Genomic DNA, 144,179 nt, shown 5'->3' with positions numbered 1-144,179 from the left:
CTGAAAATCTTTCAATATCTATCCATATGTTTATTTATTATCAGTATTATTATTTTTTAAGTATTTTCAGTGTTACAATTTTGCAATATTCCCATTGCTCATTATCAAAAGAATTAATTCATTAATATCATGAATAACATTAAATAACAACAAGCATTAAATGTTTACACCATTTATTAATCTTTGTTAATGTTATGCCAATACTAGTTGTTAATGTTAATTCATTAACTAAGTGTATTAATGCTGGATTCAACTTTTGATTAAAAAAAATGTATTAATAAATACCAAAATAAACATTAATTCATAAGATTAATAAATGCCTCAGAAATATTTTACATTGTTATGCTAACTAATGTAGGTAACTAATGTTTACAACTGCCAACTTATTAACTTATTGCAAAGTTTTATCTGGATTGCCGTATAATTAAAATGCAAGTGCAATAAAGTATCTAATAATCAAGGAAAGGTCTGGTAATTAAACAATAAGTTGTAAGCACATGTCTAAACTTGCAGTTTTAAGCTTTGCACAGCACCTGCTAGCCCAATACCAAAATAATTTACACTGTTAATGTGTCTGAAAACGTGAGACATGAAAGGGAGGAAAATGTTATAGACTTTGTGACAAAGTCATTATGTAATGATTGATAGATTATAGCTCATGGTGATTTTAAAATGCTTAAAAAACAATGAATGATTAAAATATGACTCATAGTTTAATTAAATTGTATTAACCAATTTAAATATACATGTACAGCAGTATTTCTCAACCAGGGAGCCGGGGTCTAAAGGGAGGCCTCAACAGATTTCCAAGGGGGCCTTAAAGACCCCAAAAGATTAAATTCTGTTATAATTTTCTCACTCTCATGTTGTTTTAAAACTGTATCTGATGAAACCAAAATAAGATATTTTTATAAATAGTGGCAAGTACACAGCTGATGATAACCATTGACTTCCATAGTAGGAAAAACAAATATTATGGAATTCAATGGGAACTGTCAACTCTGTGCTTACCATCATTTATCAAAATATCTTCATCATTAATCACAAACTTCCATAATATTTGTGTTCCTACTATGGAAGTCAATAGTAACAGCAGCTGTGTGCTTACCATCATTTTTCAAAATATATTATTTTGTGTTCATTAAAATACAATAAAAACCCAGACAGGTATAGAACAACATGAGGATGCATAAATGATGAGAACATTTTGAATTTTTCTTTTTTTTAACTAAGGTGACTTAAAATTATTCAAATTAAGACAAAAAACCATTAAAATAAGACAAAAAAAATAAAATAAACCTTTTTATTATTTTTTTATTAACATACATCTGTCTACTCAAGCCAATTTCTAAAACATTATATTTGGTAGAAATAGAGTGGGTATTTTAGGGGCCTTGAAGCGAAAAAGGTTAAGAACCATTGCATGTACATGAATAGTCTTTGTTAATGTAGATATAACAGTGAAACTTGGAAAACAGTAATGTAGAAAGAGAAACAAAAGTGTAAGTGACCTCGTGAAGGTTATTCAGACCCACATCACACTACTGTCACCACAGTTAAAAGTGACTGTAATAGGACGCGAGATGTAATAACTCTGTACTGCCAATAGGCTGCAGTACATGTTGTAAACAGGGTCACCACTGATCTGTCTACTGTAATCTCCATTTTGAATGTTTTTATGGTTTCGGGTTTTATGGCACGCCTCTTTTCTCATGGCAGAAACGAGTAAATTGCCTGGATTATCCGTATGGTGTTATGAATTCGGACTAAAACGCTGAACGACATTTGATCTGCGATCTTTTGCACGATTTCTCCTGCATTTCTGAAGCGACCTCAGACTTCTAGCTGCGGTGAAGGTTTTCATGTTATTGCTAATTGCTAACAGACGAACATCAACAAAACAATGTCAGATGAATCAACAGATCGCAACAGCAAGGTAAATATCCAACGGTACGTATTTCCCCACGAATTTTAAGTTTTGGTAAAAAAAAATGAAGAGTCAGATAGCGTAATGCAACTACTTATGGATCAGTTGGTGTCGTATGTTTCTTCGCCCGCGGTTCATTTGTCCGCGCTGGAATTTAATCGTGCATGCTGTCAGCGCGATTTTATGAACTTTAAGACTGCTACTGAGAATGTTCCGTTGTTTAGCGTTTAGTTTGGAAGTATAAAGATTGTTTGCTCGTCGGTCTGCAGCGGATTAGCATTGGGAGTGAGTAGGCCTCTGTGCGTGTCACACTGATTCACGCGCAGCCTGCTGCTGCCGCGAGCGCGCAACTATGCGCGGGGCAAGGGCGCGAGTTTTCGCAGAGTTTTGACAGTTTTTTAGTTGTCAGTGCATATTAGTCGAGAGATTTATGCATTTACCTCGAAAATCTTTATTTTTTTTGCGATACAGTTTGTGTAATAAATAAAATTGTGTAAGTTTTGTGTTAAATATTAAAACTATAAGTTAAAGTAGGCTATGTGACGTGTATATATAACCATCTGTTTATTATCATTATAGATTTCTTTTTATACGTAAAATTAAACTTTATACAGCCTATCTTAGGTTCTTAAAGGTGTGTAACGTTACATTAGCAAACTACGTCATGTTTTCGTCAAAACTTCTGCCAGTATGCCGGGTCAAATATAGTTTTTATATATTTTTATTTTTTTAAGGGATATTTATATTTTTTTAATTAAGTTTTAAGTTACTTTTACCAAGGTACATTTTATACCAATATATCAATATATTAAATGGTTTCAGTGTATTTTTTGTGTTGTGTGCACAGTGATGCAAAATGGATCAAGGAGGACTAAAGAACGTCTCCAAGAGAGATGAGCGATTGAATACATTGGATTACAGTAACAAAAGATTACAAAGCCCCATGTCTGTCGCCCCCGCTTCTGTGGTTCCTCAAGCCAGTCCACTGATGCAGCCTGTTTCGGGGGACCTTCCTAATGGTGTGAGCAATTCGCCAACCCTGGAGGAGCACGCCATCTCCGCATCCTCCACTCTAGGACTGTTTTCAGATGATTCTGAACTAAAAATGCTTGAGAAGGACCAAAGGGTCCATCAGCCTTTGGCCTCATTTACTCTAGGCGACAGCTTCTCAGGTCTGGAGGCCAGCATTGCAGACCTGAATAGTGCCTCCCCTTCAATGGACTCCCTGATTGGTGGAGTGGATCCCAATCTGTTTCATTTGAAAACCGAGGAGGACTTTTCTCCCATGGATAAAGGCGATATGGACCTTGACCAAGATGCTTTTGGAAACATTGGGAAGGACGTTGATGTTGGTAATCATAAGCTCTTTAGTGACAACACTCTGGACCTTCTGCAGGACTTTGAGTTAGAAGGCTCGCCCTCTGACTTCTACGTGGGAGATGACGCTTTCCTCTCCAGCATAGGTGAGGATGCCCTGCTGGGAGACATGCCAGCAAGTTCAGAGAGAGAGTCGAAACCTGCGTCAGTAAGCACCACCGTCAACGGTGCAACCAGCACCAACACAGTTAACAGCACCAGCTCGCTCACTGTAAAGTTGGAAAAGGACAACATAATCCGTCTGTGTACCCCAGGGGTCATCAAACAGGAGCACGGTAGCGGGACTAACTACTGTCAGGCAAGTCTCCACACCACACCCATTTCCATTTGCGGTGTCACCACTTCGAGTGGACAGAGCTTCCTCTTTGGGACTGGTTCTTCTTCGACTGCTGCCAATCAGCAGAAAGACCAGAAGCCTATTTTCAATCTGTACACCCCTCAGACATCATCGGATAACGGTTGGAACAGGAGCCAGGGATATGGAAGCGGGATACAACAGAGGGCCAGCGAAAGCTTTTCCAAATCCTTCACAACCACCTATGCCAGGTAAGCCATGCCCAAGGCCACCAGGATGGTCAGTGGTTCAGTTGTGGACCATGTTAAGGTGTATTAAATATTTGATGAAAATGGACAGTTCCCACTGTCATGGAAAACTGGCAGCATACGAATATTACTAAAATGTGGATTTTTAAGTCTGAGATGAAATGCTGCACGATATTGGAGGGCAATTCGAAAACTTGCTCAATAATGTGACATGTGATACATTAAAGATTAATTTGTAAAAAGTTTTAGTAATATTAAAGTATATTTTAAAACTGAAAAATATATAACGACATAAATATTTCACATAGTTTTTAAGAAAAGAAAGCATCACTCTTTCGGTCTCTCCAGTCTCTTTTCAAAATCATACAATTTTATTGCAATGTGTGTATTGCAATATGCACATTTGTAATATGTGAACCAATTTTGTTGTTGTTGTGATTTTCTGTTTCTGCGCAAATATAAAGGACATTCTGTAAAAATATAATCTCAAGATGATGAGACTTTAGCCTGGGTTTCACAGACAGGGTAACATATTTTGATAATTTCAATAAATCTCGCTGACTTTGTATATATATAAAAATGTGGCAAGATATATTAATTATAATTATATAATATAATAAATAATAGATTATAAAATAGATATATTATATAATATTTAGGCTAAAAATAGCAGGTTGTCAGTGCAGCTGTAGCGGATAAATAGAAAAAGGTCAAATTTAAGCCATTTTAGATTTTAAAAACAAAGTAAACAACATTTCTACTTTAGTACATGTATATCCTGTCTGGCACTTATAGGCTGATGAAAACCGTGGAGTTTATTTCTTTACAATCTCTCTAAAAGAACAGCCAGGAAATTAATGTAAGACCAAACTGTCTAAATGACTGCAATTAGACATCATTGTATCACCTTTGAAACCACCCTGGTGGTGTTTAACTTACGTTAAACTAGTTTAAGATGCTGTTAGGTCAGTTAAAGAATACAATGTCATACCCAGAACATTCAAATAATTCCATGCATCATTTTCTTTTACACATTCATGTCCGATCATGCTTTTCTGATATCTCTCCGCGCCTATTCGCAATGACTGACATGTGTGAGCAGATATCGTAATCGTGAATTAAATGAAAGTGGAAAACTACTGCAGGAACATTTAGGTCAATAAAGGTGCATAATCCCCAGGCATTTAAAGTGCGTCCCGGCTTCTTTTGTTGATACACAATCCTTTAAGTGTTTACTGTATGTCTTACAACAGGGAAGTCTGAAGATGCCAGCACTTATGAGGGAGTTATATAACTGACACACTAACTAAGCTGTATGATCTCAACAGAGAAGCGCTCTGCAGTTTTAACTCAAAAACCTGCTCATCCAAACGTCTCGCGAGGACGACAGCCTGCAGCATTTCCACTGATTCTTAAAGACATGGCAGGCTTTCAGGAAGTGTCTGCTATTTTTTCTATTTGCGACACACCCACCGAGTCGAACTTTTGCTAGATGCTTAAAATAAACACAAAGAGTGTTTCCTCTAATGACAGAGGCAATGATTCAAATGCGTCCTCTGTGACCATTTTCATAATCAGTGAACTGATATAAGAAAACTGATAACGCACTGTAATCATATTTACTTTAACTTATTAAGTAACCATAAAATCAAAATTGACCTAGTTTACTTTTTCAGTGCACACACTTGGGCATGTTGATACGGCCGTGATTTATTTAATTGTGAATAAAAATGTTGCTCCACCTCTGAAACAAATTTCAGATGTTCCTTGGCTGTATTGGCTATTGGTCAATTTTAAGCAATAGCTAGGCCTAGATTGAATCTGAAACATCATGTTAGGGTTGCACAATATTGAAGATAAATGCAATAACTTGCTAAATGTATGTACATTTATGCATTTAGCAGATGCATTTATCCACTTACAGTGCATTAAAAGGTATACATTTTATCGGTATGCGTGTTCTCTGGAATCGAACCCACAACCTTTTGTGCTACTAATTCAATTCGATATCACTTTAAGTTTGTAAAATCAATTTAAATTATACAAATGTATTTAAAAGCTGTAAACTATATAAGCAATATACATGTTGTACATTCTTTCTGGGAAAAGAAAGCACTCTCTCTGCTATATCCATTGACTTAAAGGTGCCAAAGAATGCATTGAAATAATATGTAACATTTTTCTCTGATATCTAAATGGAAGGTTTGTGGCTTTATTGAGTGCAGAAATATCCAGAGACGGTTTTACATGACCACTTACAACCATAGGGTTTGCCTTTGGAATTAAATGGTCTATTATTACCTTATTTGAAAGGGTCATGAATAATAATGTTGAGCTCTGCTCTGATTGGCTGTTTCACAGAGCAGCTACTTTCACAGTAGCTCTCTGTGTGTGTAAACAGACCTTAGGTTTGAGCCTTTATCAGACGAAGATGCAGATTTTGAGGAATAATCAATTATTTGGAGACTGAAAATGGATATTTCTCAGTAGTAAGTTAGTGGGGTTTTTTTCAGTATGGACCTGCAAAACATAACTGTAACTTTCAATAGTAGAACTTAACTAAACGCTAGCATATAGCATAGACCATTTTCGTGTTTGCAAACAGAGATTTAGGGCCAGATTTACTAAGCGCTTGCGCCAGCGTAAACCATCATTTTGGCGGTAAATAGCGATGTCGGAATTTACTAAAGACGCGCAGTGGATCATTAGCGCTGAAAAGGTGTGGTCTAGTTCTTTTTGCGACTGACCTGATTGCATATGCATTTCTAGGAGTTTCCCTTTCAGACGCAAACATTTTGGGAGGAGACTATTTAAATGATTCACGCAACGCGATTTACTAATGTTTGCGCATGTGTTATGTATGGCATTTGCGCGACTATTTAACGCCGAAAAAAAGCATGTCTTAAATCATTTTGCGCTCGAAATGGCTGCAATTGTTGTTGCTAGGAGGAGACATCGCAGAAATCAGAGACTGCATGGTAGAAGGGAGAGGATTTCCAGGATCATTTTACCAGATAAGTTCACTCGTCTCTCTGCCTTTATTTATCGGCCTGTATATCACATGCACCTGCAGGAGCATCATCTCTGCTTATTTGCAACCATGCGCTAATTTGCGCTGCTCTTAGTAGATTGGTTGGTCATTATGGAAATCAGCTGTTGCGCCTGTGTTATTTAATTAGCGCTTTTTTAGTAAATAACCCGCAGATATCACCACTCCCATCAGCGCATTTTTGGAATTGCGCTCATGCGCTAATTTGCCCTGTTTAGTAAATCTGGCCCTAAGTTTTTTGTGGGCGGAGCCCAACTGGTGGCAGAAAGCATAGATATGTATATAAAGGCTAGATGGCTCAAGGCGGAGTCAGCTGTGTCGTCACTTGGCGGCCATCTTAGGTCAGTGCTGCCATAGTGCTGCTCCCTGCTGCTGTGGACGGAAGGTAAGTGACATACGCCAACTAAAATGCTCTTAACTTGCTGAATTCTTGACGGATTTACAAACGGTTTGGTTTTTTACAAACGTTATTAACGTGGCTATAATTCTGGATGCTTTAACATGTTTTATGAATTTTTTATTTATTTTTAGTATACGTATTCAGTGTCATAGGTACATCTTTGACGTTTATAACAAACCAATCCGTTTGAAAATCGGTAAAAAATTAAGCAAGTTATGGTCATTTAAAAGTACCTGCATCAATAAAACTCAATGCTACGAGTGAGCGAGCGCCCTGTCCTAAGATGGCCGCCAAGCTGCGGACGTTCCACTCAATTGGCCATCAGCGCGGACGAGCCATCTAGCCTTTATATACATATCTATGGCAGAAAGTGGCAGCTCTGCAGTAGCGGTGCGAAGTGTTTTAGCGTTAAACTCTGATTGTTATGGATCCAGTGTTTTGTCGAGGTATATATATATATATATATATATATATATATATATATAGCCTACATGTTTGTTCTAAACTAAAACTTTGTTATTATAACTATTATGTTAACATACAAATTAATATGCATAGGCCTGTTTATATATTAATAACACTGTACATCATGTGTGTGTTATATTTATATATTTATTAAGTATTTAAACATAATAATTTAAGAACAAACAGGAAGAAGACATAGGTTAAGATAGTGCTGGGCGATAATTCGATAACGATAATTTTACCGATATAAACTTTTCCGATAAAACGATAAGGACAGCTCGATAAGTGATCGATAATGTTTACGCACTGTGCGTAATGTTGCGCGAGCACTTCCGGATGCGGCACGCGCTCTTGGTTTATAATCGCAGTGTCAGTTAGACTTGAAGGAGTGGAAGATGAGGCAAGTTATTCATTTATTAGTAGAGACCTATGATTTTCGCGATGCGGATAACGCGGACGGAATCACGGAATCCAAATGCGCGGAAACATTTTCTTGTGTGTAATGTTGGACGCGCAAACAGGGTTCGTCAAACACAGCAGACACAATAGGTGCAGTATACTGTACTTTAATTCAGCGTCCACCATGCGCACGCACACGTCCGGACAGCTTTAAAAGTATATTTACAGGACATTCACAAAATCAGGAAACTGAGGAAAAGCAGCAGATCCACCACTGCAGTGAATATAGTGTTTGCGTATGTGCGCTCCCACAGCAACGTGACACTCTTGACATCCATTTATCAGCGTGTATAGCTCGTATATGTATAACACACGCGTGATCACTGAACTAAGTTTTCTTTCTTGTTTAAGTGAACATAAACAGCTGTTACTCAGTATATTGAAACTTAAAGCAGTCTGTCTTGGGTCTTAAAGTGACAGTCGTCTGCTGCTTTTGTGTCAGAAATGTGTTGATTTCATAACAAATAGATTTACATTTAATACAGATGCATTAAAACAAGATTATAGTATTTGTATTTGTCATGTTCTGAATAAAAAGTAGTTTAAAACCATTATTAACTGTCTGGTTTTTACAATTTTAATTCAGGAGCAAAAATCTGCCTTTAAATTTGACAGGAGTAAAGATTTGTTATTTATCATGATAATTATCGATATCGACTGATATGGAAAACATTTTCTCGATAATTTTTTGGGTCATATCGCCCAGCCCTAGGTTAAGATATAAGTTAAAAAGGAATAATAGAAAACTGAAAAATTATAAAATATTTACTAAATTGTGATATTATTGCTTTTTCAGTATAACCCATTCAAATCTTTAAACTTTCTAAATAAATTATAAACTTAACGTGATGAAAACGGTATAAGAAACACATCGAAGAAACAGACTTCGACAGAACACCGGACATCTTCTCTAATTATTTTCTATTGTGATTAGGCATGGGCCGATTACCGGTTTCAAGGTATACCGAGGTTTAAAACAGTCAAGGTTTCAAAACCACTAAAATGTTCTGTGATACCGTCTCCAAGGTATGAGCTGTGCTTATACAAAATTCATTAAATCATGAAGTCATGTGATTGATTTGATGTTTACATTTAATATACATTACGAAAATATTATATGTGTTGAAAGCATATTATAATTTAAAGGCTTTATTGTACCTGGCTTTTGAAAATAACACATTTTAGTGTTGCAATGGCAAAACCGCAACACCGTGAAACCGTGGTATTTTTGCTAAAGGTTATCATACCGCCAGAATCTTATACCGGCCCATGCCTAATTGTGATTATTAAAAGATTTTCAGATGATTTCATTAATCCAATCTGTTCGTTTAAGGGCTTATTCAACCATAAACACTTACAATTATCTTCAAATGGTGTCTTCGATAATGGTATTTTATAAAAATGAATTGGCATTCCTATTCTGACACTCAACAGCACAACAAGACATTTTCTAGTGAGTTATCTTCCTCGTTTCACTTGTGTGTAATTCATTTCCACAGTTTTTCTGCCACCACATTGCGCGTGCAGCCTGCAGTGACGTAACTGTGAAGTCGTCTACTTGCAAAAGGTCTATTGGAGGGTTCTCCAACCCTGCTCCTCGTGAGCTACCGTCCTGCAGATTTTAGCTACAACCCCAATCAAACACAGGTGAACCAACTAATCAAGGTTATAACAGACAGGTGTGTTGGAGCTGGGTTGGACCTGAAGTCTGCAGGATGGTACCTCACCAGGAGCAGGGTTGGAGACACCTGGTCTATTGACTTAGCCTGGTATAACCAGAATCTCGTACATTCATTTCATTTGTACAGAGAGTCTGGCCACGCTCCATAGCAAAGCGTTACTTCCGTTAAGGAGGGTCCATTGTTGAAGTTTAAAACTATTGGATCTGCCCAGAGTCACTCAGGATCTGCCAAAGCCAATCGCTAACATGTGGTCGTGACGTATATCATGCACCGAAACCGTCCGGAAACAAGAAGTCAGAATAATCAGACAAACAAAAGTTAGCAAACCTGGTTCTTGCTCCGGCTTTAACTTCTGTATATTCGGCAGTTTTGCAACAACGGACCGAATAGCTTTTCTCACGTCTTTCTCCGCTGCCATTACTGAACTACAACTCAAACTGACGCACGACCTCAACGTCATCGTTCTTAGCCACCCCCATCTGTTCGCTGATTGGTCCTGCAGATTTTTGCAGGAGAAAACGAAACTCTATAGAGAAATCCCAGACGTACTGCTGAAGCGAAATTAAAAATAAGCGGAAGCACGTAGGAGGGCGGAGCCAGGCTACTATTGACTAGCACAAAGCGCTAACTCAACAGTCACAACTTTGTTTTTAGCACTGTAACAGCAATGTACTTAATTTAATAAGGGCTGTGACGGTTGTCATAACCATCGCACCACCGCGGTGGAGAAGTGCGACCCGTGATGGCGAACTGGGCCCTGCAGTGGTGTGCACATCACAAACTGTGAAAAATATAAAGTACAAACTCGCCCAGTCAGATGTCACACACACATGCTATAACCACCGTGGTGAATTGGTGCTTTAACATCGCGGTGGTAAAAAACTGTCACAGCCCTAAAATTAATGTCAGGGGCGTACATCTCATATGCCACTGTTTTCCAGTGGTCATTAGAAGTATAGTGTACATTAGAAGGAGGGAACAATCGTGTTTGAGGCTCACGATATGTCATGACCATGTACAGACCTCTTATTATTCATCTATGTATAGGTAAAAACAGTTACGGCACCTTTAAAACTTTGAATATAATTTTGAAGTATTAAAATCATTCAGTTATTGCAAACTACTGCCATATGCATATTGCGATATGCACATTTAAAAAATATTACTTTTTTAAATGCACTTCAGTTTTGTAAAATTCATAAAAATTAACATAATGCTTTTAATTTGCTAAATATCTGAAGATTAAAAAAACGAGAGTACGGCACTGAAAATCGTAACAGCAACCTTAAGGTGCATCATATAAATGTCTAAATACTTAGTGGGTCTGGGTAGAAAAACAGATCAGCTAGTGGTTCAGTCACAGAAAGGAGGAACAGATGGTGAAACCAAAGAGGGGTTTCATCTTCAATTTACATGTGGGCTCAATTATCAGGCTTTTGTGGTCTGCAGGTTATGAGTGGGAGTTGAGTTTGTTTGTGATTTCATCTCGACCTGTGTGACATTTAGCGGCTTGCAACCAGCTTATACAGGAGCTGTCTCTTTCACTCTCTCTCTCTCTCTTTCTCTCTCTCTCTCTCTCTCTCTCTCTCTCTCTCTCTCTCTCTCTCTCTCTCTCTCTCTCGTGGGCAAGCTGTATAAGCACCACGGTTGGCATCAGGTCAGTGGCGCCACTTGTTTCTCACGCAAACATGGAATCAGTTCACGCCCATTTAATATTTTATTTTGTGTCTCATTTTCAACTTGGTCGTCTTTTCATCTTGAATGAAAGATTTTTAACTGAGCCAAACCCTCAGATTTACACGGACTCTGACTCACACATTCTTCCTGAAATCATTCTTGGCTTAATATGACTCAAGATGGATGCCTCTCTCAGGCAGCTGTGAATAAGTAGCTTGTTTTCTCTTTCTCCCCCTTGTCTCTCTCTCCTCCCTCCGGCACACACCCACTGAGTATTTTTAACTCTGCATAACCAGTCCCACAATGAGGACCTTTGGACCAGTCAAAATATAGGTTTTTGAAAGAGGAGCCTATCTTAGAAATATATGGATACTGCCACAGTGTTATTGAAACACTATACAAACTGTTTATAATTTTTTGGTTATTAAGAGTAATTATATTGAGAAAAACTAATATAAACTGCTCTGAACCTGATGGAAAGCAGCCCTATATTACTACAGTGCAAACATAAAGCTCATTTTAATTTCACTGGCCAGATGCTTGCAGTTAAAGGGTGATGGCATAAACCATATGATGCATTTACACAAACAGTAAAAGTCAGGGAATAGAAAGTGGAAATGGAATGGCATCTGGCTTATGCTTTTATTTTCTGTATTGCCACAGCTCAGTGGACAGAGCCAAATGGGGATGAAATTTATCAGCAAATATCAGCACAGACTTATTTATTTATTTAGTTATTTGCACTGGAGTAAATTAGGATTGCATAACTTGTTGTATTGGATATATCAAAGCCATGTTACAACGGCAGTTTATAAAGTCCCACTGTCGGGGAATCAGATTTTTGTTGTTTATATTAGAGATTGACCAATATGTTTTTTTAACAGATACTAAGAAATCTCAGGGTTTCCGGGGATTCTGTCTTAAATTCTGTAGTATGAAAATAAGGCCTTTAAGGAGCATTTCAACCGTAGAAACATGAATCTTTATTGAAAGTGTGTCATATTTGTAGTCGAAATGTAACATTCATTTAGAGTTTGGTGCCTATTTGACCGAGAAAGGGGGTGTTTGTAGTCTCACTCCCTCAACAAAGATATTGGACTTCCATCTTTCAATGATGCAAAATGATGATTTTACATCATTGAAAGAAGGAAGTGCAACACTGAAATCTGTATTTCTTCTGTCTGAGCGACAACTGAGAAAATTATGCATGACCATTCAAAAACATGACTGGGGTTCTAACTATACAAAGCTTAATGCAAATGGGTGAAGTGTCCCTTTAATTAGCCTTAAAATGTTAAATCCGCTGATCAAAGGTCTTAAAAATGTTGTCCAACCAACACTGCCAAGAAGATTGTAACTGTTTTACATGTTCGTCATGTGTCAGTCAAAACTTAATAGGTGGAATCAACTAAAGCACAAGTTTGCGAGGAGTTCGCTAAAGTGCGTGAACGAGTATCAGCAAATGGAGAAAAGTGTGAGTTTAAGCTATGGGGATGTGCAAATTTAATGAAAACTGGGTACTTAATGCTGATTTTGCGCTGTGGTTAAGATCAGTTAGTGGTAAAGACCAGTTAGTGTACGAGCTCCATTGTTTATTTTGCCGTAAAGTTTTAAAACTCGGAAAAATGGAGGCACACATTTAGTGTAACACAAAGTTGCTGCAGAAACCTGTCGAAAAAACACTCGGCATCTCTCAGTTCTGTTCTGTTGTTGTCCCTACATCAGTAGCCCTAAATTGCGCTACGACATGCAAAACATTATTGGCAATTGCAGCTTTAACACTGCAGCTTCTGCTCCATCAAACATCCGATCGACGTTTGGCTCCACTGTGCTAATGAAGCTTGTCTTCTTCTTATTGTTTAACAGCGGTTGGCATCCAGCTTATAGGTGCATAAGCGCCCCCTCTGCTCCGGAGTGTGGATCTGATGATAGGTCTACTACACTCTGTTTCCCTTAATCCTGGTTTCTTTCTCAATTACACAAATAAATAAATAAAAACCCATTTACCAAAATACACACAAAAAAATGTATTTGAATGAAAGGAAGCCTGTCCCGTTTGCTAGGGCTAGGTAAAAAATAGATTTTTCGATTAATTTTTTTTATGTAGTCGATTCAAACTCGATTCTCAAAGGCCACGAATCAAATGTTTTTTTTTCGCAAAAATTGAGCGTAAGATTAACGTTAATCTAATTACTAGTCTTCTCCACTAGATGTCTCCCTCTTTTTTGCCTTGCACGATGTTACCAAGGAGTGAGAGGCGCGCTTGTCATTCATTCATTCATTCAGTGCTTAAAATGGCGTTTTCAGGTGCTTCGTCGACATTGATGCCACCTTCATATAAAAAGTCAGAGGTATTTTCGCAAGCAAGACGACAATGATAGAGTCAAGAACAAAGCTATATGCGCGATTTGTAATGCAGAGGTGAACTGCTGTAATAATATTAAATTTATATTCATTGAGTTGATTCGAGAATCGAGTATAAAAACCAACCCTAAAATCGTAATCAAAATTGAATTAATTTGATAGCTTGTGAATCGAAATCGAATCGATCTGAAACATCTGAATCGATACCCAGCCCTACCGTTTGCCCAAAAGTAATAATTTGCTGATTAATTCTAACATTTCTAAATTAAAACAGAATTAAACAAACTTTTTACTCGGTCTGATATATAAGAATTTATTGGTGCTAGGGATTGGGCACGAGTACTCGAACATGGCATCGATGATCGATCACAAAAACGATGATCATGTGGGTTTGTTTATTAATTAATTAATGAATTTATTTATTTGTGGTTATGGCGGCATTTGGATGTCTGGTTAGCATTACAAGCGCCTGTGGTAGTAAAGACTAGGTGCGCGTGTTTGATGTTGTGTTGAGCTACGCAGACTGGCATATGACATCAGTAAAGTTAACATGCATGATTCAAAAACAAACAGATTAAGTCCGTGATCACTGCTCGCGTGGCATTAGATGCGCCAATGTCTCATAAATTTGATTATTTCTATTTTTGCCATAAAATATTTCACCATTGTTTTGTCTCAAGATGCACACCAGTAATGTATTTTGTAAGTAATGTTTTTTGAAAAAACTCCTTCCATGTCCTAATATAAATAAGACCTAGTCCTGGATTAATCTAAACCCTATCTGGGAAACCACCCCTATATTCTTTAACATTGATGTTAAATGAAACCATGTGTTTATTTTTGATACATTATTTGAACTAATTATTATTGTATCATCATTATTGTCATCATAAATGCTTTTGCCCACTTAGGTCTATTTTTATTACAAAAAAAATATCAGATTACTTGATCATCATCGTTAACCAAAATAACTGTAAGTGAAACCCCTAGATTGGTTGTGACTTGTGATTTCAGTTAAAAAGCAATTTTTTCATAATATATTTTATCATTGGGGATTTCTTAAAACTTCACATGACGTTTAAGGTGAAAAAATTTTGTAATATCAGCAAAGTGTAAAAATCTTGTCTGATCTTATTCTCGTAAACCCAATATCGTTTCATCTCGCGAGGCAAGTGTCTAGCCCTAGAAAATACAGCTTGTTTTTTGTCATAAAAGATTCTAAAAAACACATGGATGCATGCACACTGGACTATAAAATTGGACTTTATTGTCGTGATATGTCTTAAATTTCATTCATAATAGTCTTAAAAAAGTCTTAAAAAGTCTTAAATTAGACTTGGTGAAACCTGCAGAAACCCTGAATCTGTATGGCTGATATGAGGCCGATATAACACAAATGTTATTACAGTAAATAAGAGGCAAACAGAAGTTTGTTGAGACAAACACAGTCGAATCCATGGATCAGTAGTTTGAGTTATAGATATTATGTATGGATGCCTCATAGACCCGGGCGCTGAAATGATCACAGCACCTCTGCTTCAGCTTTGCTTCTATGCAGTTATGTGTCTGAAACTGATAAATGTAGCATCTGTTTACAGATATATCTATGGTCCGAGGTGGTGCGAAAGAGTGGAGGCGGGAACTAATTTGCATATTCATATATATGGTCAGAGCTGTGCGATTGAGTAGAGGTGGTGGCTAATTAGCATATTTATAAATCCATGTATACTTAATGAGGAAAGGGTGTAGAGTTACATTCAGGCCTCGACATTAACTTTTTTGCTCACCAGCCAAAGTGCCTAGTTGTTTCCAAAGTTACTAGCCACTCAGCATTTTTACTGGCCACAATTTTGTTTTTGGTAAAATACATTTTATAAGATTAAACGTGACTTTGGCATCCTAAAATGACTTTAATTTTAAAATGTAATTTTACTTGATTTATCTAGATTAGATGCAGATTTACTTTCAAATGCAGATTGACCACCCAAATTAAAACTATATTTATAAGCCGGTATATACCATGTATATCAGTAGCCTATATTTAGGTGCATGAAAAACAAGCTATTTAGGCATAAATAGATTAACTTCTAATGAATATATAAAAAGTAATGTAGGGGTGTAGAAGATTAACTGAAAAGATTAACACAAAAACCCTAGACAAACACTTGAAATATTTATTAACAACAGGAGTAAATAGTGTCAAGGCATGAACGTGAATTTTCCTGTCAACTTGTTCATGCAGATTGTTTTTTATAAGCTTGATCATTCATGGTTTCTATTAAAAGTGATTTAGGAATTTAAGGCGCTCTTTTACTACTCTTTTACTTTCCCAAAGTATAGCCTACATTAATATGATGTGCGAACCTCTCCGCTTGCGGGTTGACTTTGGACAAAACTGGTGACGTGGGCATGAGTCAGGTATGCGCTATAATTTTTCTCCGCTCTTTTCCAGAGAGTGTGCACACACTTTAAATCTCTTCAATCACTTTCATGCAATTGTTTTATCTTTCCTAAAGTGTGCGTGTATGCGCTCAGACTGCGTCCATTCACAAATCCATCAGGGCTCGAGGTCTCTATCGTAAATAAACCCTACTGTACGTTGCGCTGGGTGCAGTGAGTGCTCATGGGAGTTGTAGTTTCCCAGTGTCGCATTATGCATTGTTTATCATTTCGCATAACTTTTAAGAAAAAAAAAATGTATATTCAACCTGCCAAAGTGGCTAGTGGGGTTGGCTGTCTTACCCACCACAATGGAAATTTACCCGCATTTGGCGGGTGTTAATGTCAAGCCCTGGTTATATTCAAGCTGTTTAAAAGCATGAAGAAATTACTGTGACAGGTAAAACTTTTACATATTCTATTATGATGCTCAAAGATGAGTTTTAAGTGATACAATTCCTGTCAACGGGGAGACATTAAGTCTCTTAAAGGTTTAGAGACTATTTTCTTTAAAAAAATCCAGATAATTTACTCAGCACCATGTCATCCAAAATGTTGATGTCTTTCTTTGTTCAGTCGAGAAGAAATGATGTTTTTTTTTTTGAGGAAAACATTCCAGAATTTTTCTCATTTTTATGAGACTTTAATAGAGCCCAACACTTAACAGTTTTAATGCAGTTAAAAATGGCTGCTTCAAAGGACTCTAAACGATCCCAAACAAGGCATAAGGGTCTTATCTAGCGAAACGATTGTCATTTTTGTCAAGAAAAAAACATTCACTTTTAAACCACAACTTCTCGTCTATCTCCAGTTCTGTGACACGCCAGCGCGACCTCACGTAATTGCGTAATGCCATGGAAAGGTCCGTGTTACATATATGAAACGCACATTTGCAGACCATTTTAAACAATAAACTGACACAAAGACATTAATTAGTATCCTTCCACATACAACAACGTCGGAACGCTCCTCTTTCTCCACACTTGTAAACACTGGGGCGGAGTTTCGGGTTCGTCATCTGTGACCTCTTGACGTGATGACGTATTGCATGAGGTCGCGCTGGCGCATCAGGGGACCAGAGGAAGAAGAGAAGTTGTGGTTTAAAAGTGCATTTAGAGTCCTTTGAAACTGGTATTTTAAGCTACATTAAAACCTTTAAGTGTTGGGGTCCATTAAAGTCCATTCAAATGAGAAAAATCCTGGAATGTTTTCCTCAAAAAACATAATTTCTTCTCGACTGAACAAAGAAAGACATTAACATTTTAGATGACATGGTGGTGAGTAAATTACCTGGATTTTATTTAAGAAAATTGACTAATCATTTAATTAAATAACTTATAGGCACAATATATACGATTTTTGCATTAAAATATCATGCGAGACGAGGCAACGAAATGGCATCTGCAGTGGATCTGATAGGGTCCGATATAGAAAATGCAAATGCGATTATATACGAAATATGATTAGCCTACTGACATTAAAGACCCTCTCTAGGGAAGCCTGCAAGTTTAGCATAGCAACGCTGCTAATGCTGCCATACACAGGGAAGGAGACCAAAAGCCGTTTTTAATGAACAGATTAAAATGTAATCTTAAATTCTGGCAAGGAACTGTGAAATGTAAACTGTAACTGACTGTCGTAACACTCGCAACAGATGTCACTGATCATTATTGACTGGCTGAGGTGCTGCAAGCTAGCCAAGTTGACTGCTGTGGGTTTTTTTATTGGTCAAAGGTTGTCATCTCCAAAATATAAGCATCTTTGCTGAGTGCGCCGCAAGTCCAAACTGGAGGTGATGATGGGAAAAGTGCCCTTTTTGAAAACAATTACAACAACCAGTGTTGGAAAGCGAGGTGAACAACTAGAAAAATAACACTTGATGATAATGAAATCTTTTATTCGGACATATCATGGACGCATGGACTTACATGCGACTGTTACCAGATGTGAGGCGGAGTTATACACTGTGTCTGTAAGTAATTATAGTTTATTAAGAGATAAGTTAAAATAGATGATTTTATTAAAACACCAACTACATTGACTCATTTTACAATCCCACTAGCATGTTATTTAGATACAAAAAAATTATTTGCATGAGGAAGCTGGCGTTACTACGCACACTTTCATGTCATTGGCTATATGCCACTGCAGTAAAGGCCTATTGCACTATTACAGGTAATGATTATTCGATTGATTGATTGTTAATTTAAACCCTTCATCGAATATGCATTCAAATTTTTGGATGTTGACTGCTCAATACAGTCTGTTGTGTATTATGGCATGACTGGAACAGTTATGGTTAATATACTGCTTACAATTTATAGTGACAGCATTGTGTCTCTTTATGCCTATTCATACATATTGCATAACTAAAATGACCACATACTAAACTGAGAAGCTTAAAATGACTTTCAGTTACTTCTGCACTAAGTTTTCCATATCAGGAAGCTTTTTACAGCATCTCTGCATTAGGAATGTCAGGCTTGTTAGTCATCATCACAGATATTTGACACAGCAGCCAACCCAAGTTTAACTACAGCTATTAAAGAGGACGGCCTCCATCCGTTTCGTTTTTCTTTTCTCTCTCTACCTCTCTCTCTTTATCTTGATTACTCAATGTCTCACTGTCTCGGTTCGATTCCCGTAGAGCAGAAATCTTGACAGTCAGCAGAAGTGGATAAGGGATGTAAATCACGACTGTGCTTTAACACACAGGCCGCCGCCTGAAACACTCGGAGTGCCATTGGATTGACCTACTTTCCCTTCTGCACCGCAGCTGGGCTGAGCAGATCTATCATACGTTGTGTCTACACTGCAAACCAGCAGTGTGACGCGACAAAACTACAATGGCCCTTTAAGCGCAAACAGCGATTTTAACAATAGTTGGGGATATTATTATTATTACATGCAATATCCTATCTGGTACAGTCACTGCAGTCCATGACCTCTAGTGACTTGCTTAGGTCAAATTCCCACAACAGCAAAAAGATCAAATCTAATGTTTAATAAATAAATAGACACATAAACCAGAATAAACAAGTCTTCAGTCAAGTAATGCAAGTCATTACTATAGTTGTTGACTGTTAATGGTTGTCAACTACTGTAACAAGTTGCCCCATTGATAAAGAGAAAAAATCATGTGTGGTGACTGGTTTGCATATTAGAAAATAGCTTTGAGGTCAATTTGAACTGTTTGTTTCGTAAAGCCACGTATTGTGTTTATTTTTAATGTGTATTGCTTATCTTTGTTTTTTATTTCTCTTGGTGGCTGGTTTCCATTAAAAAAAGAATGCAGATAATGTAACGGTTTTTCAGGTTGGGCAAACCAATGTGGATAAACTGGTTGTAAAGTAAATGTGACCTACATTTCAGTCTTTGTACCATGAACCATGAGTCAACGAAAGAAAGAGGTCCTTGTGTTTCGATTATATATTCATGGATGAATTTATAGTGCATTTGAAGGCGCTTTATTTTAGGAAACTGTGTGTTTAAAATGCAGGACCTTTGTTTGGGCAGCCTGATGCCTTGTGAAGGCATGCATCTTATCTCAAACATATTCAAGGCTTTAAAAAGAATTTCAGATGCAGCAATGCCATTCTTAGCTTCCTCTTTCTGTTTCATGCATTTTTCTGCAGGGTGAGAGCCGTTTCCTTTTTATTGCTGTTTTTGCATTGGTCTTGGAAATCTTGTAAAATGCATGAAATGCATTAGTGCCATTTAACTTATTTAAACAACTTACAACATTTGGCAATGGCTCATACAACAAATAGATGAGTTTTCAAACTTCTGCTTTGTTTCTTTGGTCAGATAGCAGGGTAGTGCCTGTGGAGATCAATTCATCACTTCCAGGTTAGGTAATAATGCAGAAGTTGTGCATTCTGTGGTTGTCAATTGCAGTTTTTTAATAAGCTAATAGACATCTAAGAAAATGTGATTTTAGCAGAAAAAGTTTAGCTTTGAAAAAGTCTTCCCGTCATGGCATGAACAGGCTGTTGTTGTCTATCTAATAACATGTTTTTTCCTGTCTTATGTTGCTTCACTTCCAAAGTGCCGCAGTCACCACTCGCTTTAACAGCCTTTTCTAGTTTGTTTTCCCCATATGAATTTTAACCTTTAGCCAACTTCAAGATGAATACACAACATTGTAACTGTTTAGTAAGTAAAAGCGTCAGAAATAGCGTATTATTACAAAACTTTGTATGATTCTCCAGCACCATGCTCTGAAGGTTTTGGTGAAGTTTGGGTCCAGCAACCTCTAGTTGCTAAATGTAGCAAAGTTTGTTAAAATTGTTATAACCTTCAAAACAATTGCTGTTTTTATTCCTTTTGGATAAACCATGTACAATGATACATAAGTGGTATCTATATATTGTAAATCAACGCATTTCTTCAATATTAATTAAGAAAAATCACAGCTTTTTGGCTCAAACTCAATGTATTTCATTGACTCACTATGAGCTTCCAGGAACTAACCGAAGTCTCCATGAATCATGTGACGGCCGAGCTATTTGGAATTTCGTTGGGGAAACTCTTTCCATGGCTCTGGGAAGCATGCCGAATTTCATCAACTTCCACTGATAGGTGGCACTATGCCTACAGACATATATAAAAAACAATATATATACATATTTTTTTTAGTATAAAATACAACACGTATGGGCCATTTCAGGTGACGTCACACTCACCAGAACTGAATGGAGTTCCATAGCTGGTGAAATGTTTTTTTCATTCGCTTCATTTCTGTAATAAAAATGGTACGTTCCTGTGGTGTGATCAGCTGCAATAGTAAGTCTCTTTATTAGGACTGGGTTAAAAAAAATATTCTCTGAACAAAACAATATTGATTCTGGACATCCCTCAGTCTATTCTTTATGTGCGTGCTCTTCAGAAAGGGCTTGTGAGGAGTGCCCGATTGCCCGGGGCAAGCGAGAATGATGCTCAGGAGCTGACCAGGCTAGAGGTCAGGGCAGGCAGCAAACAAACACAGAAACAAAATCAAGGCACAGGTCAAGACATGTGAAAAGGGAAACAAGAAACAATGGCTACGTCTGAAATATCTAAAATGCTGCCTCCGGAGGCAGCATTCAGAGGCATGAAGGCTAGTGATGCGCAGGTTTTACATTGTCATGAAAGTTTTCCAAGTTAAAACCATACCATTTAAGCAAAGAAGCCACAAAACAGATCTTAAAGTGCTGCTCAACCGCTGTTTAAGAAATTTAAACATGCATCCGGCAATCTGCATCAAAATGTAAAAAAATGTGTCAGTCAATGTGCGTGATCTCCAGTGCTAGAGACACATTAAAACCTGATCACGGGGAGTGGCGCATCACACATAATATGTGTGTCATTTGAAGTATTTGCACACAGCTGTCACGATCCTGCTTTGCTGTGTAGTGTTATACAGGGGTGCACATAACTTTTTTTGGTCTGGATCTCAAAGGAGCATCTGGAGATGTTGCTTGGTTCTTACACTATTCGCATGTCTCTTTGGTTTAAGCGTGGTAGACGATGATGTACATAAAATAACATATCATAGACTAATCATGGCATTTTGAGGTAATGTTGTTATAAATGTCTGCTCAAATGCATGAAAACATGAACTGTTCGCCTTTTGCGCACTGTCTTTACCATTTGCTTATACTAGCAAGCTGTCTGAAGCCTTGATCAGGCTCGCGCTTTAGAGATGCATGCAAACAAAATTATGTTGCAGTAAATTATGTAACTATGTAACACATTCCAGCAACACTGGTGTGCAAAAGTGCATTTTGGCACAGTGTCTAGTGCACTTTTTTTTAACCATGCATGCGCACCAGTTATGTGCACCCCTGGCATTGTAATAATGGGATGACATGAGACTGAAATCTAAAAAAGGCAGAACATCATGTATTTTAGTTTTTTTCTTACGGTATGCCATTTTTGGTGGCCAAAATTTTGTAGCATGCCTAATAAATTATGTACACAGCCTTTGGTGAATTGTCTGTGTGCTTTAAAGGAACAGTATGTAAGAAATTTATATCAATTAATCATAAAATGGCCCTGATATGTCACTAGACATTAAGAAATCATTTTCATTTCAAATACTTATAACACTGACAACAGTGGTCTGGGCAGGATATTGTCATTTAAAAAGTGGAGTTGCAGCCCTCAACTGATGTTTATGTTGTCATGTTGTGTATTGGCCACCAGCTGTGTGATTGCAGTACCAGTTTTAGCCACAAGTTTTGTGATTGCAATACCAGTTTTGGCCACAATCCTACATACTGTTCCTTTAACTCTTTTCCCGCCATTGACAAGTTAACTCGTCAATTAAGAAAAAACACTTCCCTGCCAATGACGAGTTTTTCCAACAGTCCACATTTCCTCTATTATCAACTCTCTTTCTCAACTTATAAAACCCGGAAGTATTCTCTTAGAGCAAACAGTTTAAACTCTGTGTATGTTTTGAGGATCGCTCTGAATCTGATCTCTATCAAAAGTCCTTCACAAAAATGCAATTATCTGAGCTCTTTGCTTAAAATGTGGTATTTTTGAAGAAACCTACCCATATTTAAGAGGTGATAAAAAGAGAACAAATAAAGGTAGGATAAAACTTTTTTTATTTTTGAAAGCAGAGGGTTTTTCTTTCATTTGATTTATTGGAAGGCATTAAACTTTTGTAAAATTATAAAAACTTTTTTATAAAACGCTGGCGGGGAAAGAATTAAGAGATTTAAAATGTATGCAAATATTTTACAGTATATCATAAACAAGGTAGTTGACAATATCTGACATCCCATGCGGGGTCGGCACTCCAGCTAGTGCAGTCACCTCATGGATCAATGTTCTGAATAGATGACAATTTAATAAGAGTCCTTGGCATCTTTAAGTCTTTCACGGTGAGGCATTTTCTCTGTTTTCTTGTCAGTAATGATACCTTTAAAATAGCGCCTTGGTGACATCACACACAACAAACCCAAGTGTCTGTCAAAGGCACATATGTACGTTTTTTGAGTGTGTGGAGGCTGACTCGATGATGTCATTCACAATGGTTCATGGCAGTAAGCAGGCACTGCTGCTGAGCTACATGGTTCTGGTTTCCATGGTAACAAGGACTTTAATATTGACGAGTAGATTCACGGTCTCTTCAGGATTATTGGTAGTGTAGTTTTTTAATTAATAAATCGGCTGTTTAACAAAAAATGTTATCACACTTGTGCCTTTATGTACATTTTATCACTTAACTTAAAAACTTTGTTATTTTTAAAATCAATGTCTTGTTTGGGAAAACGAACAGTATGAAAGTAGAGTCTTTATGTTTTACTACTACTGAACAGACAATTATATATGAGTACAATACTATTGAAACATAATCATACAGGACAGATTAAAAGACATCATTTAATACAATTAAATTTAACTGCAGGCAGGTATGCACAGGTCATAGCTCTTTATGACTCCTGCTTATATGTTGATAAATGAATGATGTTCTTTTATAAAGCCAATAAAGTGCATTCCAGTGAGCAGTCAAAACAAGTGGATATGAAGTACACTACTACGCTTAAACCTGGATGAACTGTTAACATTGTTGAGAAGTGACGAGGACTGTGGGGATTAAGATACTGTATTATTTTTACTGTTATTACCATAGGCCATCAAGTTTATATAACACGTATCCAGTCAACATTGTTAACCTTTACAATTTGCAAATAATACTGTTAAAACAGTTTTTACAACTGGAATCGGAATGAATTGGGTAAGCATCAATAGTGTAAAACGTCAGTGCAAGATAGATAACACAAGATTGCATTGTTTACATTGTGTAAATGTAGAGTTTGCATGTTTTTTATAGTCTGAAACGCAACAGGCTATCAAATATAGTTGTTAAGGTTCATCGGGTTTGTGATGAAGTGCATAGTTTTCAGTAACCCGTGCTGGAATGGCATGCGGCAGGTGATGACGTCACTGAAGTCGTTGACATAAGCTGAACCGAGGCTCACTGTCATGCTGCGTCTTGCCTGTTGTTTACATTAAAATGATTGTATATCTTAATTAAATGTAGTTAGTAACTTTACATTATTTAGATAAAAATTTGGTTGCATACTTAATTAAGAATATTTAGAGTTGTTTGATTTACATCCAGCTTTGGTGTTACTTTAAAAAAATATATGTTTTATTGGTTTGTAGTTATTTCTTTGTAGAACAAAGTGAAATTAAAAACTCTAAAATTAAAACAATTATACAAAAACTTTTTCAAATGTCGGCCAAGTGCATCCAAGAATTTGCGGTTTCAGCCCAGAATTTTTATTTCGGTGCATTGCTAATACTTATTGTGTAACATTATGTGATAGTGTGTAATGTCAAAAGAAATATGTCTAAAAATATATTTGTTTACTTTCACTGGTTTCAGGTTTCACCTATTATTCAGTGGCGGCTTGTGACTGGTCATCCGAGGGGTGCAAATTCAAAATATGTGTTCGGAGTGCCATGTGTGTTGCTTGCGTTTTCAAAATATGTGTTTGTTGCGTCATGTGAACCATGTGCATCACATTTTTTGTCAAAAATAAGTGCCTTTTGCATAACCGTTTATGATTAAAGTTCAGCTCACGTTCACAAAATACACGCAAGACACTCCCTAAACAGTAAACTCTGATTATGCATGAGTTTATGCGAGTATCTGGCAAACACGAGCGTCTTTTTTATCATAAACCCTTTAGATGCGTCTGCAGCAGGCACTTCTTTTGACAAGACACGTGATGCACACATGATCTCTCGAGGCGCAGGACACATATGCATTTAACAAATGAAGGGAAAATAGTTTAATTATAAATATTGTATTATGTTATATATTGTTTAATAAAAACCCACATGCATGTATAGCATGACAAATAATTAACTACACTTTCATAGCTTTTGTAAAATGAACTAAAAGACGAACTGTATGTTGATGCGTTAAATTCTGGAGGGAACGTCAGACAGCGTGAAATGGGGACGTAATGACGTCTGCCAATAATCCATTTATGTTCTATAACATGTAAAACGTAAACTTGACAAAGATTTGTGGATGCTCTGACGATCGAATGCTTGGTCTTGTAGTTTTTATTTAAAGGGGCTGCAAGGCTTGTGCAGACTAAACCCAAGGATTGCATAAGTTAACCTCATGAAATATTTTAAATTTAATTGATGGAAAGTACTTAACAGTTATAGTTTAATTTTAGTAATCGTAATTCTTTCTACAAAATAAACCAATTGAAATCCATTTGCGTGGTGTGGATTTTGTTTTCGTAGTCAACATGCAGTTTATAGAAGAAGCAATTTTGCTTGGGAACTAATGTGTCAGAAGTTTACATGACTTTGGAATCATTCTCTGGAATCCTCTCAAGCGGAAGACATTCCGATATGCTGATCCGCGTCATAGCTCATTACCATAAAGTTGACCTGATTTCAATTCTACTCAACACAGTCCAAGATGCGGCATACGACTTCTGGTCACTTTGCTGTGAATGAGCAACTCTTGTAAACACCTGAATTTGAATATTGTTTGATTCAGAATAAGGTTACTGCTGTCCATATGAATGTAATCACTACAATATTCAGTAAATTCAGCATTTGGATGTTGTTTTAAAGTTTGCTGATGTAGACAGAAAAGCTGTCTGAAGTTAATTGACTTTGCTAAGTCCAATAAATAGTTCATGTTGCTGATTCACCTTACTTGCTATGTCCCCAATGCCTTCTTTGTTGTTCAGAACCTAAATGAAGATTTTTTGGGGGGGATTTCTGGTTACTGTGGGAGCGGATGGTGACCGAGGTTGTCATATCCACTCCCACAGTAACCAGAAAACCATTCAAGCTTCAAAAAAGTGTTAAATAAATAACTCAACTCGACTTGTGTCATATCTTTTAAGTGTACTGAAGACATACACTCCTCTACTTTTGGTTATCATTGTTTCAGTTGTTTCACATTATTTATGTCGTAAGTAAATGTCCTTAAACTACCTAAACAAGAGAATGTGCAGGCACAGGTCAATCATTTCATCTCTTATAATGGATTTCAGTTGGTTTTTTACCAAACATGCCCTCAGGACACTTAAAATATACGACACGAGTCGAGTTATTTGTTTAAAACTTTTGGGTGCTTTTGAGGCTTGAAGAGGTGTTCCCCATTCACTCCCATAGTAACCAGAAAACCCAAAACAACACTTTAACATCTCACTTTAAGTTTCCTTAAAGGGATAGTTCATCCAAAAATGACAATTCTGTCATTATTTCCTAACCTTCATTTTGTAAACCTGTACGAATTAATTTTCTCCGATGAACACAAAAGAAGATATTTTGATAAATTGTGGTAAGAACACAACTGATTGAAACCATTGACTTCCATAGTAGGAAAACAAATGTTATGGAAGTATTGTGATAAATGATGAAGGAGATATTTTGATAAATGACGGTAAGCACACAGTTGACATTAGCCATTGAATTCCATATTTGTCAATGATTACCATCAGCTGTGTGCTCATCATTTAAAATATCTTCTTTTGTGTTCATTAGAAAAAATAAATTCATCCAGGTTTACAACAACAAGAGGATGAGAAAATGATGACAGAATTTTCCTTTTTGGGTGAACTATCCCTTTAAGGTTAAAATTTGATGTTGTGTTTTACTGTGTATAGATTAATTTCGTTGTATACATTTTTGCACTGATTTTGGGGCAAAATTTTGCTTAAAACATATTTTAAACATGATTTAAAAGTGCATATGATGTGATAATTTTATTAGCTGCCACAAGATTAAAACAAACAAACACACAAGTTGCGACACGTATAGAAGTTTGTGAATAAACAGACATTGTAATTCACCAGTTTTTCGTGTGGGCCTGCTGTTAGGTCTGTGCACGTACCTGTATTATTTTTTAACGCACATTTCATTTATTACACTATGTAGTAACATCAACAGACAGCACCCCAAATCACATTTAACTTTAGTTGTTTGATGATGAAGTGTCCACTAAATGACTATCAGAGATCTAATCTGTTATTAGTGCGCAAGCGTCATGTTGTCTAAAGAGGATGTGCAACTCTCCGTTCCTCCTTTGTGCTCTCTGCACTCGATTCATTTGCATGCGAGCTATTGTTTATTTATTCCATTACACAGTATGGGGCCCACTTCTCTCCCTTTTCTCTCACGTTTAATGCATATGTAGGCGTTGCAATTGTGGCTTTTTGCAGCCAGTATGGAGGTGGAGCAGTGCTAAACTCTCAGGCTACATTCTGCAGTCGCCCCCCGGTGGCCAGTCTCTATCATCTGTCGTAATCATTGTATTGCCGTGGGAGCAGAATGAAACCACTTGTCATAAAGTTGCAATATTTAGTAAAAGTGATAAGACCACCCTCATATATTTGGTAGTTATTTCTTGACACTTCCGTTGAACTATATCATGCATGGAGACTTGTTTACATGTTTTCACATAACTCTCCTGTGTTTTTCAGGCCTGAAGATAGCACTGCCAGCACTTCAGCCGTGGGAAAGTCCGGCGCTGCCACACACAAGATCTGTTTGGTCTGTTCAGATGAAGCTTCAGGCTGCCATTATGGAGTCCTCACCTGTGGAAGCTGCAAGGTGTTTTTTAAGAGAGCAGTCGAAGGTGAGAAATACAGCTGTTTTTTTCCATGGGTGCTGAAATCCATAAAAGTACGACTTTAATCAGCTTTTGATCTCATTTTAATAGGACAACACAATTACCTGTGTGCCGGACGAAATGATTGCATCATTGACAAAATCCGCCGGAAGAACTGTCCTGCCTGCCGCTTCCGAAAATGTCTCATGGCAGGCATGAACCTGGAGGGTATGAGTTATTACATCATTTTGTCATGTCTATACGTTCTCACATATCAGTCGAAATACTAAACTGACTCTTAACTTTAGCCCGTAAGACCAAGAAGCGTCAGCCAGTAACCAGCGCCAGGTTAGTCCAGCAGCAGACGATTCCCGAGCAAAATCTTCCACCGCTCCCCGAGGCCCGGGCACTGGTGCCCAAACCCATGCCTCAACTGGTGCCCACCATGTTATCTCTACTGAAGGCCATCGAGCCTGACACCATCTATGCCGGATACGACAGCACCATACCTGACACTTCCACCCGTCTCATGACAACTCTGAACAGGCTGGGCGGCCGGCAGGTCATCTCAGCGGTTAAATGGGCAAAATCCCTGCCAGGTACGGCATCTTTTCCTAGATATTATTATTGCTGTGTGTGCTTTGAGATTGATGACTTTAAGTGATACAAGCTGTATCATTTCACGTTTTCTAAGTATCAGTTTGACCTCATTTGTGCAGAATAGCTGAGGAAGCATATGATTTGTCACATTAGATTAAATGGGCTATCATCACAGTAATCGTTTGTACACGCTGAACGAAACCTGTCTATCATTCCTTGCCTTCAGGCTTCCGAAACCTTCACCTGGATGATCAGATGACCCTCCTGCAATGTTCTTGGCTCTTCCTTATGTCTTTTGGGCTTGGCTGGAGGTCTTATCAGCAGTGTAATGGAAATGTGCTGTGCTTCGCACCAGATCTTGTGATTAATGAGTATGTCTCATCAGCTTCACTTTTGTCAGATTTACTGCCAATATAACCTCAAATAAAGTTTCTAAGAAACAACAAGTAAACTTTAAACGTTTCTGCAGAGAACGGATGAAGTTGCCGTACATGAGTGATCAGTGTGAACAGATGCTGAAGATTTCCAATGAGTTTGTGAGGCTGCAAGTGTCCAATGAGGAGTACCTGTGCATGAAAGTTCTTCTGCTGCTGAGCACAGGTGAGCTAACCATTGATGCCTATGGAGAAGTAATAGGAATAGTCATAAAGCAATATAATATATTTTAATATTATAATTTTTTGTGGTTTTACAGTGCCAAAGGATGGTTTGAAGAGCCAATCAGTATTCGATGAGCTACGAATGTCTTATATTAAAGAATTGGGCAAGGCCATTGTGAAGAGAGAGGAGAACTCCAGCCAGAACTGGCAGAGATTTTATCAGCTCACTAAGCTACTGGACTCCATGCACGACGTATGAATTTCATCACATACTGTTTAGCATATATGTTAATATTGTAATACAGTGTTTCCCATTCATCACTTAGACCAGGGTTTACCAAACTGGGGTTCGCGAAGAAATCGGATGGGGTTTAAGAGTTGATGAAAAAATTAGGGATGCACCGATATTAAATTTTTCCACCGATAGCCAACTATTCAGACTGATATCTGCCGATAGCAATAGTTTGGTGGCTATATTAACTAAATTCTGAAGATAAAATTTTCTGAATGTTATTCATTCATATAATGACCATTTATATTAAACAAAGAAAATTTGTGATGTTTCTTTACATTTTCTATACACAGAGCCTAAATTCATTTCATTTTCTTGTTTTCTTTTGATTGACAGATTTAATATTCTATATTTAAAATTATTTTAATATATTTAAGATTTTAAAATTAATTGAAATAAAAGCAAAAATATATATTTTATTTGTTTATTTTGCATGTCATGTGACTATTACACAGCACCACAATATTTCAGAAAACTCATGCAAAATGAACAGATACGTTTCATGCACCATAAAATATAAATTACCACGTGAAGGTCAAATAACAGGTAATAATAACAATAACTATGTAAAATACTACTCAAATAAACTAAATAAACAAATAGTAAAAAATACGTTTTTGACGTTAAACATGCAAATGTGCATAAAAGTATAAAATATTTACTTTAAATAAGTAATTAAGGTGAAGGGGGTTTAGCTAACAAAAAAATGTGAAAACCCCTGACTTATGCTACGTACACACCAAATGCGGGGCATCGCGTTACTCGCTCTAGATTACTCTGGATTACTTGGGCAAAGACGTGTTTAAGGCGAATATCGCGTGTTTTCGCGGCAAACGCGCCGCCCATATCGCGTCATTCGCATCGCCTAACGCAAGGACGCGTCTAACCAGGTCTTTGCATTGACTTTGTATGTAATCTACTCCCGCAATTGGTTGAACTCGCATTTGGTGTGAACCCACAGTTATGCTGCGTTCAGACCAGCCGTGGTAGAGGTGTCAAGTGCAAGTGATTTCAATGTTAAGTCAATGTAAAGACGCGTTGACGTGCGTTGGGCGTCAGGTAGAATCGGGTCTACCGCACCACGCTAAATGCCTCATTCACGCCGTGAGACCTCCAGACGCACGTCAAGCATCTAGTTTGCGCGAATGGTGCGAGTTGAGCGTTACCGCGGGAAACGCGAGAGTTGAAAAATTTGAACTTTGGCGGAAAAAAACGCGTCGTGTTAACCAATCAGGAGCTTGCTCTAGTAGTGACGTGATTACAGAAAGCGAGCAGAGTCGCAGAAGGCCATCCCATGACGCGAATTTGTGTGTGAATGTCTTGATGACTAGAATTGCATGCGCAAATCCGAGTAAACTCAAAATGTTTAAGCGGCAGCCTAGGTAGACGCAAATTTGATGCCTCAAACTCGAATGGTGCGGCCCGCCACAGTCTAATTTGTTCGACCATAGTCTCAAAACGAACCAAAATTAATTTTATACTTTTCACGACAACATAAAGATCTGTGACTTTGTGTTTTGCGCCATTGTTTCATGGTTGCGACATTGTTCACAGTCAATTGTCACCCTCGCTTCAGTTCACATGCAATGCGTGTATTAAACTGCTCAGAGAGTACATGCGAGGTGTATAAAGTGATGATGTCATTACTATGCTGATTAGGGTGTGTCGTCATCCAGCGCTTTACAAAATTCATGCGGGAAACCCTAATGTCCCAATTCTCACATTCCAGTCGATTTCTTGCTCGTTATCTGTTTCGCTTTCTTACAAAATCTGTTTCTTTTCAGATGGTCGGCGGACTCCTGAACTTCTGTTTTTACACTTTCGTGAACAAATCCCTAAGCGTGGAGTTTCCGGAAATGCTCGCAGAGATCATCAGCAACCAGTTACCAAAATTCAAAGCTGGGAGTGTCAAACCGCTGCTCTTTCACCAGAAGTAAAGCTCTTCCCATGCAGGATACCATGCCTTAAATGTCCACCCCTTTCCTCCAAGTCCCCCTCCGCCCGAAACAGCGCACAAAGGATGGCCCGTGCTTGGGGGACGGGCGGGGATAAGTGGCTGTATGCAAGCCAGCACAGAATTTTATTATTAATGAGAAATTAAATGGAGGCGGAGGAAGAGACGGGTAATTAGAAGTCCTATAAAGCTAAGAAATGGCTCAACTGTTGAAATGATATAATCGTAAATCTCATGGACAGTAACAAATTATCCCATATAAATATATATATATAAATATATATTATACACGTTTACATATTTTCTTTGGAACAGATGGAGCGCCACGCACTTACCAGATTCTAGAGTTCATACTCAACTTTACGCCAACCGGAATATCTTTTTAACATTAACTGATAATGGTTTGAAATAATTGTTTCAATAATATGTAGAGTACAGACAGCTTCAGCCTAGTTTGAAAACGAAAAGATTTTTTTATAGCAGCATTTCTTTACTGTTTTAAAAGTCGATAACTGCTAACATACAGTACATATATACACAGAGAAAGGGAAAATACGTGCCTTTTTTTAGCTTGTTTCAGTTTTATCCATGTTCTTTACCTGCACCAGACCTTCTTGCATCCGTTGTGTTGAGACTTCATAGTTGATTGTACTTTTATACCCACTTGCACTTGTAATTTTTTAAAAATGGCCGTGTTTATTTTTGGCAGCTGTAGTGTGAACTAAAGTGATCCTTATGGCATGGAGATGAGTGTGATGATCGGCATTGTTTTTATGTTGTTAGGACTTCAGTGGAGAAATGCAATTCGTGCACTTTCACCCCTTTGAAATGCTTTAAAGACTGGTGTAGGTCTGTTCTGCATCTAAAACAGCCATTTTTTATTCATTCGCACCTGTTTATATGTGTAGGAATTATGCAATGTGAATCATGAGTTTCAGATTTTCACCGTTGTTGTGTTTGTGTTGTATTTGTTCCTTTATTTTCGATCACATGCATAGTAATGCCACATTGTACAACCAAAACAGTGGATGCAGAAACAACCTCGCTCGCATACGAACGATTTGATTCTGTCTTTAAAGAAGGTCAGATAAGTAATAGCATACAATCACAGCTACACCAAACATCTTGTAAAATCACAACTCAGGCCCACTTCAAGTATGTAGTACCTCTCAAACTCTAGATTGTTCCTTGTATTGCAGTGTACACGATTTCCAGATTATTATTTTTAAACCAGGTTCAGACTAAACTGTCAAACTAACCTGTTGTTTTGCTCTAAGCACTTACAATATCTCTGTTTAATCAGTCAAACTGTGGTTCAGGAGCAGGGTTAACTCTCTGGGAATTTCTACTCACCTATATTGTATCTGTTTGTTTTTTCCTGTGCCAAACATATATTGATTTCAATTTGTACAATCTAAAACTGTGCTTGTCTTAACAGTTGTAAAATGTATATTATTCAAGAGGAGGATAAAGAAAAGATGAATATTTTAGTCAGATTTATTCTGTGAATCCTAATAAGTTTTGTTTAATACATGAATAAAAGACAGATGATATCTCCAGCTTCATTTTGCTTAGCATTGCATCTTGTGGTACAGATTTAGTCATCAGCCTTTATTTTCAAATTCACTATCTGAGCAGCACCTTTTACTCTTCGCTCTTCCGTTCGTACAGCTACAGGTATATAAATGATACAAATAAAAAGATGTATTTACATGAACTTTTGTAATGTGTCTAATAAAATGTTTCCTTTTAGACCCTAGTATCAACAGTGGCCCATTATGTGATACTTTGTAGAAATACATGAAAATTTGGGTGGGGCACCGTTAAAGGAATAGTCTACTCATTCCCTCTATCATCTTAGTGCGTGCACGTAAGCGCTGGGGCGCGCTGCGACACTTCGATAGCATTTAGCTTAGCCCCATTCATTCAATGGTACCAAACAGAGATAAAGTTAGAAGTGACCAAACACATCAACGTTTTTCCTATTTAAGACGAGTAGTTATACGAGCAAGTTTGGTGGCACAAAATAAAACGTAGCGCTTTTCTGAGCGGATTTAAAAGGGTAACTATATTGTATGGCGGAATAGCACTTTTGGGAGTACTTCGACTCGCCTGAAAAATCCGCTCCCCTTCTCCCTCTCATAATGGGAGAGGGAGAGTGTTACTGCGCCGAGTCGAAGTTTGGTACCATTGAATGAATGGGGCTAAGCTAAATGCTATTGAAGTGTCGCAGCGCGCCCCAGCGCTTAAGATGATAGAGGTATGTATCAACTCTTCTTAGTTAAGGTAATAACATAGTTTAATATTGAAAATGAGTAGACTATTCCTTTAACTGATGATAAAGAGGTTCAGGGGCATCATGCACCAATTTTTTTAAGGGGGCACAGAAATTTGTGCATACACAGACATCAAACGAAATATTATAGAGCTTTCAGTCTTTCCCATGGCACTATACAAAATAAACCTCCAAAATAAAAGTGTTGACTAATTCATATCAAATACTATTCAATCGGAATTACATATTGGCATAATATTTACATCTGAAACGGCATGTTTTGTTTATTTACGTTTTGTTTAATGACTTGTTAATTGTGTCATTACTGCATTTTGTACAACAACTGCATTATCCTATAAAATTAATGTAATTTTAAACCCATAAAGTATATGAACAACGAAAATTGCATAAGCTATAGCCACATGATTGAGTTTAATATTAAATAATGATGAAAAAATATGTTTAGATAAAATTATTAGAGGAACGCATTATTGCATCAAATTTTACCTCAAATGTGAGCATGTGTGATTCTGCGCCCCCGTGAACTCTGGTGAACTTTGGCGTTGTACCAAGATTAATCTAATATAACGTCGAGACATTTAACCACATTTTCTACACAGAGGAGGTTAACTGCACATTACTGTACTGGGGTTTGAAAATGTTGTGAGCGTTTCTGAATGTTTTAATTCCTCAGATAGCAAAATGCAGCAGCAAGCAATGACGTATGCGACTGCGCTGACTGCAGCGCCTGCCGCCAGAATAACGTAATGTAACACGATCAAAACACTATCAAAATGGCAAAAATCTCTGAAAAGTGACAGGGATGCAGCATAGAATTAATACTATTTTGCATATTAAACAGATTAAGAGACAAGTAACATATTAATGGACGCTTCTATGATTTTGCGGTTGCATGCAAAATCCATTCGGCTCAAAAAAAAAAAAAAACGAGGGAGCAAGTTGACGCCTCTGAAGAGGATTTTAATGCACTTATTCAGGCCTTGTGAACATCTGCTGTTTTGTCATAGTTAAATCTCAGTTGTTATGGGGTGGGGTACAGCTAAAAATTATCTCTCCCAACTATTTCACTTACTGCATCTCTTACCCACATTACTTGTAAATATAAAACATTATAATAGTTGGTCATATTTTGATTGTATAATAAAATTGTATTTTGAAACTTGGACATATTTAAAAAAAAAAAATATGGGGTGAAAATATGTATTTTCTAAAAGCGTACAAAATAAACTTTGCTCCCATAATCCAACGTTGTAATTTATCTCAGTTGTACAATCTGTGGCCCTGAGTAAAACGGCTCATAATCCGCCATTGCATAAGAGTTTAACAGCTGGCACAGGTTAAAATAGTTTATTTTTTTTATTTTCTAACACAAAAAGCCCTATCTATGTCTATCAGATATAATTATTATTTATAAATATATATATATATATATATATATATATATTTTTTTTTTTTTTTTTTGTACTTTTTTGGCATTTTACTTGATTATACAATATTAATATAAAATAATATCAATAAAATAAGCTATTCAATACAAATATATATTTTAACTGACGTTTTGTATATATAATTATTAAACACTATCATTTCGTAAATTAAAAAGTGAGTCTCGTGTGAATGAATATGCCGACCGCCGTCGTCATAAACCTACGCAGCACACTACCTAGACTGCTTCTCAGTGCGCGTTCCTGAGCCAGCCGTCCCCAAATACTGTCTAGGTAGGTAGCTCGATTTGTTTTGAGACATCGTCGTGCTTGTGTTTTCAGATAGAGCTGGAGCGTGAACCATCGTCGTTATTTGATATATATATAGCCTACATTGCGTCGCGTCGGTATGACAGAAACATTCAGCGTGCGCGATCACAGGCAGCTGACGCGTTTATACTGTATGAATGGAGGCTATCACCTTCAGATCCTCGAGGACATGACAGTGGCTGGCACACGAGAGGAAAATAACTATAGTGAGTTATACTGCTTCATCTATATGCAGTGCATCTTTCAAATAGCTTTATTATATGGTTGGAAGGTTTTGATGTGGTTTTATGGAGGTGGAAATGAAAAAGTGACGGTGGGAATGGGGGGGTGTATGTTATTGTCATCATGGAGTCAGCAGCACCTGTGATGTGCACACGTGCGCATATCTAAGTACACAGTATATTACACTAGACTAGAAGCAAAGGTTGGACACACTTGACTTGACTTGACTCAGTGTGCTATGATACTCATTATTTTTAAACATTTACGTATTTGCCCAAATACAGGCCTAACTGCACCAATGTATGATAGACAGACAGATAGATATTGTATTGTATTGTATTATAGATAAATAGATACATTATGTAGGATGATTTTATGTAGAAAACAGTAAATCACAAAAATTACTTTAGCTGGATTTTCACAGATTCGGCAACAATGTTTCCTGACTAAACTTCTAGACTAGATTTATAAAAATTCTTTGTATCTCTCACAGCAGTTGTCCTTTTATGTTTTGTTATGTTTCGCTATTATGAAAGACTGTTATCTGATATTGTAATGTATCATTTTCTGCTGTCTAAAAGGAAAAGTTTGCAACAATCTTTCTTTGTGTGGGTGTGATTTTAAAGGCGTACTGAGAATTAAAGCCACAAGTCCAGGAGTTGTGGTTATTGAAGGAACAGAAGCAGGCCTATACCTCTCCATGAATCAAGATGGCAAGCTGTTTGGATCAGTAAGTCTGAAAAAATTCCTGACACAAAGGGTGTAACACAAATGAATGGATTTTATTCATTTTAAAACTTTTACTTTTTGCAGACATCAGTAACAGACGAATGCTACTTTTTGGAAAGAATGGAGGAAAACCACTACAACACATATCAGTCCAACAAGCATGGTGAAAAATGGTATGTCGGAATTAAAAAGAATGGAAAAACGAAACTTGGCCCGAGGACACACATCGGACAAAAGGCTATTTTTTTCCTCCCTCGACAAGTTGACCAGCCACAGGAGTAAAACCCAAAACCTGCTAGTTACACAAATGTGAATATGCTTAGTTTAACCTATACCTCTCCATATCACGAAGAAAACCTGCAGGCAGCTTGAACTTAGACTAGGGCTGTTTACATTATAACTATAAAAAATATAGTTTTAAAAATCGTTTTATTTTCAAGAGAATATCTTAACAACCTTACCGTAAAGATACAAGGTACGATATTGTTAGGATCACTTGTTAAATGATTTCTTCCAAGTGATGTACGATAAACCACTGACAGCCATTCAAATTTACTTCTAATCTAAAGTGCACGCGCATTTGATATTAGTTAATGCCATTGAAGGTAAATGATTTGTGTAAGTGCTGCACCTCGCGAGCAAATTAGTATAAAGTTATCTTCCGGTGGTGTGGACGTTATCGTTATAATACCGTTATAATGTGAATGGCCCTTAACCCTACATCCCAATTTGCGTACTATCCATCCTAAATAGTATTTAAAATTAGAATTAGTAAGTCCCAAATTGTAGTATGTTGAAATAAGTAAGCTTATCTATAAAGAAGGTTCGAAGCGTTAAAGGAAAACATCACCGTTTTTCAATATGTTACTATGTTCTTACCCCAACTTGGATGAATTAATACATACTTATCTTTTTTCAATGCGTGCACTTCATCTTTGCACAGCACGTTGTGAACGTGTTAGCATTTAGCCTAGCCCCATTCATTCCTTAGGATCCAAACAGGGATGAATTTAAAAGCCACCAAACACTTCCATGTTTTTCCTTATTTAAAGACTGTTACATGAGTAGTTACACGAGTAAGTATGGTGGCACAAAATAAAATGAGAACTATATTGTATGGCGGAAGAGCACTTAGTTTGCAGCACTTCGACCTCCAGCACCGTAATATTTACGGAAGTTTGAGCAAGAGGGGGAGGAGTCAGGAGTGATGATGTTACTGCGCGCCGAGGTCGAAGTGCTGCCATCTGTCAAGTGCTCTTCCGCCATACAATAATTCTAATTTTGTATCCGCTTTAAAAAATCACGTTTTATTTTGTGCCACCATACTTCCTAGTGTAACTACTCATGTAACAGTCTTTAAATAGGGAAAGCATGGAAGTGTTTGGTCGCTTAGGGCGAATTGGGAGGCAGCTTAATTGTATTATTCTAAATATAATGCAGTATACTCACTGGGCACTGTATAAGGTACTGTATAGATTGCTAGCAATGTGATGGACACCCATTTACCTCCCCAAATGCCTTTATTCTTCATGAAATATTTCATAAAGTGCTGGCAGACCATGCAAAGTTTTTCCAATTTTACACGGTCCAATTTTGGTATTACTGCAGCCTTTTTATCAGCTTGAACAAGTTTAGCTATTCCTCAGTCTGACCTCTGTAATCATCAAGAGATTTTTCCCTGAGAACTGCAACTTTTTGGACCATTTTCTGTAAACCCTAGAGATAGTTATACATGGAAATCCCAGTAGATTTGCAGTTTGTGAAATACTTACACCAGCCCATCTGGCACCAAAATGCCATGCCATGTTCAGTCACTTAAATCACATTTCCTCCGTTCTTAAGCTTGGTTGAACTATTAACCACGATAGATCCTATTAACCACGTCTACATGCCGAATGCATCGAGTCGGTGCCACGTGATTGGCATGTACACTTTGCTAACAGACTTCTGGAAGGGCCCTGTATCGTTTGGAACGCCACTACAAATGGCATCCCCTTGGTGAAGGGTGCCATTCGGAAAATGCCTATTATGTTATACCAGTGATTTCTAACACCCTGTTCCTGGAGGCACGCCAACACAGGGTTCTGGCTAGATGGGATACAGCTACAGCCAACTCTTGGAAGAAGTAAGGTTCAAGGGTAGGATTAAGATAAAAACAAGTTTTGGCTAAATGGGGTACAGCTACAGCCTACATCCTGTGAAATCTTGAGGTTAGTGTTAGGATGAAAACAGTGCTCATTTGATGAGATTTAACAAGTTTTGGCCAAAGCTGTATGCCTTCTATCCACAACCCCAACGCAGTACAACACTTACTATTTAAACACACCTGAACCCATTCATCAGCTCTTAAGTAGAGACTCCAAGGTGGGAAATAATGGGGTCAAGTTTGGGAGACATCCAAAATGTGTAGTGCTGGTGTGTCTCCATGTTACAAAACGCTCTATTATAGCAGAAGTTTGATGACTCTTGAATGTTGCTAGATTAAAGCTTATTATATAATTATGCACTAACCAAACTTAAAATATGTAATGCACTACTATAAAAATAGTTTGTTTTGTAATTTATTCTTAAATTTAAGTTGATTAATTTTTTTAACTACATTTTTTGAAGATTGTTTATTCTTGTATATTATTTGTTATAGTTTAACCTGTTCTGTACCTTTTCACTAACAGTATATAGATAAATTATAGTTATTATATCTTGAATCATGTACAGTTTAGAGTTGATCATAGTCATTTATTCTATACTGACGCTTCAGTGCTGAGCTATGGATAAAGATTCTTTATGATATATATATATAAAAAATATTAAATCCATCTACAATGTACAAAAAAAAACATTTTCAAGAAGGATAATTAACACATTAAACCCTTAAAATCAAAAATAAATTGTTCTTGAGTGATTTTTTTTAAGCCCTCATTTTAATTTACTTTGGAAAAAGCTTCTGTTAAAGGTCCACTGTGTAGATGTTTAGGGGCATCTAGTGGTGAGATTGTGAATTGCAGCCAGTGACTCAGTCCACAGCTCACCCCCTTTTAAAATGCATAGAGAAGCTACGGTAGCCCCCACAGTTAAATCAATAAAGTTCATCGTGTAAGGTCTTTATACATCACTGATAATATGTATATTATATTGCATTTCTGTCCAGAGATCCTTTTAAAAGTTACACAAATAAATGCAAATTATTTTTCAGTCAATCTTAACTATTTAATTTAATGTGCAAATGATGATTTGTTCAAATGCTTTTTTTGTGCAATTCAAAACCAAAATAAAGCTTTAACAATAACTGTTGGTTTAACAAAAAGCAAAGTATTTAAACATGAGCGATTTTATTTACAAATGCACAAAGCAATGTGTGGTGATGTCATATAGGTTACATTTATTTATTAAGTGTAAAACAGATACAAATCACAAACACAACTAAGCACTAACTCTTTCTTACAAAATAAAATAATGGAGAATTCATCTACTGCTACATTTGGCATTATAAAATACTCTATTGTTCAAACCCGATCATTGATTGATTATTCGCATTATATGTTTACGTGTGCTAGAATGCGGAATCAATGTTTAAATTAACCGCTAATAATCTAGTCTTAACTTGTATATAATAACTCGTTTTGGTCCACTTCATGAAACAGTATTCCTGAACATAGTTAGCACTAATAATACACTCGTCTTTACGAGAACCCAGCAGTTGGTTCATGTGCATTTTGTTGTGTAAATCTTAATCATTTGTCTTTAATCTTTATGTTAATATCACTCTCTTGTTTACCTTATATACATACTCTTTTCTAAATCACAAAAGAAAGTTCAGTTACAAGATTTACTCACAAAGTAAAATTACAACTTTCCCACAAATCAAGAAACAAAGAACACAGAAATAAACTGTGTGTATGGGTGTGTGTCTGGGTATTTTACAAAACCAAATCGGCATCACTGCTTAGTGGAACTTAAAATGGCAAAGACGCAAATTTAAGTCCTAACAGTAAATGCATATGACTGCACTTTGTATGAAGCTTTAATCATTTGTTGAACTGACTGAATACTTTTTTTAGTAAAAATGCTAAATTAATTATATGCATTGTGTGAAAAACTGAGAGATGCAGAAGTGTTTAAAGCAGAGATTTTCTTTGCACTGCCATTTATGTCCAGAAGATTCAAAAAGCTTGGGTGGCTTGCTTTGATTTCACCACTTCATTTCACAATCACCCTGAAACCTATTAACAAACAAAACATGGTTTTAATATACACATTATACATTTTACTTATAGTTACAGTCTCAAAAAACGCTAAAATGATAAGCTAATAAGACTTAAAGCCGATTAATGTTATGAAGCTTGTGCTTTGACTGGACGCGTTTTAAAGCGCGCTGTTATGGTGCACATTACGTTACATAACGGGAGTTCCAGTACATAACTTAGTGCAAGTCTTGCATTTTGTGCAGATAGATGCACGTTGTATAATACATTTATGTTGTATCAAGGCTTAATATTATGTAGAGCGCATCAGTTTGTGTTTATTAACCCTTTAGTTTCCCTTTATCACGCAGCTATTCCTGTAAGAGGTTTCTGTTAAAAACATTTAATTCATTAATAATCTATCATAGTTTCTTCAAAATTAAGTTTGATTTTTATAAAAAATATTTTATTTTCACCATGAAAATGCCCCGCCCTCAGTTAATCGAGTACTCGTTTTTCAGACCTATGGATTAATTGAAATGAAAAAATCATATACATGCACATCCCTAGTTTATTTCTACATTTTAGGCATAAAAAAATTACAAATTAATAGCAGTGAATAGACACTGATGATTTACCTAATAGATAAAAAGGACTCTGGTTCGAGGAAGTGTACCCATGGATTGGTCTGCCATATTGCGAACTCTGGAGTAGTTGACAAATCCCCGGAAAAACAGCAGGAATCCTAAAGTATTGAGGAGGAATTCAAGTTTACTAATTACATTTTTAACAGATTTAAAAAATGCGAGAAACAAAAAATGAAATGGTTTATAGATACCAATGTAAATTATTTCAGCAAACAAACACTCACCGATAACCAGGAAAACCCACCAAAGCCAGTACTGCCCATCAAAATATCCAGGGAAGTATGTAGAAAACTGTTTAGCCAAAAAAAAAAAGAGTTAGAGTAGTAAATCTTCTAGGATAGTTCGTCTTGGACTAATTAATCACAAATATGTGACCCTGCTATTTTGTGATTTACACGTTTCCTAAATAAAATCATATTAGATAACATAAAAAACATCATGTCAATGATTAAATTAATGAGTGAAATGACAGATTTCCAACCACTTTAACTATTAATCCACATACTCGTTATCGCTCTGGCTATGTTGAAAATATTTTAGCGCTGTCAAATACAACATAAGCAGTCTGTCATACCCTGACAATCAGGACCCATTTAACCAGGGACAGTCCGAAACCAGATATAGCCCCGTATCGGCCAGCAGCAGAGGTCGTCAGACAGAACGACAGGAAGAAGCCAATCCAGTTAAACAGGAATGCCACTGATAATGTAAAAGAATACAGAAAATAGATTAAAATATTCGCTTCAGAGTTGTCGTCATGTAAACCCTCCCATCAATTATTCAGCCAATAATGAATGATACACAATCAAACTGCATCCTAATACACATCAAACAGTGCACAGCAGGACATATACATCACATAGAGCAGATCTATATAAATTGACCCTATTAAAATCTAAACTGAGGTTTTGTGGGTTTAAAAGTCCACTGTGTAGATTTTAGCGGCATCTACTGGTGTGATTGTGAATTGCAACCAACAGGTCAGTCCACAGCTCACCCTCCCTTTCAAAACGCAGAGAGGAGCTACAGTACCCGCCACAGGACAAACAAAAAATGTCATCATCTGAGACAACGTAGTCACATAACACACCCTGTACAAACGTTTGTCAGTTTAGGGCTACTATAGAAACATGATGGAGCGCAATGGCGACTTACACGTAAGGAGACCCACTGTTGACGCACATTTAAGTCGTTTTGCACGCGTGATTGCGACGTAATGTTTCTTCTTGGCTTAAAATAATTAATAAACTTTCAAAAGTCCAAAAAATAAAGTCGGATATGCCAATCCATTTATTAACATAAAGAAAAATAAATCATCTCTTAAAATAAACTTAAATCTCAACATAAAGTCTCCAAGAAGTGCTTAAAGCACGCCGTGTCTCACGGTCAAAAACCATGCACCTCGCTGTGCGCCACACCTGCAATAATTAGTCCTCGTCTTATGAAGGCTAGTGGCAGATCACAGCGCCAACCCACGCCAATATGCAGAATGGCTCCAACACAACCGGCCCCTAATTGTTCATGGCATTTCAAGACATAACAATTATAAATATATTCATGTATGGAGACATTAATACAACAAAAACATCATACAATAAAAATAATAAACAAACAAATAAACCCCTACTTGGTTTGTTTTTTTTACTTTTACATTGAATTTTCTACCAATAAACCTAATTTTGTCACTGGTCTTTCAATAACGTTGGCTTTGGTTTTGATTTGTACAGATCTGACTATGCCTGATTTGTCTGGAAAGGATTTAATAATCCTACCAATCATCCAAGAGTTTCGTGGTGCTGTATTATCTGCAATTAAAACGATATCTCCTTCCATGAGATTACGTTTTGATTTGTTCCACTTTTGTCTTTCCTGTAGAGTAACAAGAAACTCTTTTGTCCACCTTTTCCAGAATAAATCTGAAAGATATTGAGCCTGTTTCCATCTTCGTCTTACGTACTGGTCCCTCTGATCAAACAGACCTGGAGGCAAAACTGGTTTCCTTTTCAATGTAAGAAGGTGGTTAGGCGTCAATGGCTCTAGATCATTAGGATCCTCAGAAACTCTCGTAATTGGTCGGTCATTCAGGATTTTGTTTTGTGTGAACATACCGCCACTGTGATGTGTCTGAAGCTTCCCTAATGACAGTTATTCTGTTGGCAACAAAGGTTCGAAATCTTTTGTTTTCATTGTTGATGTACTTCAAGACTGTACTACTGTCAGTCCAGAAACAGGATCTTGGCAAAGAAAACTGTAACTCTGATTTCACCATCTTGTCCACCCGAACAGCCAAAACAGCAGCAGTGAGTTCCAAACGAGGAATGGTTACGGGTTTAAGAGGTGCTACTCTGGCCTTTCCAAGAAGAAAAGAGACATGTACATCACCTTCTTTGTTCTGTAACCTGAGGTATGTGACCGTGCCATATCCCCTTTCGCTGGCATCTGCAAAGTGGTGCAACTGGGCATGGACTGGTGTTCCAAAGTCATATGGTTTCAAGCACCTACTCACTCTGAACTCTGAGATCTCTTTCAGGTCAGTCAACCAATTAACCCATTGTTGCTTTAAGGCTTGTGGAATTTCTTCATCCCAGCTATAGTTCATTCTGCACAACTCTTGTAAAATGTGCTTGGCTGGAAGAAGGACTGGTGCAAGATACCCTAAGGGATCGTACACTGAACTAATAACTGATAGAATCCCTCGTCTTGTTTGCATTCGTTCTTTGCAGTTCATATGAAAGTCAAATTTGTCATTTTCCATACACCAATGTAGCCCCAGTGCCCTTTCTACCGGGAGTTGGTCTATGTCCAAATTGAGTTCACTCACACTTTTAGAGTGTTCTTTTTCAGGAATTGTTTGAAGGACTTTGCGACTATTACTGACCCACTGTGTAAGATGAAAACCTCCCTTTTTGCAAAGGTCAGCCAGGTCATGGGCAATTTGTACTGCTTTCTGCACAGATGGTGAGCTCTTCAGACAGTCGTCCACATAAAAATTTCTATGTACAGTGTCAATCACTTCGTCCAAATAACTACTCTGATTATCGTCTGCAGTCTTCCTTAAAGCATAACATGCACAACTAGGTGACGACACTGCTCCAAAGAGATGTACAGTCATTCTGTACTCTTGAACTTGCAGGCTCAGATCTCCATTAGGCCACCACAGGAACCTTAGAAAGTCTTTGTCTTCCTCAGCCACTTTGACTTGATAAAACATAGACTTCACATCAGACATAAAAGCAACTGGTTCTTGTCTGAATCGTAAAAACACTCCTATTAAGGAACTTGTGAGGTTTGGACCCTGCAGAAGTTGATCGTTCAAAGAAGTTCCTTTAAACTTAGCTCCACAGTCGAAGACAACTCGCAACTTGCCTTTGCGTGGGTGATATACTCCATGATGAGGAATATAGAACAGGTTATCTTCTCCACAACGCAACTCATCCTGCGGTACTATTTCTGCATAGCCACTGCTAATGACATTCTCCAGAAAGCTGGTGTATTCTTGGTGAAACTTCTCATTTCTTTCCATTTTCCTTCTTAGTCCAATGAGGCGCTGTTGAGCAATACAACGATTGTTTGGCAGAATTACCTCCTGGGCTTTGAATGGCAGCTTTAAACTGTAATGTCCGTTTTTCAATTTTACAGATTGATCCATTATTTCAATAAATCTTGCCTCCTGCCTTGACATTTCTTCTTTGTCGTCAGCAATCTTTTCGTTGAAGTCACTTTGGTACTGCTTCTCCAATAGCAGCTGAAGTGATTCCACAGATAATCTGTTTACAGCAGCAGTATTACAGCCATCGCCATTCATGCTGTCTTTGCAATCCTTTCCTAAGCCATTGACCACCCACCCTAATAAGGTTTTAATAGCATAAGGACCCTCACCTTGGCTATTCACAATTTCCCATGGTTCCAGCAATTTTGAAGCATTAGTGCCTATTAATAACTCCACGTTAGCATCAATTTCAGGGATTTCAATGTGCTCAAGGTAAGGCCACTGTGTAAGATCTTCTGGCTTTATGATATTTGCTGTATTTACTGGCATTGTTTTCTGTGTGTAAACATTTGGAAGACTGTAGTACCTTGTTCCATTTAGGCTAGCTATTTCAAGTCCATTCAAAATGTATGTTGACACTGATGTCTTTGGACTCATCGTTAACAAACATATTTTTGATTTTGTTCCAGTGAGATTAAGCCTACGCATAAGAGCTTCAGAACAGAATGTGGATGTTGAACCATTGTCCAGAAATGCATAGGTCTGAATCACCTTATTGCCTTTTTGTGCTTTGACCTGAACTGGCAGGATGGAGAGCATACCATTGCTACCGGCCCCGGTCTGGCTCCCAAATGTCTGGGCTGACACAAGCTTCTGGTTTACAGCTGGTTTGAATTCATTGGGGTAGATACTGCTGATGTTCATTGATTTGTCCACTTGTTTAATGTGAATGTGTAAAGCTGTTGGATGGCTCTGTTTGCATTTTTCACAGATTTTACGCTTATCGCAATTTTTGCTCAAATGCCCAGTGTTGAGACACCCAAAGCATACTCCTTTTTCCTTTAAGAAGTTGATCTTTTCACGATGTTTGTTTTTGGCAAATCGTTGACATTCATTCAGACTGTGATCTTGTAAACAGAATAAACAATTGATGTTGATGTCCTTCTGTTTACCTTCTTGTGTGTCTTTGTCTTGTACTTTGTTAACAGCATAGACGTTTGTAGCAAAGTTGTCTCACTTCTTAGACTTTGGTGTATACACATCCCTTTTAACCTGTCTTTCTCTTTCAGTAGTTTGAATATCACCAAAAATAGGATCAGACAAGATTTTGACCTGATATTCCACAAAATGTACAACATCATTAAAGTTAGGTCTGCGTTTGTGTCTCTCTCGAATATCACATGCACAACCTCTAAATTTTTCCCTCAATTTAAAAGGGAGTTTCGAAACAATGATTTTGAGATTGGCAGACATGTCCAGCTCTTTCATGTCCTCTAAATCTGACATTGCATTACTGCATCCGCGTAAAAATAATGCATAGTCCTGTAATAATGAAACACTTTCAGCCTTTACCACAGGCCAGTTGAGAACCTTTTCCATATATGCTGCCGTGATCTTTGTTTCATTACCGAAGTGTTCCTGTAGGAGGTCTTTAGCGGTTTCAAAGCCTCTCTCCGCACTCATATGTAAACAACTTTGTACAAGGTCGTGTGGGCGCCCTCTGGTGTATCTTTCCAGAAAATACATGCAATCACCTTTAGATGCAGCTTTCTCCTCCACACAGTGCTTAAAAGCTTGCATGAACATTTTGAACTTCAGTGGATCACCTTCAAAAACAGGCACTTGTCTTGGTGGCAGTTGGCTAGCTTTGTGTTGTTGAATGAGCAGTTCAGATATTTCATTTTGCCTTTGCAGAATCCGTTGTGTAGAATTGTCATCCAGTGCATGTGCAACATTTTCAATGGATCTTGCAACAGGTAAGCCTTTGCTTCTCATCAATCTGGTAGACTTTTCAAACTTTACATCAGGAATGTCTGGTCTTTCTTGAGATTTTTGCTCTTCAAAGTAAGATCCCATTCTATCCTGATCTGAAAATGCTTGCAGTATTGCCAACTCTGCCTCTGAGGCTTCAATCTCTGCATCCATTTCGACCTGTTCCAGTCTTTTGCGTATGGATTCCGCCTCCCTTTCCAACTCATGCTTCTTCTTTAGCGCTGATGCTCGTGTCAAAAGTGCAGCTTTTTTGGCTTCTGCTTGTGCAACTACAAATGCAGCTTTGCTTGATCTACTTGATCTTGCACTGGTGCGGCTTTTAGTGCATGATGATCTTGTTCCAACATTTGATACACTGTCCGTTGGTTTTATATCATCCTCAAGGTTAACATCTTCAGTAGTACCATTATTTGCACTCTTAAAATGCTTTTCCACACATTGGCAAAACTCGTTCACACTTAAAAGCTTTGCTTTGAACCAGATTTCATGCTTTTCCTTTTCATCCACAGGTAGCAACTCAAGCAGATGCTTATGTGCAACTTTAGCATCGTTAATCAAGGCTTGATATTTGCTGAAGCTACCTTTAATTTCAGTTTCATATCCAGACTCACGCATTAAACCTTGGACAGTTTCTTTGATATTAGCAGCTTTATTTAATTTTGATTTTCTCAGTGTTTCTAAGTCACTTATTTTAGAAAGCAGTGCTTTTGGTGTAAGTTTTATAGACCTTTTTTTCACAGAGGTTTCTTCCTCATTAACATTTTTTAAGTCAGCTGACACCTCATGAGTGACCTCACTACCTTGTTGATTTTCATCCATTTTAACTCGTTTTTAAATCAACTACTCAGAATACAACATCATTTTAAAACATCATGAACCCAGAAATGTTATTTCAAAACATCATGAACCCAGAAATGTTATTTCAAAACATCATGAACCCAGAAATGTTATTTCAAAACATCATGAACCCAGAAATGTTATTTCAAAACATCATGAACCCAGAAATGTTATTTCAAAACATCATGAAAAGAAGCATCAGATTCACAAATAAAGCATAAACACATTAATTGTCGTTTGTAAACTCTTTGACCCAAATGTCTTTTATTTCGGTCCTTATTTACTTTAAACCAAATGTCAATGTGTTGTGTTCTCTTGTCACACTTGCAGTTTACACTTTAATATCGGCTTTTACCTCGAGTTAGTCGTTCCAGGTCCAACAGAACTTTCCTTCATTTGGTGACGTAGTGTATGCATTGAAGTGTCTGATCCTCACTGTCCAATGTGAGATCGATCACTAACCTCGGTCTTTACCGCGTCCGTCCGAGCCGAATCGCCACACTATTCAGGCAAAGCGTTTAACGCCGACCTCCGTTACCGTCACCGATCACCGCCCGTCCTCACTGATCATCGCCCCTCTGGCTGCTTCCCGGATGCCTCGCTGTCCAATGCGCCGGCGCTTCCATTCAGCTGATCACCACGGAGAACAGGTGCGCAAACAGCACAAAGACTGTGTCGTTTAAAGCAAGAACAGTCTTTTCCTCATACAGAGGAGGTTTTTGACTAATTGTTGACGCACATTTAAGTCGTTTTGCACGCGTGATTGCGACGTAATGTTTCTTCTTGGCTTAAAATAATTAATAAACTTTCAAAAGTCCAAAAAATAAAGTCGGATATGCCAATCCATTTATTAACATAAAGAAAAATAAATCATCTCTTAAAATAAACTTAAATCTCAACATAAAGTCTCCAAGAAGTGCTTAAAGCACGCCGTGTCTCACGGTCAAAAACCATGCACCTCGCTGTGCGCCACACCTGCAATAATTAGTCCTCGTCTTATGAAGGCTAGTGGCAGATCACAGCGCCAACCCACGCCAATATGCAGAATGGCTCCAACACCCACAGTGTATGTAAATAAAAACGGCTCATTCTGAGGTAATAAAAACAATACAGTTCATAATGTAAGGTCTTTATACACCACTGATTATATAGTTATGCATATTATATGGCATTTCTGTCAAGAGATCTGCCTAAAAATTACACAATGCACCTTTAAGTCCACGTCTGTTAGCTTTGAGATAATCTTGTTTACTTCTAAATATTTAAACTGTCCAGTTTACAGACACTACACTTCATATTGTTTCTACTTTGGAAAAAAACTGATAACTTGTCTTGCATTCAAGGGGCAGAACAATTTAGGTCCATTAAAAAGGCCCAATGCCACAGCAGGCAGGCGACAAACCAGGCTGGCTTCACCAGATGATGATGAAAATTTGAAGACATTGCTATATAATATAAATATGTTATGCACTGCGTCCTGCTTAAATAGCAACTACGTCCAGACAAGAAAACTGCATTTGTCAACTTGTTATATAAGCTCTTTAAAAGGATAGATGTCAGTGTGAGTTCTGTGCATACTTACTGAAGAACGTCAGCATAAATATCCCATCATTTCCCACTCTCAGTTGGTCTGTATCATCAAAGCCATCTCTGGCAATAAAGTCCTCATCCTAAAATCAAAGTACATGGTGTCAAATAAGTATTACATTAACCATATTACCCCCCCCCCCCAAAAAATATATATAACCCAAACGTACCCTGTCAGTGACCAAGGGAACGGTGGACTCGGCTTTGTTCCTCTCAGCCTCGTCGTATGATGGTAATGATGTTGCGACATTGTACGAGGGGGGTTTGGGAAAGACTTCATCCTCTTTGTATTCAAAGAAAGCTACAGCAAAGACATAAACCGAGTAATAAGTAACTGAGGTTCATTCATTTTTTTCAATTGTAGGAATATGATCTCTTGCTGTTGTTCACTTAGGGTCATTGTCTGCTCACACCTATAGCTCTTTATTATCCCGTCGTATCCCATAAAAATAAAAACATCATCTCATGATGGACTACATTTGTATTTGTCTACAGTTTTGGCAGAAATTTTCAAAATCAACTTCATAAAAATAAATATATTTGCATACATATTTGTATAGTAGAGGTTATGAGTCATGTCAGTACTGTCTGGCCTAGATACTAGGGTTATTAGTGTGAATGCACACAAACAGATGGGAGTTACCTGCATTACTTGCTGCAATACTGCTGTAGGGCGGAGGTGCATCTGTGGATTGTTGAAGCCCCTCCCCTACCTCCTCCTCATTAGTCAACTACACAAAAACAACAACAACAACAAAATCACTCCCAATACAATGTTACTCGATATAACACAGAATAACTAAACATTTAGAGTATTTAGAAAAGCTTAGTAATAATAATAATGTGAACCTAAATCACCTAGTAAGTAAACTACTCTTTACGTAAAGTTTGAATTTAGTAGTATACTCCACCATTTACTAAATTAAACTACATTAAATTCACAATTAAACGAAAGTAGCGATTGTTATATTTTCCCCATTAGTGGCTTCGGAATTGAGGAAAAAAGTAGGGCGGGACATAAATTTGTCTATTGAGAACTGATTGGATCTTTCGAAGTTAGGTCATGTTGCTATTTGCTGATCGCTGCGATCTTTTCCCGGGCCACGCCCTCTTGCCATTCCTCGTGACCGGAAGTAAAGCGAGATCGTTTCGATAAGTGACATTAGCCTTTTTGATTAAAGATTTTGAGGGCACATTAATTTATAATAATAATAATGCTCACAAATAAGTAATTTGTTAAAAAACAACAATATTACAAAAACATTCATTAATTTTTAAATTCAATTAATTTTTTTAGTTTAATTTCATTGTGACTTTAAAAATACTATATCTAGATACTGCTTTTTACTAGTAAATATAAAATTAAACCATATTAAATAGTAACTTTATTTTTCTATAGGTAATACTAAAAAATAGTATTGTTACCATAACATAGGCTACTACAAGTAAGTTAAATACTACCGTATTTTCTAATGTGGGATATACATAAGTTACAGCTGATCCCTACAGTACACTTTAAAGATCCAAAGACAGTCACAAATATAATTAATAATTAAATATATCGGTTTTATTGTATTTTTACATTAATAGTGTAGAAAGATTTGTTTTTCCGGTTTGCTTTAAATAGCGCTCGTGGCGGAAGGCCGCTGCTGATTCTGAAGTTAAGCAGCTAACCAGCTAATTAAACTGACTTTGACAGTCTCCCTCTTAACGTGTTAATCCAGACCCAGAGAGTTATTTATATTGGCAAATCGAGTCGAAACATGTTATTTATCTTTAAATAAACACACCCTGATGTAAAAATGAAACAAACAAGCGTCCATACTGTAATGATCGCTTTAACGTTACCTGCTGATATCCGCTCCTTTGCTCTGTCATTCTCAGCTCTGCGTCGACCACTTCACTTATTCGGTCATACAGCACTAATACACACTACTTTACCTTTAACGTTAGTCAAAATAACAAATAAACGCCTCTATTCGGGAGATTAAATGAAATTTTACGTATGAAGACAGACTGGTAGTACTGGGCTAATCTAAACCACAAACAATGGCGACTGCTCATGCTCAGTCGGGTTCTGCAACCTACGGCTGCGTGCCAAACTCTAGTCAGCTGCCTACCTAGACAACAAAGTTCGGGCGTTTCTAGTCTGCTACGATGAATGATATTTACAGACAACAGACATAATCCCTAACTGTGGCTTTCCATAACAGCTCGTTGGCTTGTGACAGTTTAAAGTTTGTGATATGTAAGCAATTCAAAAAGGTTAACCATTGATGGCAGACTTTACAACTAAAATGGTGGTTGAAATACTTTTAAAGGTGAACCTTTATAAGTGGTTATATAATAATACTTTCTAAATTACGACTAGTACCAATTTTAATTCAGATTTAGGCCTATATTTGTTGCCCCTGTATATCAGCAGTATATTGTACTATTTATAAGTAAACCATGCCAACAGAAATAATGCAATCTTTGCATGACCCTGGACCACAAACAGTCATAAGGTGCTTTTTTAATTAGATTTATACATAATATAAAAGTTTAAGTTAGCTTTCATTGTTAGGGTAGGACAATATTTGGCTGAGATACAATTATTTGAAAATCTGGAATCTGTGTGTGCCAAAAAATCGAAATATTGAGAAAATCAGCTTTAATGTTGTCTAAATGGTGTTCTCAGCAACTACATCCACTCACAAAAATAGAGTTTTGGTTTATGTACGGTAAAAATTTTACAAAATATCTTTAGGATATTATTTGATTATGTTCCATTATGATTTGGCATAAAAGGAAAATCAATCATTTTGATGTATTGTTGGTTATTGTTACAAATAAACCTGTGCGACTTAAGACTGGCTTTGTGGTCCAGGGTCATATATTTTCCCTTCAGAGTCGACCTTGTGAATCACTTGTAAGTTATATAATGTGAACTTTACATTGAACTCTTCACATCTTACACTACACACAAATGCTGGGTTATTTTTAATCCAGTGTTGGGTCAAAAAGGGACAAACACAGTCACTGAATTAAGTTTACCCAGACAATGTTTATATTCGACCCATCATAGGTTAAAACAACCCAGCATAGGTTAAATTACAACCTTAAAAAGTTGGGTTTGTCCATTTTGACCCAACACTGGGTTAAAAATTAACCCATTATTTTCAGAGCTTACTGTTTTTAGGTGAGGTACTACATTTTTTTGTATTTTTAACCACATAATAGATAAACCTTAATTTCCCAGTTATACAGTAGTACCATAATGCAATGGTTCTCAAACGTTTTCGGCATGGGGCCCCCTTGTGTACGGTGCATCCCTTTGTGCCCCCCCTCAAAAAAAAACTTGTATTACATAAAACTTTCCAAAACTTTCAAATTTGATTAAACAAAACATAAAATTATGCGTGTTGCTGTTGGTAGCTAGTCTCATTTTTCTGAGGTTTAATAACACAGAATTTATGATACATTTATGTATTTTATAAAATGTCATTAAACTGGGTTTACCAGTTTGAGAACCACTGCTATAATGTAATACTGTTGTGCAGAAATGATCATCAGTCGACTTAATAAACACTGTCCACAGCTTTAACATTTTATTTATTGAAAGTCTGTCATGAACATTAACACATTTAAGGGACTGGGATTACCATGGACTATATTATAATCTAATTGTATAATATTATAAAATCAGTAATTCAATATATCAAATATTTCAAAATTTTGTTTCATATAAAATGCAACTTAAAGGTGCAGTGTGTAAATTTTAGCAGCATCTAGTGGTGAGGTTGCGAAATGCAACCAACTAGTCCACTGCTCACCCTTTGCTTTTGAAACACATAGAGAAGCTACTGTAGGTGCCACCGGACAAACATGTCATTGTCGGAGACAACTTAGTAAAAAAATTGTCCGTTAAGGGCTTCTGTGGAAAAATGGTAGCACAAAATGGCGACTTCCATGTAAGGGGACCCTCTTTGTATGTAGATAAAAAGGTCTCATTCTACGGTAAAAAACACATAACGGTTCATTATGAAAGGTCTTTGTACACCCCTGATAATATAGTTTTGTATATTATTTTTCATTTCTGTCAAAGAGATCCTTCAAAAAATTACACACTGCACCTTTAAAAAAATTATCAAAACTGGTAAAAAATAAACAAAATTGATGAAATGCACAACCACATATCTAATTCAACTTCACTAAAAGACCCATGTTGATTCTTCAGTGTCAATCTATTGCTCCTCCACCATCTTATTGTGCACATGCATCATTCCTGAAAAAAAAAAACAGTCACAAATGGATGATTGAATTGTCATCTATAAAATGTTGATGCATGTAGTCCTACATTCTCTCAGGAGATTTAGAAGAAACAGAAAGAGATCACTAAGCATGTAAACCAATAACGTGCCTATGTTACCTTTGAAATACTTGACTGTTTTAACCTTCAGCTCATGTGTGGCATCTTCATCACACACAAATACAGTCTGAGGATGCTGCTGGAAGGCTGACACAGTCCACATGTGATTTACTCCCTCTTCTATAGCTTTATAGAGGGCAAATGCTTTATGAACACCTGTGATTAGTATCATGACCTAAAATGTAATACAAAAATGTTATTTTACATAAATAGCATCTGTATATCTATCTGATATAAACATCTTTTTTGCTTTTTAACAAAGTGAACAATTGTGTGTGCTTCTCAAAACAAAATTTACTCTGTTATTTATTAAACGACATCATAGGGTTGACACGTAAGATTTGTATACATACAGTATTTGTTGGTAAACTAAATTTGGTGAATATTGTGGATGTTAAGTATTTACATAAATAAAAGTGATTAGAGAAAAGTGAAATAAAAAACAATGATGGTGGGCAGGGATGAGTGCATTTGTGTACCTCTCGAGCATCCATTACTGTGCCAACACCAACCGTGAGTGCCATGGTGGGGACTTTCAAAAGATCTCCATCAAAGAAACGTGCATTAGCCAGGATTGTGTCCATAGCCAATGTCTTAACACGTGTTCGGGACACAAGACTAGAACCGGGCTCATTGAAAGCAATGTGACCATCTGGTCCAATACCTTCAACATGAATAGACAAAGAAAGATCTCACATGATTTATGGTCAAATCTATCCACTGTGTCACATTCATCTGCCTGTGTGTTTTATCAAATGACCACGAGTCAAAGTTCAATCTACCGCCTCACCGCCCATAAAAAGTTCAATTCCTCCAGCAGCTTTGATTTTGGCTTCAAAGTCCTGACATTCTTGCTCTAGACTGGATGCATTGCCGTCCAAGATATGAGCGTTCTCTGCTCGGATGTCAATATGTTTGAAGAAGTTGTTCCACATGAATGAATGATAACTTTCAGGATGATTTCTAGGAAGACCTGTAAAAACATCCATTCAGTTACAACCAAATACGACAGCTGCTTCAACCCTTGATCTCCAAACCTGTCACATACCTACATACTCATCCATATTAAACGTTTTCACATACTGGAAGGATACTTCCCCTTTTTTGTGATATTCGATCAGCTTCTTGTAGCATCCAAGCGGAGTGCTTCCTGTAGAAAACATAAAGCATATGGATCATAGACCAACATTTACACAAAATGTTTGTTCAGTGCACACAAATGTAAAGTAATCGTACCTGTGGGAAGACCTAAAGTGAAGAATCTGTCAGGTCCTGGATTAAATGTCCTAATTCTGTTTCTTATGTATTTGGCAGCCCATTCGCTGACCTGGTCATAGTCGTTGAGTATAATCAGTTTCATGGCTTTATCGGTGTCTGAATGCAGCGATAAGATGAAACGATCTGGAAACTCATAATGCACAACATGTTGGTATAGTTTATATCATACAGTCCTGCCTTATTTAGACTTTAGCCCCTATAATCGGTACAGCTGTTAAAATGGGACGGAAGTGCAGTATATACGAAACTATAAACGCATACAAACCATAAAACAATTTTGTCAGCGACGCGACAAACTTCAAAGTTCCTAATAAACAGCGCGCACATTCATTGACAACATACGCGTGGCTTGCCTAAACTATGAAGTATTGCATTTAGATAAAATCATTTAGTCATTGCCCTTAATAAGTTACCAAATATGAATTAAAAGAGCTATGCAGAATTGAAACAAGATGTTGTGACGGGAATAGAAGTGTCTTTTAATGCAGTAAAATGTAGTCTTAACGATGGCAAGACAGAGAGTATCTTATGTTTTTTAAACACTCACCTGATGATTTGTTGGTTGATGTGACAGTTCACGAGGCAGGACAGAGGAACACGATCATGTGATTCAGAGGAAATATTTGCGGAGCTTGCAATCTCGCTCAAAACAAGGGAGCGCGATATTTCGATGATATGAATGAAGTTCTGAATATTAAATTGACATATAAACATGTTGTATAAGTTCGTTAAACATGATCGTTTTCAAATTTAATACTAAAACGCTTATTTAGGTAAATCCGACGACATCAGTTATCCAAAGAAATGTACAAGTTTTGCAGCCGTTCCAGTACGCGTTTATAACTTTTATCTGCACCATTGGTATGATCGAGAGAAGTCGGAATTTGTATTTTCCCACCTCCAAGTTTTTCGAATATTCGGATATTCCCCACCTCAAACCCGGAAGTAAACGCTGAAACGTCACTCGAAGTCGGATATTTGACGTCTGAACTCGGGGCAGATCGATCTACCCCGACCTCGGGGAGACACGTGATTTGTCCTCACACCCAAGATGCTTCCAGTGACTCAGTGAAATACATGTGAAAATTTAAAAACAAACTTTAAAATTTTGTTTTTATAGCACGAAATGGCATGAAGAAAGTTTGTAATAATTTAGTCAAATAATCTATTTAAATCTTAATGTGCTGTTATTTTAAATGTCAACATTGGCTTTTTGAAGTGGTGGGCTGAAGGTATGTAACCCATGCTGTTAAAGGAATAGTTCACCCAAAAATAAAAATTCTGTCATCTTTTACCCACTTTCATACTGATTTAAACCTGTATAATTTTTCGGTTGAACACAAATTAAAATATTTTGAATTTTTTTGTTACCAAGCAGATCTGGGGCACTATTGACTTCCATAGTAGGAAAAAATGCATTTGTTTAAAAACAAATTTTAAAGTTTTATTTTTACAGCACAAAACAACATGAAGAAAGTTTGTAATAATATAGTCAAATAATCTATTTAAATCTTAATGTGCTGTGATGCGTGACTGATTTGAACGCATTGAGGTCGAAGGTAGGACATATGCCAAATCCGAGTTGTCTGGAACAAAGTATTAAAGGCAGGGTCCATGATCTCTGAAAGCCATGGTTGTCATTTGAAATCCCCTAAAAAACACCACTCTACCCCAATAGAATCTGGACTTACCTTTGATAAACCCGTCCCACACATATGCAACCCAGGCAACAATGTTGTTTAGTAGACACACACCTTTAGATACATTCACATTATAGGCGACTTTGTTGCTGCGCTTTTAAAAGATGCGTTTCTATATCTGGTTGTCATAAATAAATGAGTAACGTCCACTCCAGTAGCTAACGAGAGAAGGATGACATTAACTCCACTGCTTCTTTCTCATTGGTTGTCGCTCCCGAAAGTCGGTCATAATTTGCATAAAGTTAAACATTTCTCAACTTTGTCGTGCAACTGGACACACCCCATCCAGTCGCCAACGGTCACTGTCGCCCGTATCGCCGCAGGAAGTCACCAAGCTTCCATTGAAATCAATGAGATTGCTCCCGCTCTGCTCCTGCTAGTCTGAAATCAGCTTTACTGCTGACTAGCTACAAGTGTGTTTTTGGTAGCCCAACTCTCTTTCCCAAAGCGTTTTTCAGAATACGTGCACGCCGCCTTTAATGTGGTGTGATGTGCGATTATACTGGAACCACTGAGGTTGAAGTAATAATTTTCAACTTAACATCCCTGTTATGTGTGTAATATACATCACTCCCCTATCCATTTTCTCCCGCAAGAACTAAATTCGTTTCAAAAGTGATAATAAAATACTTCGCATCACTACTTTGTGGCCATTTATATGACCAATTTAACTCTGTAATAACAGGGTAATGTACATCCAGACGATTGCTATCGCAAAATAAACCTTGACAGGGGGATCAATACTCCAACATGAAGCAGATATGTAGCCTACATTATCTATGAGTCGATGTGAAGCACATTTTTAAAGTGGTGGGCTGAAGGTAGGCAACCTATGCTGTTAAAGAGATAGTTCACCCAAAAATACAAATTCTGTCATCATTTAACCACCTTCACATTGCATCACCTTTTTTGGGGAATATTATGACGTAGTGAGATTCAGTTTCTAAAATGTCACACGGCCACAGGTGGACCCCCCATAGGAATGCATATTTATTATTATACATTCATAACACTATATCCTAGTATAAATCTTCAAAAATGTTGACAAACTATATGTTGGAAAGCTCTAAGAATGTAGTTTTCATATTTCAAAACTTTTTTGCAGTAATAATAATGCAGTGACAGTAATTTATTAATGTGTGACAAGAGTATGCAGGAAATCGTTGACACCTAGTGGCCGTTTGGTAAAACCACTAAAAGTGTGTCACAAACCTTATTTTTTTGGTGATTTAAACATTAAATTTGGATCAGAACTACTTGAGACTTATGGCTTCATGGTTGCATTATAACTTTTGTAAAATATTTTCATTTTATAGTTTTATTATTTAAAATTATTATTATTATTATTATTATTTTAAAATAAATAATGTTATTTTTATTATTAAAATAAATGTAAACTGATATGACAATTAATTTATTTAATATTTTCACCTGCTGTATTTTCAACCACATATCTGTGAAAACCCCCAAAGTGTCTTCTTTAAAACAAGACCAATATTAGGCTTCTAGACCAAAAAATGCCAGAGTTATATTCATTTGAAGGTGTATATCACATTTTCACCACCCACACTCAAAGGGTATTTGCGCCACTTAAGGAGTTAAAATATTCTGAAAAATGTTTGTAACCAATCAGACCTGGGGCACCATTGACTTCCATAGTAGGAAAAAAGAATACTATGGTAGTCAAAGGTGCCCCAGATCTGCTTGGTAAGGGTTAGGGCTTGGAGTACCACATTAAAAACACTTGGATGGGTAGGCCTACCACCTGAGTACTTAGAAGATGAATTTGTAAAAATACATTCTATACACAACATAAACGCACATGCTCCAGTCCATATTTATTGAAACAACCAAACGGCATATTACTAGAACAGAACTGTTCTCAGAGGGCTTACAGCATTATGAGTTTTGATTTTCGTAATATAAAAAACATGCAAATGTAACCACTGATTCTCTCGCCGATCTCACCAGTTGCCCTGCTGTTAGGACGGTGATTATGGGTTTAGCAGCCACTGGAAACATAACAGTTAACATTAACATAACGTGTAATGTTAACATAACATTACACAGCGCATTTAATCAAGGTCCATCTCAGGCTTGGCTTCTGTAGTTTCTGCACTGTCTGTTGCAGCTTGTTCTGTACCACTGGGCTGAGCCTCAGCGTTTGCCTCGCCATCAACTGGACCGTTTGGCTCTGCTGGGTTCTCATCTTTTGGCAGGTCCACTTTGGGCTTGGGTTTGGTCACAATAGGATTGCAGGAAGAGAACAGCTCCTGTGAAAAACATATTAATGGTTTCGGGTTAAGGGATGTTCAACATTATTTCAAGTAGCACAGATCTATAGAATACACGATATATGTACTTACCCGCGTTTTAGCCTGTATCTCTGACACCTTCACCACAGGATCTACTGCGAGACTCTGTTTGCTCTGCTGGTTCATTTGACTGTTCATCCAGATCATGACATCATTCACCATCTTGTCCACCTTCTGAATTTCAGCCTCATCCAAATGGTCATACTGCTCCTCCTGTATATTACCATTCAAAATGTGTGAACCCGATGATTGTGCAAGAATTGTTAATGCGTAACTACAGCGATAGTCTCACCTTGGTTTTGTAGGCCTCTACAATCTTCATGTAATGCTGCAACTGTCTGCCCAGATCTTCAAAAGCTTTGGGTCTCTCTTCATATTCTCTGTATCGGTCTTGAATGGGTTGACCGAGTTTCTGTAAGAATGTTCTTATTATTTTGATAAGTCTAAAGAGTATTTTATGTGTCATTATATGCATTTCTTTCCATTTTCTTTCAAACTGTACAAATTGGCATTTTCAATTCCGCAAAAACTTTCATATATCGCAAAAACAGTTTTTATGATCGGGTAAGGTGGTTTTTCAGACAATCGAAAAATGAACATATCGCAAAACTGCAATGTAAACATATTTTTTTGCATTTACAGTAACATGACGTGCATGAATATTCTTTAAAGGGGTAGTTTGGCCAAAAACGATATTAAACCCATAATTTACTCACCCCCAAGCTCACCCCTGAGTTGCATATGTCCATCGTTTTTTAGACAAACACATTTTCGGATATTTTAGAAAATGTTTTAGAACTTTCAGTTGATTAAATGTAATGTTACGGGGTCCACGACCTTCAAGTCCAAAAAAGTGCATCCTCCTTTAATTAAATTAAATCCAAACGGCTCCAGGATGATAAACAAAGGTCTGTTGTTGTAGAAATATCCATATTTAAACTTTATTAATGAAAATAAATACCTTCCGGTAGCGCCGCCATCTTAGACTCCTCTGTATTCAGGAGAGAGTATTAGCGTAGTGTACCCACTTTTCTTAGTGACGTATGACAAATTCGGAGGGCGGGGGCACAGAGCAGCAGCAGAGTAGCCTCCGTAGGCTGCATAAGCTCTCATCCTGAATGCGGACGTGACTAAGATGATGGCGCTACCGGAAGGTAGTTATTTTCGTTAATAAAGTTTTAAATATGGATATTTCTACAACAACACTGCGCGGATTACCCTCAGAAGACCTTTGTTTATCATAATGGAGCCGTTTGGATTTATTTTGTGAAGGATGGATGCACTTTTTTGGACTTGAAGGTCGTGGACCCCATAACATTACATTTAATCAACTGAAAGATCTAAAACATTTTCTAAAATATTCGAAAATGTGTTTGTCTGAAAAACGATGGACATATGCAACTTGGACAGCTTGGGGGTGAGTAAATCATGGGTTTAATATCATTATTGGCCGAACTATCGCTTTAAATATTGCATAGTGACCTACAAGCACAAGACAACAAAACACAATGCACCTTTAATGGAAATGGGGCCATTTTGGAAGTTTTTTTACATTTAAAAAAAATAACGCTCAAGTTTTGCAAAAAAAATTATGTAAAACCAGGCTACACGTCTATTTAAATCAATCTACATCATAAATCGGGCTTAAGATTTGTTACCTTTAGTTCAGTAAGTTTGTCGATGTACACTTGTTTAGTTTGATCCTCACCCTCTTCATACAGCCAGACCTCAGTGTCCTCTAGTTTCAATGAAAGAGCATCTCTATCCTGCAAGAGCGGATGTAGAAGAAAACAGATGTACTGCGATGTAAACTTAAGTCAATACTTTCTTGGGCTGTAAATCACATTTTTAAAATAGCATGCATTTAAATTCCACGTTATGGTTTGTTTCTTACACTCTCACTGACAAACTTTTCGAATATCCCATGTAGTTTGTCTCTCATCTCATAAACGTACTCCTCCACGTAGTTCTTGGAATCATTACGTTCCTTCTCAAGCTTGTCCTGCATGATCATTTTACCCTGAAAAAAATTTTTTTTTACAGCAGCTTTAAGCACAACGTTGAAACCGCTTTGGCCTTAATCCAGATGTTAGCTGGACATAAACCCTACCTCACTCTCCACAAACAGATTCAGCATGTCAATGGCTAACTGCCACTGTGGATTGTTTTCAATGGGTAGATCCAAGACCTTTGTTTTCACTTTGGGTTTCTTGGCCTGTGGAGGCTGATCCGATTTCTTTTCCTGTTTGCCTTCCTCAGTAGACGTCTACAAATGAAACGCAGAGAGGTTACATGTATGACTGCCTACTTTAGGAGTATAAATAAGTGTCTGCTGCTATAGAAAGATCTTATTTACCTCCATTTCCTCTGCTCCAGCTTTTTTCTCTCCAGCTTCCTGTTCATCACTTGGTGACTTCTGTTCCTCTTGATCAACCTGCATTTTACTCTGACAATGAATCAAAATTTGCTAAACATGAAAATATAATATTGCTGAGACACGACGGCATTGCATGTATCTGAATGAGACACAACCGTACCTCGTTTTCTTTTTCTGAGGTCTGCTCAGTGTCCATGGTCTCCTCTTCCTCTTCAGACTTCTGGACCTCAACTAGTGAGGCACTCGACACGCTGAAGATCCCATGGATATTTACTCGCACCTTCACTTTTACCTTTGAACTCTCACCTGTGGCCTGTGGCACCACCTTCTGGATAACAAACTGGCCTGACAAATGCATATAATATTTACATTTACAGGTTATGCAAATATTAGCAGCCACAAAAACTGTTTTTGGAGTGTTTGTGTACCTATTGTGGGATCTGGATAAGGGAGATCTTTAGGACTATTGTAGTAAGCATCCAAGGAGAAAGGCTCTCTCCGGTAAAAAGTTAACACTTTGGAGAAAGGTGCTGCATGGTTTTTTGGGAATACCTCACAGTCACTAAAATAAACAATAAAAAAATTTGAAAAACATTTGAGTGTTGAGACTGCCGAAATCTAAACCCTTTACATAGTAAAGCTCTTTGTACCTGACTCCATCTTCAGCTGCAGAATTCCATTTCACAGAGACTGGAAAAGGAACCACATCTGTTATGGAAAACTCTCTGACTTTAAAAGACGGGGAGAGAATAGCGCACTGTGGAAGTAAAAACAGAGCTAATCAATACAAAAAAAAAATACATATAAGTCCCGTATGAGTCTTTTTAAACAATTACATTTATCCAAAGTGATCTACAGTGCATTACATTTTTTATTTGTATGTATTCCATGGGGTTCGAACCCACGACCTGAGCTACAGGAACACATAAACTGTTAACATTAACTCATGGGGCACAGGAAGTGTAAGCAGAATATGGGTTGACCTGAAGGGCACATCCTCTGGCCACGGCCTCATCTGCATTCAGCGTTGTGCTTGTTTCCTTTCCAAAGAATTTGCTGATTCTCTCTTTGACTGCTGGCATTCTTGAGGCTCCTCCCACTATTTCTACGGCATGAATATCATCTTTCTTCAGATCTGGGAAAGAAAGAGAGAGATGGTGAATAAGCGATTCGTATTAAAACTAGCAGTAGGTCAAAAGCAAAAAAAGACAGATATAATAAACCGACAGTTTATTAATTGTTTGAGGAACAAAGTTTATAATTGCTGTTGCATAATCCAACTTTCCTTTTAATAATTAAAGGGATAGTTTACTTATAAATGAAAATCATTTACTCACCCTGATGTTGTTCCAAGACCTGTATACATTGCTTTGTTCTGCTGAACACAAACTTTAATTTTTGGAACATTTTTGTAGCAGATCCGGGACACCATTGAGTTCAATAAAATGACACTCTGGAAGTCAATGGTGCCCCAGACGCGTTTGGTTACTACAAAAATTTTTTTTTTTAAATCTTCATGTTCAGCAGAACACAGAAATTTATATAGGCTTGGAACAACTTGAGAGTAGTAAAATTAATACAAAATTATATTTTTGGGTGAACTATCACTTTAAATACTTGCTAAAATAAATAAATAAAAACTGTACAAGATATAGTTGTATGTCATTTAGGTTGGCCTATTAAATGTTAAATGGATCCAATCCATATTTAGTGAAAATGCTATGATGATGCAACAATAAGCTGGTTTACATAACACACACTGTTTCTGCTTATCTGATGTTAATCTTGAGTACCTATAGAGTAGTATTACATACATTATATATCCAAAGAGTCTTTAGTTTTATAAAAGACAGATCAGATGTGCAAATTATTTCCGAATAAACCCAACCCCCACGAGAGGTACCGCAGACGGAGTGATTCACAAGCAGGCAACGCACACAAAACATTATCCCACTATGTAAGGAATAATTGACGACGGGCCATTGAATTATAAGAAAATAATGCACACCCAAGGTGCAATGTGGCACGACACGGAGTGCCATTACACCGCGGGTGTGCATTATTTTCTTATAATTCAAAGGACCGGAATCAATTATTCCTCTTATACCACGGTTACCACAAACATTGCTCTGGTGCCTATTTTTAAGACATTTGACAAGTTAGGTGTGCGGTTATCAGTAATGAATGCATACCCACGGAACATTTCTCAGCCAATCAGAATACAGCATTCAACAGACCCATGGTATAACTCTGGATAACTTATGAATTACTACATGTTCGTGTCATTTGCATTACATGCACTAATGTGCCGATTGGCAACAAAACGCAGACATTTGATGCAGTTTTACTTACAGTCTGTGACTCATGACCTGGTTGGAACCACCGCATTTCAACAAAATTCAGTGTTAAACAAACACATACGCACAACTCTGCTGCTACCCAGATAAACAAACTATATCCATTGTTTTCATAACACTGGGTTCTTTGGGAAGCTGAACAAGCTTAAATTTCCCTCACAACAACAACACACTTCTTTGGTGACACCGATTTCATGTCAGCTCTTGGTTGGTGTGTGCGTGCACTATTCTGATTATATTGCCCATATAAGGACTTCCACTGTACTTCCTGCACTGAAATTGCCCATAAAAGAAATAAAGCAAGATTGTTGCATATGAATCTTTCATGAAACTTAACACTATGAACCCTGGTGAAGTCCATTCAGAATGCATGAAATAGCTTTAACCACTCACCCTTGCATGTGTTTTTGAACTTTGCGCATAAAAAAAGAAGGATAAAAATAGTGATCTTTTTTAATATCAACACTTCAAAACAATTGAGAAATATCGCCACTGGCCAATAGTTGTTTGTTAAGACAAATTCCTATCAGTGCATCCCTAATAAATATGGAAAAAGGGGAATAAATTTAGGTTCTTCTGATTATACTTTTGATTGATGAAGCATGAAAAAATGATTTCGATTTTAACACAACGACAGCTCGCACGGCTATTTTCATGGCAAATTTAAAACGCAATAAAACCATAGTGATTTAAGACTTATAAAAGGTTTTAAAAATCAATTTGACAAAAATCCTCAAATTAAATCAGGTCTGGCTTTGTTAAAAATGTTTTTAAAACAGTCGGCAGCATATTGTGAACTTTAGTCAGATGTTGTATTTTAACTCTTTCCCGCCATTAGGAGAAACACTTCCCTGCCAATGACAAATATTTCCGACAATCCGCAATTATCCACCAGGTGGCGCTCTTCCGCAACTAATACAACCCGGAAGCAACGCCTTACGTGAAAGAGTAAGAACTCCATGTAAGGTTTGAGAATCGCCCCTGAATCTGATCTCTAACAAAAGTCATTCACAAAAAATGCAATTATCTTTGGTGTTTTTGAAGAAACCTTCCCATATTTGAGAGGTGATGAAGAACTAATGAAGGTAGGATGACATTTTTTTTGTTTGAAAGCAGATGTCTGTTCTTTCATTTGATATATTGTATGTTTATATATTTTAAAAAAGAACATTTTCTGGAAGGCATTAAACTTTTGTGAAAAAGCGCTGGCTGGCAACTTAAAAAAAAAAAACGCTTGCAGGAAAAGAGTTAAAAGTAGCCGTTTTTCAATATCCGGCCTGGTTCTCAATTCCAATTCCAAGTTTTTACTTACGAGCTTGTTCCATTAGACTGCGCAGTGGTAGTTCAACCCTTGCCAAAATATCAGCGCACATGTCTTCAAACTGAGCCCTGTCACAAAATAAAACAATGTTTAAGATTCATTGTGTTTATCCAGAATTTCTGTGCAGTTATAACACATATCAAGCTATTAAAGCGTAACTAAACCCCTGGTCAGAGCCTGACTCCGCCCACTGGCAATATTTGAAAAATGCAAGAAAAGTGGGAAGATCCCAACGGAGATAGAGGGGACGAACTAAGTGTGTGGTGAGATCGTAACAAGGGCGTGGTGAGCTTAAACCTGCTTACGTCACGAGTCATTTTTTGGACCCAACACCCAATAGGAAAATTCAACTGCAGTAGCCACCGTTCAACCTGAAGAGGGCAGCACTCAGACGTTTTTACACCATATATTGCAGTATTGAAACACTTTATATCCAAATGGCAAAAAAGTTACTAAAATCAATGAACAGCACTAATAAAGCATCATTCTTACAGATCATTAACTAAAAAAAGTTGGTTTAGGGTTTAGTTACTCTTTAAGAAGTGATTGTACCGCTTCAGCCTTACCTGCTGTATTTACTTGACACATCAATGTCATTCATGAAACACTCGATGTTAAGGGGCAGATCGGAGGAGTTTGCGCTCATCAGTTTCTTAAGCTTTTCGCACTCCTGGTACAGTCGGACCAAAGCTCTGGGCTTGGACTTGACATCAAGCTTGTACTTCACTGCAAACTCATCACAAAAATGCTGCACCAATCTCTCATCGAAGTCTTTGCCTCCGATCTCAGGGTCGAAGGCTTTGGCGAGCATCTGAATGTACAAAGTGATTTTTCTAAATATGTGACCCTGTCTAAAGTCTCATAATCTAATGATGAGATTTGCATCGTCAAAGTTTTATTTTATTGATAGTACCTTCAGTTTGCCTTTATTAAATGCACAGACCGAGACCTGGTAGCTTGAATGGCCAAGGTCCACAAACACCACATTCCTTGGCTTTTCCTCAGGGGCTGGAAGATCCTGCTTGTAAATCCCATATGCAAGTGCCACTGTGTGGAAAAATATTACTTAAAAACAGAATGTTTAGGAAGAGATACGGGTTGTATTTTACTAGTCTAGACAACTGACCCGCTGTAGTTTCATTCATAAGTCTCAGGCAGTTGAGTCCTGCAATCTGAGCTGCATCAATGACGGATCTTCTCTCCGCATCAGTGAAAAAGCACGGCACCTATAAGATTGGGTTTTTGATTATAGTTACCAACATCTGGATATTCCTGCTGAAAGTAAACTTGTAGTTTATGTACTAGTGTCTTGTTTTATCTAGCACATGCAACTTCATCCAGATTCCCAAAAGATATTTGTCATCACAAGCAGCTTATTAACTCACAGAGATCACACAATCAGCAACAGGTTTCTTCAGGGCATTCTCTGCGGTCTCCTTCAGTTTGGTGAGGAGCATCGCTGTGACCTGCTCGATGCTGAACACCTTCTCCTCCTCCATGTACATCACCTACAACAGAGATCACAGGACACACCGCTACAAGACAAGCTCGCTCAGAAATCACTGCTTGCCCAATCAAAGTTGGTTCTACTGCCAAAACAAGACCTTTGAACAATGCTGGCACAGTCTGATCAGACATCTTGCAACATGTTGCATCTGCACAATTAAATCTCACATTCGCTGGCATCAAAAAGTTGATAACATCTCACTTTCAGCTTTTTACCTTAATGCCTGTTGTTCCTGTAGGCATCTGTGCCAGGTCATAAACAAGCTTGGACTTCACGTTTTGGATAAATGGATCCGAAAAGGCCCGACCATGGAAACGTTTGAATCCATGGACAGTGTTTTTGCAGTTAGTGACCATCTGTGTTTAAAAATAACAGTGTCATGTGTGATTACAAATATAAGAGACTATAATCTAGGGTTGTCACAATTAATCGCATACAAAATAAATGCTTGCTTTACACACATACATGCATGTATTTAAGAAACATTTACATATTCTTACTTTTTTTAATGTATGAGTGTATTGATATATACCTAATAATTACACACAATACACACATTATAATATATTATGCAAACACACATTTTTATTATGTATGTGATTCATCTTGAGATATCAAAATTATATTTTCACTGAATGTTCTTTACATGATGTAGGATGATTTTAGGTAGAAAACAATAAATCACAAATAAATGACTTGAATTTTTACAAACTGGGTCACATAATACAATATGAATGCAAAAAGCTTTTAAGGGTACATGTTAAAAAAAGACACATACCTGACTTTTAGCCGCAGCACCAATAGATCGATTTCGTGGTCCAAAAGAAACACATGCTCTAAAAATATAAATTATATGTACATGATTAGATCTTAAATGTCTAGACATGATCAAACTGAAATGGTAAAGCCAAAATAATAAAGAAGTGATAATTGATGATTTTAGTCTTGATGTCTCTGACAAAAAATGTACCATGGTATTTAAAGCTTTTAATTAGATGTTGCAATGAAAAATATTACGTACCAGGCATGGCCGTAGCCATAAAGAGTTAATTGCTATCCAATGGGGAAAAAGTCCACTAAAATAAACTTAAAGTACACTTAGTAAATGTACTATTTTGTGCACTAATTTTGTGGTTAATACACTAACAATTTGTCTTTAGTACTTAAGATAAAGTTCTAAGGGATAGTTTTCTGGAAAGGGTATAGAATAATCCGGGACTAGGCTTTAGTTATTTTAGGACATTTAAGTAGTTTTTTTCAAACAAGCCTTACAAAAAAACATTACGGGGTGCATCTTAAGACAAAACAATGGCACTGCTATATGTTAAGATTTTTCATTACAAGGAGGCAGCTCAAAGATGCATTTTAGTCTGGGAAACCACCTCTCTTTCCAGGAAACCACCTCTAAGTATACTCTATTTAAGTATTACCGCTATTGTATAATTTTGTAGGTGCATTGAAGTACTACAAAAAAAAAAACTTTTAATTAGTATTTTGTATTTGTACTAACATATCTTAACTCTTTCACCGCCATTGACGAGATATCTCGTCAATTAAGAGAAAACGCTTCCCCACCAATGACGAGATTTTCCGTCTTTCCGCAATACCGCTATTATCCACCAGGTGGTGCCCTTCCGCAACTTTTTAAACCCGGAAGTATTGCCCTATGGCAAGTGGCTGCATGTCCGTGTCTGTTTTAAAGATCGCTCTGAATGGGATCTCTATGAAAAGTCCGTCACAAAAATTTAATTATCTCTGCTTTTTGCTCAAAATGTGGTGTTTTTGCAGAAACCTACCCATATTCAAAAGCTGATTACCAAAGAACCACTGAAGGTAGGATGAAACGTTTATTTTTGTTTGAAAGCCGAGGGTCTGTTCTTTCATTTGGTATATTGTATGTTTATATATTTAAAGAAGAACATTTTCTGGAAGGCATTAAACTTTGGTGAAAATCATGAAAAACGTTGGCGGGCAACTTTTTTTTAAAAACGCTGGCGGTGAAAGAGTTAAAATACATCAGTGCCCTTTGTTTGCCTTAAAATGCACAACAGTGATGTTTTTATAAGGCATGTTAGTTATATTTCCTAATTAAACTAAGGCCTAGTCCTGGTTTTAGCTAATTCCGGTCCAGGAAACCACCCATTAATGTTTTGGGGGATGGGCATTGTTATATTATCCCCCTATTTATTAGATCAATTTTTTAGCATTATATGAATAATTTCTTAAATACCCAATCATAATGATTATTGCGTGTGTTTTACAGAAAGTGGTGCTACGGCAGCAATAACCTGTTCATGCTGAATTATGTGCCATTTGATTACTGTTTAGATGCTGGGCACGCCGTGTTGCCAGATAGTTGTCAAAAAAAGTTCAAACCATGTCTTTCAGAAATAATTCGCTTATAAACAGTAACCAGCACATTCTCGCTTTATGAATTTCCAAAGTGTCACACTAATTGCTAAAACATTAAAAACTAGGTCTAAAGAGGATTTTTCACAATGGGATCTGGCAACACTGCACCCGCGGCCGTCTCCGTCATTTTATGTACTGTGCAGTGACAAATGACAGGTAAAGGTTATTTTTGTTTAAATTAAATGTTAAATATTTTTTGTTTGCTATTGACTGCTGTCTGAGGGATTTATTTTTAAAGATCGCTCTGAATGGGATCTCTATGAAAAGTCCGTCACAAAAATTTAATTATCTCTGCTTTTTGCTCAAAATGTGGTGTTTTTGCAGAAACCTACCCATATTCAAAAGCTGATTACCAAAGAACCACTGAAGGTAGGATGAAACGTTTATTTTTGTTTGAAAGCCGAGGGTCTGTTCTTTCATTTGGTATATTGTATGTTTATATATTTAAAGAAGAACATTTTCTGGAAGGCATTAAACTTTGGTGAAAATCATGAAAAACGTTGGCGGGCAACTTTTTTTTAAAAACGCTGGCGGTGAAAGAGTTAAAATACATCAGTGCCCTTTGTTTGCCTTAAAATGCACAACAGTGATGTTTTTATAAGGCATGTTAGTTATATTTCCTAATTAAACTAAGGCCTAGTCCTGGTTTTAGCTAATTCCGGTCCAGGAAACCACCCATTAATGTTTTGGGGGATGGGCATTGTTATATTATCCCCCTATTTATTAGATCAATTTTTTAGCATTATATGAATAATTTCTTAAATACCCAATCATAATGATTATTGCGTGTGTTTTACAGAAAGTGGTGCTACGGCAGCAATAACCTGTTCATGCTGAATTATGTGCCATTTGATTACTGTTTAGATGCTGGGCACGCCGTGTTGCCAGATAGTTGTCAAAAAAAGTTCAAACCATGTCTTTCAGAAATAATTCGCTTATAAACAGTAACCAGCACATTCTCGCTTTATGAATTTCCAAAGTGTCACACTAATTGCTAAAACATTAAAAACTAGGTCTAAAGAGGATTTTTCACAATGGGATCTGGCAACACTGCACCCGCGGCCGTCTCCGTCATTTTATGTACTGTGCAGTGACAAATGACAGGTAAAGGTTATTTTTGTTTAAATTAAATGTTAAATATTTTTTGTTTGCTATTGACTGCTGTATGAGAGATTTATTTTTTCTTTCAAGGTTTAAATAGTAGCCCAATGTTATATTTTGAATACTTTCGTTATAAGGATTTAACTAATCAAGAGCAAAATTACAAAAAATTATAAATGTATAAATGTTACATGATAGAAATTATGTATTTCATTAGGGTTAATCAAATTTTTGTTCCTGATATCAACCCTTCTGCTGGGGTCAGAATAAATCAAAATTTTGGGATCAAACCCAATCTTACTTAAACGATTTGAACAATACAAAGTGTCAATTTGATACAGACATTCAATACAAATTGAGAATCAATTTTTTTTTGTTTTTTAAACAACCCATTTTGAAATCTAATCTCGTGTAAACCCAAATGGATTACATTTAAGCAACTAGCCCTAGAGGATTAATATGTAAAGAGCGTGGATTGTCTCTTTTTTCCTCTACCACAGTGGTTATTTTTAAAGCAGGAGTTTCTGCAAAAAGAAAGATGTTTATGGTCTAGGTAGGACGGAGGCGATCAACGAAGGTTTGTCCGGACGCGAGCGTGACGGACTACGTCATCATGCGCACACACGCGCGTCTCCGTTCACCTATCAAACCATCCTCAAGCATGGGAACATACAAATGATTTCTCTTCCAAATGATTACTTTACCACACTGGCAGGGCAGCAATAATTTGCGTCATTTACAGGCCATTCACCAATTGAGGAAAGAAAAGTGGCGAAATGTCTAGGCACGTGTCGACACCTACCGTGCGTTAACAATTATTTTTTTCTTTTAAATGATCATATTAATTGGTCATAAATTCTTACCTTCAGTTAACAGTTAACCGGTTAATATGAACATCCCTATTATATACTGTGAAGTAACGTGCCGAGGAAATACCATGATAAGTTACATGAATAATAATTGTTCATTCAGTACCACTCCAAGCAACCATCTGATAGCACTACTGTACCATAAAACCGCTACAGTACTTTATTCTGAAAATACAGTAGATTTATTCTGAAAATATAATTTGCTGTATCCCTAGACAACAGCTCAAATTGTGCGTAAAAAGCGGTCTATGCAGGCTGCTAGATTTGGTGATACCGTCGGTCTGTCACAAAGAGACCCAGCTAACTAATATAAGTTACACCCAGACAATAACGGTGTGACATCTCCCGTGTGTTTCTGTTGAATAAATGCATTGTATTGTAACGTAATGTAATGATAGACTTACGGTGTGCATCGATCGCTGTATTCATTCGCAACAGTCTCGATTCCACCAGCTCGAGCTACTGCTACATAGCAATTCAGAAAACCCAGATCAAAACCCACCACAGACATCTTTCAAATTTATGAGATCTATCAAAAATAGCAATGCCGAAGTCAAATATGGACTAAATGTGCAATCAGTAGAACGTAGAGAGTAAATAAGATCAGGTTAATTCATTATTTTACTGTAAATTCACAGAGGAATGAAGCTGTGGGTGATAAATGCCGGTGTCATGAGACGGGCAAACATCTTCCGGTTCAAGCGAGAGCTAAAAAGTAACTTAAAGGTCTTTTGTGAATCTTTTTTTTTAGTAAGGACTTGAAATTATTTTATAAATATTTTATTTATTATTAATTAGTTTTAGTGTTGTTTGTCAGATTTTAATGCCCATATGTAAACAATTCGTTATTCATTTACATCTTTTTTACTATTTTTGTTTGTTTTGTTATTTATCCTCAAGAGGTTATCAATCAATTTTATTTCATATATGCTCATTAATAATCGTAATAACGTGTGCAAGAGACACAAAAATCAGTTAAATGGAAATGAAATTGAAGAGTTTGGTTCCAAAACCTCATGTCTATTATTATATAAACCAGATAACATGTTTATTATTATTATGATATGTTTTTATTGTGCTACTTAGCTGTATTTGTATTAACTGAAATGCAAAAAATTAGATTTTTGAAAAATAAAAAGGGCGTTATCTGGTTATATTACTTTTAATTGTGATTATTCATTATATAACGACTTCAATCATTAGTGCATCGGTACTGGTTTATAACAAAGACATCTCATATAAAGCAAACGTTTTAAAGTTGGAAAATCGATCCCTGCCTTTTTCGAGAGGCTTTTATTTTGAAAGCCATAGAACGTGACAGGGCAGTGAACCGGATGTTATATTCCTACACGCGCAGCAGCTGTCTAAAAATGAAGTCTCCGTGCTGTCATCTTATTAGTAATATATCAATAAGAGTCAAGTTATTCAGGTACATTCTTAATGGCAGACATGTGAGTCCCTCAGTGCATGTTAAGTGTTTGTATAATCGTCCGGTTTCGCGATGTTTTTGCACGGATCACACACAAAGATCTAAATTGTATTATATCACAACACCCATCTTCTACGTCAATGCATCTCCTCACATTGGCCATGTGTATTCAGCAGTGACCGCTGACTGTCTACACAGATACAAACTCTTACAGGGATATGAGTCCAGATTTGCCACAGGTAAGTGTCCTGTATCTGTATGCATGCATGCCAACTATGATCACTAGTTTACAATGATGGTGTTTGCTTATGCTTTGCAGGTACAGATGAACATGGACTTAAAATCCAACAGGCTGCTGGACTTTCTGGTAAAGATCCTCTGAGCTTCTGCACCGAGGTGTCTGATAGGTTTAAAAATGTTTTCCGAAGATCTGCCATTTTATACACCGACTACATTCGGACAACGGAAGAAAGACATCGGCAGGCCGTTGAACACTTCTGGACGGTTCTTCATAGCAAAGGGTTCATCTACAAAGGAACATATGAAGGGTGGTATTCTACTCCAGATGAAAGCTTTCTTACACCAACTCAAGTCACTGACAGCACAGACTCGATGGGAAGAGAAATCAAAATATCCATAGAGAGCGGCCACAAGGTATCATACATTATAGCCTTTATCGATTGTTTCCAGTATGGCCTCTGTATCGACCAATATATAGCGAGGGTGGCTGATATACACTACACGAAACAACGAAAAATTATGGTGGTTTTCTGGACAGGGTTTAGATTAACCCAGGACTAAGCCCAAGTGGCAAATGGGACATTAAACAAAATAACATTACTGGTGTGATCTTGAGACAAAACAAAGGCACTGATATTTTAAGACCTGTCTGTTTTATTTATAGTTAAGCCGGCCCAACCACCAAAGATGTAGTCTTTATCTTCATATGTTTTTTTTTTTTTGGCAGGTGGAGTGGATGAAAGAGGAGAACTACATGTTCCGCCTATCAAAATTCCGCAGCGAATTGCTTAATTGGCTCCGGCTGAACCCGAATGTCATCCATCCTGTGAAGTTTCAACACTTGGTTCTTCAATGGCTTGAGGACGATCTTCCCGACCTGTCAGTATCTCGTCAGAAAAGCCGCCTTCGGTGGGGTATCTCGGTCCCTGGAGATCCAGAGCAAATCATCTACGTGTGGTTGGATGCGCTGGTGAACTACTTAACAGTTGTCGGTTATCCACAGAATCACGTAGAGTGGTGGACAGCTGCCCATCACGTTGTTGGGAAAGACATTCTTAAATTTCATGCCATATATTGGCCAGCATTTCTCTTAGCTGCTGGGTTACCCCTGCCTCAGAAGATATACGTGCACTCTCACTGGACGGTAGAAGGGAAAAAAATGTCCAAGAGTCTCGGAAACGTGGTCGATCCATCGGAAGCCATGGAGAAGTTTACAGTGGATGGGCTGCGTTACTTCCTTCTAAGGCAAGGGGTTCCTGATTCGGACTGTGACTATTATGATGACAAAGTCGTTAAGATGTGCAACAGTGAACTAGCGGATGCCCTCGGTGGGCTTTTGAACCGGTGCACTGCTCTCTCACTTAACCCAAAACAGGTGTATGCGGAGTTCTGCAACACTTGCTTCCCAAAGGAATCGCTTGAGGGAGGAAAAGCAGTTTTGGAGGACTACAGAATGGTAGAGTCAGTATCTGCTCTTCCTGTCTTAGTAGAGCAACACTTTGAAAATCTACAGGCGTATAAAGCCCTGGAGGCGATTACTGCATGTGTGCGTCAAACCAATGGGTTTATCCAAAGACATGCTCCATGGAAACTTGACCGGAATGATTGTAAAGACAAGCAATGGCTCAACACCATTCTTCATGTATCATTAGAGTGCCTCAGGATATACGGCATACTACTGCAACCTGTGGTGCCTGGACTTGCAGACAAAATGTTATCAAGGTTGGGAATCAAGCCAGAGGAGAGGAATTGGGATTCTCTTAACTTCCTAGTGAAATATAAAGGTGAAGACTGTCCTTTCGAAAGACGAGCGTTGGGTCCTGATAGAGGAATACTGTTTAGTCGGCTCGAGAGGAGCAAAGTGATTCCCAGGATCGGAACACGACAGAAGTCAAAACCTCACTGAACACCTTAAATAGATTTAAGGTGTTATAAATTTGGTTTATAGAGAACTAAGCAAACATGATACCGATATTTTTTTTTTGGTTTGTGCAAGCATGTAAAATGTAAGACAAGGCATAAAAACTGACATGATTTTTTTTAATGAGAAATACACGAAACTGAAAAATTGTACAAATTGAAATAAAATAAAAAGTTGCAATATTCTTATAATTTCCTGTACTTCTTTTTACATAAACTCTTTCCATTGTTCACTTCCATCAGCGACCATCCATGGATTTCAGAAATATGCATCTGAAAAACAATCATTGACTCCGCCCAATGTGCTTCCTCGCTCCCAAAAGGTCCATATAGCATCTATTACAGCTGAGACCCATCTAATCATCTTTGCATCCACACACGCTTAGTAATATGAGTTGGTGTTCTGTCCAGGTTGTGTGTCTGGAGGAGAAAAATATACAAATATTATTCATTAATCGCCATCACATTCCCTTAACAAATAGCTCCGTAAATAGTAGCGTACTGTGACTGCAAATCATGAAGTACATACTTGAGAGCTGCTGCTGGAGCTGTCTGACCAGTGCCGCTGTCTGCTGCTGTTGCTGTGTTTGCTGCATGCCTGGCCGTGGGAACTAAGATTAAACCACAACATTTGTCATGAAACAATACAACTATTTAATAATACAGCTGACAGCCATGAGATGATGTGTACAGCAGTAAAGTTTACAGGATTAAAGGCACAATATGGCATGGGATCAATAAAGTGTCCATCATCCTAACATTTTAGAGAGATGCAACGATTGCAATTTTCTTGACCAATTGCGATTTCCTACTTTTGTCTAGGTGTGACCTGCCGATACAGATTTGTGCCAATTCAGATTTTCTTTCTAAGAACAATAATTGACTAGCCTAGGTTTCCCCATGCTGCCTTGCGTGCAAATTTATTCACACTGCAAGTCTAGCATGGAAGCTATGGACCAACTTTTCCCTGAAATAGGGAACCAATCACAGAATGGGGAGGAGGCAGCAAGACAATGACGACGTCTATGCGACACACCGAAGCGTTTTTGTTTATCCAACACAGCAGACGCAAAGTTACTTTTCAATGCAGCCTTAGATAGTGTTTTAACTAGTTTTGAACGCAAGTTTGGTGTTAAACATTTTCATATCCAAGAAGGATGTTTGAATAGGGCAAGACATGATAGCCACGGAGTTTTATAGGACCAACCTGCTAGGCATCGTCGTCGACAAAGTAAAATTAACTTATAAATGGTAAGTGGTATTTATAAATATCATATTATAATTATGCCTGTACTGTGGTTGTCACAGTGCCACTAAATTTTGTTGCTTTTAGTAAGGGATAATCCACGGCTAGCCGTGCATTAAAGGGTTTTAATGCAGGACGTAGAGGCGAAGAACCACCCGACGCGTAGCGGAAGGCCTCTGCGAATAAAAAAAAGCATTCCGAGAAATCTGCTCCCAAAGTGCACCTGCGACACCCTGGCCGAGTCCGCGCAACGTTTTAAACCTCACATATCAGTCTTTATACAACATAAATACGTTATACAACGTGCATCTATTTGCACAACATGCAATAGGACAACTCGGATTGAATAGCGCGAGCTTAGTCAGATAGTGTCTTCTTCAAAATGTAAAATATACGTTAGCAGCCAATGTTAGTCGTTAATGATTTGGGACAAATATGATGTAATATAATGTGAAACTATGTGAGTGTCGCGACAGGGATTTGAGCAACTTCCTGAGTCGTAGCTCGGTGCCGCGGACAGGCGCCACCTGTGGCCGCCGGTGTGCGTATACTCGTAGAAAACAATGTGTTTGATTTCTTTAGAACGGCGCGGTGCTGTGCGTCCAGTGTGCGACCCCCTTAAGTTATGTACTGGACAGAAATGCATAAAATTGGCCACTTCCGGTCTCTGGTCGGTCGATCGTTGCATCTCTAGAAAAAAGACGTATGTGCTAACAGTTTTGGGGTCCTACCATGGGCTGCTGTGGGGGCAGAGCCTGCATGCCCAGGGCTTGAGAGGGTGGCTGGGCAGTTTGCACCTGCTGCTGTTGAACCTGCTGCTGCTGTTGTTGTTGTTGTTGTTGTTGTTGTTGTTGAAGCTGCTGTTGAACCTGTTGCTGTTGAAGCTGCTGCTGCGGCACCTGCTGCTGTTGTACCTGCTGCTGCTGCTGCTGTTGCTGAACTTGTTGCTGAATCTGCTGCTGATGTTGAACCTGCTGCTGCTGTTGAAAAGCAAAAGAAGTTAATATTTAGAGCATAATATTTAGCAGTCACAAACAAGGTAAAACATTAGCATCATCGTTGGTGTGTACATACTCTAAGAACCGAATGTTGTCTGATCAACTGCTGTTGCTGCTGGACCTGTTGTTGTGTTTGCTGCTGCTCCATCATCTGATTGGGTCTCATGTTTGAGTGCATGCCCTGCGCTCCCATGTGACCTTGCCCTAAGCTTTGCATCATCGGTGCCTGTTGCATTGACTGATGGGAAAACCTAAGACAGGTGGGTAAAATCCAAATGTTAGACACACAACCCGACTTTATCTGTAAACTATAAAGTTGTGTGCGACTCACCTCTGTGTGTTTTGCATCTGGTGCGAGAACTGCGCAGGAGCCTGTTGATGGATGTAGCCGCTAGGTCTCTGCTGGATCTGCCTAAGAGGATCCACCATCCCTGTGTTTGTACCAGGATGAGCTCCCTGGAAGCCCTGGTTATTGTACGGGGTAGGAACTATTCCAGCAGTTTGCGAGGGGTGTGGCTGCATTACCATGTGTGGGCCGCACGATGTGTAGCTCTGGGTAATGTTCTAGAGGAAGATGGTCACCATGAGTCAACTATTTTATCTCTTTTATCCAAATGCAGCTCTTGGTAATGCACCGATACTTGCCTGTGCCGGCGGCATTGATCCGTACTGTTGATTAGGTGCCACCTGTCTCATCTGTTGTCCGAGTAATTGATTTTGATTCTGAAAATATCAGACCAACATGAATGCCTAACCCTCGTGATGTAAACATGAACATCACCCAAAACTATAACAGTATGGGCATATTGAGCAGAGACAGGATACTGTTATTTTAAAACTTATCTCCACCCCCAAAATAATAAAAAAAAACATATGTGTGGTTTTGGTCTGGGGTCTTGATCAGTAAAACCCAACTTACCAGTCTGACCGCTATTTGGTGACGCAGAGGCATGGGTTGGGGTTTATATTGTGTGACCTGGTACGGCTTTTCCATACCCATCATATTGCCCATTGGACCCGGCATATTAGTCATCATAGTGTAGGAACGTGCAGGAATTTTGCCCATTTGACTCATGGGACCTCTGGGACGGACCGGGGGATCCAAACCAGGACCTCCTTAGGGAAAATAAAACAAGAGTATAAAAATACTTTACATTCATCTCATGATGCTGAAATTATAAAAAAACAAAAACAAATCTGGGATATGTGCTTACCTGGTGGTAAAGGCTGGTTCTGTGGGTATATGGCCATTTGAGACGGATAACCCAGCCTGAATGGCATCTGTTGGCCCATGTTCATAAAATCATTACCCATGCCTGACGGGTTGTACATTACTCCAGGGTTATGAGGCTTGTAGTCCTAAACAAGGAAATGGAATTGTAAATCAATAGACACATTTAGCAACAAACTACTTCAATACAACCAAAACAAGCTGGTTTGTATGCAAATCATGCAGATCTCCACCGTACCTCTTGCTTATTAGATGATGCTGGTTTCTTTTTCTTTTTCTTCTTACTGGGATCCGGTGCAACGCTGGACACGCTCTTTTCTGGCTTCCCTGCATCCACCTTCTTGTCCGGCTCAGGTGCCACGGGTGTGGGAGGCTCCTCCTCTTCTGGGGGCAGGGGGAGGGGCTCCAAATAGTAACTCCGTGGTTTGGGTTTGAGGTGGGTGTGGTAAAGGAGGAGCCGCTGCTGCTCCTCAAACTTCATGACCTTGCGATCGACCCGTACGGTTCCGAACCAACCCCAGGAGAGCGGAGCCGAGTGCTTTAGCCCCTCGAAAACGTCCCATGGAGAAATCTTCTGCTTGGTTGATACCTGAAGACCCTATGTTGCATAGGAATAGGAATAGGAAGTTGATCAGAAACCGAGCAGCACTATTTGGCGAAAAACGATAACGTAAGGTGCTTTACTTACCTCCTTTTCAAATCCGGCAATTTTGTTGCCCTTGGTGTCAATGAGCGAGCCCTGGGGCTCACAGGTGATGACATCACGCGTCTGCTTGGGTAGAGGTAGCAACTGGCGCACTTTCTCTAAACTCTCTGACTGGCGATCGCCAAGTTCTTTCTGCGGGGCAGAATAGATATCGATTAATTCATATAAACCGTCACCAATTTGTATTTTGTTAAAAGTGTTGCAGTCTCACCCTAAGCTTTTTGACCAGGTTCATGTAAGCCCTCTTATTTTCCTCCATGCTGCCCTGAGAGATGCTGGACATGTCAGCAGCCAGAGTGCCATTGATAAGCACGCTCAACATGTCTAAAACCGTAGTGAAGAGCTCACTAATAGTGAAAAAAGAGAGGTGTTACAAAGACAAAGAGATGGATGGTTTAATTTCAAGATCATTGAGGGCCGATCTTACTTGTTAGACTGCATGTCCACTGTGCCACTGCTGATGATGTCCAGCAGAAGCACCGCCCACTCCGTCGTCTGCTGCGTGCTACGCTGCACGGTATCGAACATCCCACCCACCTAGACCATGCGACAGGAAGTACAAAAAGCATCAGCGGTTTATCCTCAAGCCCAAAACACAAGGAAATGAGATTGATAACAAGGCTAATTATCTTTAACTCTCCAAACAAGTGCAAGGACAAAAGCTGCCCACCAGATTGAGTCGCAGCTTCAAGGCCTCGTGCATCATCTGCTTGGCCTTGCAGTCGTCCTGATACTGATCCTCACGCCAGTTAGTCACAATCTGACAGAAAAATACATCATATCAGAGATACAGAGCTGACTGGTAAGACACTTGTGGGTCATCCTAAACCATGGGTAAACGTAATCCTGTCGTATCTTATTTGATGTTTCACACTACGTTTTTTTTAAGGGCTGATGTCAGTACAGATACGGAAAAAGCAAGCAGCCCAATTCACATCATTTGCATCGCTCGGCACAAATTCATATCTATTCGTGTCTTTGCAAAGACTTTGTATGTAATCTACTCTCGCAAATACTTACATTTACTTCTGGGCAAATGCGGGGCACGGCACTCTAGATTACTTGCAAATGCAAATTTTTCATTGAGTTTAATATTTTTAAATCGCGTGAAGACGCTTTTGAGGCGAATAGTGGGTGTTTTCGCGGCAACTGCGCCACCCAATTCACGTCATTCGCATTACCCGGTGCAAATTCGTGTCTATTCATGTCTTTGCATTGATAATCTACTCGCGCAAATACTTGAATTCACTTCTGGTGTGTACACAGCATAAGACTTCACTGCACAACGGAGTTTTTTTGTGTGTGACACAACGTAACTCACGCTAAAAACTTCATAATGATTGGCCATTTGCAATCTGTCAGACGTTGGTTTTACATCTGAATGTCTTTGTATTAGAAAAACTAATAATTTAAGGAACAGAAAGAATGATCACCCAATGATTATTATAATTATTATAAAAATCCAAACATCTGCCGATATATCAGCCACTGTAATATATGGGACTATTACTAGTTCTAAGTTTAACTAATTTTAGGTAAAACAAAAAAATAGACAGTTACATCAAACCAAGGAGTATTGTCGCAGTTATGCATCTTAAATTCCAGTCTCTGTTTAATGGTCTGCCTAGTGGCTAAACCGAGCTCTGGAACAAATAACTTGTTTACAAACAGTAAAAGGGTCTTTAGCAGGAATGGGCAACTTCGGTCCTGGAGGGCCGGTGTCATGCAGAGTTTAGCTCAAACTTGCCTCAGCACACCTGCTTAAAAGTTTCTAGTATGCCTAGTAAGACCTTAATTGGCTGCTTCAGGTGTGTTTGGTTAGAGCTAAACTCTGCAGGACACCGGCCCTCCAGGACCGAAGTTGCCCATCCCTGCTCTATAGCATAAGCTGCACAGTTTCACATTGTATTGTAATACATTTTAGGGTAAATCACAAGGGTCTTTTTAAACCCTGAGTTAAGTGTAGTGGTGTGTATGTGTGGGATGACCTTGATGAATGAAGTACCTGCTGTACTTGACTATAAAGGGATGTAAGGAGACCTTCTCTCTGCTCATCCTGTCCTTTGAGACACGTCAACACCAGAGACAGAAAAGGCTGCTGGCTCAAGAGGGACATACTAAAGAGATACAAAAAATGATTTATTATATTTATAATGAATCAGATATTTCATCAACTCCCTTTTCTAACTCTGCTTATTGCAATGGATTCTGAGATTGCTTTATGCAAAAATGACAGGGCAATGTTGCTGTATATTTCAGTAATGTTACAAATCAGAATGTTTCCAGCAACACTTATGTTGCCCATTTTATTTGCATATCACTAAAATGTCATGTACAGCTTCCAAAATTAGTAGCTATTAAATGTTTTTATACCACGGGTCTGTTGAATGCTGTATTCTGATTGGCTGAGAAATGTTCCATGGGAATGCATTAATTTCTGATAACCGCACACTTAACTTGTCAAATGTCTTAAAAATAGGCACCAGAGCAATGTTTGTGGTAACCGTGGTATAAGAGGAATAATTGACTCCGGTCCTTTGAATTTTTTGAAAATAATGCACACCCGTGGTGTAACGGCACGACGCATTGCACCTTGGGTATGCTTTATTTTCTTATAATTCAATGGCCCGTCGTCAATTATTCCTTACGCATATTACAGACAATGATACCAGTAAAATACTGTAGCTTTTTGAAATAAGTCAACAGTTCAATACCTTTTCTGTTTCTGCCGATCTCTTTCTTTGCGGGAGGATGGGCCGAGATGTTGACCTTTCTCCAACTCTTCACCTGCAGCCTTCAGCACATGACCCTGTACTGAGGTGGGCAGTTTAGCGATCAGAGGGGCAACTAACCAGACACCTGAACGCTCCGAGGAACTGGAGAAAAAATACAAAATAAATAGTTATGGAGTATGGGTACTCGTCTCCAATACATGCAGCTATTTTAGCTATTTTAACATGTAAACAAAGCATTATATTATACAATAAAATAAAGGGTTGTGCTCAGACTTGTGCAGTGAAAAGTTATCGTGAATCTTGATCAATAGAAAAAAACGACAATGTGGCTATGTTAGTTTTGATTGATCAATTGATCAACCCTTGGGGTCACCCACCTGAGCACAGGTTTGAGTTTATTGGTACTGTTGCTATTGGAGACCGAGCTTCCCGAAACCGCAGAGCCGTTCCAGGTGGGGTTACTAGAGTTCATCTCAGCAGACTTTTGGAAAACTTCAATGGTGGCCTTAGCGATGTTCTCCAGTAGAGAATACAGTTCCTATCCAAAATAAGTTCGGAAAGTATAAACCTCAAGATATACAGGACAAAAACTTACATCAGCCTCCACTTCAGCATCAGTAACTTACATTAGTTGTGCTTTGCTTGATCATGAGTTGAAGCTCAAGAGAGGACTGTCTCATGGTCCACTGGTCCATGTTCTGTAAGCAGAAGAACAGACGGCACATGGAAGGAATGCTTTTAATCACAGGCTTTAGCTGGATATTAATTGTTTTGGAGTCTGTGTCTTCACGGTCTATTAAAATGAAAACCTATCTGCAACAATGAGCTGCCGGGAGCCCTACACAAATCATTAATGGCTTAAAGGCTTAAGGGTGTGAAATGAATAATTAAGGCTGGAGAAATGAATGTCATTTCTCTTTCTGCTGCTATACGGTGGCCATAATAAAGCTGCCTGCCATCTGACACAAAAACTACTTGATTTTTCTAAATGTATGTAGGTCTGCTCCGTTCTGTAATGTCCCTATTATGCCCATTTTACAAGATGTAACATAAGTCTCATGTGTGTCTAAAATGTGTCTGAAGTTTTAGCTTAAAGTATCCCACAGATATCTTTTAAAGCTAGTCAAAAATGCCCCTATTCGGGTGGCAGCAAAATGCGCTGTTTTCGTGCCTGTACCTTTAAATGCAAATGAGCCACAGCTCAACCAACAGCAGGTGCTGATTCCTGTGAATGCAGTCTGAGACAACAGTATCTCACTATTGATATATGGTGGACAGTGTATACAACTTGCTGAGGAAACTATGGTAATGCAGGACTGCCAGTCAGTGGCAGTGGGCGGGGCTTTATCAGTGTGAAGTCACATTAAAAAAAGAAATCAAAAAGTAATGTCTAATGAGACTGCTTTGTTTTAATGTGGATTAAAAAAAGGTGCAGGTGGATTTGATCATTGTAGGGTTGTTGTGTTCACATACTGCCCCATACATTTAAGTCCAAACACGTCGCAAAAGTAAATTTTGCATAATAGGTGCCCTTACAAGTCATATTGCGGTATTGCCATTTGTGCTATTGCTCTTATTGCAATATACATTGAGAACCTAGTTGGTAGGTAGCAAAAGTAATCCAAAGTACCGATGAAAATTGCTAAAGCTTGAATCAAACGAGCCAGTAACTACTAAAGAGAGAAGCTGAATGCATGGGAAAGCAGATGTTGAGATTGTGACCTGCAGGATGCGTTTGATGCGCTGTCTCTGAGGATTTTCGCCCTCATCGCTGTCCAGCTGTCTGTGGGGATAACAGATGAGCTGCAGTAGCCGCTGAGCCTGGATGTTGACCAGCACTGGATCCTGTAGTGCACTGCTGTCCTCTGACAGCGACTTCAGACACCGCTCACCAACCCACTCCTGATGCACACACACGGTAATAGAAAGTTATATGAAAGCCATTTGAAAACCCAGAAGATGCAATGTTTTCTGTCCTAATCGAGTGTGAGGATGCTGGATTCAAGCAACGACAAATGTGTCCTTCCACATTTAATGTAAAAATATTAAATGTTGTCACACCCGAAATTAAGCTTGATTGACAAATATGACTTTGCTGATTGTGAAGCTTGTTTCCACTGTATGCATTTGATAAAACATTGTGTCACTCAGACCTTGGTTGGGAAACTTTAAAGAAGATAAACTGGAAACATCAAAATCTAAAATTATGCATTTCCACACCATTTTGGAGGCCACTTCCTTATGCATTTATGTTACCAAGGAATGTTTCTTGGCCAAAAGATTTATTTTAAGTCGAATGCCAGTTAGGATTTCGGAAACGGATTACTGTGAGGAAAAGGAGTGTAATGTTTGAATAATTTACCTGCTGACAGATGCTCTTTAGCACATACTTGGCATAAACAACTAGACTGGCTGTTTCAATAGAGACGTTACGGCCTCCAGATTTTTTGGAGCCCATGTCATCCTCTCCGATGTCGTCCAAACCAGCTGGGTGGGAAAAGCCTGAACCCTTCAGCTCAGCATCTCCTGAAAAATTTGGCAAAAAATATGTCAATAGTGATGTCAATCTTAGCGGTGTCCCATTTCATTGGCTTTTTATTTACGGCTTATTTCAAAATAAAAAAAACTATATTAGTAACTTTTAAAAGTACACTTCTAGATGTGAATACCACAATTTAGGGTTTTATGTAGCCATAAGTGAAAATCTAATTGAGTAGATATTTTTGATTTTATCCAATTAGTCGATTATTTGAAAAATTAATCATCCGATTAATCGTTCATGAAAATAATTATATGGTTAATAGACTATGAAAACAACCGTCCGATTAATCGCTCTCGGAAACAACCGTCCGATTAATCGCTCTCGGAAACAACCGTCCGATTAATCGCTCTCGGAAACAACCGTCCGATTAATCGCTCTCGGAAACAACCGTCCGATTAATCGCTCTCGGAAACAACCGTCCGATTAATCGCTCTCGGAAACAATTGTCCGGTTAATCGCTCTCGGAAACAACCGTCCGGTTAATCGCTCTCGGAAACAACCGTCCGATTAATCGCTCTCGGAAACAACCGTCCGATTAATCGCTCTCGGAAACAACCGTCCGATGAATCGATCCCGGAAACAATTTTTCAAGTTTTAAAAAATCTATTTAATTACCATTTAAATTGATTTTACAAATTTTAAACATACATATCACATATCATTGATCAGATTTTAAGCAGATATTAAGCAAGTTGCATATCATGTAGCCCTAATTTACACCAATTTCCTCCAGTAGAAAACACCAGTGCTTGGAAGACAGTTGAAGTCTTGTTAGTTAAAACTTTATTTATGTTAAGATAAACTCATTGTCCTGTTTGATTCTGCCCAACTAAACTAACATATTAATCCTTACCCAGCATGAAAACAGCTTTCAAAACCGCAAAAACGGCTCCCACCACTATGCTGTTCTGAGAGGCAGCCAGCAGGTGGCGATCACAAGATGACCTGATCCCAACTGTGGATTTGTCTGTGGAGAGATATGCCAGTATCAGCATTGGACATTTACAAGAGGGGCCTTTAAAGCCTCAAACAGTGTCTTATAGTTGAATGACCACAATAATAATGGATACATGTAGGGGTGGGCGATATGACCAAAATCTTCTATCACGATAGGATTAATTTTATATCATGATAACGATATGTATCACGGTAGAGTTTTTTATGTTTTAATAAGGTTTAAATCTTTAATACCATAGAAATGTTCATAATTCTCACAAAAAACATATACAAGCATAGAAAGAAGATAAAAACAAACAAAACTCAAGCTCTCTGAAGATACACAGTCAATAAGAATGATAATAAATAATTATGCATGTATGTATAGGCCTATATATATTTTTATTTAAGGTAGAAAAGTGATTTAATCAGGAGCGAGAGATTTTTTTCTCAATGCTGTTTGATTAACACGAGTGACAGACAGGAGCAAAATTAGGTAACTTCCCCTTTAAGACCAAAGTCCGGATCCAATACACTGTTACACATGCGCTTTCTCTTTTAGCCGTTTACTTTCTCTTAAGACCTTACTGGTCGTGTTTATGATGATGCTTGCAAAGACGGGAATTTTGACGCATATGTGTATTTAAGGCCAATAAAGCGGGAAAAATGCTCACGAGCTTAATAAGCAGAGGTCGCGCGACTTGCGCGCTCCTCACAGACAGAAAGAGCAGCGGTTGCGCGACTTGTCCGCTCCTGACACACAGAAAGAACGCACGCATACAGATCTGTTGTCTGTGTTTCAATGGCTTAAAATAACTTGTTTTAAAACTGCAGTGCTTAAATACGTGTACAAACGTTACGTTTTCGCGACCACACGCACAGGGGCGTGACGTGGGCACGTAACCTCAATAGAAACGATAGTCCAAAATCTCTACTGGTTGACAAATTTCTACCGGTTAATTTTGTCTACCGGTTTATCGCCCACCCCTAGATACATGGTAGGATTAGTTTAGAGGTATACATTACCAGATTTGGTGCCATCCTGAGGGCAGGGGTTACGCTGTGGCGTTCTGAACAGATGAAGCAGAATCCTACAGGTCAATCTGGCTCCAGGTTCAGAATCCTGCTCGCTACAGGCTGCACACACACATACAAACAAACATGTCACAAACCAGACATATCCAGTCTCTTATTCCATAAAAGGCACTAGCATGAGAACATGACCCCATCATGTTTGGCTCACAGCTGTGTGAACACAGTATAAACAGTATGGGGTGATCAGAGAACCGCAGACTACCACAGACTGACAAACAGATAAACCACCTGTGACTCAAAGGAGAAGATATTTAAAGGACTCAGAAAATAGATTTAAAGAGACATTTCACCTAAATATAAAAATTCTGTAATTTATTACTCATCCTCATGTAATTCCAATACTGAATGACACACAACAAAAATACTTTATGGTATTTTGCTAAATGCCTTAAGGGATCATTTTCACAGGGAGGTTTGAAGCTTTCCAATGGAAAATTCACATTTACTCCAAGTGTTTTGAAGCCAAATCATAGGTAAGCTTATAAGGGAAAGAAATAAGGAAAATTATTAACTGTTTTCTGGAAATCTCTTGAATGTCATTTTAAACATATTATAGCTTTAAAATGTCACTGAATTCAATTGTAGCACAATTGGTAGAGCATTGTGTTAGCAGGGCAAGGTCATAGGTTTAATCCTGGGAACATAACAAGGGAGGATTCTTAGAAATTTTGAAGATTAATCCAATTTTTATAAGGAGATTTCCTGATAATTTACTAACCCCCCATGTCATCCAAGATGTTTAGGTCTTTCTTTCTTTAGTCGAAAATAATGTTTTTTGAGGAAAACATTACAGGATTTTTCCATTAAGGACTTCAATTGAACCCAACAGTTTGTAGGTCCAAATTGCAGTTTCAGTGCAGCTTCAAGGGGCTCCAATTGATCCCAAAAGAGGGATTATGGTCTTATCTAGCGAAACGATCACCATTCCCCCCCAAAATATTTCTTGTCTTGCAATAACACTAGGATGCGCGTCCGCAACCTTAAACATTACGGTCATGCATGATGTATACGAAATGCACACGTAGGGCCCATTTTAAATAAATTGACACAAAGACATTAATTAGTATCATTCCACAAACAACAACGTCAGAACCATAGATATGTATAAAGGCTAGATGTCTCGCCCGTGCTGCTGGCCAATAGAGTGGAACGTCCGGATTTGTTGGCCTTCTCACCACAGGCAGCTCGCTCACTTGTAGCATTGAGTTTTAATGGTGCAGGTACTTTTAAATGACTAACTTGCTTAATTTTCGACCGATTTTCAAACGGTTTGGTTTGTTATAAACATCAAAGATGACACTGCATACTTATACAAAAAAAATATTTCATGAAACATGTTAAAATAACGTTTATAAGATTTTTTGAAAATTGGTAGAAAATTGAGAAAGTTATGGTCATTTAAAAGTAAAAGTAAAGAGTGAGCAAACTGCCTGTGGTAAGATGGCCGCCAGGTGATGATGTTAGAGACTCCGCCGTAACACATCTAGCCTTTATACATATCTATGGTCAGAACGATCCTCCTTTTCGACACATAAACACTGGAGCGGTAGTTTCGCATACGTCATACGTGACCTTTCAACGTGATTACGTAACGGCTAATGCAAGACGAGAACTTTTTTTTTGCGAAAACGACAATTGTTTTGTTAGATAATGCCTCGGTTTGGATCATTAAGAGCCCTTTGAAGCTGCAATGAACTGAAATTTAAACCGTTGATTTCAAAGGAGGTCCACTACATGGAGAAAAATCTTGGAATGTTTGCTTTAAAAAAACAATTTATTTTCGTCTGAAGAGTAAATGATCAGAAAATGTTCTTATGAAAGTGTGCTAATCCTTTAGGCGTTTGTTTTTTTCCAAAATTAAATGAAATGTGGCCCATTCACCAACCACTCATAAAATGGCAGATTAATGCTAAAGCATGCATTCGGATTTACAGAGTAGTCATGCCATGATGATCTCTCTCTCTCTCTCTCTGAATAGCTCCTTGTGCAGTGATTTAAAGAGAGGCAAAGATTGAGAGACTGTGTGTGTGTGTGTGTTAAATCAGCTCTCTGGCTTCAGTGTCCTACCACACACACACCTGTGATGCTAAAGATAGAGCTGCCCGGTGTGAAATGTGAAGACACATCAAATGAGCAGGCAGCTAATATAGATTCTCTCTGAACTCTCCGAACTTTATTAAGCAACCGTGAACAAACTAAATAACCGTTTCCAAGCGAAACACTGAGGCAGCCAATGACTGGGCGTCATTATGACAGATGGGTGTGGAATGCTGGGACATGAGAACATGAGAGCCGTACCTGCATTTAGGAGGGAGGGGATGGCCACGCACCGCACCAGATCCTCTAGTAGCAAACACTGCCGAGCTATCAGGATGGCGACGAACGTCGCCAGGGAGTCGTGAAAGGACAGGTCACTCACCTGCCAAAAAAAACACAAACCAAGTATGTCTAATTCCGTCAGCCTAGACGGCACAAATAATGATGCAACGGGTGGCAAAAGTCTTGAGTAAAGGAGAAAGATCAAGTTAATTTGTAAGCATTCAGAGCAGATTCAACAGATCGTAGACACAGTGTTTGTTGTCAGTCGGTAAATAAAGTGAGCACGGTGAGCGTGGACTTACGTCAACATTGCAGAGAAGATCGTTGAAACCACAGTTGCCGTTGTTTGAAGAGCAGCAGAGAGCTTTGAGAACGCCCAGCCACTCGGCACTGAGAGATCTACAGTACGCTGTCAGCTCCGCACAAAGGATACCGATATCATTCACTCTGAAACAAAGCATGCAGCCTTTATTAAAGATAGCCATGATGCTGTGCAGTTCTTCTGCCCTTTACATACTAATAAAAATAATAATAATATGTGTTATACATAAAGAAAAATTATAAAATAAATGGCCTCTAATGGCTTACAACTTTACTTAAATATCAAAGCCAGACGGACCTCTCTGGATCGCGGTGGTCCACGCAGACATCCATGAGCACGTTACACACAAAGCTGTATCGGTTTGCCGGGCTATCATTGAGGATCTTTCCCACCATGGAGTGGTTGAGATTGTGGGCGGTGGGGTTAGCAATAGCATCGATCATGAACATCTGATCCCACAGCATATTTGAGTCCGACGGGTCGATGTTCCAGTAGATGGAGTTCTTCACCTTTGAGCAGAACTCGCTGTGGAAAAACAGTTATTTAAATAAAAGCATTAAATGAACTACAAGCACACGGACAAAACAAATGGGCTCAGTGTCTTTACCTGAAAATCTCTCCAAACTTGCTTTTCAAATGACTGCAGGAGGTGTAAAGGTCGTACAGATAGGCCAGGATACAACGTTCAGCTGAAGAACAGTCTGCAGGGTTCACGCCAGACTTGACCACGATCCGCAGACTGGCAGACATAAAATAGCATGTTCATATATCACATACCTGTCCAAACTTATTCAAATATACATCGCAGCAATATATGCCCAAACCGTCCAGTATCAAGTGGTACATTAGATTAAAATGTCGTACCCGTCGAACACTTGTGCGGTCTGATCAGGGTTGAGGATGAGGCAGGAGTGATATCTCCGTAGGACGGCCACGATACACAGACAGAGTCCTGTAGTGTAACTGCCCGCCAGGTTAGAGGATTTCAACAGGAGTTCAGCTTCCACCAGACTCAATTCATTTAGCAGCTATACATAAACACAAACTGTGATCAAACATCATCGTACAAACAGACAGAGAGATAGCTCTGTGTGATATTGAAGAAAAATGCTATATGCGATAGCATACTAAATATTAAATAATATGATATTCGATGCAATATTATGGTGGGTAAAATTCATTTAAATTTATACATCTTAATTAAATATTTGCATAGTTCATAAGCATCACAAAAAAGCCATGTTTTACTGTTGCATAAAACAAATCAGCCATTTTAACAATGTAAACAAACAAAGAAAAATAAATATCATTGCTATCATGCACAGTTGCACAAGCACACATATCCCAACTAACATCCTAAGACATGAACGGGTATTGTTAAAAATTTTAGGACAACTTTTATAAAAGGTTTTGATCCACTTTAAATATTGACGGGTGTATATTATTCACATCGACCTAAAAATTAACTTTTTGAAGTATTAAAGGTAAATTGTTTAATTTTAAACAATTTACCCAAGCGAGAGATAATAATTCAAGATACCTGTATGGCAAAGTCAATTAGGCCACTTATATTGAGAGAGTACTCCATGAGGTCAAAGATAAACTGGATATGTTGGACCAGTGGGAGGTGATAGGACATCCCTAAGGCAAAGCTGGTGATCTGTTCCAGAACATTCCTGGACACCTGTAAAAAACAAACATGCACAGATATAGAGGTCTTCTCGAGTCCAAAGAAATGTACCTGACCCGAAATGACCCGAATTACTTTTTACCCAAACCTGACATGCATAAATCTTTGGTTTTTTTTTTTAAAGGGGACATATCATGAAAATCTGACTTTTTCCATGTTTAAGTGCTATAATTAGGTCCCCAGTGCTTCTGTCAACCTAGAAAATGTGAAAAAGATCAACCCAGTAACTTAGTTTTGGTAAACCATTCTCTGCAAGCATGTGAAAAAATAGCTCATTGAAATTTGGCTCCCCTTGTGATGTCAGAAGGGGATAGTACCGCCCCTTAATCTGCACTATCCAACCACGGCACTGCCATTTAGTGCAGAGCTCATTTGCATTTTAAAGGACACACCCAAAAATGGCACATTTTTGCTCACACCTATAAAGTGGCAATTTTAACATGTTATAGTAAATTATCTATATGATATTATGAGCTAGAACTTCACATAGGTACTCTGGAGACAACAAAGATTTATTTTAAATCTTAAAAAAGTCTGGTGAAACGTCCCCTTTAGGGCTGCAGCTATCGATTCTTTTTGTAATCGGTTAATCACTGAATCGATCGATTAATCGGAATAAATTTTTGTGTGTGTTTTTAAACAACCAAAACAAATAATGCATAACAAAAATCACAACATCACGTCCCGCTATATACAGTGAATGCATGCAGCTGAAATTATTGTTGCGTAGCTACATAAAAGTTTAAGCATATGTGATGCATTGCGCGATCGGTCTGACTCGTGTGAGAGAGGTTCTTTTTTAAGCTATACTCTCTTGCAATTGAACGTGAATACGTTTACTACTTAAAAACATCAAAGCTAAACATCATATCTAGTCAAACCGCATAACGACATCGCTACAAATACAGTATGTGATTAAAATCAGTGAAAGCTACGTTACCTTGTTTCAGAGACGCTTGGTGAAACAGCAGTGGATGTTTTCGATTCAGATGCTGAATGTAATGTAATGATAAGAATGTAATGATCCCAAACTTTAGACATTCTCTCTCTCTGCCGTTTATGGACATATTAACTCTCCGCCATCGCGCCAACTAAATTCAAAATGTATCACGTGCTATGATGTGCTTCCTGAACATTGAACAACGGACCGTGTGAATCAGATCTCGGTGTAGTGCGCGTCATAGGAATTTAACGAGGCTTCGAGGCAGAATTTTTGCCTCGAGGAATTTTTTGAATCGAGTTAATCGAGTAACTCGATGAATCGTTTCAGCGCTAGTCCCCTTTAAAGGAAGACCTGAACCTAGACAAACCTGAAAACAATCAGACCCAAGTCTGACCCGACCCAGTGGCAAATTTTTTAACCCGACCGGACGCGAATGTAAACGGCACCTGGCGCCCCACACGCACTAGTTAGACAGAAAGAAACACTGATGGCCACGCAAGCAATATGGCCCGCTGCTTTATTATCTTACGATGACATCAAGGTAACTGCTACAGTGTGCATTCAAAACTGATTGACATGTCTGGCTCAATGAAAATTAACCTAGCCACATGATGTCCCAAGTGGTCTTGGCAAACAGAGGAGGGGTGAAAAAGGACTCAGAGACGAGATGGTTCAGGTCTTCTCAGTTTTGTTCGGCAAAAACACATTTCCGCTAACATTATACCTGACTTTAAGACACAAACCCGCACGGGTCGGACCATGGGTTTTTAGATCGAAGTGGACTCCTGAAGACATCTACACAGATACTGTGAATTACTCAATAACCAGCCAACCAGTAAAGATCCCTATTATTTTTAATTCCCCATTTCTGTAGCAAAAAACATTGAACGGGGAAGAAATGGACTTTGTGGAAAATACAGATGTTGCACATGTAAGGCACATCAATGCCAATACACTTCTCCAAGGTCACAATGCCGACAGTTAACCAAACAGCAGTTGATGGATATGAGCGGCACTGACCTGAGAGGTGACCTGGTGTTGATCAAAGTGTGAGAGATGCTGGAATTTAGAGAAAATGTCTTCGGCGGTGGGAAAAGCTTCTGGTTTACTCCTCTTCCTCTTCTGGCCTTCCTCACCTCCTGGGGGAAAGGGAAAGCAATCAATTTGAGAAAAATCAATAAATACAAAGCACACAGGAAAGTTAACAGGATTTCAGCAGGATGAAATGTCATTATTCCTATCCGAGTACAGTAAGTGCAGCCATCAGTCAGCCTGTCAAACGGCTTTTAAAATGAAAACCGCCTAGACAAGCGACTTATTCACAGGAAGGGCGACAGGTCAGCATTCCATGCTGTGCCCGAAATAATAATAACCGCTTAATGTCAAGACCAAGCCGGCCTTCAGTCTAGTGCAAGTGAAATAATAGGATGTTCAATTACACCTCCATTAAAAGGTAGAAGCAAACACGGTGCTTCCTTTTCTGAACGGGGTCAGCAGCTATGGTGGAATATAATAAGTCCATGAAAGCTATTAGCATCGAAATGAGACTTCGCCCATGAATATTCAATGAAGGCAACATGTGTTCATCGCTCGGAAAGGTCATTTACTGTGAATGAAGAGAGGAACTAAAAGAAAGAAGGAGAGCGGTAATGATGAATAATCTTTGGGGAGATACAGACAACCAAATGTCACGCCAATAGAGCTAAAAGCTGAAGTAAAATTGCACAAACGTTACTAATGTCACATTCAGCACAGCATGATTCATGCTACACACCACAGCAATGAATGTGAAAGCAAAGAGCCATTATCTTATTTACACAGCCATCTTACAAAATGAGTCATATAGTCAGTCAACAGTCTGTTTAGTGACTAAATAAAGCTATGAAAGAGCCGTGTGTTTCGGGTGAGGGTCAGGTTCTCATCTCTGCACCTGTCTCTGCTGTACTCTTGCGGTTGAGAACTTTCAGGATGTCTTTGGTGATCTTCTTGATGGTGTGTCGTGCCTCATCTCGCTGTTTGCCGACCCCATAAAGAACCACCAGACGCTGGTTACACTCATGGCTTGCGCTCTCCTCCTAAACAAGACAAAATTGACAAATTTTAGGTCTCACAAAAATTAACCAAGTGTAAAATAGCTGTATAGTCCGTATGGGCTTTTGCAGCTTTTTTTATGATTTTGAGCAAAATTTTCATCTCACCTGTGGAATGGGGAAGTGGGTGGCGTACTGTATGTGGCGGGGCTGCTCGTAAACCAGGGGGAAGGCCGGGTCCATGCCCTTATCCTTGGCAGTGTTTTTGTTCTCCTGCTCTGTGGCAGATTTCTCCGGGGAGGGGCTTCCCTTCGACTCACAGTGCATTGGAGGTGAGAACATCTGCTAAAGGATAAAGTTGTAATTTTAATAACCATTCAATAACATAAAAATGAAGCCTAGCAGTGTTCAGAAAATGACTGTCTCCTACCTCATCAAAGTTAGCACTGGAGTTATGATCGATCTCCATTGACTCAGACAGACCAGTATCCTAAAAAAACCAAGCAACATTGACGTAAGAACACATTTAACCAATATGAATCCAATACGTCACAACAGAATTATCTTCATGCCTCCATTTTAACGCTGCTTCCCGCATCCTGTTCTTTGCGCTCCGATTCGTCAGACGGCTCTTCGCTGGGGGACCGTGGCCGGGGCAGATGAGAGTCGGAGGCTAGGTCGCCACGGGAGATGAGCGTGCACATGTAGATGTTGTGGGAGAAGACATCGTGACGGATGAGCTCGCAGAAGAGAAGCACGAGATTGGAGAATTCCACCCTCTCGCTTTCATTTCCAGGCTCAGCTTTACAAACACACGGACAGACGGCAGTTAGCTCAAACGTTTGAATCTATAATCCATCCTTAAAAAGCAGCTGGCAAATAAGTGGTTGTGGAAATGTAAACACTTACAGGTGATGCTATATTAACTTACTGAGCACAGGGGCCTGTGTGTCGAGAAACTGCAACAGGACGTCCTGAAAGACAGGCAATGTGGCGGCAGAGAGAGACCCTGAGGATACAGAGCCCTTCTCATCCACAACCTCTGACTCTCCACATCTCTATAAACAACACACACATAGAGAGCAACTTTAGATAAACAGCAGACATATGTGACCCAAACTTGACTTGAGGAACTGGAGTAAGATTAGGGGTGTCACGATTCTCCAAATCCTCGATTCGATTACATTTTCGATTTTAAGGTCACTATTCAATGCGATTCTTACATATTTTTTTTGAAAGCACAAGAAAATGCTATGCCACTTTTAGCGTGCTGTTTTTTGTTTCTCATGTAAAGAGCAGCTCGCGTGGTGTCTCCTGCATCTGCCATGCTATCTTTTAACTGTAGCTAGCTAAGTTAGCGGGGGTTGACTCGCAGCACTCAACACATGTTTTTTTTCCCACTTGGCAAGCCGACCGGACATGACATGGGGGAGTGGCAGCATCGACGATTACATTTTTTAATTCGAACTTCAAGGTTGTGTCGAAAAATCAAAATCGTGACACCCTTTAAGGGAAAGTTCGGCCAAAAATGATATTAAACCCATGATTTACTCACCCCAAAGCCTGCATATGTCCATCATTTTTTAGACCATGACATTTTCAGTTATTTTAGAAAATGTTTTAGTTCTTTCAGTTAATCAAATGTGAAGTTATGGGGTCCACGACAAAATTTGCATTCATCCTTCACAAAATAAATCCAAACGGCTCCACGATGATAAACAAAACCCTTCTGAGGGAATCCGCGCAGTTTCGTAGTAGAAATATCCATATTTAAAACTTTATAAACGAAAATAACTCGCATCCGGTAATGCCGCCATTCAAGATCATAGCTTAACGCAGCGTACGGAGGTTTCTCTGCTGCTGCTCTGTGCCCCCGCCCTCCGAATTTGTCATACGTCACTAAGAAAAGTGCGTACATTACGCTAATACTCTCTCCTGAATACAGAGGAGTCTAAGATGGCGGCGCTACCGAAAGGTAGTTATTTTCGTTAATAAAGTTTTAAATATGGATATTTCTACAACAGCACCGCGCGGATTACCCTCAGAAGACCTTTGTTTATCATCCTGGAGCCGTTTGGATTTATTTTGTGAAGGATGGATGCACATTTTTTGGACTTGAAGGTCGTGGACCCCGTAACATTACATTTAATCAACTGAAAGATCAAAAACATTTTCTAAAATATCCGAAAATGTGTTTGTCTGAAAAACGATGGACATATGCATCTCAGACAGCTTGGGGGTGAGTAAATCATGGGTTTAATATCATTTTTGGCCAACTATCCCTTTAAGTAAGATGAAGTCAAAAATTGAAAACAATTTGAAATCAATGATCAATGATCATTAGATTATGATACTTAATCCTGGATTACACCAACAAGGTCACGTTTTAAAAGGAAAATGTCTTGTTGGAAATTATTAGGCTATTTCTTCTATCAATATGTCATTGTTAAGAATAAAGTTTGTCCCACCTCTGCCTCGATCTCAGTTTGTCTCTTCTCCAAGAGTTTGGCCACCACCATGGCTCGATGTGGTCCTGACCTTTTACAAGAAACAGCCCACTCACACAGCAGGGTGACCACTGCATCATCATCTGGACTCATCTACAAACACACACACACACATACAAACACACACACACACACACACACACACACACACATACAAACACACACACACACACACACACACACACACACACACACAGTATTATTAATTTGCTATACGCTTTTTAAAAGTGTCTATTGTGCAAGAGTTATATAAATATGTGACTTCAAAAGGTAACAGATTACAGTACAATTAATTTAATGTTAGAGTTTTGAAAAATTAATTTCCATCAACTGCCTAGTCATCTGATAGTACCAAAAAACAATAATATTAATTACAATAAATGATTTTATTTAAAGGGGACATATCATGAAAATCTGACTTTTCCATGTTTTAAGTGCTATAATTGGGTCCCCAGTGCTTTTATCAACCTAGAAAACGTGAACCCAGTAACTTAGTTTTGGTAAACCATTCTCTGCAAGCATGTGAAAAATAGGTAATTAAAATTTTGCACCCCTTGTGATGTCAGAAGCGTATAGTACCGCCCCTTAATCTGCACTATCCAAGCGATTTAACACAGTGTGCGCAAGCCCTGCATTTAAACAGTTGCGTCTGATTCAAAAGTGAAAGTAAAATGCGCACGTCTGCATGCGCATTTATAAGCCCCTCCCACACGGTGATACCGGTATCACCGGGTTTGTCACATGCTGATTAACCGGTGGGAAAATTCTGTCACCGCAGCAACCCAAGCGCACTGCGACAAAATGCAATGAATTCACAATAAAATTAGTCTACTATAGCATATCAAAAAGACAATGCATAATATATATACATATATATATATATATATATATATATATATATATATATATATACTCATACATAATAATCATTACGTCCGCAAAGGAACGGGATGAAGCCGAAGTTTATTTACCCAGTCCTTATACAATTCTAGCTCTTACCTTAACACAATGATATTTACAAATTCATTTCAATACAGTTAATTTTATACCAACCAATAATTAATTGCCAACACCCAATAATCTTTACCATATAAACACCCTCTCATTTCACCATCACCTTTATACATCCCTAAATTGAAAACTTTTTAAACTGTTTATTATTTGCACAATATCTTAACATCTGTTTTGATGACGAAATTTGTCATGCGCACTGTACGCAGACCCTCCTGTATGCGTGAATACAGAACAATACTCTTAGCTTAACTCACTTTGGATAAGTGTCTACCAAATTCATACATGCTTAAAATGTTCCTACTTTTTCAACTCATTTAGATTAGCCACTACTTCCATAACCTATTACTTAAAAAGAATAAAACATAGTGGTCTACCTCATGTCCATCCTTGCTTTGTCCAGAGCCAAAGATCCTGTTATACAGAGAGTCCAGAGAATTGCTGAAGTCTGACTTCTCAAAGCTATGGTTATCCAAAACCTCCAACGTATGCAGAACCCGACTGATGGTAAAACCTATTGCGTACACAGATATCACGTCAAGACTATACAGTCCTTTACATGCTATACAAGTATTATATTCCTGTTAAAAATAACCAATCTTGAAGACCTCAAGCACATAAGGTTTACTCACCAGCTGTTGTTTCCTGACACTTATCAAATGACCAGCGAAACTCCACAGCCTGGCCTCGCTCTTTAATCTGCTCTTCGATCTCTCTCACTTTAGCTCGAACCTGTGAGAAATCGCATTACTTTAAACCAGTTTATCATCAAACAGGCTAGTTGTCAAATCAAGAGACTATCAGCTATACCTGCTGGTTGAACGTGCTGTTGCCCCCAGGCATAGGTAGGTTGGAAGGGGCGATGGGCAGAAGATCTAAAGGGGAGCCGGTCTTAATTCGGCTATCTGTCAGAGAGTAATGCCAAACCAGAGCGCTCGGGCAACACAACACAATACTCTGCAGAGAGACAAAGTCAACATCAGACAAAAAAAAATAAGTCACAAATTATCTATAACAGTGGTTCTCAAACTGGGGGCCCTGAGATGGTGCTAGGGGGCACTACAAATGTAATATATTTTGTTTAATTCAATTTTTTTTTTTTTTTTTTTAAATATTCTTTGGGGGTCGATGAAAAGATGTAACATAAGTTTGAGAACCACTGATCTATAACATATTCCCATATCACAACACCTGCAGCATGCAGCTTAGTCCAAACACCACTGGTCTGTGCTGAGGGCAGATGTAGAAATCTGTGAAGGGCGTCTGAGGCTGGTTGCCCCCTGCAGGCTGGGAGGTCGGAGTGGGCGGCAGTGCATTCCCTTGCTGTGCTGAAATACCATGGGCTGGGTGCCCGCCTGGACCTGGTCCGAGACTGCCATCACTCAGCAGCAAATTGAGCCGGCGTGTGCAGAAATAAGCCAGCCGCCTGGATAAATAGGCTGACTGCACAAACTCCCCCGAGTACTGAATGACAAAATGACAAGAATAGGAAAAAATAATGAGATTTCATTTAGAAAACTAAATTGTCAGGAACTTTAATTCTGTTATAAATTGGCCAAGACTGAATGTTCGCATTTTTTATTCATTTTAGGTGGAATACTTGATCATGTCTGCGAAATGCAGGTTATTATCTTTACATTATGCAGGATGATTTTATGTACAAAGCAGCAAATTACAAAAAATATGTTTTCAAAGAACGGGTCCCATATATTGAAAATGCATTTAAACATGACAAGATTCTCACTGCTGTCTGACTTGCATATTCTAAATGCATTAACTCTTTCCCCGCCAGCGTTTAAAAAAATAGTTGCCCGCCAACACCAGCATTTGTTTGATTTTCCTAAAAGTTTAATGTCTTTCAGAAAATTTTCTTATTTAAATGTATAAACATACAATATATCAAATGAAAGAACAGACCTTCCGCCTTAAAATTTTTGTAAAAGACTTCTGTTAGAGATCATATTCAGAATGTTGATCAAAACATACAGAGTTTTTACTCTTTTTGAATCAGTGGATGCTTCCGTGTTTTATTAGTTGGATAAGAATGCCACCTATTGGATAATAGCGGAAATATGAATTGCCATAAAAACTCGTCATGGAAGCGTTTTCTCTTAATTGAGTTGTCAATGGCGGGGAAAGTTAAGAGCTATCCTTTATGAATGACAGGCATACGTCTCCAATTCTGCATATCTCTCCAAAGTTTTCCATGCAGGGTCAGGGTGCTGGATTTAGGAAGTCATGACTTGACAGCTCTACTGGGGTCTTAGACATCATCAGAGAGTCATGCTACATTCACTGACCTGTAACAGGAGCGGCAGAAGCAATCGGAGAAGTTCATCCTCTCCAGGTCTTATTTTCTCAAAGCACTCCAGTACCCAGGTGAGAAACTCGTGCCTGTCTAACATCCCATCCTGTACACATGCAAAAAGCAGAGTTAATAATCAAATCCATTGCAATCCAATGGGCAAAAAACACCTAATTTTTTACTGAAGTGAACAGTATGTCCTTTTACATACAACCTGACAGAACTGTTCAAAATTACGCTCATTTTGACACAACTGGCTGTGAATTTGAGCACCTACATAAGGATTCAAATCTGACAACACATCGCACACATTTTAATAAAACTGGCACAATGTACCTGGAACATAAACATGGCGAGTTTCTCATTGTACTCCCACTGTTTCATGGCAGTCTCCACCTCAGCAGGAGGCGCAGGCAGAGGAGATCCACAGCCCTGATTGGGAGGCTGTCTGTAAAACTCCGCCACCTTCTGCAGCTGCTCCCAAAGGTATTTGGTAATGATCTGAGTCCATTCTGTAAAACAGATAAAACCAGTAAAGCATTTCGTCACAAAACCCCTCCACACAGCACCAGAGTATATTTTATCGTCATCCAGAGATTGAATGAAAATAGACAAAAGCATTGCTGTGAGACAGATTTATATGCAGTGTGATGGTACTGACCTATGCAGGGGTCAATGACGTGCCTTTTCTTCACCTTGGTTTCAGTTATGGCAGCGTGATATGCACAGGTCATTTTAATCATCCAAGCAGAACGCATCACCGGCACGGAGTACTTTGCAAGGTAGCCAAACACTTCCTCTTTTTTGCTGAAGATGGGAACCTAGTGCATGCACACAACATCAATCAGACCAAAGCAAAACCAATGCTATTACTCGTGCTTAGACTGTGAAATCGAGAACCTGACAAACTTTGCATGAGGGCACTTTGTTCGCACATCTTACCCCCCCCTTTGCTTCTGGGGGCGGGGTTTAAATTGAATATGTAAATAGCCGCTGCTCGAGTGAATCCTCCAACAACACATTACATTGATGGAACATTCAATGCAGCTAATCAATGGCGATTAAAGAACTGAAGGGAGTCGCACATAGGGGTTGTGTCCAAAATAGCACCCTTAAATAGTGCATCTATTTTTAGTGGTGTCTGACATCATACTGGACATTATTGAGTGAACTCATTGAACCCAATGGCCCTCATTTATCAAAAGTGCGTACACCAAATTTCCAGCGCACACCTGGCGTACACCCAAAACCACGGTGACTTTGAGATTTATCAATATGGACGTTGGCGTACGGCACGCTCAAATCCTACGCCAGCTCAGGAGGTGGTGTACGCACATTTTGAGTTAGTGCAGAAATGCGCAAAAACTTCCTAACACCACAAAACGTACTGACAAACTAAAATATATGATATATTATGACCCACTGTAAAAAACATAGTAATTATAAACTTCAGTGTTTATTTTTATGCAACAATGTTCAATGTTTAATTTGTGAGACTTTACCAAAGCATTTGATTTGTAGGCATATGTATTCCTTCAGTTGAGAGCCTGTGCGCTTTACATGATGTTTCAGAGCGAGCATGTGAACGGAGCTTAGTGGGAGCGGAGCGTTGAGCGGTGCGGTAATATTACCATCAAAGCGCCTTTCCGAAAATTCCGCTCCCTCAGCACCGCTCGTTGAACCCAGAACGCCCTTTGATAATTTGCTAGTTCGAGAATCTGTAAAAACGTCTAGCAATAAGTTATGGAATTCAAGCCTTATACATAAATGTAAAGTAAAAATCAAAGTTAAGATTGAGCAGGAAGAAAAAATTGAAAGGGACTGCGGAGAGACTGTAAAGAGTTAGCAAATATTCTTCCTGGAATCTGAAGCGGCACATTGCAAGAAAGCACAAGGATGTGCTACGAAAACATGGTAATGCAATAAAAGGTAAGCTAGTTACGTACCATTCGATGATAAATAAATACAGATGAGGTAAGGTAAAATGCTTGTGTTGAATGGAGCCGTAAATCCGATCATGATGACATGCGGACAAAATTATGGCCACGAATAATTTTTTATGCTATGGACACTTCTTTTTCTTATTTAGTCTAAAGTATGGCCATAAATTTCAACAGTTTGTTCCTTGGAATTAATTATTATAATATTTAGAATATTTCTTAAATTACTATTACAATTATTATTACTTCAAATTATGAATTAGCTTAGCTAAAACATGTGGATGTCGTGGAAACAAATTGTTAATTTGAATTATATCCGGAGCTCCGTATCAAACTGGATCTAAGATACAGCTAACAAACAACTGTATGTAAATACAGAACAACACACTACAAAAGTTACTACATCATTTTAAAATATTATATAAAAAAAAATAACTGAACCATTAAGCAGACATAGAATTTAGATGTAGGCAACAGTAAATAATAATAATAATAAATAATTATTCTTCTAAATATCAATTAATAATAAAAAATAATAATAAGAATATTACAAATTGTCATCCAATTATTAATGTGTCTTTAATCCCACTCTTTAAACTCCCAAATAAAACAATTTTGTTTCTTTTCACTTCCCCGGATTCTCTTCTTTGCCGTCTTTCGTGTGTCAATGGCGTAAAATGAGGGCGTGGGGGAGGCGGAGACTTGAATTTATATGGGCTTGTTATTCTAATGACGCTCGTTTTCGGCCGCGGCATTTATGAAGGGCAGATATTGCGTACACCTGAATATCAATGGTACGCACAGTTTCATAAATCAGGCGGTGAGAGGAGTGTAAGTATAATCTTACGCCAACATATACGCCCGTTTCTACGCAAGAATGATAAATGAGGGCCAATGTGTACAAAAAGTTTTATCTGGTCTGATTTTGTTCGTAACAATAATTTGCAGATCAGTTCGTTCTTTTACTTTTTGTCTAAAATACATCAGGGTCTTATTGCATAAGGGTCTACATGAAATTAAGACCACTGCCAAACAGCTAGTAATCTGTTTAAAGTTCACAAACAGCAATACCTTCTTAGCAAGCAGGGTAAGAGGTTTAGTCCCTGCCAAGTCTGTAAACCAATTATTGATGGAGCTCTGTGACCTCGCCGTGACGAGCCAGAAGTTATCCTTCTGATTGACCTGTGGCTTCCTCTTCCCCGTGTCTGGAAACGTGTTGCATCGTAACTTCTCCGCGATGATGCTGCTGAAGTTTGAGCTGATCTGAAAAGCAAAGAGTATCAGGAGTGCAAGTGTAGCGAGATTTTATTATAACCAAATGCATGTCAATAGCATCGGCATTATCTGTCTTACCTTTGAAGGGTTGAAATTAACATTTTTAGCACTGCCATGTTCATCCCCCGAAACAGCCGGCTGGTTGTTAAACCCCTGCTTGACGTTCAATGCGGTCAACTCATCCTAATGAGCAAAACAGTGATGCTACAGTTAAAAACAGCTCATGCGTGAGTATAACAATGAGCTTTTAACAATAGTCAATTGGTAGAGCATTGCGCTGGCAGCACAAAGGTTGTGGGTTCGATGCCCAGTACCTTAAATCCCTTGTGAGTTGCTTTGGATAAAATTGTCTGCCAAATGCATAAATATATAATATGTGAAATGAGCATCCATGCATAACGACCCTTCTTCATTCATGTCTATTTTACTAGACTAGATACAATACAAGTGCTCACCATTATATAATATAGTCAATAAACCTAACCATGTAGTAAACCAAGTAAGCATAATGTTATGTAAATAAGGCTGTATCTCCAAACATAGTTACCTGACGACTTTGTATTGATGGACTTTATAAATGCGTGCAGCCCATATCATTGATATATAAATATAGTGCACGAGCAAGAAATAATGGCAAGAAATGCTGCCTAGGTAGGGAGCTCGGTAGATATAGAGATACAGCCAGATATCAGGACACATCAACTTACAAGCAAATGTCAACAAACATAAATAAACAGGCTAAGTGCAAACATTATATGATTTATTATACATTAAACATACATACATAACTTTTAAAGCAGGCGAGATAATACAAATAATATGCGTTTAATAAGAGGCGCTTTAAATTGAACTGTTGCCATGAAAGGAGCTTTAAATAAAACCCTGATTTGACTTAAGCAAAAATTCGCACTATAACAGGCGTTGTGTCTATCAATCTATCTATAACCCTAACCAAAAACGAAAACCAAAATATTTAAGACATGGATTGTGTTTTTCCGCTGAACTAACCGAGCCGTTCGCCTTCAGTTCATTGTTATTGGCCGTTAGCAGAAGGCAGGGCCTGATCTTAACAACCCCTTTAAAACGTTGTATTTATACCCTATAACGATTTAATATGCACGCAGAGAAAGAGAAAACGTTGAATAACCTCTTTTTGTTTCGGGTCTTGTGGATAAACGTCCGGTGGACCGAGTCTGGGCCGTTTCAGAGGCCTGTGTTCGTAGCTCAGTATGCCGAAGGCAGCCATCATCCCCACGGCATATCAGCCCGGTCTGTAGCCGATCCTGAGCGCTCGTGCCGCGGCTACAGCTTCGCTGCTTCACCGCTGCTTCCGCTCCGACGGGATGACGGGAAAATAAAAGACAAAATAAAAGTCCTAACAGAAGATTAAATAAAGCTTATTTTATCATAATGATATTATTATATCCCAACAGGTTAAGCTAGTAAACATTTTAATATTTTATCTTGTATATTTCTTTTAATGATTACAATGCACAAAAGGTTTTCATAGTGTTTATTTAGGATAATAAAAGTCCTTATGCATCTTAAACCATTACAACCCCAAAATTATTAAATTTTTACTAAAGTAGGGGGTAGGAAAGTTTATCTAAATATTTTATCTCAAATTACATAATTATTTTATGTCTATGTATGTTTTTATTTTTTATTTTATTTATTTTTTATTATTATTTTTTCCTTTATTTTTCATTATTATTATTTACTTTTATAATTTTTTTATTATTGTAAATCCCTTATAACAGAATGTTTGTTCTTATTATTGTATAATACAATGTTCTCAAATGTCAATTGTTACTGAGATAATGGTAATAAAAATTTGATTTAAAAAAATATATATATATTTCGTAAATAAAATATTTAGGCATGATATTGTCAAAGTTAGTCTGTTATCAGTTTATTTTTTCTTTTCTTATTTATATGATTATATTTTTAATAAAGGTTGTTTTCTTACACCAAAGTCACGTTGTAAAGAAACAAATAACAAGAAGCAGATATAAGCATAAATATACTTTATTTTAACCAATAAAGCATTTTTATTTAAAAAAAATCACAAAACAAGTGTTCATGAAACAACGGTGAATAATAATCTCTTAATATTAATTAACAAGGCAACTCTAATATCTAATCTTGAAAACTGATTTATCTTCATCTTGATATTTTCTTAATAATCAGAAAAGATACTGTAGGATATGGCATGTATGAAAGAATATACGAATCCCCAAAAGGCTTATAAAACCAAAATATTGCATAATTCAGGTACCTAAACCTCAGGTACCTTAACACATTTTCAGAATAAAATTATTCTAAACTTTAAGAAAACATCTGTTGAAAATGTTAAAGTACACAAAAAATATAAACTTTGATTGTAAAAATAGCACTCTTGAATTATCACAATTCACATTGCACATTTTCTTCACTAAAACACTAATTGCATAAAAATTCCCTAAACTCTGTCAAACATATAACAGAAGAGGCACAAAACGTATACAGTAAATGATAAAAGCAACAAACAAATAAACAAACTAATAAACACTTTTCTGTTTTTTTGCTGATGTGCCTGGAATGAATGATATTGTTATCTAAATATATATCATCTTTGGTTGGATGTCTTGAGAACTTTCGATACATAAAAGGCAACGTACCTTATGGTCAACACATATCTTACATGCCACAACAAAGACAGAAAAAACAAACAAATTGCATATCGGTGTGCAAAATTTACTTCTACCAAATAGGTAGGTAGAAGATTAGAAATACACTCTTCAACACTGGTTCAGTACTAACATCAGGAGTCATAACACTCCTGTGACGGGCAGGATTCATTCAGTTCAGAATGGAAATAAAGTGCCATTAATGTAAATGTTCCCACTGGAAGACTCCCCTACATGACATCACATATAAACTCAAACTCTTTGTTCTAACTCGAACATTATCAATATATTAAAGAACAACAAACATCTCAGTGTGCAGCAGTTAGCAGCTTCAATAACCTTTACTTTGCAACTTGGATAAATTCTCAGCAGGTTGGAGGATCATCTTGTCTCTATTACTATCAGTGCATGTTAGTTCTTTGGGGAGGTTTCTTCAGTTGCCGCCATCATGGCACGAAAATGAGAGTTCTCATTGGCCAGCAACTTTGAAGGGGTGTCAAACTCCAAAATCTGTTTTAAAGAAGACAAGATATTGATTGAAATATTCAGTTTATGTGACTTTCCCAAGCAGAACATGTTTCCGGATCAACCTCCTGGTACTATTTGGCCCTGGTACTATAAAATAATTGTCCAAAAATAATAATAATAGGGATAAAAGGGACAGAATTATGGCTAAGATGACTGGTGTTTGACAGGAGGTTTTTTTTAGCAACATCTCATAAAATCATCATGGATCATGGAGACTGACCTGACCCTGATCCAGAACCATGATCCTGGAACAGTTGAGCACAGTGTTTAGACGATGGGCAATGATCAGAGTAGTGCAGCCACTGAATGCGGTTCTAATAGTGTCCTGTATGAGACGATCTGTCTCTGTGTCTATGGCAGCTGTTGCCTCATCTAAGAGCAAGATCTAAAAGAGACATCCACATGTTACATAAAGAACAAGTCTTTGATCAAAACTAATTTATTGGCTGGTTTGTTAAAGAGCACCTATTATGCAAAATCCACTATTAGAAGGTGTTTGGACATAAATGTGTTAATTTAATATCAGCCATGTGGTGGCAATGTTTTACCATACTTTAAAAGTCTGAAATTCAACAGAGATCCTAAGTTTTTAACTGTTCACAACAAAACCCAAACAGTATCCTTTATTTAAATCTGTTTACTTCATTAATAAACCATTTTCTTTATGAGCCAACAGACCTTGCTGTGTCTGAGAAGTGCTCTGGCCACACACAGTAGCTGTCTCTCTCCCACAGAGAAGTTCTCTCCATTATCTGTAACCTCTGAATGCAGTGAATTAGGCAACTGGCTTACCTAAAACGAAAAACAAAAATTTGCATTTGAAAAGTGCATTCCAGCATCTACTGAAATAACAGAGCAACGCTTTGCTTTTACTCACCATATCCTTAATATGTGTTTTCTCTAGTGCTTCCCAGATCTGTGCATCTGTATATTGATCCCAGGGATCCAGATTTGACCTATTGGTGACAGAATGACTTTAAAGGAGGACCCGATTCGAACAAATAAGTCAAGAAACAAAACTGATTTTCTTTTGTAGCTATCAGTTAAAGACAAATGAAAGCTCAATGATTTAATATGTAAATTCTAGTTCCAGACTAAAATGCATGTCTGAACTGTCTTAAGTGAAAAAAACAACTTGTGCTGACATAACTTAAAAACTGACAATGCCATTGTTTTGTCTCAAGGTGCACACCAGTATTGTTTTTTTTAAGGTATGTTTGTAACATGGGCGTCGGAACCATTATCCGGTTGTTAAGTGATGACTTAAGGAATACTGTTTCCGGGTCCAAACCTCCACTCATTTCAATAGAGGATATTATTTAAACAGCCGATTATGAGCACTATTTATTCATATCACACATTCGCCTGTAAACTGCAGTCTCCGGCTCCCAGAATCAAAAACAGCAATATATTAATAAGTCATAAAATTATTTTATGAATAAGTTTGTTGTCTGAGCGCCGTCAGTCAAATCCATTCCACTAGAAGAATGCCCTAATAAATTAAACTCCATTCTGCATTTTAGCTACAGCCTTGACTTTCATACTGATGCTTCCTCAAATCCATTCCACTTTACTCATTTAGAGTACATATAATTGAAACTCCATTTTGTAGAAAATAATGCTCAATTTAATATAATTTTGAATATATTTCATTTTAACCTTCATATTCAACATACATTTCAAAATATATTTCAAGGGCAAGCAAATACATTTCTAATTTTACATCCCATGTGGCAAAAATGTATTCTTTGCCTAAATATAATATATATATATATATTCTTTATGAAATTTAACTTGTATTAGTTAAATTTCATAAAGAATATTTTCAAATACTTTTTAAAACTGTTATGTTTACAAGTTTTGTAAAATAAACAGAAGTTTTTCTTCCAATGCGACATGAATATATTTCCTTCACTGTCAGAAAAAAGGTACAAAGTTGTTCCTTTTTGTGTTGCTGGGGTGGTACCCTAAACGGTACCTTTTTGTACCTTTATGGGTATACAACACATTAAAATGTTGCATCTTATGGGGTACAATATTATACCCTAAGGACCAAAAATTGTGTACCTTAAGGAACAATTTTGTACCAGTTAAATTTTAGGGGTACAAAACAGTTAACTGTACCTTTAAAGGTACACAATAGATCCTTAAAGGAACACACCCACATTTTGGGAATTAAGCTTATTCAACGTATCCCCCAGAGTTAGATAAGTCCATACCTATCTTTCTCATCTCCGTGCGTGCTCCCCGCTAGCTCAGCTTAGCACAAAGACTGGAAGTGAATGGCTCTAGCTAGCATACTGCTCCCAAAAAGTGACAAAATAACGCGAACATTTTCCTATTTATGTGTTGTGGTTTGTATAGTCACACCGTGTACAAATAACAAGGTGATATGAGACACAGCAATCTTTTAACAGTATACATACTGGAAACTATATTCTCAGAATGCGAAGCACTGCTACTTGGGCGGGGTGATTTGCACAACTCTGACCGAACTCTCTGCTCCTCACCGGGAGCAAATCACCCCGCCCAAGTAGCAGTGCTTCGGAAGCAGTATGCTAGCTGGAGCCATTCACTTCCAGTCTTTGTGCTAAGCTAAACTAGCGGGGGCTGCGTCAGACAGAGTTACAGCACGCACGGAGATGAGAAAGGTATGTAAAATGTGAGCGTGTTCCTTTAAGGAACAGTAATGTACCTCAAAAGGTACAACATTGTATTATGTTTATATACCTGTAAAGGTACAAAACGTTTTTGTACCTTGTTTTCTGACAGTGTTGGATTGAAATATATAGAAAGCTAAATATATTTTTAATGCTTTAAAGTTTTTTTTTTTTCAAAATAAATATATCAGTCAAAAATACATTTTTGTAAATATTTTTCAGCAAATATATTTTTGGCCATTTTTAAGTATATTTTAAAATATGTTTTAAATATATATTTTTGCTGTATGGGTCAGTTTGTTGCCAAAGTGGCCTTTTTTATTTTGACCTGTAATAGTTTGTGCAAATACTGGCCATGTTTCATTATGTTTAAAGTTTAATAATCTTAAAGTTGGGCTTTCATTATTGATTTTATTGATTTAAACTTTTCTGTTTTCAAGAAACCAAGATTGTGCCTGCAGACCAACGAGTTTAAGATAACATTTGACTTTAGGGACCTCACCAAAACACGCTTGTCTTTAATCAGAAAGCTATAACTTCCACCTTTCAGTTTCAACTTTCAACGACTTTCCGTTTCGCCTGACATTACCAATTCCTCTTCATTTTAACCCCTCCCTTGCTCCAATGCCACAACCCAATCTATAGTCGACAAATAAAAACATGCTCCGCCCTACAATTTTCTCACATTAAATATCTTGTTTAAATATCAGATTTTGCAAATGCAATAAATGAAGCAGATTATATCATCTTGACTGTAAAGACTTCAGTGCACATGGTGGAAGTGATCAGGTAAAAGTGATGTGGACCGTACCTGACAGTACCAATAAAAAGAACTGGCTCTTGGGGGATGACTGACAGCTTGCTTCTCAAATCTTCCAGACCAATGTGAGCGATGTTGACACCGTCAATGATGATTGATCCACCGCTAAGCTCCACTAGTCTGAAGAGTGAAACGCCCAATGAAGATTTCCCTGAAGAAGCAACCAACCTGTGTCACAACCTATTTCATCCACCGATAATATGACTCGCAGTAGAGACAAACACGTCTAAAACATCAGAAAGAATAAAACAGGAAGTGGACAGGCGTACCTGACCCCGTTCTGCCAACTATTCCCACCGTCTCTTCTGGCTGAATGCAAAAGGAGACATTCTTCAAAACCAAAGGAAGATCATCCCGATACTTCATTTCCACATTCTGGAATGTTATTCGTCCTTCCTGTGGCCAATGGGATGCCGAAGAGGAGGGCCCAGCAACTTGGCGAGGACCTTCTTCTTCTAGATTCTAAATAAACAAATGGGATAAGGAGTACCTAAGAAGATGTCCCTATTACCAAGACCATTATTGGCTTCATTAATCTCTCTAAGAAGATTTCTGCCACTCGACAGCCATGCCTTTTGAAAAAATCTGTGTCAAACGCTATGATGTTCGGTCTGCCAATAAATTTGTTCTATCTGAATCCTGCCAAGCGAGATGTAACAGACTCGCTATGCAGCATGCAGTCCGCTGGGCTCAGTGGCCTGTGCAAAGTTAAAAGCTGATGTCCTTTTGCGTGCTGTGTCAATTGAATAACAAATGGTCTGTCCCTTTCTATTTTCGGCTGACATCTAAAGCACGTGTGTCGACAGATGCTTTACCTTTATGTAATGATTGATCCGCTCCACTGATGTAAAACGAGCTTCGGTTTCAGGCAGAAGTCTCACGGTGAACTGAAACAAGCCGGTCAACTAAATATGACAGGAAAAAGAGACAGTTTAGTGCTGGTTACCTAAACAAGCTTCACAATCGCTCATTCTCAGGGTTAAACATTTGCACAGACTCGTAACCTAAGGCTTTTCAGTTTGTAAGCACCTGTACGGCGTAAGAGATGGCGAGGCCGGCGTATGCAGGGGGAATGTGGCCGTGCATTAAGACAATAAGGAGGGCTACGGTTGTGATGAGAGAAATGCTGATAAGGTCCAGACGGACAGCCAGCCAACGCATGCCACAGCTGAACAGATAGTGACATGCTTGGTTTGTGTCAAGCAGGGTTTGATACCTGATGGAAAAGGAAGAGATAGTTAGTAAAAGTCAGGATTTGTTATTTTGGATCAAACGTTTCGAAAACTTACTCAAATGTCTTGAACAACACAAACTGACGATTTGATCCAGATCAAAACCTAAACTGGATTTTGAGATCCAATTCAAATTTAGAATCAATTTGATCCGATTTGAAAATATGAAAATCCAGGCCCTGGTTGTGCCTTTGTGTCCACATGCAAAAAGTCAGCTGTCTAAGCTTTCTGACACAGGGTTAGGGACTATTTTTTCCAGTGAAAGTAAGGTTTCTAGTGATTTTACTTCATGAAACTTGTGTTGATACATATATTTGTTTTGTTTGGTATTCATTTTATAAATATATAAAGCTAGTGCTGTATTGTCAATAAGTCACAGTTTAAGAAAGTTGCATAAAGGTATTCATGATATAGCACAGCCTCTTATAAATTATTGCTTACATCAGTATAATCATTAAATGCCATCCTTCCATCAGAAGATATCTGTCATTGTAAACAGTAACAGAATTAGGGCTGCAAAACGATTATTTGCGACTAATTGTTTGCCGAATAAAAGTTTTTGTTTTTGTTTGTTTGATGTGTACTGTGTATAATAATTATGTATTTATATTTATAATATAAATACATGCATTTATAATTATATATAATATAAATGATATATAAATATGAAATAAAATAAAAAATAAAAAATATGTACACATGTAAATATTTATTAAAAATATACTTGCACCTGAGTGTATTTATTAGGGCTGGGCAAAAAAATAGATTTTTCAATTAATATTTTTTTCTGTGGTTGATTCAAAATCGATTCTCACAGGCCACAAATCGATTTTTTCCCATTTTATTTCCGCAAACATTGAACGTAAGATTAACTAATCTAATTACTAGTCATCTCCACTAGATGTCACCCTTTTTTTTGCCCTGCGAGATGTTACCAAGGAGTCATTCATTCAAAAAAAAAAATAAAATAAAAAAATAAAATAAAAAAGGAGTCATTCATTCATTTAGTCTATATTCTAATATATTCTAATATAATATAATATTCTATATACCGGTAATCTATATTCATTAAGTTGAATCGAGAATCGAGTATAAAAATTTATTCGAGAATCGGAATCGAAAATCGGATCAAGAAATCGAAATTTACATTTTAAAATAATTTAAATATAATTTAATAATTTAAATATAATAATTATTATACACAGTACACACGCACTCACACGCACGCACTCGCACGTACACACACACACACACACACACACACACACACACACACACACACACGATGTAAACAAAAACTTTTTTCTACAAACGATTAGTCAGGATTAATCGTTTTGCAGCTCTAAAAATAATGTTGATATGCAATAAAAAAGAACAACTATAATTGCTGCAGTGATACAAATAACAGCTTTGTGAAAACATTATAGCTGTGCTTTATTTTGAATAAATCACTGCTTATAAACATTCAGCATTCACAACTACAACAACTATCATTTTTAATATGCTTCCAAAGCTTGAATATATAAGATTTGTAATTTGTATTTATGTTCTTGTATAATCAGAATAACATACTGATTTAAGGTGTCTTGTAAGACAACAAGAATTGATAGTAAGAATAAAGTTATATACCCTCGATTTTACAGACAAGGCTTTAGCCTTTAAGACTGTCTCAACTGAAAATAACTTGCACGTACACATCTTAAAATATGCCAGTGCTATTGATTTGTCTCAAGATACACACCAGTAACATATTTTTCCAAAGCATGTTTTTAAAAACTAAAATGTCTTAATTTAACTAAGGCCTAGTCCTGGCTTTACCTAAGCTTTGTCTGTGAAACGAAGTCACAGTGTACCACAAATCTTAAAATGCATGAATTTGCAAAATGCAAGTTACATTTGAAAATCAAACGATGCCAGACTTTAAGAACTAATTTTAGGAAGTCAGATATGTGACCCTGCCTTCCTGTGAAATTCCAGCTAAAGTCATTTTTGACACTGTGAAAATATAACCTTTATATCTAATATTGACCATGTAAGATCATGCCAAAGATTGAAATGAATGAGTGAAATCAAACTTTGATGCCCCCTAATCTCATCATTAGATTATAAAACTATAGCCTGGATTTTACAGACAGGGTCACATATGAAGTCTTACCAGAGAACCCACAGTTGTAGTTACAAACTAAAGTATACATACATTAACTATACGTTTAACAACCAGATAGTGCTCAAACTACAAGGGTCTTTACTGCAGGGGTCTCCAACCTTTTTGTGAGCAAGGGCTACCATAATGAATAAAACAATCTGGAGAGCCAATTTTTGATATAATTTATTCAAACTTTTTTTTTACTTGTTGATTTTATTTTATTTTACTATGTTTTAGTATTGTTTAAAATGTTAACATACGTGAACCAAGCCAAGCTAATAAATGTTACAATTGAGACTATGAATAGAATGTGCTTTGGCAGGCACCTCACAGACTCTGTGCGGGCCCACGTTGAAGACCCCTGCTTTACTGCAAAAACTACCACCTGGTTTCAAAGACAAGGCTTTAGCCTTTAAGACACATGTTTGTGGTGTCTCAACTGAAAATAACTTGCACTGACAGATCTTAAAATATGCCGGTGCCATTGATTTGTCTTAAGATGCACACTAGTAATGTCTTGTTCTAAGGCATGTTTATTAAAAGATGCTTAAATAGCTTAATTTAAATAAAAGGCATAGTCCTGGCTTTAGCTAAACCTTGTATGTGAAACCATGCCTATATCTATTATTTTATTTTTTACATGTAACTTCTTTTGTAAGAAGTTTTGTGTATTTATGTGTATTTAACATTTCAACATTTTATCATTTAATGCAATGATTTTATTTACAAAAAAAATCACCAAAATGATTTCAGTGGTTCAGTGAAACGTTATAGAGAGCATTTGCTGAATATTACCTCTGTATGAAGTCTGTGCCCCTGCCGTAAGCATGGACAGTAGACAATCCCTGCAGACTGCTGGTGATATGAGAGGTGAAAGGGGATTGGCTGATATTTTCCAGTCGCTTTAGTTCACGGATCAGAACCCTTTAGGTAAAAGACCAATCGAAAAAGTACATAAATAAATAAATATACAAATATTTTATATTTATAAATTCATTTTAATAACCCAATGCACATTTTTTCTGACCCTAGGCCTAGCATGGTGTTTGATAAATTTAGATGCAGCTTTATACATTAAATAGACATCAAACTCCTAAAATTATCTTTATTTGTGCGTTTTCTGAGATGTGTGTCGTCCTAAATGCTTAAGGGGGAATTTTTAGAAGAATCCCTTGACAGAAATGCTATATAATATACATAACTATATTATCAGTGGTGTATAAAGACCTTTCATAAATTAACTATTATGTTTTTATTTACTTAAAATGAGCCGTTTTATCTATATACACCGAAGGGCCCCATACATGGAAGTTGCCATTTTATGCCGCCATGTTTCTACAGAAGCCCTTAATGGACAAACTTTGTTTACCAAGTTGTCTCTGATGATGACGTGTTTGTCCTGTGATGGCTAGCGTAGCTTCTCTATGTTTTTCAAAAGCGAGGGAAGAGCCGTGGACTGAGCCGTTGGGTGCAATTTGAAACCTCATCACTAGATGCCACTAAAATTTACACACTGCACCTTTAACTAATACAAATAATGGGTGTCCATCCATGTGTGTGTCTGAGATTTTGGTTTTAAAACATGCAGGAATTATAAAATAAATTGCAGGACTTGCTTGATGAGTTTTAAAGAGAGATAAAGTTCGGTACCTGATTGATGTTAATTCTTTAATCTTTATTAAGAGTGACAAGCATTAAAAACGATCTATCTCACGCTGACTGACATATATATACATACATAAACAGAATTACAGTTTTAAAAATATCTGTTTTGACAAGAATTTACGCAGATATTTGGCCCTTGCGCAATTTAGTTTGTCATGTATCATTCGTATTTTGACCCGGTGCATAGCGGGTTTTTCCCTCCACAGACGCAGGTCGGCAAACTAGGGAATGAACTTGCGCTCCCTGGGCGGTTCAGCGCAAAAAAGGAGGCGTGTTCCGGCGCAAACCATCCCTGATGCTATTTTGCAGTTTCAAAAAACAATTGCGCCACTGACCAGAAAAAACTAGTCTAAAGTCAGTGGCGCGTTGCGCGTGGTTCATTATGCTATTTTAAGGGCGCATGATTGACCATAATGTATAGCGTGCACAACGCGCACACACTTTGCTTATCTAATCTACACAGATGCAACAGTTATTTTTGCAAATCATAAATTGTTACAATAAAAAATATTAACACATGAGATAAGGGAAATCATAGTGGTGAGCATTGTGATGATAGTTTTTATTTATTTTGTTTGACTGCGTTAAAAAATTATCATGCAAGTAACGATTAAAATATTTTCATAAGTTTGTTGTGTGGCTGTATTACGTTTATTTTATGTAAATAATAATTAAAATGTTTTCATAAGAAACCTTAATGTATGTGAACTTGATTTGTAAGTGTACTTTGGGGTTGGACTGCTTGGGTTTCTTGGCTTTCAGCGGTGAGGGTGGACGCAGCGATGTCCTCTGCTGGCGTCAGGTCCTGAGGCAGATCCACCTCCCGTTACACGGCGTGCCTGATTTATGCTGGCAAGCTTGGGATTCCCCCGTCTCCTGACATTATTGTAGCGCTTGCGGTGCAACGTCCTGGGGATGCCAGCTGATGAGACAATTGCGGCTATTTCCTCCCACACCTGTTTAACTGACGCTGATTTGGGCGGGTTTCTCCCATCCCCATACAAAACAACTTCTCTGTCTTTGACTGCTCTTACAAGAACGTCGGTCTCCTCGGCTGTGAACCGCTCCTGGTAAATCATAATAATAGCAACTCGCCATGGAACTTGCGCACTTGCGTTTAAAGGGAATGATGGATGACGTTCTGGTTTATTTGACGTTACGCCCAAACCACACCTATGAATAATGAACCTACTTCAGACAAACCCCTTATTGATTTGCGCCTGGCGCAAGAGTTATTTCTCCCGCCGTGAAAATAGCAACAGCGCCCAAGATCCGCCCACAAAGTCACTTGCGCTTTGCGCTTCGCACGTTTCAGATCGTTAAAATAGGGCCCATTATCTGTTATGTCTTAAGTGCATGTGTTTGATGAACTGTTGGGGAAAATATCTGATATGTAACATTATATTAGATCCTTGCAATACAGTAGATCTTAAAGTTGTCTGCCTTAATGTCAATCAAATAATAAAAAAATAATAAAAGTTTATTGATATTGTTTTTGACTTTGTGTGTGCTAAATCTAAGAGTATTAAAACATAAAAAGTGTTAAATTAAGGTAAATTTGTTCGACAAAAATGTGCGATTAAGTTGTGATTAATCATGAGTTAACTCATAACAATCATGCGATTAATCTAGATTAAACATTTTAATCTTATTTATACACACACTTATATACATACAAAGAGAGAGAAATATACACAGAAATATACACAGTCATAGAGACAGCAGTGATGCAGGGCTATGTTTTGATCAAAGCTCTGGCTCATCTCATCTGCTTATTTGTTGTGCGCCTCACAGATCAGCCTGTGATGTGACAGGTTAGTGGCTTATGAGATGGAGACCCACGTAGGGACAATAACTGTATGACTGAGGAGATCTTACTGGTTGAGCTGCAGTCATTGCTGGCGCCTGAACTGATTTATATGGGGCTTTATGAGGCCTGTCACATGTCAGCACTACAGCATGCAGGACTGTGTGCAGTGTGAGGCAGTCAAAAACACTGTTGATTACTGCTATAAGGTGCACATATAAAACCACTGTGCTTATGGATAATGTTTAGCAATAAATCATGGTTTTCTTTAGAGAAGCCCATGAGGAAAAAAGGAAAACAAACCAGCCCTTGATCTTCTCCTGTGTCTTTAAATGTGCATTTATGAATAAGCTGCTTACTGTAAAGTGAGTGTAAGTCTAAAAGCACTGTAAATCCATTAGGAAACCAAACCTGGAGATTCTGTTGATGATGAAGAGGAACGCCGCCAAGGGAATGATAGAGAACAGGAACCATGGAAACACTGTGCCCACAACACCTAGGCAAAACAGCACCAATGTCAAATTCTGGAGGAGCATTTCGGCTTGCATGGCCAGACGCACGTCAACTGCAAGGCGAGAGAAAAAAAAGAGGCAGAGCGTGTAAGAGAGGTAGACATGAAACCTTTGAGGTGCCCCTGTCATCACGCAGCAGAAAGGATTTGTGAACTGAGATCTCACCCTCGTCCATGTCTCTGGAGAATCGGTTGAGAATGCGTCCCAGAGGTGTCGTGTCAAAAAAGCGCATGGGGCTCAGAAGTATAGTCTTAAATAGTTTATCATGCAGAACCGAGGCTGCCCGCATGGTACACTGCAAAAATACCACACATTTACAAACAACGTTAATAATGCATGGACCTACACACAATAATGATGCTAATAAATGAAACTCAAAATAAACTTTCTTTAGTTAGGGTTCAAAATGAACATTTAAACTACCATAATAGCTGGATTTTGAGGGGGGGGGGCAAAAAATTGGATTATATGCCCACTGGAAAAATCTCAAATCTATCTAAACATCTATACTGAAAGCAATCTCAGAATGTGTTGACCAAACAGAAACACGGACTGATTATGTTATGTAGCAATACTAAGCTAGATATGAGCAACAGTAAAACTGGCAACCAACTTTTTTTTAGCAGAAAAACACTGGTATAAAAACAACAGCATATGTAATGAAACATAAGCACATAAACATAATTTCGTAACCCTAAAAACATGGGAGCATTTTTGGAAGAGCATTTCATTTATATTTAATAGTTTTTGGCACAACTGTAAAATATTAATTCCAAAATATGCACACTTTCTGAATTTTCAATTCTTTCTCGAGGTAATAAGAGATTAGCCATCATCAGGAAATTAGCGAATACGGGTGGCACACTATTATACAGAAACATAACCTCTGCAATGTGCTGTCGGGTCTGCTTAATAGAGAAATGGCCACAGAGACCCGAGGGGACATACCGGTATATACACACAACCTTACAGCTAAGAGTCAAGACACTGGACAGATAAATGGATTTAGCCCACAGGCAATTTCAATTAACATAAAAAAACTACTTAAGAGGCAGAAAGGATGGACACACAAAAAGCGAACAATTAACAATGCCGTCGATTGCAAAGCAAGATATCCATGACTATGTATATAGGATATTATCTTACTGAATACTGTAGGGCTGTCAAACGATTAATTGCGATGAATCACATACAAAATAAAAGTTTGTGTTTGCATAATTTATGTGGGTACTCTTTGTAATTATTATGCATATATATCTAAATACACACATTTTATAAATTCAAGATATATTTTATTTATATAAAAACTGTATAAAAATGTGTCAAGTTTTTATGGTAAACTTCCCTTTTACTTGAGCAATAGCAGGAAACTGCAGGATCTCTTAAACCTAAATGAAATTAAATCCTAATTTCTAATTTTAAAGAAATTATTTTTCTTATTTATTTTTGCTCAAAAACTCTCAAGATGTGTTTAGTGCCAAAAGAGGTCACACTTAACATCTTTGATGCCTAAAGAAGACATTTGGTCCTGAAAATTTAATTTTTAATTTTTTTTGTTTGTATCTTAATAAAAAAAGATTGAAAAATAAATATGGATGGACATTAAAACTTTTAAAACAACAAGTCCGGTGGTGGTGCACTGTAAATCCTAAAAGTTAACTCAACTCAAACCATTTAAGTAAACCGGTTGCATTAGTTTTAAAACAGATACATTTGAGTACTGTGAACTTAAACAAATCGAGTCATATGCAGTTATGCACTTATATTTAAGTTCACACTACTTAAATATAAGTGCATAATTGCACATGACTCAAGTTCACTGTACTTAAATTTATGTGTTTTAAAACTTAAATGGTCTAATGCAACCGGTTTACTTAAATGGTTTGAGTTAAGTTAACTGTTAGGTTTTACAGTGTGGTGGGCTAACTGTGGGTTCACACCAGCCGCGTTTGAGGCGTCAAATTCACGTCTACCCGTCTAGTTTACTGCTTGAACATTTTGAGTTTACTCGCTTCATTTCATGAAATTCTAGTTATCTAGACCAGTGGTTCCCCAGAGGGGCCGCGAGATGGTGCCAGGGGGGCCCCAGCTTTATGACATTTTATAAAATACATTCATTTATCATGAATTCTGTGTAATTAAACCTAAAAAAAAATAAGGCTACTAACCAACAGCACTACTTTGTATAATTTAATATGTTTTGTTTAATTAAAATGAAAAATTTTAGAACAGTTTTTTGTCATACATTTTCTTTGGGGGGGCCGCAAAAGAATGCACGGTACACAAGGGGGGGCGCACGCGGAAAAAGTTTGAGAACCACTGATCTAGACCTTCATGCATAAATTCGTGTCATGGGAGGGGCTTCGGCGACTCTGCTTGCTTACTGTAATCAGTCACTACAAGAGCAAGCTCCTGATTGGTTAACTCTGCCAATTTTTAACAAAGTTCTAATTTTTCAACTTGCGCGTTTCCCGCGGCAACGCTCAATTCGCGCCACGAGACCTCCAGACATGCGTCAACGCGTCTTTACTAGGGCTGGGCAAAAAAATAGATTTTTCGATTAATCGTTTTTTAAAACCTGGTCGATTCAGAATTGATTCTCAAAGAGCAGAATCAATTTTTTTCTTTCATATTTATTTCTGAAAACATTGAACGAAAGATTAACGTTAATCGAATTACTAGTCTTCTTCACTAGATGTCACCCTCTTTTGTGCCTTGCGCGATGTTATCTAGGAGAGAGAGGCGAACCTGTCATTCATTCATTCAGTGCTTAAAATGGCAGTTTCAGGTGCTTCATCGATTTTATTTATTACCCACTTGTAACCTGCTGTTCACTGTTCTTTTTATATAGTAAAATAATATAGTATTTGTATTAAATCTATATTCATTGAGTTGAATTGAGAATCGAGTATAAAAACCGGCCCAAGAACCGGAATCGAAAATTGAACCGAGAATCGAAATCGAATCGATAGCTTGTGAATCGAAATCGAATCGAATTGGAAAATCTGAATCGATACACAGCCCTAGTCTTTACATTGACTTAACATTGAAATCACTCGCGTTTGACGCATCTACCGTGGCTGGTCTGAACGCAGCATAAGTCTTTTGCACAGTACTGAATATATAAAATGTTTTTTTTGTACTTATATAACAATAAATATTTATATATTTATACATAATAATTACACGCAGTACACACGCGTATATTATGCAAACACAAACGTTTATCTTGTATGCAATTAATTGTTTGACAGCCCTAGAATAGTGTGCGGTATACTTACTGTACCTATATTGTTTCCTATAGCTTAGCAAAGCAAAGGTCATTAATTAATTTCTGAGGCAATGCATGTATTGATAAAATATAAAACCTGAATGCACTGTTCATAGATTTAAATTTGTATACACTTTATGCTACTCACTGTTTTTGTAGTATGTGAAACAGTGGCCTTCGTTTTGCATATTATGTATATTCTTTCTACTATAAACTACACATCTTAAACTTTGTAAAAGTACACTATGTTATGCATCCTGTATATATTGGTATACCAGAGTGTTGGCGTGGGTAAAGGGGATTAATTGTGATGCCCACTTGACAGATTAACCTGGTACTCTCAGGTAGATTCAGGCAGCGGTGAATAATGCATGAGCGAAAAGGAAATGCATCCGCCCGAGGACTGAACTGTTTGATGAAAAATTCAAGTGTGTGTAATAGAGACAGGTCACCGAAACGGAGAAATCTTGTGTGCAAACTCAAGAGAGAAATTACCTTGACGAAAACCAGCCCTCGCAAGGTCTTCAGGAAGAGCGCCGCCCCCATGGACAGAACATAGACTCTGGAGTAGTACTGTACGTGCGGGTTCAGTCGCATGCTGTCGCTCTCTGCGGTCTCGTTCCCCTGTAACCGCGAGGAATTCTGCGGAGACAAAGGAACATCACCTTGGCGACGTGATCAATCCCTAGAGGATCCCATCACGCCAGCTGAACTGTGTGCGTGAGTCCCAGTCTCAATTATTTTACAGAACGTGAGGTAACTGCAGCATCTGTTGCTGTGATTTTCCCACCGAGTAAATCATGCGGAGTCTGGCACATCTAATTAGTTTCGGGATTGATGTTCATTTCGGCTAAGCGTCAAAAGCAGACACAGGCTGGTGGTTTGTCTTATAAAGTGGCAAAATCTTCCTTACCCCACTGCCCTGCCTGATCCAGTGACTGAGCCACCAATTGCTGAAGGCGATGCTGCCTGTGGTGAAGAGGAAGAGGAGGATGGTTAGAATGAAGGCCAGAGGCCCTCCGGCTGCCTTGATGTAAGCACGGTACACGTCCCAGGCCACGGCCCCCTTTCCTTTCTCCTCTGCCTGCATGAGCTGAGCTGTGAGGGTTACATCAAAAAACAAAAAGACAAAGAACTGTGACTCATTCGCCAGTGTTCACAAAAACACAGACTTTTATACTCAGATCAATGGGAAAAAGTAACTAAATGTACTGTATATGTGCATGGTTAGGATAACAAAATTATAAATATAAAAATCTGACTTTTCCATGTTTAAGTGCTATAATTGGGTCTCCAGTGCTTCTATCAACCTGGAAAATGTGAAAAAGATCAACCCAGCAACTTAGTTTTGGTAAACCATTCTCTGCAAGCATGTGAAGAAATAGCTCATTGAAATTTGGCTCCCATTGTGATGTCAGATGGGGTTAATACCTTCCCCTTAATCTGCACTGTCCAACCACGCCACTGCCATTTAGTGCAGAGATCAGCTCATTTGCAAACTTGCAATGACGCTTAAGCCCGGAGTTTAGTTTATTTTTAAGTGTACACGAATGGTCGATGCACAGCCTTTACTTCTAGCTTTTGCAACAAAAGGCAGCACTTGTTGAGCAGTGCATGCGCGTGTGCTTGCTCAGTCAGGGTCTATGGGAGAGTGGGAGACGGCGAATGGTTGGCAAGAGTATAACAGAGGAAAAGCTCTCAACAAAGCGATTCTGTTTAACAAAAAGTTAATAAACATTTTATTTCTCGTTTAATTTTGTGTTTATCATAGACTTTCCTGGTTCTAGGAAGTTTTTATTACATACTGCTGATGCTCTTCGTTATTCCTTTTCTCATCTAAGAGGAGTCTTGCAGAGTACCCAGTATCATAATTGCCGCCATGTCATTCTCATACGCATTTTACATTTTAAATGATAAATGAAACTTGTAATGCTGCTGCGTTTATGAAGCGTACGCACCTCCCACTCTGCGTTAGTTGCATCGTCAAAGGCTTTATTGTTCGATAAAATGTAATCAGTCTGTTTACTTGTTTGGTTGAACACTAAAATTAAGTTTTTTACAATTTTTAAAAGTGAAAGTACAAAAAACAAAAAACAAAAATTAGGTGTTGCGACTTTTATATACAATTTTTTTTAATTTAACTTTTTTACTTTCTCACCATGTTAAAATGTTTACGTGTTTAAAATGTTTAATTTAAAGTTATAGAACATAAATATATATATAGTGTGTTATCACTTTCTTAAAGTAGATCCAACTTTCACTTTTTACACTACACAGCGAAGCAAAAGTTTCATGCAAGTAGCCAAATCCAAAAGTACCTTAATACTCTGTAAAGTACACTGTCCTATGCACTCTGTACAGTATGTATTGGTTTTCATTGATGGGGGAAAGGGGATTAATTGTGATGCACACCTGACAGATTAACCTGGTACTCTAAGGTAGATTTAGACAGCACTGAATAAAACATGAGCGAAGAGAAAATACATCTGCTTTAAAGTTTTACGTATTGAATATTTTAATTTGGAGCCAGAACGTAACACCTTTGAATTACCTTCCTGTCGAGGGCGATAAATAATAATCTCCATTTAGCCCTACTATTTTATCTACCTTATAATTCTTTCACTGGGTTGGGTGGGTCAACGCATGACGCCTGATGTAAAATCCGGATCTTGAATCAAAACCAGTCGAAAGCCACTGGATTAATCTAATCCCCCTCACCTCCTTTCTGGCACTCAGCAGACGGTTTGACCGTGACATTAGTGTGAGACGACTGCAGGCTGCTTGTGTCTTCTACCCTCTCCTTGTTTTTCAGGTTCTTCCTCACCAGATTCTAGATGAGAGATAGAGAGAAAGAAACAGAGGGAGGTCTGTTAAAAGCAACCTGCCATTACGGGGACACAGCAACCTGGGCGTTAAGTCATTAATACAGAAATCAGTGACAAGGTCCCTCGGCTGTAACTTTTATTGATCAATGCGCTTCTAAATCACAAAAGCGCTGCGTGAATTAACATTTCAAACACGGCAGGTTTGTGACCCCACTCATGAATTTTGCAATGGATGTTCTGGCGAGTGCGTGACCCTGATGTTTCCCTAGTGGGGGTGGCGTATCACACCTCTTGCTGTGTGCTGTTAAACAGGTTGCCGTAGTTTCGATCTTTCTCCATGAGTTGGGCGTGCGTGCCGTGCTCTGCTATCTGGCCGTCCTTCATCAGCACCACCTCGTCACACTCCAGCAAATACTGTAGAAACAAATACACCCGAAGGAATGAAGGTATAGTGTCATAGCTTGTGTATTACATCATTGTTACATAACATTGTTGTCATATACTCGTAAATGCAAAATAATACTATACTTTATGTTGTGCGTTCATAAACTTCTTGCCTGCAATTGGTGCGTGACAAAGATGACAGTCCTCCCCTTGGAAGCGCCACGGATGGCGGTGTGAAATAACCGGTAGCCTACGCGCGTGTCCACGGCACTTAGCGGGTCATCCAGGAGAAGAATAGATCTCTCGCTGTACAGTGCCCTGGCCAGACTCACTCTCTGCCGTTGACCGCCACTGAGGTTGGCACCTTTCTCCCCTATCTACAGCAGATAATTCGGTTCAAAACACAGGGAATATTACATACACAACTATCATGTTCAAGGTTATATAACACGCAGAAAAGCAAATGCGCATCATGCAAGTGAGATGTGTATGACCTTGTTTATCAAGGTCACAGATTGTATTTTGAGCAGTCATACCTCAGTCATGTCGCCATATGGTAGCTCAGTTATATCAGGAACTAAACAGCATACGTCCAGAACAGCATTGTACCTAGTGAGAGAACATACAGTAGATGGTGATAAACAAATGATTATATTTGATAGGTCAAACTAGATTCATCAGTTACTCATAAATCCATACTTTTCCTCAATATATTCTTTTCCAAACAGGATGTTCTCTCTTAAGGAATCGTTGAGGATCCAGGCCTGTTGAGCAACGTATGCCAAGTCTCCGTTTACAGCCACTGAGCCTCCAAGCAGAGTCATCTGTAGAGAAGGAAATTATATGTTTGTTATTACCCTGCTTACATGACCTGTATGTTTGATAAACAATTGAAAGCACACAGCTGACGGTACCCATTGACTCCCATAGTACAGTATTTGTCTATGCAACTGTGTGCTTACCATCATATTTTCAAATATCTTCTTTCGTGTTCAGCAGATGAAAGAAACTCATATAGGTTCAGAAAGACATGAGATTGAGTAAACGATGACAGAATTTTCATTTTTGGGTGAACTATCCCTTTAACAGGACATTGTAAACAAATCATGCAACAATTTAAGTGTAACATGAAACTGTCCATATGAAGTCCCATATAAAGAAGCTGTGTCAGCGTGACCTCTCACCTGTCCCAAAAGAGCAGACAGCAGCGAACTCTTCCCACTTCCAACTCCACCACAAACACCAACCAGTGAACCCTGTGTGTACAAACCAGTAAAGATTAAGTAACAGAGAGAGATTTTACAGTTTAATCTGTGTTATGAAAAGCTCTGTAAATAAGATCTAATGTTCTTAATAATAATTATAATATATTATAAAAAAATGTGTTTTATTCATAGAAAAAATTCTTGGCAGTGAAAAAACAGTGTTTTTGTTAAATGTTATATGTTTAATAATCATAGACTGAAAAAAAAGAATAACGTAGTGTCCGTGACGTCACCCATAGGTTTCTGAAGATCATTTTTTTAAGCTTAAAGTAGGCGGTGCCTGCCATCGCAATCTTGGCCATGCGTCACCGCGCTTCACCCACGAACATCCGAAAATGGGTAAAAAGGCAGGATGTGGGTGAAGCTGAGATGACTGGTTGCTGAAACCACGCACACCTATCTCGATTCTATTGAAGCAGTGGCTGTTCAACCATCACTCAAGTGGCCACGCCCCTAATTATGCAGAACTTTAAGGCTTAATATAATTTAAATGGATGATTTACAAAAAAAATTTACCCCTCACATAGTTGTCATGAAATTATCTATACAAACCAAAAACACTGTAAACATATTATTTCCTACTGTAAAGCTGGGTATTTTAACATGGAGGTCTATGGGAATTGACTCCCTTTTGGAGCCAGCCTTAAGCGGCCAGTCGATGAATTGCAGTTTAAGTCACTTCCTTATTGGCTTCATCAGAGAGATCGGAAGGTTGCCCCTCGGTAGTAATAACAGCAAATTCAACTCACCCTAACCCCAACCCTATAGTAAGTACATATTGTTAATCATTATTAACAAAATCCCTTTAGGGAAGTCGCCTCACTAGGCGGCCATCTTTGCAATGCCCCCGGGTAGATATTTCAGTCATGCATGTACTTGAATGGAAAAAGACAAATATATCTTAAATCATGTGCTAAAATCACACACAACATTATTTAGGCCAATAATTAAACCTAACATCAACTGTACCATAACTGTTGTTTCTTAAGCTCAAATTGTGCTAAAAAACACATTTATTCAAAGTCGTTTCAGTTACTGCGCATGTGCACAAGTTAAGTGCCTCACACGACTCTGTACACAGCCCCTCCCCCAGAGAGTCATCAGTCTTTATCAATTGATGATTGTTTTTTTAAAAGGCTACTTTTGTAGCCAGAGCGGCCATGTTGAGGGCTGCATTTCCTCAATTCTCTAACCCCATTCACACAGCACTTTAATCCCAGAAAATTTCCGTAAAAATAGCAAAATAGAGCCTTCTGTGTGAAAACAAATGTTCAGGGATCGCTCCAGGACCTACTACATTGGCGTAACATTTACGGGAAACGTCCTTTGTGAACAAAAGACAGAAACAATGAGGCGTCATCGCAACAAGAAGTTATGGTTAAGCTCTTTAACATGAGGGATTAAAATGCTGATTAACAATCATGACGAGAAGTGTCTGTGAAATGGACTAAAGCAGAGATCAGGGACCAACGCTTCATGCGCTCCTTTATGATCTTATCATAAACAAAAATGCACATGATTGGTTTCCAAATAGCCTGCACGCGCATTTGGGCATCCGCTAACGTCTTCTATCCACTCCACTATAGTACACGGATCTGGTAGCTGTGTTGAAAAAGTTGATAAGTCAACTTTTTAAAATAACTTTCTCTGTCTGTGTTGCTTCACTGCTGATTCTTGCCGTACTTCCATTGCCAATATACGCGTGCAAACGTTGCCACGTCATCATTGTGTACAAACAGTAAAAGGGTCTATATCCAGTATCCTTGTTATTACTTAAATGTAACAGTGACACAAAAAATCTTAATCTTTAACTTATTTTCTAGTGAAAAACCTAAACATCCTTAAATTAGGAAAGCCGTTAAAGGATGAGGAAGTCTGGATAACGTGACTGGAAAACATACTGATTGAGGAAATGCTTTTTTGCAGTCAAAATATAATGAGAGATGAAAACAAATAACCTACATTGTCTTCATCACGTAACTGCTAAGTAAACTATGTGAAATCGAATATAATGTATGAGAGTACACAGAATGGTAAACGTGTCTTGTGAGGGGTGGAGTACCTTCCGGATACAGAGGTCTATGCGGTGAAGGGTTTTATGTAGAGGAGGTCTCATGCTTTGGGTGGAGGATATGGTACTCTGTGGGCTTTCCTGCTCCATATGGTTGAGAAGATGTTCTGCGTTGGGTTCCTCGCTCTGTCCTTTGTTCTCCTCTGTGGTGATGTACAATCTCAGCTTTTCTCTCCTCAGAACCCTCTTCATACCTCCTCCTTTTTTCACCCGGGCATGGTTCGTCTTACCCTGTGGGCTACATGTCTTCTCCCAGGCTAGGGTGGCGTCTTTAAACTCCACCACATTATCAGGATCTTCTGTTTTCAATGAGATCATCTCACGTTCCTCCATCATAAAGAGTTTCTGTGGGTGAAAATGGAGTCATGAGTACCAGGAACACTAAGGAACTTTAAAGGAACAGCTAACCCAAAAACCTCAACCTTAATTTGACTTTCTTTAAACAGAAGATATCTGGGCGATGTTACAGAATGTTGCTTTCTTTTTCACAACATAAAACGAATGAAGCTGAAAGCCATCCAAATTTGGCACGACATGAGGGTTAGTAACCGATGACATAATTCTCCTGTTTTGGTGAACTACCCCTTTAAAGGACCTCTTGGTTAAAATGTTAGCAACCTGAAATCTTTTCACAGCTACGGAGCCTTCTGATAAGGAGCGCACTGCCATGGGTGTGACCTTTAGGGCAAAGGTCATGGAGTTAAAAACAGCAACCACTGTGAATGCCTGTAGGTTGTGAAACAAGGAAACAGGGTGTCAGTGAATTCACTGTTTGGGTGCCTCCGTTGAAAAGTAAAGCGTAAAAATGTCACTTTACCTGTGCTGCAGTGAGATCATTGCCAATGGCCATGTGAAGGGTGAAAGTGCAAACGCTAGCTATCACGACCACGATTGGAGCCACGCCCACTGTGAGACTCTGAACACATCCGGCCCACTCCAGTATTCTTCTCTCTTCAGAACGAACCTCTGGATACACAATGACAATGATAAAAAAGAAATTTAGCAACGTAGTGGGATTGTAAATATCCTGCAATGCTAGGATTAAACTGTGTTTAATTCAATAACAATAGTGAGAACAGTAAGTGAAGCCAAAGCCAGATTGTAATCATAAATGCAATGCAGCAGTAGATCGGAAAGTTGAGATGTTGGCTGATGTCCAAGTGGCCTATTTCGCCCTCCTTCTGCCTGGCCAATATTTGCAAGCTGGCACCTTCACTCTGTCCCATTCTCTGGATGACAGCCAAAGTGTTTTGCTAGTGATCTAAACAACTAAAAGCAGTGCAAATAATCTCTGAAAACATTCCTAGAACTCCATAATTCCAATGTAAATGACCTTAATCTATGCAAGCCGTGATATTTTATTCATGCATGCGCAGAGGTAAAAGGAAAACAATGGAGCCTGTGCATGCTTCATTACTGCTGCTATAGGGCATACATGAAAACGCAATGTCTTAAGTGATAATGGATGGTGAAACAGTACATTTTAGTTAAAAGGTTAATTTAATAGATATACAGAGTATAGACCTCAAAAAGAAGTAAGATGCTTAAAGGATTAGTCCATTTTCTTAAAAAAAAAAAAACTGATAATTTACCCACCACCATGTCATCCAAAATGTTGATGTCTTTCTTTGTTCAGTCGAGAAGAAATTATGTTTTTTGAGGAAAAACAATCCAGGATTTTTCTCATTTTAATGGACTTAAATGGACCTCAACACTTAACAGTTTTAATGCAGTTTAAAATTGCAGTTTCAAAGGACTCTAAACGATCTCAAACAAAGCATAAGGGTCTTATCTAGCAAAACGATTGTCATTTTTAGCAAGAAAAATAAAAAATATGCACTTTTAAACCACAACTTCTCGGCTATCTCCAGTCCTGTGACACGCCAGCGCGAGCGACCTCACGCAATTGCGCAATGCCGTGGAAAGGTCACGTGTTACATACATGAAACGCACATTTGCAGACCATTTTAAACAATAAACTGACACAAAGACATTAATTAGTATCATTCCACGTACAACAACGTCGGAACGCTCCTCTTTCTCAACACCTGTAAACACTGGAGCGTAGTTTCGCATTCGTCGTCTGTGACGTCTTGACGTGATGACGTATTACGTGAGGTCATGCTGGCGCATCACAGGACCGGAGATAGACGAGAAGTTGTGGTTTAAAAGTGCATATTTTTTATTTTTCTTGTCAAAAATGGCAATCGTTTCGCTAGATAAGACCCTTATGCCTTGTTTGGGATCGTTTAGAGTCCTTTGAAACTGCAATTTTAAACTGCATTAAAACTGTTACATATTTGGGTCCATTAAAGTCCATTCAAATGAGTGGCCGATATATCAGCCAATATTTGGATTTTTCAATTATCGGCATCTGTTAGTCTTTTCAGTCGGCCCACAAATCTTTCTGTTCCTCAGATTTGTTGTTCCCAATGAAAAGACACTCTCAAAGTCTGACAAACAGTAAAACTACCAATGGTTATTCAGTTTTTAAAGTGACGTTTTGTTGTGTTAAAGAAAAGTCTTGTTCAAACAGTACCATGATGTGTCAGATCAATAGCACATGGATGTTGGAAATTAAGTTTGTATTGTTTATTTCCTATGTGGTGTTTTTAATATGCGATGAGACAAATCATATCCAAACGAATCATTCAACACCATTGTGGAGTATTTTCTCCATAAAATTGTACTTTGCCGAAGATCACTGTTCGAATTTGAAATCCCCCTTGTTTCCTACGTCTCAAACATTCAACCAATCACGTCAACACAGTTGAGTGGATCAGGCAGACCTATGCAATGTGAAACCATCAGCTACGTGTGTAAATGCGGCATCTATGTATCTATCGTCCGTCTGAGCTTTTGCAATTTAGGGAAGGCGGAAACTATTTGCATATTTATAAATTTGTGTATACTAATGAGGCAAGGGTGTATAGTTACATTTAAGCTGTTTTATGGCATGAAGAAATTATCATCACAGGAAAAAACTTTTATACATGCTATTTATGATGCTCAACGATTGAGGAATAAAATTATCGACTACAGGAGGACTTTAAATTACTTAAAAATGGCTTATTTATAAATAATATCTACAGCAAATGTTTATTTACTTTTACAAATGTTCTATTTGTCTCTCTTGTTATTGCATGTGTTATGTTGGCCTCATATCTGCCAATTGGACACATTGCTATCTCAAAATCAGTATAGACATCGGCCATTAAAAGCCCTTATCGGTCAACCACTAGATGCAACAATAAAAATGCATAAGTGTTTAATAAATAGCAACGTATCAGAAATTAAAAAGCCCACATTTCAAGCAAAACATTCACAAAAGTTTGTTAGAATTACAAAGCCTAAAAGAATACCAGTTGTCCTGCTAGGAGAATGGATAGTATCTCCTAAAATATACCAGGACCAGTTGGTGAAAAGTAATTACAAAAACAGCTGAAAAAAGAAAGGTTATTTTTGAGCTAACTTCTAGCCTCATTTGTTTGGAGATGTCACCAGTTTAAATCTACCTCAACCAATTCTGGTTCAACAAGTCAAAACCCTCCCGAGGCATTATATGCATCAAAGAGTGTTAAATGCTTTGTAAATTAATCTCTAAGCTCGGGAACTCTCAGCACACTTAGATACTGGCGGACCAAGAAAGCACAGAGCAAAGCCAGTGCATTATAAAACCGCAAACTGTTCGTTTGAAAGCAATGCAAAGCCACAGAAAAGATGATCCCTTGATTTCCATGGAGACTATGAGATCTAAGAGCTCAGACAAACAGAAGTGAGTTTATAATGCCGATGACCGACTATTTATGTGGGTGCAACTGAGCGAAGACTCACTTTGGATGTTGTCGGAAAATGCAGTTTCCCAGCAGTACATCTTAATGAACTTTATACATCCCAGGATTTCGTTCATCAGCCGGACGCGCCGGTCCGTAACCACCACACACTTCTTACGGAAATATGCTGTCAGGCGGGAGGCCAGCATCTGTGGGAAATAATTAAAATGTGAAGAACGACCTGTACAGCCAGAGATGAGATGACTGCAGTGTTCCCTGACTCAGGGGATTTTCCCTAAAGTAAAAATATTATGCTTGAATATATTAGGTAAATGAATGAAGTGTATGACAATGTGGGCTTCGTTTATATTACAAGCCAGAAGCCCTGCCATGTTTTTCATCTTGTGAATTCTTGATTTAAAGAATGGGGATGGAAATAAAATAATATGAAATTGCTTTTTATTATTTTATCCTCCTAAATAATAGGATGGGGAAAAATGATTCAAACCAGAAATCAAAACAAGTTCATTATTGAAAATTGACATGTTACATCACATTACATTTATGCAACATTCTGATGTGGGCCACATTAATTTGTGTGAGTCACATTTGTTAAAATGCCTGTAAACAATCCCATATATATATATATATATATATATATATATATATATATATATAGGTTTTAAATATATGATAAATACATTTTGTAGAAAGTAAAGCTTAATTTAACATTTTTTAAAATTGAAAATATATTTAATATATTAACATTTATTTCAAAATGTATTTCAGGAGCAGCAAATACATTTCAAATTTTTCAACCCACCATACGGCCAAGAATGTATTTTTCCTGGCCAAAATATAAAAGTATCAAATTTATAAGTATGTATAAAATCTAAAATTATAAGTTTATTTTTGAAGTAAAAAATCTAGAGGTGAAATAAGTATTGAACACGTCATCATTTTCTCAGTAAACGCCATTAAAAATAAATAAATAATGAGTTACCGCCAAAATCAATATTGTATCAGGTCAGTATTAAAAAGTAAATTCTTAGTTTTACGCAAAATCCAATATCCGCCTTGTTGTTCTGTCATCTTTTCTCCCTTTTTTCCCTAAATGCGATAAATGCCACTCCTCCACTTCTGCAGAATGCCAAAAATCCGCTCAACAAATCAAAGCGCACCATTCCACGCATTGTAAACAACAATGGATCTACAAATCTAGTGTACCAAAATAATACTTTGATGGCATTGCTAAACCTTCAGTGGTTTTCTGTGATGGGAAAGAAAGAAAAACCTAATTTACGGGAGAGGCACTCGGGAGACGGAAAAATGCTGGCTGTTGCTGTTTTTCCCGACAGCATCAAGCTTCTGTCATGCTAACACATTGACCCCAGGGGATCTTATGAAAAACTTTCCATTATTTTACTCGAAGTCAATGAAAATCGAGCAGGACCAAAACATTTTACAGCTGATCGCTGTCAAAAAAGTTCAGCGATGACGTCCCAAGGATGATAGCAGCAATGACACTGTTATTAATATGACAATGTAAGTGTTTTGATTGAACATGGCAAAGATGAATGCACATTTATATATTGATTCAATAGATTTATAGCATTTTGAAAAATTGCATTTTGTGGGAAAAATTATCACTTTTTATAATAAATCTTTGAAAATCAAATTATGGATTTGAGTTTTATATGTTTTTATAACCTAAAGGTGCTATGTGAAAGTTTGTAACAGAAAATAGTGGTTTTCATCTTGTCACTTTCTTGGTATAGAAAATAAGTTTTTTAACCGAAATTAGTCAAAAAGGATTTATTGCGTTTTGGAACCAAACTCTTCATATATTTTTTGGCCATTTTTTGTATATTTTAAAAATATATTTAAAATTATATTTGAAAAAATATATTATTTTGAAAATTTTTTTTTTTTGGCATATGGGAACATGAAAATAAGAAAGTGTGTTTTTCTCACCATGGTGGGATAGAAGATGACAAAGATAAATGATCCAACGAGCGCCGTTGGTCCTAAGAAATAAGTGGTGTAAGACAGACCCAGAATTGCAACTAGAGGCCCTCCAGCCAGCATACAGCCAACAGAGACGGCCTCATACAGACGCTGTCCATCACTGGAGCAAATGTTTACCAGCTGAAAGACAAACAGTATGAGTCATAAAAACTAAAACACAGCCTGTTAACCTATATATCACAGCTAGTGTGAACATTTTCCACGATATAAAAGCACTTTGACCTCCAAAACAAAATCACAGTTCTGTTTCACAGGACATATAGGGACACCAAACTGAGCTATGATAGGTTAGCTGAAACTTCAGCTGAAGGACCTGAACCCTCTCTTGAATCATTCCTTAATGCCTATATTTTCTTTGGGGGAATGTGCGTTCTCTTAATATTGAAATTCTTATCAGAGAACATGGTCTGAACCTACGAATCCAGGGTCGGTAATAAATAGTTTAAATATGCATTAACACACAGCTCACCTCTCCAGTGCTGATGTCTTTAGTGTTGCGCAGTCGTAGGATTTTCTGGAAGGCGAAAGTGAGGGCTGCTCCCCTGAGGCGTGTGGCGGTACGGTAGTTGACAGCCCACACCAAAGCGAGAGACCAGGAGCGTGTCAGCTCCATGAGAAAAATCCCCCCGACCAGAGCCAGGCCGTACAGCAGCTTCACTTCTGTGCATTGAGAATACTCCAGCAGGGCTCGGATCAGCAGAGCCTGAGAAAAACATGGCACAACAAGAATGTGGGCTTTGCTGGGGGAACAGACAGGTGTACAACATCTTTTCAGGTTTATTTTTTAGCAGATTTAAAAATACATGAGGAGGGATTAAAAGTTTGAACTCGGAGGTTGTCTGGTATCATAACATGCACTCAGTCTTGCAGGGTCATGGGATCAAGTGATGCTCATAGGAAAATACAAGAAAAAACTTTAAAATATTGTACTTGTAAAATACTGATTGGTCAAATACACCATTGCTAAAATACATGATTGGTCTGTTTTAAAAACTAGTGAGCTTACTAAACTAAAAATTATTCATTAAAAATGTTTGGTGTAATAAAGATTATTTTGCATGGGAGATGCTGTCACTGATTCCACATTTTTGGTCTTTTTTTGCATAAAGCATTGCAGTTGATCCACCTTTGCGTCTGCCTGTGGGTTTTGCAAATATGTAAAAGCATTAAAAAGACCTTGTGACGAAACCTTGAAACTCCACTGGATTGTGCCAATATTGGAATGCCTACAGCTACAATAAGCTTTAAAGGGGACATATAATGAAAATCTGACTTTTTCAATTTTAAGTACTATAATTGGATCCCCAGTGCTTCTATCAACCATAGAAAATAAGAGACAGAGAAAAATTGACTTTCAACAAACCACTACCATGGAGATCAATGTTTGCATTTGCATTTAAAAGGACACTAGGGTTGTGTATCGTCCATCGTGATGGTTGATTGACATCATTATGGAGAGACACCATTGTGATGCCACGCCCCCACCCCACTCCGCTGCGAGTCGACAGACACTAACTCTCTTCTATAGTTAACCTAAAATCTTTGCGGGAATTGCTCTATAAATTAAATTGAAAATATAACTAATGCATGTATGCTATTTTAAATATTGTAGTCTATGCCTGAGACGTATGGAAGGTATTTTTGGACTTTTTAAAATTAATTATGCAAATTCAATGTTAATCAGTGGGTGGGGCTTACTTGCTTAAAAAAAGGGGATTGGCTGAAGCAGTGTTGCCAACTCAGTGACTGTGTTGCTTGCCAACTTAGCGACCTTATTGCTACATCTAGCAACTTTTAGACCCATTGAGCCAAACTTATCTGTACAGATGTGAAGCTAAGATTCATCCAAACAGTCGCTAAGTTTGGCTCAATGGGTCTAAAAGTTGCTAGATGTAGCAATAAGGTCGCTAAGTTGGCAACACTGCTTCAGCCAATCCCCTTTTTTTAAGCAATTAAGCCCCACCCACTGATTAACATTGAATTTGCATACAAGTTGAAAATAAAAATGACCACGAAAATTAAAATGAAAATGAAAAAGAAAAAGAAAAACAGAACATAAAATTAAAACTGAACTTTACATTTAAATTTTGTCCCTATTATTGCTTGGGCATGAATTAAAGGCTTTTAAAAAAACATTTATTCCCTTTCAAGCTTGCCTTTTCATTTTAATATTGTCAGTCTTGACTCAAGATTATATTGAAATCAATTTAATTTAATTTTTCAATTTGGCCGGAATGATGGTTCATCACGATAAAAATGAAAATTTAATATAATGTTTTAATTTTTATTTTAGCATTTCATTTTCAAATTTGGGACATATTTTGGATTTTATTTTTATTTTATAATTTAATTAATTAATTTAAAAAAGTCCAAAAATACCTTGAAGTGACGTGTGTTAGTCTGTGAAAATATCCTGTCAGGCATTTGATCTTGACATTGCTAGAATCTTGTCTTTTTACAAGTTAACTTAAACTTTTTTATTTTGTACAAGAAAACAGCCCATATTAATAATTTATTAGTCGCCTATTGTAGTGTCTCGGGTTATTGTGCTCATTGTTATGGCCGTTTCACACGATACGCGGTAAGCGGCAAAATCGCCGCGTGGCTTCAGCTTTTCTCTTGTATTGGAAGTGTTTGTGCAGCATTTAGTGCAAATATGTTTATCTTCAACGGCGCCTGTCATGAAGTACCATGTCCGGAGAAGGAATAGGATTTTGGGTGCACGAGCCAGGCGTGTTGACCAACTCTGCTTCCCCTCTGTAACCGCCCCCGTTTTGCCGCTTTCCGCACGTCTCCTATTGAAAAAGAACTAAACACTCGCGGTTGCCGCGTACCATGTGAAACGGGCTTTACATAGCTACACTCTAAAAAAAATCCGTAAAAAAACTGACAAAGTACTGTGTAAATCTGAAGGAATTTTCCGTATTTATGTTTTACAGGCGTTTATCCGTTTTTTTAAAAAAAAACATGTTGCATTATGGGTGCAACAACTCCTGCTGCAATCTTTCACTTTTGCCTCTCTATCACCATCTCTGTTTGAAACCTAAAATTACAACTTGCTTGCAGAGTTCTTTTCTAACATGGATGATGTTTAACTTCTAAACAAATGCTGTCAGAACAAAATACAAGTGTTCAACTATTCCAGCATCCACACATGTGATTTAGTAGACAAATCTTCTTTCTGACATGACGTGTAAGTCAAATGGATATTTACCATAACATTTATCACATTAAATCTACAGTTTGTGTTTGTTTTAGATTCATTTGAAGTCACCACTATGGTGATTAGTGTTCCCTTTAGTAAGGCTTTTGTCCCTTGACCTTCCAAATCTGACTCTGCTTTTTTAACATTGCAATAATGTTTTTGCTTGTAGCAATTACAACTTGTTGGTTGTTTGAGTAAGGGGAAGTATCTATGATGTCATATAAGCTTGGTTGTTTTTATGTTATGTTGCTTGGCATTTAAATATGAAGTGATAAAATAAGAATAAAAAACTCTAGTGTATAAGAGTGACACACTATGCTGATCTAATAAGACACTGTATTGAATAACATTGAGGTAATGTATCAGTTGTTTATTTTGCTTCACAGAGACATCAACATTTTAGCTACAAATCTCAACAATGGTGAGAGTAAATGTTAAGAGAGTTTTCTACAATCCTAGTACCCAGCATGCATTGCGGCATAAAGCTTTGTTGTTGATTGTCACCATTGTTGCGTTTCATAGGCAGATTGAAGTGTCACTAAAGCCTACGGACAATGTTCTGTAAATTTACGGAAAGTGTTCTATAAATCTACAGAATGTTCTGTTTTTGAATAAACGGAAATGTCTGTGAAATAACGGAAAACGTACCGGTAATTTTCTGCCAGGACATTATCCGTTTTTTTACGGATTATTTTTTTAGAGTGTATGTGGCTGCACTGAAGCGGCAGATTAAGATAAAACCCAGAATTCAGCGAACGCCAAGAACACGAAAACGGGAACAACACCCGAAACGCGGGATTTACATACATAGACCATGTTTCAATTTTTGATGTTTCTTGCCAGAAATAACAACTTGTTCACTTTGTCTAGGTTTAATAAGCTGCGGATGGAAGTGCTGGCTGTTCCCTGCGGTGCTGAAGACCCGCTCTGACGGAGTACTGGTGGCACGTATGCACAGATATAATAACGAATAACAATTATATAATAACGAATAATAACGAAAAATTTAAATACCCCCCTAGCAAAATCATCGTCCAATGTAGGGGACATCGCCCAACCCTTAAGGACACCTTTTGTAGTGTTTGCACCTACAAAAGTGGCAATTTTAACATGCTATAATAAAATATCTATGGGTTATTTTGAGCTAAAACTTTACATACGAGCTGTGTGGATATACCAAATATTTATTTTACATCTTAAAAAAAAATCTGTAAGATTATGAAAACAAAATATGATGGACTGGGACATGAAATAATGTATGTATTTTTACTGTACTATAGAGAGGTACTATTGTAATGTACTATTAATTATTTAAAAGTGTTGCATTCATATTTTGGGGTCATCTGCTTGCTTGTTCTGTATATAGTATGCTTTATTTTTAAGGTGTGTACTGAATTTCATATTTTAATATATTTGTCTATAAGGCTTTAAAACAAATATAGTGGATACAGTACTATTAACCTTGTCAGGAACTATATTTTCCAGTGAAAGTTTTACTTGAATTTGTGTCTTTATTATACAGCAATAAGAGACTTTATTCGGTGGTATATTGTGAACATAGTGGCAGCTAATAGGGCTCCCGGTAGGCACTTGTGTCTGTCATATTTCATTGCTTAAATAACTGAATAAGTAATAAACAGAAATCAAATAAAGATGAATTTGTCAGTTGTTCTTCCAATCATTACTTTTAAGTTGTTCTTATGCCCTCAGCCAACTATACAAATGAGTGATTCCCTTTAATAAAGCCTCAGGCATTACTGGTGAGAAAATTTACTGGAAGTAAATGTGCCTGTTGCAGAGGCGAGGACTGGCCTATGCAACACTAAACAAATCAACCCAAGGAAATAAGTGTGCTATTTTGTAACATGTAATCCCTAATAATGCTATTAGGCGAGTGCTGTCAGGGGCATGTGCGGCCTCGTGACGGGAAATAAAATCACAGCTGTGCATCCTAAAGGCGTCACAGTAAAAAACACAAAAATAAATCCTCTCTCAGTGAAACTAATAAGATCAAAAATGTGTTTTTTGACCATTTTTTAATCCTAACTAAGAATGAATTTGCTCTATGCTGAATGCAGATCTAAGCTCATTTGGCAGCAGATGTGAAGCAGCAGGCAATAATGTTAATAATGAAGGAATAATGTGTCTTCGTCAGGCACTGAAAATGAATAGGCTATCACTTCAATGTAGAACCCCCAACATCCCAATTTAGGATGATTTCAAAAAATAATGAATTCAGAAATAATCTTTTGAATATAAAACAATACATTGTAAGAAGTAGGAAACTGCTCAACCATCAGTGTTTAGATACTTTTCTGGTTTTTATGTTACTTAGCAGTTAAGCTTACTGTATGGTTTAAAGAGGAAGCAGGTCAGAAGTGAAGAGATGGTGGTCATAAAGCTAAACACCAAGCCAGATCGGTTATTTGAGAAGTTAAATGAGACTGTCAAGAACTTACAGGTCCGGCAAATCCAGCCACCATAGTGATGAGCAGAGAGAAGATTGCCACCAGCATACGGGTCTGACAAAACCTCCAGAAGACCCGAGACAGAGACGCTCCATCTTTCCCTCGTTTCTTGAGCTCCTTATGCCAAAGCCACTCCAGTCTGAAGATTATCAAACACATTGTGTGAACAAACGCATCAATGCATGAAAACAATGCAAGAGGAAATGCTCATATACAGTAAAAACACATTACAGCAATGACAAATCATAAACTAAATGTGTTAAGCTTTTCATTGGTGCTTGCATGTTACAAAATTCGAAGAGTGTTTTAAAGCATTGCCATGGTATTACTAAAGTATGTGTTGCCAGGTATTCTGAAATGTGATGAATTTTGAGCTTTGGGGTTTTTCATACCTAATGACTGTGTTCAACTATAACCGTCTGTCTCACGGTTATGTAATAATCATCACACCCTTAGGCTACATCTTAGAGACACACCTTCTCATGCCAAAACAAAAACCAGACATGCCTTATCTTTTCAAAAACTACTAGAAAAAAGAATCACACGTTATAAAAATCACAAACATTTGGAGAATTTTAAACAGCCTGATTTAAAGATGCAGATGTGTGGTGTTAATGACATAAGCGTCCTGCAGGTGAGGTTCAGCCCGACTCTCTGTCTGATGTCTAATCCTTACTATTAATAACACCCACCTGCCATAACTCTCTGGGCTGTGTGAGAACGGTAGGTGAGAATTTATCATTTTCCACCGAAACTCGAGGGATTCCCATGTCAACAAGCCACCCATCCCCGCACTTATTATCAACTATAACTTTATGATGCCTCCATTTGTTCACCGTTCAACATTGGCAAACACTGGAAGATTTATGACTTGGATTTGGCTCTGACGTATTTCCTTTTGAGCAAACAAAATTAATTTGCTGCACCAATAAAAAACAAGTGTAGCAGAGCTCACCTCTGGTAGTTCATTTCGGACGCCTCATGGCAGGACAGACCCCAGATGTCTTCCATTTTCAGACTGGATGCTTTGTGGGCCCGCCATGCCAGGGGTGTGAGCCATTGTAGTGTCATAAAGGAGAAAAACCCAGCATTGTCCACAGGGTGTTGATGTCTGGGAAAAAGAAACAGTTTGGCTCATATCGGTCATCTACAGTGGGTGCTATATGTGCAAAGTCTGAGAACGGTGTGATGTTGAAAGAAGATAAAAGTTGCTGGACACAGCCAAATGAAAGATAAATCACGCATTTGTGTTTGAAGAGCAGTTTGCACGGCCCTCTCAAAACTCTTATGGAGCAGTGAAAACATTTAGTGGTGGGTTATCGGGCAACGTGGTCAAAACAGAGATGTCTGTGAGAGAAGGATAAGAGCCTTCTTATCAAGACCTCCCCACACTGACATTTGGATCCAACAGCTAACATAAACATACCTATATAGACATGACAAGGCCGATGATTATTTTGGTGAACAACAAATAATTTAAATACGGGCCATAAACATAAAATAATAAAAAAACAATTTGATACATATCTGTTTTTCAAACAGCACAGATAAATTGGTAACACTTCACAATAAGGTTGTATTTGTTAACATTAGTAAATGTAATAGCTAACATGAACCAACAATGACCAATATAGTTATTGAGCATTTATTCATCTTTGTTAATGTTAGTTAATTCCAATACCAGTTGTTCATGTTAGTTCATTGTGTACTGAAGGTATAATATACCCAAACATAAAAATTCTGTCATCATTTACTCAGCCTCATGTTGTTACAAACCTTTATGGGTTTGTAATAAAGATATTTATAATGGTAAGGACAATAATGGTCCCCAAGCATTTGTTTTTCGTAGTATTAAGATCAATGGGTACCGTCAACTGTGTGCTTACAGGTTTGTAACAACTTGAAGGTGAGTAAATGACAGAAATTTCATTTTTCGGGTAAACTACAACTTTTGATTTTATAAATGTGTAAGTAAGTGCTGAAATCGCTTAAAGGAAAACACCACAGTTTTTCAATATTTTACTATTTTCTTATCTCAACTTAGACTAATTAATACATACCTATCTTTTTCAATGCATGCACTTAATCTTTGTATGGCACGTCGTGAATGTGTTAGCATTTAGCCTAGCCACATTCATTCCTAAGGATCCGAACAGGGATGAAATTAAAAGCCACCAAACACTTCCATATTTTCCCTATTTAAAGACTGTTATGAGTAGTTACACGAGTAAGTATGATGGCACAAAATAAAATGTTTTCGCTTTTTAAGCGGATAAAAATTGAGAACTATATTGTATGGTGGAAGAGCACTTAGATGGCAGCACTTCGACCCCGGGCACAGTAATATTGACGGAAGTTTGAGCGAGAGGGGTCAAAGTGCTAGCCTGGTCCAACCAGACTCTCTTTCATTCATTTCATTTGTACAGAGTCTGGCCACGTGCCATTGCAAAGCGTTACTTCCGTTAAGGAGGGTCCATTGTTGAAGTTTAAAACTATTGGATCTGCGCAGAGTCACTCAGGATCTGCCAAAGCCAATCGCTAACGTGTGGTCGTGACGTATATCATGCACCGAAACCGGACGGAAACAACAAGTCAGAATAATCAGACAAACAAAAGTTAGCAAACCTGGTTCTTGCTCCGGCTTTAACTTCTGTATATTCGGCAGTTTTGCAACAACGGACCGAATAGCTTTTCTCACGTCTTTCTCCGCTGCCATTACTGAACTACAACTTAAACTGACGCACGACCTCAACGTCATCGTTCTTAGCCACCCCCCTCTGTTCGCTGATTGGTCCTGCAGATTTTTGCAGGAGAAAACGAAACTCTATAGAGAAATCCCAGACGTACTGCTGAAGCGAAATGAAAATTAAGCAGAAGCACGTAGGAGGGCGAAGCCAGGCGATCAAAGTGCTGCAAAGTAAGTGCTCTTCTGCCATACAATATAGTTCTCTTTTTTATTTTGTGCCACCATATTTACTTGTGTAACTACTCATGTAACAGTCTTTAAATAGGGAAAACATGGAAGTGTTTGGTGGCTTCTAATTTCATCCGTGTTTGGATCCTAAGGAATGAATGGGGCTAGGCTAAATGCTAACACATTCACGATGCGCTGTACAAAGATTAAGTGCATGCATTGAAAAAAGATAGCTATGTATTTATTTGTCTAAGCTGAGGTAAGAACATAGTAAAATGTTGAAAAACGGTGGTGTTTTCCTTTAAGATTAATAAATGCTGTAGTTCAAGTTCATATTATCTAATGCATTAACTATTACGATTACTAGTTATAAATTAATGTATTATTTCAAAAATATATAATTTGCAATCAAGTAAAAATGTTGTAAAGTGACATAAAATCTATTATAAAATTGGCACAGGCAGAACCCAAAGAGATTGTAGTTGTTTAGATCAGATAGGTCACCACTTTTAAAGTATGGATAACCTTAGCACATGTCCATATGGGAGGTAATGATTTTTGAATTGTGAAGTGTGATGCCTACACATAATAGAAGGGTTTTCAGCATAAATCATAAATTGTCAAAAACAAAAGCTTTACTGTTGTTTGCAGCATAACAGGTGTGACATGCTAAAATCCATCTCCTTTAAATAACATTTTCTACATTACAATTATACACAATTTACAATTTAATTGAATAAACATGTCTGTGTAAGATTAAAATTCATTCATCACACTGCAAGACAAATTTAATAAACAGGTAAAGGCCAGAATCTAAAAGATAACCTATATTCACCTCTACAACATTTAGTTATACAAATATACTGTATTCATTTAAAAATAAAATCTGAATTTCACCACAAAACATCCATTTCCATTCGTCAACAACTACAAACATAACCGGTTTGACAACCTCAGCATGGGCACTTACTTCCGTGTTATCCTGAAAGGCTTCAGTATCTGTAAGCTATGGCGATATCTTCCTCTTCTTTTGGTTTCATGGCTCAGTTCTGGTTCATCGTCCGGGTACGGTAGAGTCTGGGGAGGGGATAAATTCAAACCCTCTACCCGTCCTGCGGCCTCCAAGGCATCTGGAAACATACCTACCTCTAGCAAAAACAAAGACAAAATGCACATAAAAACATTCCACCAGCTACAAAATGCACATAAAACATTCCACCAGCAACAATATACCTGTTAAAACAAGTTTCAATTTTTCTGCGTGGGAATGCTGATGTGTATGTGCCGAATCTAACTCTGATGTAAAGTACCTTTCTATTAGTGTTCTGGCCTTGCCTACAAATATAACATGCTTATCTATTTAAAGATGCCTGTTGGAGGCCTCGAGTGTTGTGGATAGTGAGAAGGAAGACATTCGAGCTGGCTGTGTGTTGACCCCGTCACTGATCCATCTGTGGCGTAAGCCATGATAAAGTAAATCCAGTAACACTGTGATTGTCTGTATCTATTGTGTGGACGTCACCAGTGCCCAACAGATAATGAAGGAGAATCACTTAGAGTTTCATTACATAAACCCAAATTTAAGCAAAAGATTCATTTTGAAATAGGAAATAGGAAATGATGATGCAACAAGAAATTGTGTCATTGAAAAAATCCCAGATCACGGGTACAATATCTCATCTGCCAGAGGATTATACAGAACCACATTCGGAAAAAATTAAACACATTGGATCCTACAGTATTTAAGGACAAGTTATCAAGTTTGTCACCTAGCTAGTTGACTTTTGACAAGTGCACAGATTAATCGAACCTTGAAAAATATCTTAAATACAAACAAATAGACACATTGTGCCTGTCAATGAAATAAATAACAAGGGCATAATCTTAGTAATGGAGTGCATTGCACAGTAAATCACTTTAGATTAAAACAGTCTGCTAAATTGTCAAGTTTTTGGGATTTACAATTTTTCTATGGTGTAGTTCAGCTTTTAGGGTAACCGTTTGAGCATTGCATCTGGTCATGCATATGAATGTAACTTTTCCCATCTTTGTTCCCTGTCCTGGGCAGCAGGAACTTTGTGTCCCACCACTATTTCTGTACATGCACCCTGCTGAGACCCTCATAATAACAACCTCCTTAACTTTTAATGCACCTCGTATCACTTAATCATTACACCATGATCGACTTATCAGTTCAAATGTGAATCGGGATCACTTAAGTTACACAACACAGCAGCTGTTAAAGTTTAGGAAAGAAGTGAATGAGTTAAAAGTGATCACTTACATTTTCAAACAGATTAAACCTCGGGATTTTCACCCTCTTCACTTTCAACGGACTTCAAACCAACGCGGATGTTCCCAACGGATCTGTACAATTTATTTAGAAAGACAACGCTTCCTGGATACCTTTCTGCACGAGATTTATCTTCGTGAAAAATAACATCTACACTAACTCACAAGTTAAACTTTTCAAAAACTTTTCAAGAGGAAAGTTTTTAGACTCATCTGCTTGCACTCCAAGGAACTTCATTATCGCTCGACACGGAGCGACGTTTTAACACGCGCCCACCGCACAGCTGACGGAATTCCCTTCATGCATCCTACGTCACGCCCGAGGGCCCAATCGACGCTTTGCTTTGCTCGTCTCCACGGTAACCAGACACGAAGTGGCAGAGAAGGGCACGTGGTGATCTGTTCAACTCACGGATTAACAGACTATTTTGGGCCGGCTGAAGAGCATTGCGAGTCAAGTTAAACGTGTTAGTTTATTGTAACATATGAATGTTACTTAAAAAAACTTGTCTTTAAGAAAATGAGTCCTATATTAAGTGAGCGTAGGCAACAAATATGCGATTTTTTACTAATGCAAAATGGTTGCAGTATTAGTATCGTGGTGGTGTACAACAGAGTACATCGTGTGATAAAACCCTCCTCGTGCGTGTACCTAAACATATTACGTAATGATAAGACTTAGGACTTTGCACTTACGCTATTGAAACTGATAACAAACAATGAAGAATATATAATAGATGAGAATGTTCGACTTGAATGTTTTACTTGTGAAGGTCATTGCCTTGGACTGTGTTGACATCCAGGTAAATGCCGAATGAAAGCATATTGATTTTTATGTATTTTACAATGACAATATGTAGAAAAGACATGCATAATAAACAGAAGACTACAACTGTGTATTTGACAATACACATTTATTAATAAAGTGTTTCTTAAAGTTATACTGTATATGTAAGGGAAAGCATAATCATATCAAAATGATTCATGACCTTTGTTGGCCATAAGACCCTGTTTTTTTTACAGTTCAAACACCCAGATTGACCAGGCACCATTTGTTCTGTTATTTGAATTTTTTTTGAATGTGACAAACTGTCCTTGTACAATGTCATTGCTCCTCACATGAATACCTGGAACAAGCATTGCTCTCAGTATTCTCATTTATCTTAATAGCAGGTGCTTAATTTACACATCCCTAATGAAAACTTAATTATAATTATTATTAACTTTAAATTCACCATCTTTTTGTTCATGGAAACACATTTCTGCAGCCAGTTTTTAAGCCAATCACCTAAGACATAAGTGTCATGTGACCTAATAACACTATAGCCACAAAAAATGGAATGAGATGTCTTTGGAAAACTTAAATATTATGGATACAAAACACACAGTAATGGTGTTGAATGAGGAAAAAAAACACATAGACA

The 144,179-nt window shown here is 37.8% G+C and overlaps 8 protein-coding genes across 14 annotated transcripts; 3 read left to right on the top strand and 5 right to left on the bottom strand.

Annotated features, from left to right (window-relative positions):
• Window positions 1–1,622: 1,622 nt before the first annotated feature.
• Window positions 1,623–32,976, top strand: nr3c1 (nuclear receptor subfamily 3, group C, member 1 (glucocorticoid receptor)). Its single transcript, XM_065271260.2, has 9 exons — window positions 1,623–1,950; window positions 2,775–3,850; window positions 27,845–27,999; window positions 28,084–28,200; window positions 28,281–28,571; window positions 28,799–28,943; window positions 29,042–29,172; window positions 29,267–29,424; window positions 31,248–32,976. The coding sequence occupies exons 2-9, from the start codon at window positions 2,784–2,786 to the stop codon at window positions 31,398–31,400; spliced, it is 2,217 nt and encodes a 738-aa protein (XP_065127332.2). The 5' UTR covers window positions 1,623–1,950; window positions 2,775–2,783; the 3' UTR covers window positions 31,401–32,976.
• A 2,393-nt stretch (window positions 32,977–35,369) lies between these two features.
• Window positions 35,370–39,010, top strand: fgf1a (fibroblast growth factor 1a). Its single transcript, XM_065266640.2, has 3 exons — window positions 35,370–35,673; window positions 36,316–36,419; window positions 36,503–39,010. The coding sequence occupies exons 1-3, from the start codon at window positions 35,547–35,549 to the stop codon at window positions 36,698–36,700; spliced, it is 429 nt and encodes a 142-aa protein (XP_065122712.1). The 5' UTR covers window positions 35,370–35,546; the 3' UTR covers window positions 36,701–39,010.
• A 714-nt stretch (window positions 39,011–39,724) lies between these two features.
• On the bottom strand, window positions 39,725–51,236 carry ndfip1 (Nedd4 family interacting protein 1). Its single transcript, XM_065271258.2, has 8 exons — window positions 51,001–51,236; window positions 49,796–49,883; window positions 49,323–49,453; window positions 49,148–49,235; window positions 41,821–41,945; window positions 41,471–41,537; window positions 41,238–41,344; window positions 39,725–40,638 (listed from the first exon to the last, which is right to left on the bottom strand). Exons 1-7 carry the CDS (start codon window positions 51,028–51,030, stop codon window positions 41,238–41,240), a joined length of 636 nt encoding a protein of 211 aa, XP_065127330.2. The 5' UTR covers window positions 51,031–51,236; the 3' UTR covers window positions 39,725–40,638.
• A 1,484-nt stretch (window positions 51,237–52,720) lies between these two features.
• On the bottom strand, window positions 52,721–55,727 carry gnpda1 (glucosamine-6-phosphate deaminase 1). 2 transcript variants are annotated; one of them, XM_065266624.2, is made up of 7 exons: window positions 55,389–55,727; window positions 54,800–54,971; window positions 54,612–54,713; window positions 54,354–54,536; window positions 54,043–54,227; window positions 53,564–53,738; window positions 52,721–53,419 (listed from the first exon to the last, which is right to left on the bottom strand). In XM_065266624.2, the coding sequence occupies exons 2-7, from the start codon at window positions 54,921–54,923 to the stop codon at window positions 53,379–53,381; spliced, it is 810 nt and encodes a 269-aa protein (XP_065122696.1). In that variant the 5' UTR covers window positions 54,924–54,971; window positions 55,389–55,727; the 3' UTR covers window positions 52,721–53,378. The 2 variants fall into 2 exon arrangements, with proteins under 2 accessions (XP_065122696.1, XP_065122694.1); XM_065266622.2 differs by having other exon boundaries at window positions 54,800–54,964.
• A 2,640-nt stretch (window positions 55,728–58,367) lies between these two features.
• On the bottom strand, window positions 58,368–71,488 carry hspa4b (heat shock protein 4b). 2 transcript variants are annotated; one of them, XM_065271247.2, is made up of 19 exons: window positions 71,205–71,488; window positions 67,197–67,254; window positions 66,634–66,774; window positions 66,297–66,419; window positions 66,038–66,137; window positions 65,825–65,958; window positions 65,478–65,722; window positions 64,903–64,979; window positions 62,217–62,368; window positions 61,884–61,990; window positions 61,662–61,795; window positions 61,394–61,578; window positions 61,213–61,302; window positions 60,967–61,122; window positions 60,751–60,876; window positions 60,515–60,622; window positions 59,149–59,268; window positions 58,908–59,069; window positions 58,368–58,814 (listed from the first exon to the last, which is right to left on the bottom strand). In XM_065271247.2, the coding sequence occupies exons 1-19, from the start codon at window positions 71,309–71,311 to the stop codon at window positions 58,617–58,619; spliced, it is 2,523 nt and encodes an 840-aa protein (XP_065127319.2). In that variant the 5' UTR covers window positions 71,312–71,488; the 3' UTR covers window positions 58,368–58,616. The 2 variants fall into 2 exon arrangements, with proteins under 2 accessions (XP_065127319.2, XP_065127321.2); XM_065271249.2 differs by having other exon boundaries at window positions 61,213–61,290.
• A 636-nt stretch (window positions 71,489–72,124) lies between these two features.
• mars2 (methionyl-tRNA synthetase 2, mitochondrial) lies at window positions 72,125–74,375 on the top strand. Its single transcript, XM_065271254.2, has 3 exons — window positions 72,125–72,468; window positions 72,549–72,883; window positions 73,197–74,375. The coding sequence occupies exons 1-3, from the start codon at window positions 72,135–72,137 to the stop codon at window positions 74,373–74,375; spliced, it is 1,848 nt and encodes a 615-aa protein (XP_065127326.2). The 5' UTR covers window positions 72,125–72,134.
• A 115-nt stretch (window positions 74,376–74,490) lies between these two features.
• Window positions 74,491–103,554, bottom strand: med12 (mediator complex subunit 12). Of its 3 annotated transcripts, none has more exons than XM_065266586.2 (44): window positions 103,368–103,554; window positions 102,299–102,403; window positions 102,017–102,208; window positions 99,667–99,826; window positions 99,342–99,517; window positions 99,001–99,111; window positions 97,892–98,164; window positions 97,511–97,657; window positions 97,333–97,432; window positions 97,078–97,214; window positions 95,651–95,782; window positions 94,114–94,240; window positions 93,755–93,984; window positions 93,613–93,672; window positions 93,351–93,527; window positions 93,083–93,227; window positions 92,173–92,291; window positions 90,060–90,203; window positions 89,384–89,547; window positions 89,127–89,258; window positions 88,817–89,044; window positions 88,500–88,644; window positions 88,177–88,297; window positions 85,810–85,920; window positions 84,701–84,814; window positions 83,668–83,831; window positions 83,028–83,207; window positions 81,932–82,003; window positions 81,683–81,843; window positions 81,285–81,446; window positions 80,576–80,687; window positions 79,241–79,330; window positions 78,998–79,107; window positions 78,782–78,917; window positions 78,553–78,702; window positions 78,103–78,462; window positions 77,848–77,992; window positions 77,553–77,749; window positions 77,279–77,356; window positions 76,965–77,197; window positions 76,710–76,884; window positions 76,367–76,615; window positions 74,919–75,000; window positions 74,491–74,809 (listed from the first exon to the last, which is right to left on the bottom strand). In XM_065266586.2, exons 1-44 carry the CDS (start codon window positions 103,467–103,469, stop codon window positions 74,772–74,774), a joined length of 6,546 nt encoding a protein of 2,181 aa, XP_065122658.1. In that variant the 5' UTR covers window positions 103,470–103,554; the 3' UTR covers window positions 74,491–74,771. The 3 variants fall into 3 exon arrangements, with proteins under 3 accessions (XP_065122658.1, XP_065122660.1, XP_065122659.1); XM_065266588.2 differs by having other exon boundaries at window positions 76,367–76,612; XM_065266587.2 differs by having other exon boundaries at window positions 93,351–93,524.
• A 678-nt stretch (window positions 103,555–104,232) lies between these two features.
• LOC135748283 (ATP-binding cassette sub-family C member 5) lies at window positions 104,233–143,313 on the bottom strand. 3 transcript variants are annotated; one of them, XM_065266454.2, is made up of 30 exons: window positions 142,748–143,313; window positions 141,434–141,611; window positions 138,505–138,660; window positions 137,541–137,688; window positions 132,346–132,579; window positions 131,823–131,996; window positions 129,910–130,057; window positions 126,893–127,041; window positions 126,694–126,801; window positions 126,067–126,420; window positions 123,924–123,995; window positions 123,702–123,722; window positions 123,439–123,563; window positions 123,276–123,348; window positions 122,913–123,116; window positions 122,644–122,769; window positions 122,249–122,360; window positions 120,444–120,628; window positions 120,026–120,172; window positions 116,425–116,554; window positions 116,159–116,312; window positions 113,071–113,199; window positions 109,927–110,113; window positions 109,713–109,802; window positions 109,167–109,359; window positions 108,889–109,048; window positions 106,295–106,373; window positions 106,096–106,209; window positions 105,638–105,802; window positions 104,233–105,399 (listed from the first exon to the last, which is right to left on the bottom strand). In XM_065266454.2, the coding sequence occupies exons 2-30, from the start codon at window positions 141,601–141,603 to the stop codon at window positions 105,301–105,303; spliced, it is 4,206 nt and encodes a 1,401-aa protein (XP_065122526.1). In that variant the 5' UTR covers window positions 141,604–141,611; window positions 142,748–143,313; the 3' UTR covers window positions 104,233–105,300. The 3 variants fall into 3 exon arrangements, with proteins under 3 accessions (XP_065122526.1, XP_065122529.1, XP_065122530.1); XM_065266457.2 differs by lacking the exon at window positions 123,702–123,722 and having other exon boundaries at window positions 142,748–143,312; XM_065266458.2 differs by lacking the exons at window positions 116,425–116,554; window positions 120,444–120,628; window positions 122,249–122,360; ... (14 more) ...; window positions 141,434–141,611; window positions 142,748–143,313 and having other exon boundaries at window positions 120,026–120,153.
• Window positions 143,314–144,179: the final 866 nt, after the last annotated feature.

Source organism: Paramisgurnus dabryanus, chromosome 16 (genome assembly GCF_030506205.2).
Source record: "Paramisgurnus dabryanus chromosome 16, PD_genome_1.1, whole genome shotgun sequence".
Taxonomy (NCBI): Eukaryota; Metazoa; Chordata; class Actinopteri; order Cypriniformes; family Cobitidae; genus Paramisgurnus; species Paramisgurnus dabryanus.
This window is presented reverse-complemented; position numbering and strand designations above follow the sequence as displayed.

Bases quoted from the DNA above. Each gene is read 5' to 3' on its own strand.
- nr3c1 (XM_065271260.2), top strand. From the start codon at position 2,784: ATGGATCAAGGAGGACTAAAGAACGTCTCCAAGAGAGATGAGCGATTG. The intron at 3,851-27,844 runs GTAAGCCATGCC...TGTGTTTTTCAG, and splicing joins TTCACAACCACCTATGCCAG to GCCTGAAGATAGCACTGCCA. The intron at 28,201-28,280 runs GTATGAGTTATT...TCTTAACTTTAG, and splicing joins GGCAGGCATGAACCTGGAGG to CCCGTAAGACCAAGAAGCGT.
- fgf1a (XM_065266640.2), top strand. From the start codon at position 35,547: ATGACAGAAACATTCAGCGTGCGCGATCACAGGCAGCTGACGCGTTTA. The intron at 35,674-36,315 runs GTGAGTTATACT...GTGATTTTAAAG, and splicing joins ACGAGAGGAAAATAACTATA to GCGTACTGAGAATTAAAGCC. The intron at 36,420-36,502 runs GTAAGTCTGAAA...TACTTTTTGCAG, and splicing joins ATGGCAAGCTGTTTGGATCA to ACATCAGTAACAGACGAATG.
- ndfip1 (XM_065271258.2), bottom strand. From the start codon at position 51,030: ATGACAGAGCAAAGGAGCGGATATCAGCAG. The intron at 49,884-51,000 runs GTAACGTTAAAG...GTTTTTGTGTAG, and splicing joins AAAGGAGCGGATATCAGCAG to TTGACTAATGAGGAGGAGGT. The intron at 41,345-41,470 runs GTGAGTGTTTGT...TCAATACTTTAG, and splicing joins GTGGGTTTTCCTGGTTATCG to GATTCCTGCTGTTTTTCCGG.
- gnpda1 (XM_065266624.2), bottom strand. From the start codon at position 54,923: ATGAAACTGATTATACTCAACGACTATGACCAGGTCAGCGAATGGGCT. The intron at 54,714-54,799 runs GTACGATTACTT...TGTTTTCTACAG, and splicing joins CACTTTAGGTCTTCCCACAG to GAAGCACTCCGCTTGGATGC. The intron at 53,420-53,563 runs GTAACATAGGCA...TTTTTTTTTCAG, and splicing joins AACAGTCAAGTATTTCAAAG to GAATGATGCATGTGCACAAT.
- hspa4b (XM_065271247.2), bottom strand. From the start codon at position 71,311: ATGTCTGTGGTGGGTTTTGATCTGGGTTTTCTGAATTGCTATGTAGCA. The intron at 66,138-66,296 runs GTGAGTTAATAA...CCAATCTTATAG, and splicing joins TTGCTGATTGTGTGATCTCT to GTGCCGTGCTTTTTCACTGA. The intron at 59,070-59,148 runs GTGAGACTATCG...GGTAATATACAG, and splicing joins TAGAGGCCTACAAAACCAAG to GAGGAGCAGTATGACCATTT.
- mars2 (XM_065271254.2), top strand. From the start codon at position 72,135: ATGTTATATTCCTACACGCGCAGCAGCTGTCTAAAAATGAAGTCTCCG. The intron at 72,469-72,548 runs GTAAGTGTCCTG...TATGCTTTGCAG, and splicing joins TGAGTCCAGATTTGCCACAG to GTACAGATGAACATGGACTT. The intron at 72,884-73,196 runs GTATCATACATT...TTTTTTTGGCAG, and splicing joins CCATAGAGAGCGGCCACAAG to GTGGAGTGGATGAAAGAGGA.
- med12 (XM_065266586.2), bottom strand. From the start codon at position 103,469: ATGATGGCTGCCTTCGGCATACTGAGCTACGAACACAGGCCTCTGAAA. The intron at 97,433-97,510 runs GTATAGCTGATA...GATTTCTCACAG, and splicing joins ACAGCACGTTCAACCAGCAG to GTTCGAGCTAAAGTGAGAGA. The intron at 93,985-94,113 runs GTAAGTTAATAT...GTGTTTGTAAAG, and splicing joins CACACAGGCCCCTGTGCTCA to CTGAGCCTGGAAATGAAAGC.
- LOC135748283 (XM_065266454.2), bottom strand. From the start codon at position 141,603: ATGTTTCCAGATGCCTTGGAGGCCGCAGGACGGGTAGAGGGTTTGAAT. The intron at 130,058-131,822 runs GTGAGAAAAACA...TATTTCCCACAG, and splicing joins TCATCTTCTATCCCACCATG to ATGCTGGCCTCCCGCCTGAC. The intron at 127,042-129,909 runs GTGAGTCTTCGC...TTGTGTATCCAG, and splicing joins ATTTTCCGACAACATCCAAA to AGGTTCGTTCTGAAGAGAGA.